The 143,351-nt window shown below is 46.0% G+C and overlaps 4 protein-coding genes and 4 long non-coding RNA genes across 8 annotated transcripts in view; 4 read left to right on the top strand and 4 right to left on the bottom strand.

The window, feature by feature from the left end:
• The window catches only part of LOC311601216 (uncharacterized protein), a gene marked incomplete at its 5' end in the record, with an annotated part of 3,124 nt that extends 2,267 nt beyond the window's left edge, over window positions 1-857 (bottom strand). The window contains 3 exons of the mRNA XM_084788610.1: window positions 154-272; window positions 569-627; window positions 734-857. Of these exons, the coding sequence (XP_084644736.1) occupies window positions 154-272; window positions 569-627; window positions 734-857 (302 nt within the window). The remainder of the gene's footprint in view (window positions 1-153; window positions 273-568; window positions 628-733) is intronic.
• A 4,222-nt stretch (window positions 858-5,079) lies between these two features.
• LOC311601553 lies at window positions 5,080-6,475 on the top strand. The gene is made up of 4 exons (XR_014780598.1): window positions 5,080-5,208; window positions 5,354-5,505; window positions 5,844-5,899; window positions 6,407-6,475. It is a non-coding gene; the product is annotated as an uncharacterized lncRNA (long non-coding RNA).
• A 31,524-nt stretch (window positions 6,476-37,999) lies between these two features.
• Window positions 38,000-40,516, bottom strand: LOC311601916 (uncharacterized protein). The gene is made up of 4 exons (XM_084789681.1): window positions 40,420-40,516; window positions 39,459-39,525; window positions 39,058-39,301; window positions 38,000-38,141 (listed from the first exon to the last, which is right to left on the bottom strand). Exons 1-4 carry the CDS (start codon window positions 40,488-40,490, stop codon window positions 38,125-38,127), a joined length of 399 nt encoding a protein of 132 aa, XP_084645807.1. The 5' UTR covers window positions 40,491-40,516; the 3' UTR covers window positions 38,000-38,124.
• Window positions 40,517-45,189: 4,673 nt separating this feature from the next.
• Window positions 45,190-47,457, top strand: LOC311601215 (uncharacterized protein; the record flags this gene model as incomplete). Its single annotated transcript, XM_084788609.1, has 5 exons — window positions 45,190-45,212; window positions 45,358-45,509; window positions 45,849-45,904; window positions 46,413-46,540; window positions 47,379-47,457. Coding segments are annotated over exons 1-5 (417 nt in total). The 5' UTR covers window positions 45,190-45,210.
• Window positions 47,458-75,824: 28,367 nt separating this feature from the next.
• LOC311601449 lies at window positions 75,825-77,245 on the bottom strand. The gene is made up of 3 exons (XR_014780577.1): window positions 77,178-77,245; window positions 76,763-76,881; window positions 75,825-75,868 (listed from the first exon to the last, which is right to left on the bottom strand). It is a non-coding gene; the product is annotated as an uncharacterized lncRNA (long non-coding RNA).
• A 3,433-nt stretch (window positions 77,246-80,678) lies between these two features.
• Window positions 80,679-82,650, top strand: LOC311602583. The gene is made up of 4 exons (XR_014780785.1): window positions 80,679-80,772; window positions 80,883-81,063; window positions 82,195-82,359; window positions 82,505-82,650. It is a non-coding gene; the product is annotated as an uncharacterized lncRNA (long non-coding RNA).
• Window positions 82,651-91,660: 9,010 nt separating this feature from the next.
• LOC311601715 (doublesex- and mab-3-related transcription factor C1-like) lies at window positions 91,661-102,087 on the top strand. The gene is made up of 7 exons (XM_084789411.1): window positions 91,661-91,709; window positions 98,486-98,643; window positions 98,911-98,966; window positions 99,266-99,402; window positions 100,249-100,303; window positions 100,476-100,605; window positions 101,562-102,087. Exons 1-7 carry the CDS (start codon window positions 91,687-91,689, stop codon window positions 101,672-101,674), a joined length of 672 nt encoding a protein of 223 aa, XP_084645537.1. The 5' UTR covers window positions 91,661-91,686; the 3' UTR covers window positions 101,675-102,087.
• Window positions 102,088-114,893: 12,806 nt separating this feature from the next.
• On the bottom strand, window positions 114,894-116,616 carry LOC311601714. Its single transcript, XR_014780637.1, has 4 exons — window positions 116,606-116,616; window positions 116,247-116,305; window positions 115,832-115,950; window positions 114,894-114,937 (listed from the first exon to the last, which is right to left on the bottom strand). It is a non-coding gene; the product is annotated as an uncharacterized lncRNA (long non-coding RNA).
• Window positions 116,617-143,351: the final 26,735 nt, after the last annotated feature.

The following is a 143,351-nucleotide window of genomic DNA, read 5'->3' as shown; positions in this document are numbered from 1 at the left end:
CTTCCCTTCCTTCCTTCTTTCTCCTCTTGCTCTGTGTCCTCCGCCACCCACATGGTCTTCCTTCTTTCTCTCCTAACCTTATCGTACTAATAACGTGATTTCTCACACAGGACAGTAAGCCAGAGCTGGCCCTGTGGGCTTTGTTGTACTCACAGACAGGGAATAAACATGGGATGCCAAGGATCACATGAGAAAGGAATGGGCATTCGATGACTGAAGATCATAGGTGAAAAGGCTGGGGGGCAGTGGAGCAGTGGCACTTGGATGCTTTCCTGCAACAGCACACATCCTTGTTCAAGATCAGGTCGGACACTCCAGAGAGAAGGGATAGGAATGCTTCAAAAACCGGAGATATGCATAAAGAATTACAGAGCTTTCCAAAACTTGATGACCGAACAATACCACGCTTTAGGTTTTCCTTTTAGGTCAGAACATACTAAGACCCAAAGGGAAGTGACTTTCCCAACACAGGAATTTGTCTAGAGACAAAGACGTTAGGACCCAGTTGAAACGGTACGGATGGTGACTGCTGGCGTGGACTCTCTCTGGACCTGCACATTTTCCTTACCTCTGGGGGAACTGTGTGAGGCAGGACTTCAGGCTGGAAATGAAGATCCTGTTGCTCATCTGGAAGAGACCATGCAGAGATGGTGTGAGCATCCCTTCCCACCGTAGTCTCCTGAAAGCACCCACTCCATTTGAGGACTCCTGCCCCTGCCAATCTTTACCGTACCCCCTCCACAAAGTCTCCGTTTCATGTGTACGTGGGACACGTGACACAGAATGGGCATCTTATACCTGGACAGATTCAGGTCCTGAGAAGTATTGCCTAAGGCCACATTTCTAATCGATGGCATGACTGGTGATAGAAACACTTAGGATTACTGCACCCAAAGTGACACCAAACCCCTAGCCAGACACACTGACCCACAACATCTGATGTGGTGGAACTCTCTTCAGCGTTCAGAGGAGATTTGGGGTCTTCAGCCATAGTCTCTCTCTCTGGCCTCAAGGACGGTGCCTCTGTCTCTGTGTAGCCTACACTTCTTCCACGAATTCACAGCAGTCAAGGCCCCAGCAGATTCCCTAGAGTAGGGAATGTAAGGGCTCGTGTTAGGCACACCTACAGGAGGCCTGACCTCTCTCCTATAGGTAGGGCACTCATGAGAGGAAGGCACAACTCTGCCATTTGTTGGGCTCAAAGTGTTTGAAATGCACTTGACCTCTGATTGGTTCTGAGTCCATGGATGTTATGCTGTCAAGTAAACTACAGTTTCTCAGGGAGCAAGTTAGACTGACATTCTTTATTGCTCTGGTCAGTCTCCTATATCAGTTGAAGTCAGAAGTCCAGTACGAAACAGAACACATCCCTCTTCAACTTTTTTGACCAGAATGAAACACTACGCCCTGTGCCAGCCAGGAGATAGTTCCTCCGCAGGTTGTTTTTCTCAGTACAAAATACTATCAGTGTGGGCTGTAGACTTTGCTCAGAGCTTAAGAGCACTGGGTGCTCTCCCAGTCGATGCGTTTTCTGCTGCAACAAAAAAATATTTTTTAGACCAGAATGAAACACTATTCCCTGTGCAAGCAGGAGATAGTTCCTCTGCAGGTTGTTTTTCTCAGTACAAAATACTATCACTGTGGGCTGTAGACTTTGCTCAGAGCTTAAGAGCACTGGGTGCTCTCCCAGTCGATGCATTTTCAATCCCAGCACCCACATGGCAGCTCACAAGCCTCTGTAACTCCAGCTCCAGGGTTTCTGACACCCCCCCCCCCCCCGCACACACACAGAGACAAGTAGGCAAAACCCCATTGAACAAGAAATAAAAATGAAGTCAAAACAATACACTCTCTGCTGTCATGAAAACCCATGCCTTCTGCTATATACAGCCTTTGGCCAACCTCCAAATGCTCCTCCTCAGCGCACCAATGGCACCTGAGCTCAGCTTCTTCCACGCTTTGATTGGCCCTTCTTGTGCATGTCACGCTCTAGCAGTTCAAGAGCAGAGATTCTCCTCTGGAAACTCAGTCATCCCTCCCTGCCCCACCTGAGACATAAGTAGCAGAAGCTTCCCCCTGGGGTGCTGAAGCTGGGAACCCTGGCGAAAGGGCTCAGTCAGGGGGCAGGCTACATCATGGCAGCTTCTGCCTCTCTGGCCTCACCCCTTTAGACTTGCCAGAGGAGGCAGAATGCTGAAAGATTGGGAGAGCCCAGATGAAGGGGGCAGGGATAAGAGGACTTGGAACCTAGGTTCTTTTTCTTGAAGCCAGCCTCTAGTCACCCCAGAGTCCAGCCAATCAGGATGAAGCAGTGGGCTTCTGAGGGAAGATGCAGCTCCTTCCCCTGCCAGCTGAGGCTCCTGCCAGTGAGCTGCCAGAGCTGCTTTCTCCATCTCTCTCTCTCTCTCTCTCTCTCTCTCTCTCTCTCTCTCTCTCTCTCTCTCTCCCTTCCTCTCTCTCTCTCTCTCTCTCTCTCTCTCTCTCTCTCTCTCTCTCTCTCTCTCTCTCTCTCTCTCTCTCTCTCTCCTTGCAGCACCCTCTTCTGGACCAATGAGCTTCCAAATTTACTCCCCTCACACATCCTTCCCAGCCACCTTGTGGCTGCTCTGTGACCCTTGCTGACCTCTAGGTGACCCAGCATCCAGTGTCTTCTGGGAGAAGAAGACTGAGACTTGCGCCCCCTGGTGGTGGCTCCCTGGATTGCCGCCGTTTTTGTGGTGCAAGTGTTTTGAACCCCCTTGCTTGCTGAGAGCTCTGTTCAGCATTCTAAATTACAGTACCTTTGCACTAGAGAAGGCAGGCGTCCTGGTGTCAAGTGTCACTAATGCCAGGGATCACTTGAAAAGCAGAGGGGGGTGGATCTCTAAGTTTGACTGCAGCATGGTAAACAGAAGTGAGTTCAGAAAAGTTAGCATGCAGATTCTCACATATAGGTGGAAGGATAAAAGACAAGGGGCCGGGAAGTCACATGTTTGTCTGAGGGAATGTTTCCTAGCTGACACTACGGAGTAAAAAAAATTTTTTTTACTTACACAATAAAGACAGAGGAGGCAGGGAGTATGCGGCTAGCAGAAATATGGAGGGATTTATTCCTAGAACAGAAAACAAAAGGTTAGATGTAGCCTCTAACAAGTTGAAGCCCTTGCCAGACATCGGCAAGTATTCTCTGGGGTTTTAAGATGGCCTCAGAATGAGAAAAGACGATGTGAGGACAGATGGTGGCCCATGCCGAAATCTCACGCTGGAGTTTGAAGAGACAAATTAGAGCAGCTCGGCGACCCGATCTACTGAAGCTGTATGCACCCACACCCCACGTTGTTTCGCACTCAAACGGAGGCAGTTTGCGGGCCCGTGACCAGAGGGTGCAAAGCTCAATTCGTCCCTCCTGTGGTAAAGGTGGCCCTCCTGAAGTGAGCAGCAGTAACCAGCACCACCACAGCGTGAGTGCAGCAGCGGGTCTCTGAGCGGCCACTAGGGGCCGCCATTCTGCCGGCCGGACGAACACTGGAAGCTCATTGGCCTTTGTGGCAAGGCAGGAAGTAGAGCCTCGGGCCAAGCCGGAAGCCCTGAGAAGGCTTGAGGAACAGCCGCGAGCCTAGGCTTCTCTCAGGCGCCTCAACTCGCTGATCCTGAAGGCCTGGTACCTGGGCGTAACCACGGGTGGCACTGATGTGGGACAGGTCCTTCCTATTCTTCTGTGCCTTTCCTCTTCCCTCTACCTGCTCAGGTGCCCGTTTCCTTCGTTTTCAGGCCTCTTTAGGCGACGCCTGCCAGAGATGGGAAGCAACCAGGAGGAGCACCCCTCGACCCCCCGCAGCCTTTCGGCCCCTCCAGGCCCTTCCCAGCCCCCTCGGGCCCCGCCCCAAACCCTTCTGAGAATGCACATCCCCAGGTTGGTCGCCGGTCTGGGACCTGCCAGGCAGCAGTTGAGGTAGGCATCGGGTGTGAGGGAAGAGAAGAAGCCGCACTCGGCACGGTCGCAGCAGACAAAGTGTGGAGCCCACTGTGGGACATTAGCGGACAACCGGGAGGGAATGGGTGGGTTTGAGGAGAGGAGAGGGCGGGTGAGCGGCCTGGCTTGGAGCCAACGGGCAGGTGAGTCGGCCGGACACGGTCTTTGGGCGATGCCAGGGCCCGGTACTCGGTACTCGGCATGGGCTTCAACAAACATCTGCCACGTGTAGGATGCTGGGAAGGAATGAAAGGGCAAAGAATGGAACAGGGAAAGTTGCGGATGCAATTCGCGGAAATACTGTTTGCTCTAAACAGTTTCCTGTGTGGTGGGTTTTTAGGTATGACTCGTGTGTCCACTGTCTTCAGAAGAGCAAGAGGATTTCCTGGGAGGGGTGCAGGGGTGTGAGTGGGGACAAAAGTGTAATCCGTTGAAAAGTGGAGCGAGGGGATACTTAAGATTAAGGCATGAAGAAAACTTGATTGGAGGGTGAAGGGGTAATTGAACACTGGCCATCCATGTCACTCCTGAATAGTTGGTGTGTGTTTTTCCCATGTGGGGAGCGAATGAATGCGGGACGCCCAGATGTCAGCTGCCAAGGTGTGCAGGCTTTGGCGTGATTGTGGCTCGAGGCGCGGGGCTAGCTGGAGTAGGCCTGGAAACGGGATGTGTGTCCCGAGTCTGAGCCGACTGATGGCAGAATGGAGCCAAGGGCAAGAGGTGGCTGTGGGGAGGCGGTGGGTGAGAGAGACCACATGGGAAGGATGGAGACTGTGTGAATAAGATAGGGCGATGAAGGCTGAAGGAAACTGTGAGAGGACAAACTCGTGGTGAGCATGCTGGAGAAGAAGAGTCTACTTGCCAGAGGAAGCTTTTTCTGTGTTTCTTTCTTTGTTTGTTTGCTTGTTTCCTTGCTTGGTTTTCTTTGGGTTTGGGTTTCGGTTTCAGTTTCAGTTAGGGTGGTTATAATTTTTGGGGGTGGGATTTTATGTTCTTCCTTCCTTCCTTTCTCCCTTCCTTTCTTGCTTGTCAGAAAGACCAGTTACTTTGGGGCCATTGGGATACAGTGGTGTTTCTGCTCTCCATTCCAGAATCATGGAGGCAAAAGGCAAGCCGAGTTTCTACTGCTTGCCCTCCTCCTCAGAAGCGAGCACGGGGAACACAACTGGAGCAGCACCAGGAATCAAACCAGGCCTCAGACGACCTGGAAATCTCTCTGTCAGAGGCCACAGTTGGGGCAGCCGGACCCAAGCCATGTGAGAAGCCCAGTCCTCCCGCTCTCGGGTCTGCTGGTACCCCAGTTGTGCTGTGTCCTCGTGGGTGGGGCCTGTTGGCATGGGAGGGGGGCCAGGCCCCACCCTTGCACATGACCAGCAGGAGTCCCTCAAACCCCTACTGTAGGGATCACAGTGTAGCTCTGCCTGCACCGAGTTCAGAGAAGAGGGTGCGTGGTGCACCTCTAAAGAGACGCCAGACTGGACTACCAAGAGCGAGTGTCCCCTGCAAATCTGCCAGACAGGGCAACATGTCCTCTACCTGTGCAAAAACTCACAGTGAGTATTCTTGGCTAGGGAGGGCGCCTTAGTGTAGGTGGAGGGAAGCACAGCACTAGTAACTCTGTGACCAGCCTTGTCACAGAATTGTACTCTGTGTGACCTTGGGAGAGTACACCGTGGACCTCAATGGGGCCCGGTACAGAGTGACATCGTATATCAATGGTAGGTGGCAGCTGAGTGCGGGAAGCAGAGGCCTTGCAGTTGGGGGGTGGCGGGGGGCGGAATGGGTTGTGGGTTTGGAGAGTTCTGTGGCGGTGACTACTCAGAATGTTGGTGAATGGCTTCAGATGAGGCAAGTGGGCAGCCAACAGGGAGCAATTCTTTGTCTTTTATAGCTTGGGAGAACACTGGGGGCCAGCCTGAAGACCTGCACCCTGCAAGAACCCAGAGGGTAAGGAGAGTCTGTTACTTGAGTCGGAGTGGGGGGCCCCCACCAGTTACTGTCGAGACGACAATCCTCTTTTTCTCTTTTTTTCCACTATATTTTAAAATATTCTACATATACATTTATATTACTACACATATACAGAATCAACTACTTATGCCAAGAAGAACCGTGACACAGTCAGGAATTATGTAAATGTTAGATTCCTTGAGTTTTGACTGTTTGTATTTGGCAGCGTTCAAGACCCCTTTCAGCTGAGTCTTAAAGTCAGGGCTCCCACCTCTAACAGTTCATCACGTGGCCGTGTGCTGACGTGGGAAACATCCCTTCTCCTTGGGCCTCAGTCTTCTCAGTGGTGAGAGAGCAGGCTACGACGGAGGGGGGCTTCTGCGGGTGTCTTGGGAGCACTGACATTCTGGGCTCCTGCCATCAGGGTGTGATTTGCCCATGCGTCATCCTCCCTTCCCGGCTGGCCTGGAACCCAATCCCCACCTGTGATCTCTGTCTCTACAGGAGAGCTCCCAGCTATTCTACTGGCCCCCACCACGTTCACCTCTGCCCTACAGGGCAGCAGCCTCAGAGCAGAAAATGGTGGTTTCTCCTTCCATGGGGCTACATGGGGCTTTGGCCTTTCCCAACACGTGAGTAGACAGGGACTTGGAGCTGGCTGTGTCATTTGTCCGTGTGCGTCCAACCCTGTGCTCGGTGCCATAGGAGCAGCAGGAGGATGGTCTGGGAAGAAGGAGGAGGAGGAGGAGAGGGCAGGGAGAAGGCTGACACTCAGACCGAGGGGCAAACACAGGGTTCTCTCCTGCTTTGGTGGTCCATGCCTCCGAGACTTGGTACCGGTGACTTTATGTTTCCAAGCATCCACTTCCTAGAGGACATTTTGGGAAAACATATTGTACACCTGTCGCACGGTAAAGAGCACCAGAGCAAGGCCTTCCAGCACACAGTAGGCCTTCCGCACACGCACACTGTTTCTCTGCATCCCAACAGATGTGTGAGACAGAAGGTCCCAATGAAACCTAGTGTCAGAGCAGAGAGGGCCACAGAGGCCCAGGGGAAAGTCCAGAGGACAACAGAGAAACCCTCCTGGGAGTGCTTCAGGCTTCCTTTCATGATGTGTGCTGGCTGGTAAAGAGCTGGCAGGACCCAGTCCATGAGACCCGAATCTCTCCAGGGACTTTGCAGTTTCAAATGCAGACACCTGTGGTTCCCTGATGTCCTCTTCAAAACAAACAAACAAACAACAACAAAAAAACAGACACTATAGAGATGACTGTCAGGGTGTGAGCGGATGTTATGTCAAGGAAAGCCGAGTGAGAAGGACAGAGTGTGTGTCCAAGCCGTGGGGTCTGAGCTCTCCACTGCCCAGTGGATTCCCACGTTCTGGTATTGCAAAAACCCCGCCAGTCTCTCTCTTCAGGTTCTACCTACACACCTCGGTGCTTGATCCCCTCACCTCTTGTTTCCAGATACTCAAGGGTGAAGCTCCTGCCAAGTCCCAGCACAGAGCGTCATCCACTGGAGCTGCAGGTCCCTGGAGAAGTGAGGCTTCTGGAAACTGGGGAGGCGGGAGCTAAGTGGCTGTGTAGACAAGTCAGCCTAGGCCTTGGTAGTGGGCAGTGGAGTCAGCTGGGCACTGGGTGGGGGGCACATGTGCTTCTGAGAAGAGGTATCAGATAGAGGGCTCCTATTCTCCTCACACCTGTTCCTTTGCAGGGCCCCAGTGCCTCAGTTTCTGCTGCCTCAGAGCGTCAGGAGATACTGGAGGCTGCCGAGGCCTTGTTGACTCTGAAGAACTCTTCTTGGACCCGGCGCTCGACCCACAGCTAACCAGGTAGCTGGCCTGTTGCAAAGGAGCATGGGATGGAGATGCTTGGGAGAGTGGAAGCACTGTGCTAAGTTGGTCTTCGCTGGGCACACGGGCTTAGTTGGTGGTTGGATTGACTTTGGGGCTGGGTACCCCAGACATCTGAATCTGACTTCAGGGAGGGCATGTGGGGATCATGCAGCAGATACGTGGCTTGTCGAGTTTTGTGCTCAGCAGTAACTAACAGGTTGGGGTCCTGGTGTCAGGAGAGAAGAAGACACTGATGTCCCTAGGTGTTGCGGGGATTTCCTCCAGGGCAGGAAGAAGTAAATCTGGCTTCTGGATTCCCTGCCCAGGCCAGTGTCTGCAGTCTACTGCACACTCTGGTGGTGGGTTTATTGCATGCCTCTGATTTCAGGGGGATTTCCGTTCAGATGTGCAGGCTGGATTCCTTCTCAAGGTGTGTTTTGCCATCAAATCATAAAATGGCCCACCCAGAGGGCTCGGGCTCTGTGATCTGAGAAGGGAGTTCAACCTCTCTCATATGTCTGGAAAGCAAGGCCAGGAACTACTGGGCCAGGAGGCAGATGGGGCCTAGGGAATGTAGCAGGAAGCCATGCTGGACAGAACTGCTGGAAGGGAAGGTGCAGAATAAAACTGGAGAGGTGGCTGATCACAGGGATCTGGCAAGGGTGGGAGGTGAAACCTAAGCTAGGGCTTCTTAATCTTTCCTGACCAACCTACTTGCAAACACCACTGTGCTTGCACTAAAGCACATGAACACACACACACACACACACACACACACACACACACACACACACACACACACACATCCTGGCACTAGGCCAGGAGCAGTGGGTAGTGGGAAGCCTAGGAAATGTTCTGATATCAGGAAGGTTATATTTAGAGACCATGAACTTCAGCACCATAGACTGGTGTCCTGGATGGAGAAATCAGGGAAGGTGAGTCTGGAGATGGGGAATTCAGACAAAAACAAGTCTGTCCACTGGTGTCAGTGACAAGTCATCAATTGTAGGAGAGAGTGGAGAAGCGAGGAGAGTCTGGGAAGGGATTTGTGTTCATTAGGTGGTTTTGATCCCATCCTTTCTGCTTTCAGGTCTTGCGTGAGTTAGAACAGTGAAGCCTCCCAGCCCATGCTTGAGATACCTTGGGATCCAGCAGCTGGCTCCCCTCACCTCCTGCACCTTCCTCTTAAGCTTAAGTGCCCAGAGGAGGGGGTGCAGGCTTGTTCAAACAGCAAGTCATTGATAGCCTGTGCGGTTCAGGCCTGAAACAGTTCAATGTGCTTTAGAGGCCTTAGGGCGTTTACTAAGCTTTCAGGCTCTTCATACTGTGGGGTCAGTTCCTTGGCTCATATGCTATGTTCCTTTACCCTCTCCCTTGTCCCCTTGAAAGCTCTTGCTTTTTTGGTGTATCTTCTGTGAACAGCATTGCTTAATTTAATAGGGCCAGTCTGTCAGAGGGCTTCTGAGTGGGTTGGAAGGCCAGTGTTTGCATTTGTTTTTAGTTGTGTTTGTACCCAGGCATTACTGTACTTAATACTTGAATGTGGACACAAGAGAAGTTTCCATTCGTGACTATCCTTGTGCATGTGAACAAACAATCATTCATTGGTGGGAGGCACTGCTCAGGTCTTCACTGTAAGTGATTGCACCTTGCCCAATGGTCTCTCCTCTGGGACTCTGACCGTGCCACACGTTCCAAGCCTTAGCCACTTGGAATGACTCCTTCACACCTTCAAACAATCTCCCCCAATAGAGACTGTTATACCTTACCAAGCTGGGCTGTCAGCATGGAATTCAGCCTAGGCACCCTCTGGACCACAGCTTCAGTGTGCAGGCCCTGAGGAGCATAATCCCTGAAGATGTCCCGTCTGCATCACAGTTGCTTTTCCAGTCCCATCTGACCAGCATCAATTATCTTGGTAAAGCAAAAGCTTCACTTTAGTGGTGCTTTTATTATGTTAAGTGCAGTTCATTCTCCAGCCCCATAGGTGTGTGATGGTCAATATGTGATTTAAGCTACTGAATTGATTCTTTTACAATTAGGTGCCCTTCTGGTTGGTCCCAATATGCTAAGAATTACAATTTTCCCTTGATGGAATCATTTTTCCTTGATGATTATTGTCGTGTCTTTCCTCGTAATGGATTTTTCCATGATTATGTTGTGCCTTTCCTCATATCTTTGAATACCTTTTGGTTCGAAGTCTTTTGTTGTCCGATACTAAAATGTCTACACAATCTTGCATCTTGGATCTATTTGCTTGGAATTCCTTTTTTTCATCCTTTAACCTGAGGTGGTATCAATCCTTGGTATTGAGGTATGTTTCTTGGATGCAGCAGAAAGTTGGATCCTTATTTTGCATGCATTCTGATACTCCGTGTCTGTTTTTTGGGTAATTTAGACCACTGATGTTCCAATTTATCAGTGAAAAGTTTTTGTTAATTTCTGTTATGTGGTGGTTTTGGGGGTGGTGGTGGGGGTGGTGTCAGCTCATGCTGATGAGATTGTGGAGCAAACGGAGTACTCAGCTGTGGCTAGAGGGAGTGCCAACGTGTGCAGTACCTATGGAAACCAGGGTGGGCATATTAGTGGTCGTGGTTTCTTCTATATGTATTTATGGGTTGTATACGTACTCTATGTGATCTATGAACTTCATAATAAAGAGGCTGTGTTAGCCGTTTGTAAGTTATTTGTACAACCAATACTGTCTACTATTTGGTTCCTCTATGATACAAAATTGTAAATGTCAGTCTATATCCAACACACATGTTCAATGTTTATTTGTTTTGGACTTCCCTGTATACTTGAAGCATGCAAAGTGGAAGATCTTCAGTGCCGTCTCCACTTAAGCTGGGGTGGGGGCGATCGATGTGCTGTATAGCTTGATGGTCCTTGTTTCACATTCTTGTGTTTCTCACCCTAATAGCACACAACTTTCATTTCAAGCTGTCTTTGAGAAAGCTCGGTGAGAGGGGAACACATCGACACAGCTATGAGAACCCAGGGATCAAATGCCACAAGCTCTGAGCCATAAGGAGAGCCAACACTTGTACTGGGCCATGCCTGGTTCCCAGGCTAGGAGAGTAGCAGTGTTATTGGTGAGTGTGCAGAGAATCTCGGGTGAGTGCAGAGTAGCATAGGCTAGTCTCTGCCCCTATGGGGCTGTGACTCTGCAGCTCCGAGCAGAGTGGGAGGCAAGAGACAGGTCCATCAAAGCCTAGAGCAGTGGTCCTCTACCTTCCTAATGCCATGACGCTTTACTACAATTCTTCATGCTGTGGTGACTCCCAACCGTAACATTGTTTCGCTGCCACCCCATAGTTGCAATTTGCTACTGCTGTGATTTGTAATGTAAGTAGCTGATACACAGGATATCTGACATGCAACCAGGTGGGGCTCTCCTCCCACAGGTTGGGAATCGTTGGTCTAGAGAGACCGTGATAGGTGACTTTAGCAGGAGGTAAGGTCAGCATCAGAGGCACATCATTTGTTAGACACAGTGTCGGAGTAGTGCTGAGTGGTAGCAGCGAGCATCTTGCGGGCGGTGGGCAGATAGTTCTTCTATGGCCATGGTTGGAGTCAGCCTGTGGAGTGTTGGGCAGAACCGGTTCATCTGTGCCTGAAGAGTGTTGTGCAGAAAGGACGGGTCTGTGTCTGAGAAGTGGAGCTGATGTGAAGGCTCCTCGTGGGTCAGTCCTCCTCTGCTTCAAGGTTCTTCGTGCAGCTACTCAGTGCAACCATTTTCAGCAAATATTTCAGTAGACATTCACTGCTTAATCACAACTCGCACGCATGCACGCAGGCAGGCACGCACGCTCGCTAGCACGAGCCATAACCCGTGGGTACACTGTTTAGCCACTGGGACTTGAAATGTCCAATCCTCTTAAGGTCGCTGTAGCTGAGTCTTGGATGTGAGGTTCGACTGGGATTGGAGAAGTTATTGCATAGAGCTCTGATTCCCAACCGAATTCGGCTTAGTGAATTTTTTTTTTTTGTCAGCCTGACACAGCTATGGTCATCTGAGAAGAGGAAACCCCAATTGAGGAACTCTTTCCACCTGACTGGCATGCGTATTTTCTTGATTAACAATTCATGATGTAGGGTTCAGCCCACTGGGGCACTGCCATCTCTAGGCAAGTAGCCTTGTGTTATGTAAGAAATTAGGCCAAGCAAGCCATGGAGCGAGGCAGTAAGCAGCAGTTCCCCAAGGGCTCTGTGTCAGTCCCAGCCTTGAGTTCCTGCCTGTCTGCAATAAATCTCAGGGCCCTAAGCTGAGGGGAGAAACTGTACCTTTTCTCTTCGCTTACTTGAGGTAACTGGTGTTATTCAGAGTAATAGAAACCAAGTAGGGCAAAGCCGAAGTCAGTAGACAGAGGACTGGTGAGGAGAGATGGTGCTCAGGCCACAGATGTGCCACAGAGAAGGGATTCATCTAAGTCATACTAGGATTAGCGACTTGGTGATGGTTAATCTGTACTGTGGCTCTGACTGCATTTTAGTCAACCAGGAGGTGTATGTCTGGATATGTCTGTCTATGAGGAGGGTTCCAGAACCATTTTCTTGAGGGAAGATGGCTCCCTATGAGTGTGGATGGTATCATTGCCAGGACTGGGTTCCATCATTGAATAAAAAGGAAAAAAGAAATGCCACTGTCCCCTGCTCCATGTGTTCAATTTTCTCCAGTGGTGGAGTCTCCGTTGCCTGCTCCAGGCCGATTGAACTCTGGCACACACTCCCCTCCAGGAAGGTTGTACCTTTTATACTGGGAACCTAAATGTATACTCTGTGAGCTATTTTTGAAAACAATGAAAAACATAACCAACACAGGCCCGACTGTTCTCTGCCTGTGGGTCCCTCCTTGGCTGTCCTAGGGGAATAGAAAAAAGGGGCTTGGGACTTGAAATGCTGCTGTCTGCCTGTCCACCACAGCCTCCTCTGAAAGGACCCTCCCCCGCTAAACAAAAAAGGACAATGGTTTCTCACAGATGGTGCTGCCAATCTTTTCCCTTTTTCCTCTTCATTCTGTCATTTTGACTTGTACAGGAGACTGGGTTACTATAAACAAGAGGAGTAGTTGTGTTTTTCTATGTCCTGTTTGTGTGTTCTTGTAGGTAAAATGCATTTCATCGTCCAATAAAACTGCCTGGAGACTACCCCCTTCCTCTCTGGTAAAGAATCAGCTGTGCCCAGTCCTCCCTTGCAGCCTTACCACGAGGAAACTATGTTGCAGTACCTTCCAAGGACACCCTAAGAAGACAGAAACCACTTATCACAGGGAGAACAACCTTGTGTAGTTGGAGACAAGGTTGTCTCTTGGGGGTCCTCTTTTTTGAGGAGCCGTGGATGCCTGGGTACTGTGAAGACTAAAGCCCTTTTAGGAGGATCCTTACATTCTTTGTGTAGGTGGCCCTCTCCCACCTCTTCATCACCGTGGCTCAAGATGTTCAGCTGTGAAGCCTGCTTAGACTACAAGGGGAGGGAACTTGCAAGTCTCTCCTCCTCACTGTATGGCAGAATGGGGGTCAGAGCTGGCAGCTGTGAGAAGAAACACTCTTGAGTGGAGACTGCATTGCAACAAATGCCCCCGACATAGCAAGCATCATTGCCTCAAGGAGGGCTGATGATTCCCTGTAGAGTACTCAGAAAGATGCTTGCTCTCCTCTCCAAGACACCCTGTCCCTTTCAGCAAAACACTCTCCAGGCTCTCCTTAAGTTGATGTCAGTATGGAATGTGAAGGAAATATCAGGAAGCCAAAACACTGTAAAGTTTGCCAGCGTTTATTTCAATCTCATCGAACAAGATTCTTGGGAGAACAGGGACCTGGGTAGCAGAAGGCCTTGCTCACTGTCCATGGCCCCATGTCCAGGGCTCCTGGGATCTCAGCCTCAGCGAGTCTGGCGTCCTCTCCTAAGGAGGAAACAGAGAGACAAGTGGACCCTAAAAGCCCTGCGGGAACTGAGAGGAGGGCTTGGGTGCTGCCTGGGGGAGAGCAAGGGAGACAGCCAGGCTTGCTGTGAGAGATGAGAGAGGGAGGGGCTGGCTCAGAGCCCTCACCTGAAGAAGCTGGACACACGTGCCAGCGTTCTCTGGAAGCGGCCCTTCCAGGACCTTCTTGGAGGAGCAGAGTTGCTGGTTTCTCTTGGCCCATAGCATGCTTTCTCCATGGTGAGAGCAAAGACACCACCTTCATGGGAGTACCATGCGTTTCCCCCAGTCTCAGAAAGAGGGTTAAGGCAGCAGTTCCATTATGGCTGTTGCCAGCTACCTGATTTGTGTACTACGATGTGAACCTGCACTGCAGGTAGAGGTGCACATGCTGGGGTAGAGGGAGACCTGCCATGAGCGAACCCAGCTGCCCCTGGAGGGTGTTCCAGACCCATGGAAATGACACTTACCAACCCAGAAGGAGGAAAGAAGGGGATGAAGACCATGCTTCCAAGAACGTGTGTGGTGTCACCAGTAGCACCCTACTCCAGGACTCCTTTGCCCAAATCAGCTGCGCTGCCACCTATGCTGGGTGCAGAGTGTGGGGCCCAACCTCTCCATAGCCCTAAACCCCGCCCCTTATGCCTCTAACCTATTGCCTGTGCCTATGGCTCCTCCGAGCTTCAGGCCAGCACACTGTGCTCAACCAGTGGATACATTTCTGGAGTGTGGCCTGCTTCCCAGCTCCCGCCCCTCGGAACTCTCCTTCTTTCTTGGCTTGGCTTTTCATCTTCACTCTGTGCAGGGCAGCAGCCTGATCGCAAGTTCTGCTGTCTGAAGTAAAAATGCAGAGGTCTTCGGTCTCTCGGTGAGTGCCCGTTCGGCAGGGTTTCCACACACAAAACTGCTCAGGAGTCCTGCCTGCGGTCACCCCATTTGGTTAGGACTACCGTGTTTCTTGTGGCTCTCAGGAGGCTCAGCTTCCACATGATTCCTCGAGTACATGCTGGGCATGGCGCCCTGAGGCCTGGAGGACAGGTCACCAGCTTTCCTCTGAGGGGTTTGCGCTCCGCAGGTCATGCACATACCTGCTCCTGTGTGTCTGCTTCCGGTGGTTGATGCAAAGTATTTTGGGGCCTCGGAGCTTCTTCAGTGTGCAGGACAGTCACAAGGGAACAGACATAGGGTTTCAGGTTTAGCAGTTTACACTTAGATCTGTGATTCATTTTCAGTTACCTCTTTTGGGAGATATTGGAGCCAATTGACAGTTGTTTGTTTGAAAGTTTTTCCTTGAAGGCATCTTCTTTTTTGCTGTGCCATTCCCTAATACAATTATCATAGAGTCTTTGCAGTGCTGCCTCTGGCTTTTTAAAAATTCATTGTTTTTTTCATTTCTAATTAATTTATTCATATTACACCTAAATTGTTAGTCCTTCCCTTGTATTCTCCTATCCTTCCCTCCCTCCCACTTTCCCACTTCTCCCCTCCCCTATGTCTGTGATTGAGGAAGACATCCTCCCCCTATATATGCTCTTAGAATAACGAGCCTCTTCTTGGTAACTTGCTATCCTTCTCTGAGTGCCGCCAGGCCTCCCCATCCAGGGGACATGGTCAGAAAAGGGACACCAGAGTTCATGTGAGAGTCAGATCTCACTCTCCACTCAGTGGTGGAGAATATCCTGTTCATCAGTTAGTTCTGGGTAGGGGTTCGAAGTTTACTGCCTATTTCTCCTTGGCTGCTGCCTTAGTTTGAGGAGGACACCAGGACCCAGATCTGACTGTCATAAAGTTCTTCTTGTAGGTTTCCAGGACTCTGTGGATCCTTCAATTTCCCTGTTCTTCCATGCTACTCTCACCTAAAGTCTCAATAGGATGTCCTCTCCTCTGACCCACTTTCCTGGTAAGTAAAGTTTTTCATGGGACGTATCCCTTGGACTAGTGTCTTAATATAAGTGAGTATATACTGTTTGTCTCTTTTTGCTTCTGGGTGAACTCACTCATTATGATGATTTCTAGTTCAGTCCATTTGTCCACAAATTTCAGACTTCCTTGTTTTTAACAGCTGAGTAGTATTCCATAGCGTAAATGTACCACAGTTTCTTAGTCTATTCTTCTATTGAGGGACACTTAGGCTGTTTCCATGTTCTGGCTATTTTGAATAAAGCAGGTATGAACATGGTTGTGCATATTTCCCTGTTGTGTGGGAGGGCATTTCCTGTGTATATTCCAAGGAGTGGGATAGCTGGGTCTTGAGGAAGCCCTATTCCCATTTTTCTGAGAAAGCGCCAGATAGCTTTCCAAAGTGGTTGTACTAGTTTGCATTCCCACCAGCAATGAAGGAGTGTTCCTCTCTCTCCACATCCTCGCCAACATGTGGTGTCACTTGAGTTTTTGATCTTAGCCATTCTGATGGGTGTAAGATGGAATCTCAGTGTCGTTTTGATTTGCATTTCTCTGATGACTAGCGAGGACGAGCATTTCTTTAAGTGTTTCTCAACCATTTGATATTCCTCTGTTGAGAATTCTCTGTTTAGTTCTGAGCCCCATTTCACAATTAGGCTGTTTGGTTTTGTGGTGTTTAATTTCTTGAGTTCTTTATATATTTTGCATATTAGACCTGTGTCAGATGTAGGGTTGGTGAAGATCTTTTCCCAGTCTGTAGGCTGTGGCTTTGTTCTCTTGACAGTGTTTCCTGCCTTACAGAAGCTTCTCAGCCTCATGAGGTCCCATTTATTAATCGTTGACCTTAAGGCCTGGGCAGTTGCTGTTCTGTTCAGGAAGTTGTCTACTGTGCCTATGTGTTCCAGGCTCTTCCCCACTTTTCCCTCTAACTGAATTAAGGTCTCTGGTTTTAAGTTGAGGTCTTTAATCCACTTCGACTTGAGTTTTGCTCATGATGACAAATTGCATCTTTCTACATGTAAACATCCAGTTAGACCAGCACCATTTGTTGAAGATGCTATCGTTTTTCCATTGAATAGATTTGGCTTCTTTGTCAAAAATCAAGTGAGCAAATGTGTGTGGATTCATCTCTGGGTCTTTAATTCGATTCCATTGATCCCCCAGTCTATTGCTTTGCCAGGACCATGCTGTTTTAATTACTGTTGCTCTGTAGTACAGCTTGAGATCAGGTATGGAGATTCCTCCGTAGGATCGTTTATTGTGTAAGTTGTTTTTGCTATTCTGGGCTTTTTATTTCTCCATATGAATTTGAGAATTGATCTTTCAATATCTTCAAAGTATTTTGTGGGTATTTTGATAGGGATTGCGTTGAATCTGTATATTGCTTTTGGTAAGATGGCGATTTTTATTATGCTAATTCTCCTGATCCATGAACAAGGTAAATTCCTCCATCTTCTGATGTCATCTTCAATCTCTTTCTTCAGAGGTATAAAGTTTTTCTTTTCAAATAAGTCCTTCACTTGCTTGGTTAGAGTTACTCCTAGATATTTTATATAGCTTGTGGCTATCGTGGAGGGAATAGTTTTCCTAATTTCTTCTTCTGCCTGTTTGTCATTTGTATATAGGAAAGCTACTGACTTTTTTTAGTTAATTTTGTATCTTGCCAATTTGCTGAAGGTGTTTATCAGCTGTAGGAGTTCTCTGGTGGAATTTTGGGGGTCCTTTATATACACTATCATATCATCTGTAAATAGGGGTAATTTGACTTCTTCCTTTCCCATTTGGATCCCCCTGATCTCCTTTTAATATCTTATTGCTCTGGCTAGAACTTCAAGAACTATATTGAAGAGATATGGGGACAGAGGGCAGCCTTGTCTGGTCCCCGATTTTAGAGGGATTTCCTTGAGTATCTCTCCATTTACTTTAATGTTGGATATTGGTTTGCTGAATATAGCCTTTATCGTGTTTAGATAAGTGCCTTGTATTCCTGATTTCTCCAGAACTTTAAACATGAATGGGTGCTGGATTTTGTCAAATGCTTTTTCTGTGTCTAAGTAGATGATCATATGGGTTTTTCTTTCAGTTTGTTTCTATGGTGGATTTCATTGATGGATTTCCGTAGGTTAAACCATCCCTGCATGCCTGGAATGAAGCCTACCTGGTCATGGTGAATGATGTCTTTGATGTGCAGTTGTATTCGTTTTGTGAGTATTTTATTGAGTATTTTTGCTTCAATGTTCATAAGAGAAATTAGTCTGAGATTCTCTTTTTTAGTTGGGACTTTGTGGGGTTTAGGTATCACCGTGACTATGGCCTCATAGAAGGAATTTGATAATGTTCCGTCCATTTCTATCTTTTGGAATAGCTTGAATAGAATTGGTATTAGCTCCTCTGGTAGAATCCTGTGCTGAAGCCATCTGGTCCTGGGCTTTTTTTTTTTGGCTGGGAGACTATCAATGGTTGCTTCTATTTCTATAGGTGAAATAGGGCTATTTAATTTGTTTATCGGATGTTGATTCAATTTTAGCAAATGGAATTGGTGGAGAAAATTGTCGATTTCCCTGAGATTTTCAAATTTTGTGGCATAATTGCCTTTAAAGTAGGTTCTAACTTTCGGGGGTTGGTGTCCCTGAAGATTGTGAAGTATTTCTTATATCAATTATTATGTAACATCTTAAAGGGAGATGGTCCGGCAATTATTTTTGTTCAGTGGAATGCTGTGAACTAAGCAAATCCTAATAGTTCTAAGTACAAAAAACAAGTGTTTGTGGAGTGTTGAGGAATAATTGGGATATCTGTATCATATGCCCTACCCACACACCTCCAAGTCTCAAGGACCTTTGTGAAAGAAGAGGCAGGAAGATTGTGAGACCTAAAAGTCAGGAAAGACCAGGATAAGACAGTGTCTTCTGCTTAGGACAGGACCTTTGTACTTTTGAACTCATAGCACTGTAGAGCTGAGGCGGTCCATGGGCTCACAATCAAGCCCAGTGTGCCCTACGGCCTATGCTGATCATTTCCTACAGTTTCCTGAGTGATGCTATTACAGGAACGCACCCTCAGGCCAGTTTCATGTGTGGTACTTAAATGTCTAAATAGGAGCTGGAGTGACAGCTCAGTGGTTATGAGCACTGGTCGCCCTTACAGGAGTTCTGGGTTCATTCCCCAGAACCCACATAGCAGAACACAACTGACTGCAACTTCAGCTCCAGTGAAAATGATGCCCTCCTTTGACTTCTGCAGGCACCAGGCACATAGTATACATGCATACATGCAGATAGACTATGCGCACACATAAAGAATAAGTAATTATAGGAAAATTTTAATGGTGAATGGACCTTGTATTACTAGAGAAAGCTAGAGTAAACTGTACTTTCTAGTGAATATTCTTCACACATTGACATGGCATAGATGGGCCTAAAAATTGTGAACCTTGAGAAAAGTTGGGATTACAAGCATGAGTTACTACAACAGGTTTACTGTGGTCCGATTTTCTTTTCACATTATTTTGATTTTACATAACTGTGTGTGTGTGTGTGTGTGTGTGTGTGTGTGTGTGTGTGAGAGAGAGAGAGAGAGAGAGAGAGAGAGAGAGAGAGAGAGAGAGAGAGAGAGAGAGAGAGAGGCGGGGTGAGGGAGGGAGAGAGAGCAGGAGATCAAAATGCATGCAGGTCTGGTGCCTGCAGAGAGGGAGTCAGAGCCCCTGGCATTGGAGTCCCATATGATGAGGCGCTGCCACTTGGGTTCTGGGAACTTAACTGGGCCCTCTTCAAGAGCAGGAAGTGCTCTTAAACTTTGAACAATCTAGCCAGTTCCTGATGTGAACGTCTTCTGTGCTGTTTATGGAAGGCAACATGAACAGCTCTTTCTGTGCCACTGACCATGGTGCAAAGAGTATAGGCAGGAGGATACTGGACATTTCTTTTTCTCAGCCTTGCTACTTATGTTTGAGGTCATGATGGCTGAGGCTGGGTATGGTAAGTGGAGCCTCTTACATTTTGTTAAGGTGAGCAAACTATCTGTAGAGATGCCCAGGAATGAATCTCTGCTGTGGGATCTGTTCTGTGCCCCCGATACTAATCTGCAAGTCACTTTTAGTATGGGTTTTCTAACCTACACTTCAACAGCGTGGCGAGGAGCACAAAATGAAGCAAACTGGTCCATTTATGGTAGGTAAGAAAGGACTGGGTACAAGGACAAATATACCTGCCAAGGGCAGCCTTTAATAGCTGGAATTGAATCTGCATTCTCTAGAAGAACAGTTCGTGTGCCTAACTGCTCAGGCATCTCTCCAGCCCCTCTAGTGTCTTTTGAGAGTTCCTCTTGGTATTCTTGTAGGAAAGCCCTGGCCATGATAATTTCCCTCACTTTTCCTTTATTAAACAATAACTTTAACTCAACATAATTTTAAACACCTGAGTGAATGTGATATAGGCTCCTAAAATGATCCCCCTAAACGATCTTTCGAACATTTACTAGGTATGACACCTTGGGGTGCTGGAGATATGAGGCACATCATACTCTGCTCTTTCATGAGCTACGGTGTTGTTGAGATGTTCTTCTGAGCAGAGCTGTGAGCTCCTGTGCTTTCAGTGGTGTTCACATGTAGGCACTTGCATAAGGGCAGAGCTAGGTCTCACAATAGTTAACCTCAAAAGAATTGAGAGGAAGGTACAGAATTTGCTGTAGAGATGAGGGAAATGCTAGCCCTTGGACAGAAGAAAACCAATGCCTGGGGACAGAACCCACCCACCCCAGCTCCTGGCCTCTTATTGATGCTGGCACGTTTCTCTTAACCACAAGTATGAGTTCACTGGAGTCTTTATGTGTCTTTCCTGAATCACTAGATAGCCTGTATATAACAGCATCCTCCTCCTCAGTGTGAATTGGAGTTGGAGCTGGATTTCAGAAGTTCTGAGGAGAGAAGGTCAAGGCACCCAAGTGGCTGGGCAAGGGCGCTGGGTAGTCATAGCCTCTCAGTGTACAGCCTCAGATATGATGAGCCAGGAGTCTTACGGAGACAAGGGGGTTTTCTTGTTGTATATGTTGTTGTCAATTGTCATGAAATACCTGACAAAAACTACCTAAGGAAATAACAGTTTATTTTGGCTCCGAGTTCGAAGGGATACACTCTGTGATGCCTGACAGTGGGAAAAACCTGGTCTGTGGCACTGACCTGTGGGTGGAGAAAAGAGACGACCTCCCAGCTGACTTTCTCCTATGTCCCATTTTTAAAAAGAGTGTGTCACCCCAGGCCATCCATCCTCAGTGAAACCTCTCTGGAGACATACATGGCTGTGCCTATCGGTATCTTAGGCACTTCTTAATATAATCAAGTGGGTGATTAAAATGAACTATCCTATCATGCTAAGAGCAGCTGCCACAGTTTGCACTTTCGCATGTGCTAATGCTGCAAACACACTGACTGGGCAATTGATAGACACATCATGAGGTCATGGGAGGACACAATTATTGATTCCTAATATTTAACAAGTTTCTACTAATATTTCTATTAGACAACTCCTATATGGCCTCTCTTCCCTGAAACCTGAAATAAAAGTCATATACAGAAGAAAGAATATGCCAAAGTGAATATAATTTCCTTCAGGCAGATGTGTGTGGCTTTGGCAGGATTTTAACAAAACCAACCTCCTCAACAGACTAAAAGAATTCCTACTAGTAATGTTCATGCTTCAGAGAGCATATTCTATCATAATTTTGTGGAAAAGAAGATGATAGCTTCAAATTTGCTTTCACATCACAGAAACTCTGTGTGCTTTATTTTTCTAATGTGTCTCCACCATTTCTCTTGGAGTACCGTACAGTTAAGGCCCACCACTACTACTTATGATCAAAAACCCAGTGTGTTTTACTACTTATTTGTAGGCCATGTCATGCCCAATGGTGTTAAAGGTGTATTTAGGGGTGTTTTTCAGTATGCCATCTTTGGCCTTTTTGGTACCGGTGGCTAAAATTAGATGAGGTTCATGCAAGACAAGCACTGTAACGCAGAGCAAGATCCGCACACCTTTACACTTCATGGTACCATACACTATAGTTAAATTGGACAAGCAAGCCAGGAACTCACGATGGATCCCATGTAGGTCTGGAGTTTGCCACCTCCTGCTTCATTCTCCTGAGTACACGAGCTTATAGACCTTTACCATTAGGCCGTCTTAGGTGTAATCTTGTTCATTGTTTTCAAACAGTTTCTTATTTGTTATAAGCCATTACCTTCCTTCACCCAGTATTTTAGTGTACTGAAAAAATTTTACTCGTGTGGGTATGAGGACAGAACTTTCAGAGGCTAAATTGTAATGAAATCCAAGGAAACAGTGTGCAAGTGTAGGTCAGGCTAGGTTGTACTCAGTTCACTTTACATACAGGCTCTGGAATTACTTTTTAACAGACTGACATGATTGGAGAACATGCAATCACTCCTAACCGACTCCCTGTAATTAAATTGATGCTTCATTATAGTATTATGAAAGAGTAAACAAAGAACAAGTGTTACATTCCACAGCTAGCATGGTCCTTTGCATCATAATATAAAAATTACTTTAAAAAAACAAAGAAGGAGTAGTATATAAAAATTAATGTAATTGGGCAGGTGGGAGTATTTGGACTGTCTGGCAACCTACATGATACTTGTATTTAACACATTTTCTTGGTGAGGACACGTCATTGTGTTGCCTTGGGAATACAACACAGTCCTTAGAAGATGTATGCCAAAGTAATTGAATGGAAGGGGTTGAAACCCTTAAATGGCTAGGTGGAACTTCAACTCATACCAGAAGCAGAGGAGATGAAGCAATGTGAGTATATTGTTGCAGGACATTTGACCACGCATACCAGATGCCATACACGTCTACTAGGCCTTCTAGCGCAAGGTAGTGATTAAATTAACCACCTTTTAATAGGAAATGTATTAGAAGCTCTAGAATTTCATGAGAAGCATCATGTTAACAACAAAAGCTTGAAGAAAGATTTTTCTGTATTACTTGGCATCCAGCCAAAACAATTATAAGGCAATGCCCTAGTTGTTCTTTTTTTATAGCAAAACGTCATTACAGTCAGAAGGTAACCTAAAGTCTGCCCAAACTCCTCCACCGTCCAAGGGCAATACAAGTAATAAACATTGAATGCCTACTCTGATCTACCCAATGGACAGGACATTCTCACCAGTTATGTGGAGAGCAAGGACTGACTCTGACATGAACTCTGGTGCCCCATATTTGACCACCTCCCCTTGGAGGGGAGGCCTGGTGGTAGTCAGAGAAAGGATAAGCAGGCTCCCAGGATGAGACTTGATAGCCTATGAAAATATAGTGGGGAGGAGGGCCCCCTTGGTCATAGGCGTAGAGGAGGCAAATAGGGTGAGAGTGGGAGGGAGGGAGGAACAGGAGGACACAAGGGATGGAGCAACAATTGAGATGTAATCTGAATCAACTAATAAAGAAATTTAAAAAAAAGAAATGAAAATGGCAGATGGATGTGTTTCCTTTTGCAGAGTTTGTAAAATTAAAGTATGTGTACCATACCATAGATAACATACTTAGGACTTCAATGTGCAACTGCTCTGAGTTCTGAAAGGCTGATTCTGCAATTACACATTTATTACAGGTTATGGCTATTATGGGCATACCTGTACAAATGAAGGCTCACAATCCTCCTGCATATGTCTCTTGTAAAATGAGACAGTTTTATGCATCTTACAATATGAAGGATATTACAGGTATACCACAGAATTTTACAGGACACACAGTTATAGAAAGATCTAAGTGCACTTTAGAGGATATGCTTAATAAACAGACCCTCATGGATAGATTACTTATTGCTTTATTAGCTTTAAATTTGTTGAGTGCTATTGAGGAAGGAACAACACCCATGGAGAGACACTGGGTAGTGGGAAAAACCACTGAATTAAATCAACATACACACACACACACACACACGCACACACACACACACACACACACAGAGAGAGAGAGAGAGAGAGAGAGAGAGAGAGAGAGAGAGAGAGAGAGAGAGAGAGAGAGAGAGTGCTCTTTTTTCCAAGACAGATTTTTTTTGTGTAACAGAGATCTGGCTGTCCTGGACTTACTTTATAGACCAGGTTGACCTTGAACTCATGGAGATCCACCTGCCTCTGCCACCTGAGTGCTGGGTTTAATGGTATGTGCCACCATGTCCTGGTGCCCATCACCCTGTATATTTTAAAGATATATTGACCTCAGAATGGAAACCCATTATATTCTATGGTGAGGAAATGTTTTTTTCATACTAGAAGAAAAGCTGTGAATATCATCAAGATTGATAAAGCTTGGATTCATACAGGAGAGTCCTCTTGAATAAAGAGAGATGAGAATTCACAGATAGCACAGTCATCCAATCCAAACTAACTTGTAATTAGACTAACAAATGCCTCTCATTTGATCAGGAATGGAAAAATAAAAATAAGAAGATTATCAAATGATAATTTACCAAAGGCACACTGTTCTTACTGGCATGAAATAAAAACTGAGCTTTCTTTTCTTTTTTCATTTTTCATTTTTCTTTTGGTTTTTTTTTTCGATACAGGTTTTCTTTCTGTCATCTTGGCTGTCCTGGACACACTTAGTAGACTAGGCTGGCCTTGAACTCACAGTGATCCACCTGCCTCTACACTCCCCCTCCCCGATTGCTGGGATTAAAGGCATGTGCCAGCACGCCCGGCTAAAAGTGGATTTTCTTAAACCACATGCTTTAATTCTGTGTTAGACTGTAAATTACCACATGGCATACACCATCTTGGACATCAGCTTTTTAGTTTTCTTCTTAAATAAAAGGAATATTTTTGTTGTTTGATATTAAAACACCCACTTAAGAGGTTTTAAATGTTTTAAGTAGATTGTAGGGGTTACAAAAGTTGTTTAAACTTGTTTTCTAGATCTCTAAGTGTTGGAATTATTTGGAGCTAAGATAAAAGATTTGAGCCATGTGGCGATAGCCCATGGCTTTAATCCCAACAGAGATAGGCAGATCTCTATAAATTAGTTGTTTTGCAGCCTAAGTGTCCCTCAATAGAAGAATGGATAAAGAAACTGTGGTACACATACACTATGGAATACTATTCAGCTATTAAAAACAAGGAATTCCCGAAATTTGTGGATAAATGGATTGAGCTAGAAATGATCATAATGAGTGAGTTAACCCAGAAGCAGAAAGACTCAAATGGTATATACTCACTTATATCTGCATATTAGCCCAAGGGGCATGTCCCACGAAAGCCTTCACTTACCAGGAAACTGAGACAGAGGGGAGGACATTCTGGTGGGACTCTAGATGAGAGAAGCATGGGAGAATGGCAAAGTAGAAGGATCTAGAGGGTCCTAGAAGCCTACAAGTAGAACATTATGATAGGCAGATTTGGGCACAGGGGTCCCGCTCAAACTAAGGCACCAGCCAAGGACAATATAGGCGGTAAACCTTAAACCCCTACCCAGATCTAGACAATGGACAGAACACTCTCCACAGTAGAGTGGAGAGTGGGATATTACTTTCTCACATACTCTGGTGCCTCACCTTTGACCATGTCCCCTGGAGGGGGAGACCTGGTGGCACTCAGAGGAAGGACAGCAGGTTACCAAGAAGAGACTTGATACCCTATGAACATATACAGGGGGAGGAAATCCCCCTCAGGAACTGTCATAGGGGAGGGGAATAAGGAGAAAATGGGAGGGAGGGAAGAATGGGAGGATACAAGGGAAGGGATAACCATTGAGATGTAACGAGAATAAATTAATAAAGAAGAAAAAATGAAAAAAATTAGTTGTTTTGATATTCTAGAGTTACAATGAACATGGGGGTGGTTGTTCACACTTTTTTTTATTACCTGAGGATTCACACTTTTAATTCCAGCTTCTGGGAGCCACATATCTTTAATCCCAACAGTTGGGAGGCAGAGGCAGGTATATAAGAGTTACAGTAACAAAAACTTAAAATCCATTTGCAAAAATCAGGACAAACTTGAAAGTTAAAGTCCTTCAATGATCTATGACTTAACTTTAGATGTTTATTTAAACATTGACTTTATATATATAAAGAGAAGGGAAAAACAGGCATTTTTATCTGTACTTGCTAAGGTATATGTAGTTTCAAAATATCAAATTTTTAATAAATTTAATTAAAAGATAATACTTTTTCTGTTGCCAAAATCTGTTTTGCCCTAGGAAAGATAAAATGTGCTTAAAAAAAGGGGCACCCCCAGAGCTAGGGTTGTAGCAGGGTTTTACTTTTATCTTTCAGAAGAATAAAAGCATTCTACTAAAGAATCCAGAGACCACCAAAATAAAATGAAGCATCTGAAGAAAAACAATGGACATCAAGAGACAATGTCACAAGATAAGTGTAAACTGGCCAAGTAGTATTGCTGCCCCTTGCAGACATATACGTAGCAAGTGGTTTTTATGTGGTCCCAGTTCAGTTAAAAATTAAAGCTGACGTTAGAGTTGGAAACTTGGGCCTCTCTTCTAAACCCACGTATGCTTATTAAAGGAAAATTCAAAATATGTCTCATCAGAAGAGCCACCTGGCATGGGATGGAAGAAAACAAAAGCCAAAGGACTCTTCTATTGACACTGATCTCATGTTTTGGTTTTCGTTTAACTCTCTAAAACTTTTCTTGAGGTTTAAATAGTGTCTCAAAATCGATAATATTATTATGCAAATATAAACTTTCTGTCATGATACTAGTAGTCATAGAGTATTAACTAATTCCAGAAATAAGTTTCATCTAGCTTCCTGTATGTGTTTCCAGGTTTGAATCTGAAGCAAGAATCTAGGACGACAGTTGTTTGTGTACGTTGGATGCACGTAAGAGATTGTGGTCCTCAAACCCTTAGGAGATCTCCTGAATATGGCACTTAAAAAGTTTAAATTTCATAGCATTCCTAACAGTATTCTTTTAAGTCTCCAAGATGATGGTGGGGCCCTGCAACAATGAATCCACCTGTCCTGTGGCAATGCCACTACTGGGCAAAACTGCCCCATGCCACTTCTAGTGCCAGGCTCTGCTAAAACCATGGGCACCTTTGGGTGGACTGCTGTGTTCTGCCTGGTCAAGATTGCCACTAAGCTGACAAACACCCGCCACAGATCAGCTTTGGACTGCAAACTGCTTAGGGCATTCAAACTGCCGAGCTCGCAGAACACTGACATGAACATTTTACAGAATTTGGTCTAAAAAATACTTAATATTAAGACTTCCCAATACAACCAAGCTGGACATCGGAGAAAGCATGGCAGAAACTGTTTCACTTTTGTAAATACTTTTTACTGTGTTCGAGTTAAAAAAATATTTTCCTTTTATTAAGAAACAAGTGGGGGATATAGAAACAGTATTGGAGTAACAGAGGGAAAAGGGTTGATAATTGATTCTACTCAAACTGTAGAGCCAATACTAGGCAAAACTCTTACATTGCTCTAGATCTTTGTATATTGATACATTAAGGTTATATTTGGTTACATTGTCATAACTCTTTGAATATTGATACAAACTAAGGTGATAGTTTGGTATTGTACTTATATAATTGTTAAAAATGCAAGGTGAAGACAGGCAGTGGTGGTGCACACTTTTAATCCCAGCTCTCAGGAGGCAGTGGCAGGTGAATCTCTGAGTTTGAGGCCAGCCTGGTCTACAGAGTGAGTTCTAGGACATCAAGTGCTTCATGGAGAATCCCTCTCTTGAAAAAAAAAACTCAATGTGAAGTTTTAGCCCTTTTGAAAGCTACTATTGCAACCTGTTTAGGATAATTAAGAAATTCAAATTTATAGTCAATTAAATATGTGGTTTTGTTATATACCAGGTTGGTCAATTATAGAAATGTGCCTAGAAATTAACAATTCAGATGTATTAGAGAGAGACAGGTGGTCTTCGAAAACCTGAGAGATCTCCGGAAAGTGGCATATAAACATGTTTTATTCATTTAAAGTCTTTGCCCAATGAGACATGTCCGTTCTGGCAGTACCCCTGCCTACGTCAAAGAAGATGATGACCACTGAACAACCTCCATATGGAGTCTGCTTCAACTGTGGCAAAGCAGTCACTGGGCAAGGAAACTGCCCTTGCCTCAACTGGTGATAGCATGATGTGGACAAGCAGGACACAAAGAAAGTCAACTGCTGAATTCTGCCAGGAAAAGGGAGACAAGTCCTTCATAATTCCTGCTTCACAGAAAAATCTATCAAATATTCTGGACCAGCAATCAGAAGGCATGGATGCTCCTATGCTGCAGAGGAATGTTGAGTGACTGTGCAGGTAGCCAGCATGCTCTGTCTTTTCTATAGTTTTGGAAGCAGCTTGCTCTGCACTCCCTGTTTATTCAGTTTTTGTTTATCTTTCTCAGGTCTCTGTTGAGGTTGAAGATGAGATATAGTCTCACAGTCAAGCTTAGTTGTAAGGATTGAAGGGGATGTTTTAAGGTCTAAAAGATGTTCCTATGTTGAGAAATGCAAGTTAAGATAGAGATATAGTTACAGAAGTTTAGACTTGACCAAGAGAGGAGAGATAGAGTACCTTTTCCAAGGTTACTAAATAATAATGGACTGGACATTGTAAATGTCCAGCTAGTACACGGTTTATTGATGTTAGAGAAAATTCTCTCATTGAGACAAAAGGAGGAAATGTTGCAGCATATTTGACTACGTCGTGAACCCTGAGACTGTGTACGGGAAAAACCTGTTTCTAGGTGTGGTATGACTGAGCCCTAGCATACACCATAATTTAAGAGCTTCCTGTGAATAGGATTAAATAGAGTCCAGCATAGGTCAAGAGGAAGAGCAAGCCACTAGTAGACAGGGAGTGACTATGAAAAAACACACAGAGAGTGAGAGGTAGTCCAGAGCACATAAAGAGAGACGCAGGAGGTAGAAAGCAGAGACATTCAGTTTGAAAGAGCTGTAAGACTGCATCAAGAAGAAAGGGATTTTTCTTTCTGGGACAGTGGGTGAGGAGGGAGGTCCTCCGGGTGCTTTCTCTGCCTCTTTGAGCTAGTAAGCTTTCACCACAGCATCTGCCTTTTGAGTCTTCATTGGTAAAACCCAAAGGTTGGGCTCGCTGCATTTAAAATCAACACTATATGGTTGGGCAAAAGAGTGCTCGTTGTATTTGTCTTCACCCTTAGGTTATAAGACCCAGAAATATGATGTCAATGGATGTGTCCTCTTACTGTAGAGTTGCCTACGGCCGTAGTTAATGAAGATTGCTTGAAAGTCATCTGGGCGCTAAAGAGAGCAGAGGACATACATGAAAGCAGGATGACATTAAGTTCTTAATGGGGGCTGTGGAAGAAGGGCAATTGCTGTCCTTTCTGCCAGTTCATGAAGGTTGTCCCCTCCCTGAAATGCCATTGCCATCCACAGAAAGAACAGAGAGTTTTTTCCAGGATCAAATACTGCTTCCCACACCTCGTCTTCTACTCTGAGCCTACAAGTACTGGAGCTCAACCCTGTGGCTGAAAGAACACCAGAAAGAGCTCACCATGGGGCTCCTGCCTAAAACCCCAGCACTCAGAAGGCAAAGGCGTGAAGGCAACTGGGGCTAAAGACAGTCTGGACCACACAGTGGGTTGAAGCCCATCTGGGGCTACATAGTGAGCCATATTTCAATAGTGTTTTGATGTGCCAGAGAGATGGTTAGGCACATCAGAACACAGTCTGCTGGTCTCGAGGATCTGGCTTCTTTTCCCAGGACCCACAAGGCAGCTCTTAGTCATCTACAGCAAATTGAGTCCCAGAGGGTCCAGCAAGCTCTTCTGGCTTCTGGGGCACCTGCACGCAAGTGGTGCCCAGGAAGGTAGGCATGCAAACCACCCAATAATATCAAACAGCACAGGAAATAACACCATGGATTTTAATAGAACACCATGGATTACGACTGGATTTCAACAAAAACAGAGAGCGGATAAACTCATGGAAACTGAACAACTCTCTATTCAAAGACCACTCTAGGGAAGAAATTAAGAATGAAATGTCAGACTTTCTAAAATCCAATGAAAATATAGACACAACATATGCAAACTTAGAGCATACATGATAGTCGTGCTAATAGGAAGTTCGTAACACTAAGTTCCTTCGTGAAGACATTGGATAGATCTCAGCCTACTGAATAAAAAATATGCCTGAAAGCCTTAGAGCAAAGAGAAACAGACACACTGAAGACGAGTCTTCCACAGGAAATAATCATTCTTGGGGATGAAATCAACAGTTAGAGACAAAGACAACAATATAAAATATCAAGGAAACCAAGAGCTGATTCTTCGAGAAAATCAACAAGATAGACAAACTCTTATCTAAACAAACTTAAAGGCAGAGAGCCAGTATCCAAATTAATAACATCAGTAATGAAAAGGGGGCCATAAAAATAGACGCTGAGGAAATCCAAAGAATTATTAGGTCTTACTTCAAAAGCCTGTACTACTCCACATAATAGGAAAATCAAAATGAAATGGGTGATTTTCTTGATAGGTACAACTTACCGACTTTAAATCATGGTGAGTTAAACAATTTTAAGGTCCTATAACCACTGAGGAAATAGAAAGAGCTATGAAAAGTCTCCCAACCAAGAGAAAAGGCTCTGGGCATGTTAGTCTTAGCACAGAAACATTGATACCTGAACCACACAAAGATTCAATCCAGAAAGGGAATGTCAGACCCATTTCCCTTGTTAACATAGATGCGAAAATACTCAACAAAGCGCTGGGCATGGTCGTGCACACTTAGTCTCGAAAAAACTCAGAATAAATACTCAATAAGATACTCACAGACCAGTTGAAGAACACATTTTAAAAAAACAGCCACCATGTTCAAGTTGGCTTCATCCCCGGATTACAGCGATGGTTCAGTATACAAATATCCACCAATAGAATCCACCATATTGATAAATTGAAATACAAAAAGCACATGAGCATATCATTAGATGCATAAAAATCCTTTGAGAGAATCCCAAAGCCATTCATGTTGAAAGACTTGGAGTGATCACTGATACAAGGTAGATACTTAAACGTGAGAAAGGCAATATACAGCAAGCCAATAGACACCATCAAATTAAGTGGCGAGAAACGTAAAGCAATTCCACTAAAATCAGAGAGAAGACAAGTCTCGCCACTCTCTCCATAGCACTAAAATATAGTACTTGAAGTTCAAGCTAGAGCAATAAGACAACCAAGTGAGATCAATGGGACACAAATTGGAAAAGAAAGAGTCAAGATATTGCCATTCACAGATTATACAATAGTATACATAAATGACACCCAAAATTCTACCAGAGAAATCCTACAGCTGTTAAAGCACTTTCAGCCTAGAGACTGGATGCAAACCAACTAAAAAATAATCAGTAGCCCTTCATTAAATAAACTATAAAGGGTCGAGAAGGAAATTATGGAAACAACACAATTCACAATAGACAAAAATAATGTCAAATATCTTGGTGTAAATCTAACCAACAAAGGGAAAGGCTTGTATGACAAGAACTTCAAGTCTTTGAAGGAAGAATTTGAAGAAGATAAAATAACATGGACAGATCTCCCATGCTGTTTGACCAGGAGAATAAACATACTAAAACTGGCCATCTTACCAAAAGTAATGTGCAAACTCAAAACAATTCTCATGGAATTCCAACACAATTCTTTACAGACCTTAAAAGAGCAATCCTTTACCTTACATGGGAAACAACAGGATAGCTAAAACAATTGTGTACAATAAATCCTTGTTTCACAATTCCTTGTTTCAAGATGTACTACAGAGCAATAATAATACAAAACAGTAAGGTTTTGTCCTAAAAACTAAACAAATTGTTCAATGGAATCTCATCCAAGCCCCAGAAATAAGCCCACACACCTACCAACATTTGATTTTTGAAAATAAGACAAAACAACACAACGGAAAATTGAATGCATCTCCAACCAATGCTATTGCTCTAACTAGATGTCTGCCTTGACAAGAACAAAAATGGATCAATGTTCATCATCCTGTACAAAACTCAAATCCAAGGGGATCAAAGACCTCAACAAAACTGGATACACTAAATCTAATAGAAGAGCAAGTGGGGAATGGCCTTGAACGCATTGGTACAGGAAACAACATTCTGAACAGAACTGCTCAGGCAGTAAGATCAACGAGTAATAAATGGGACCTCTTGAGACTGAAAAGCTTCCTTGAGGCAGAGGACACTGTCAATAGGATGAAACAGCAGCCTCCAGACTGCGAAAGGTTCTTCACCATTCCTACATTGGAGAGAGGACTAATATCAAAAAATATACAAAGATCTCAACAAATTAAACACCGACAAATGAAATAACCTTACTTTAAAAAAAATAGGGTTCAGGGAAAAACAGATAATTCTCAACAGAGGAACATTGAATGGACGAGAAACACATTAAGAAATGGTCAACACCCTCTGGTTATCATGGAAATGAAAATCAAAATGACTCTGAGAGTCCGTCTTACTCCTATCAGAATAGCTAAGATAAAAACTCAGGTGACGGCACATGTTGGCGAAGATGTGGATCAAGTGGAACACTCCTCCATTGCTGGTGGGACAACAAACTGTCACAACCACTTTGGAAACAATCTGGAGCACTCTCAGAAAATTTGGAATAATACTACCTCCACACCCAGCTATACGATTCCTGAGCATACACACGAAAGATGCTCCACCTTACCACAGGTGCACTTGCTCTACTATGGATCTATGCCTATGCTTTACATGCAGATTTATTTGTAATAGTCAGAATAGGAAACAACCTAACTGTCTCTCAGCTGAAGGATGGATAAAGAAAGTATGGTACATTCGTACAATGAAATACTACTCACCTGTTAAAAAAACATCATGCTATTTACATGCAAATAGATGGAACGACAAAAGATCACCTGAGAGACATTGGCTATAAAAAACAGGATAACGTGGCTACAATCTACAGACCCAAAGAATTCTAAGTAATACGGAGGGCTCAAGGGAAGATGCTTGAATCTTACTCAGTTGGGGAAATAAAGTAGGCGCTGGACGAGAACGGAGGGAGGGAACTGAGTAGAAGAGGGCATGGGAATGGAACCAGCGGGGGAGACTAGGAGTAGGGAGAGCCGGGGCGGGCACAGAGGGCTCCTCGAGAGAACAAAAATCAGAGGTAGGGGGCATCCTTTGGTTGTGCCAGAGACTTGGGATAGGGGGGCTCCAGGAAGTCTATTGAGGCCGTCCTTCTGAGATTCCTTCCTGCTGGGGATATGGAGCCAGATTGGCCTCCTCCTATAGCCTGGTAGGATTTCCAGGGGAGGGATAAGGACATCAAAGACCCACAGAACCATTGACGAGAGATTTGTCCCGCCTACAGCTGTGGGAATGATTGAGGGGATGGACAACCAATGCCTGGCCCTACTTGAGAACCACACCATGGCAGAGAACCAATCCCTGAGACTATGAGTGTTATTCCTCTGTGATTACACAGAGGAGCCTAGCATAGCTGTTCTCTGAGGGACTTCAGCCATCTCCACGTGGAAGCAGACGCAGAGACCCAAACTTTAGAGTCCTATGGAAGAGCTGGGGGAAGGACTGAGGGAGCCAGAGTGGTCAAGAACAGCACAAGAAGATCTACAGAGTCAACTAAACTGTTCCCATAGGGGCTCAGAGTGACTGAACCAGCAACCAAAGAGCATGCAGGGACTAATCGTGGCCCTCTGCACACATGTAGCAGATGAACAGTTTGATCTTCATTTTGGTCCTGCAACAACTGGAGCGTGGTGGGGATGGGCTTGCCACTGACTCTGATACCTCCCTTTGGATCCCATTCTGCTACTGGGCTGTTTTGTCTGGGTTCAGTGGGAGAGGGATCACCTAGCCCTTCAGCGACTTAGTGTGCCAGGACAGATAGGTGCCCACGGGGGGACCTTCCCTTTATCTGAGAAAGGGAGGGAGAATCGGGGTGGTTTTGGTTGGGGCCGGGCCACTGGGAAGAGAGGAGGAGGAGGGTGCTGCACACAGGATGTAAAGTGAATGAAGGAAGGAAGGAAGGAAGGAAGGATAAATAGAAAAGAGAGGCTGAAGTGGTAAGGTTACAAGTATAGGTCATGCACAGTCCTGTGGGTGAGAATAAGAAGGAAAGGCATCGACTACACTATAATTTGTTCAAAAATGCCATAGTGACATCTCATACCTTTTTTGCTAAGTTAAGAAATATGTCTAAATTCTTATGAGAAGCATGTGTGTGTGTTTGTGTGTGTGTGTGTGTGTGTGTGTGTGTGTGTGTGTGTGAGAGAGAGAGAGAGAGAGAGAGAGAGAGAGAGAGAGAGAGAGAGACAGACAGACAGACAGACAGACAGACAGACACTCAGAGACAGAGAGAGAGAGAGAGAGAGGGCAGAAGGCTAAGGAAGTCTTTTGACTTACATGCATGAGGATGCGAGGCCATTCCCACACTCCATGCTAAAGGCCTGGTACAAATGGTTTTGTCTGCTTATAACTCCAGAGTGGCAGAAATTGAGAGTGGTGACTCTCTGTCATTCATAGACCTGCTGGCCTAGTATGCTCGGACAGTTGGTGGCCAGTGAGGAAACCATGTCTTATAGACAAATGTGGATACAGTCTGAGAAAGAAACAGATATGGACATTTTGCACACCTTCATGAGTGCTCAGACACACACATACAAACACACACACATACACACACTAGCAGAAACACACACACACACACACACACACACACACATATGCACACACAGCAAGAAGCTGTACCTAAACTCCCAGGTATATGTTCATGACCACACCCCAAAATAAACCTTACAAAACCACTCTTCCTTGTTGGCTTCAAATCCTTCAGGATTACATTAATTTTTACCAGAAATGTAGACAAACAACACGCTGAGTAGGCCAAAGAGTACTCGTGCTATAGAACTGGTTTGTGCCACATTCTTGGTATCCAGTTCAAAGCAAGCCTTCCCCATACCTTGACCAAGGTTTTCTCCTATCTAGGTGACCTCCAGGCTCTTGCCACAGTGCTCCCACATTCTCTAAGGTGCTGTGGAATCAGCTCTGTAGCTGGCAGCCTAACAGTAGGTAGTGAATACAAGGTGCCAAAAGACATATCCAGGCCTTCAGAATCTTAGTGGAGCTGATGGGTGACAGATACCAAGTTTCAGACAAGCTAATGTATCCATGTTGTTGCAAAACACACACACAAACACACACACACACACACACACACACACACACACCGAGATCCACTCAGTCCTGTTCCTCTAGAAAACCCAGCATCACACACTGCGATGTTGAACTTTCCTTTACGAATTAACATTTGTCACTTGTGGGTTTTTTTTCTTTTTTCTTTTTTTGCTTGTTTATTATTTTGTTAATGAAGACTACTCATGAATTTGGTCTGTTTTCCATTTAGGTGTTTTTCTTGTTAGGGTCTGGCCACTGTTACACATACATATCTAATATCATCTCTCATAGAACACATGGTTGGAAATATTCTCTTCTAGTGTGAACGTTGTCAGAAATCTGGATGATTATCCCTGTACTCAAAGATACAGAGCAATCAAGTTGAAAGGAAAACTATGGCAGCCTCTAACCATCGCTGGCCTCCAGAACCACCTCTGCATTTTGAAATACCGTTGCAGCCACAATGTCCCCTGCCAGTTTCTACCTTTGTCTGTTTTCTGATAGCAAAAAGAATACTTGAAGTTGGGTCTTCCTTTGTAAATACAGACATTTAATTGGGCTTATGTACAGGACCCTGGGTAGACAGAGCTCAGGTGGCAACCTCTAGTAGAATGCGGGTGCTGCTTTCCCCACAGTTAAGCTTGCAAGCAACAATGGGCACAGGCAAAGGACACAAAGCCTCCCTTCACATCAGCCCACTCTTGATCAATTTCCCTACTTCTTTCTCCTGACCCAGAGCGATTATACAAGGGCCTCGCAGCTTTGGAGATGAAAAGAAAAGCAGGAGAAGATGCCATTGTTGTAAACCACACATGTCAAAAACACACCCAAGCAATTGGAGACACAGAAAGGTGGATCTCTGTGAGTTTGATGCCAGGCTGGGCTATAAAGAGAGTCCAGGACAGACAGGGCTACACACACACAAACACACACACACACACACACACACAAATCTGTCTTGAAAAACAAACACACAAACAAACAAAAAGAGTCAAGCACTAAGGAGGAGATAAGTATCATGGGAAAGCACTCAGCACGGTAACCCTCAGGTGACCTTGACTTCTGCACAGTAAGCATGACTGACTCTTCATTTCTCCAGAACAGAAGTAGAAGACTGATGGTAGAACATTAGATTTGTTCAAGAACCTTGTGACTGGTGGTCACTGTCTCTTCTCCCAGGGTCTCTAGTGCAGCCTGGACACGACCATGGCAGGCCATCTTAGAGGAGCATCTCAATGGGACTGCCAGCACGCAGAAGGACTGGGGGCACACCACACAGCACCCATGTCCATCTCTGGCTTGCTGGTTCACTCTCCTTCCACACAGTCAGCCAGTGTGGCAGGGATTTGGCACTGGTACCACTGCCAGGTTACACTGCGGGCTTCTCTGGACCACAACTTTGCAACACAGTTCCAACCAACATGATCTGACTGCATGGCTACCACAAGGCCATGGTGTGGTGAAGCTGTGTGACCACAAGTGAAGCCGGGGTTCTTTGGATTCTAGAAGACCTGAGAATCACGTGGTTTGCTATGGTTTGATGATGCTGGCCATCAGATGCTGCACTGTGATGGGCTATCCATCCTGTGTTCTGTCACAGTCTTCCTCTTTATTTGGAATCAGTTTTCTCTATTTTACCTGAGCACCTTAGGTGCAGAAAAGTATGGGGCCACATCCGGATATGATTTTCTTCTAATTAGGTGGCTCCTAATTTAAAATTTTCCCACCTACCCTCTGAATAGTTTCCTGGTCAGCCCTGGCTCCCATGGATGTCAGGGTTTTAGATTTCTCCTGTTATGTGGAGGTTGACCCAGTATGGAAATGTACTTAGGAGGTCAGAACCTGTCTCAATTCTTACCCAGATGAGAGATTTTTTTATCTTATGCAAGATGTTTCCAGCAAAAGAGAATTCTGCAAATTCGGGATATTTGTGTTCATGACTGCAGAGTTGAATCAGCACTGCATTGCCATATCGCGACTTAACCATTTTCTGTTCCCTTGTTTTATTCTTTTGGGGTAGATGGGGCAGTAGTGGGTTTTGGTTTTGGTAGTCAATTCAAGGATCATGAAACAGATTTTGGCTGACAGTTGGAAGCAATGTGGTTACATGCCATGTCCTCAAAACCAAATTAGACAAAATGATCTTAGTGTCAGATAAGTATTTATAAGGACACTTGTTGTACAGCGGTATTTCCGTGGATTAAACTTTTGGTTGTGACTACACTTGTTCAGTTCCTATTACAATCGATGTAGAAACCTATACTGTAGGGGACAGGCTACATGGCCATCTTGCCAGAGCCTAGGTTCCTATTTCTCCAGCAGTCTGCCATTCACCCGAAACCAGCTGACCTTGTCATATGTCGGCAATTAGACACCTGTTGTGGTTTATTGTGGGGGCTGGTCATTCTAGACCCCCGAGCTACTCCTTTTCCCGAAAGGCGACTGATAAGATCAGATTAAAGGCCAGCTGCCTGCGAGCAGCAGTTCCGGGAGCCTTTTCCTGACTAACCAGATGCTTCAAGACTTACCTGGAATCTCTCTCCTGCAATTATAGCAGCTGTAAAGGTAGACCCCTGCTGGAGCATTCCAGAGTTAGGTATCCACAGCAACCCTTGCTTATGCAAATACCCATGCCTCTGTGCCTATATAAAGTCTGTGAAATTTTTCAATAAACGGAGTTTGATCAGAATGGAGACTTGCCCCCTTCTTCGTGTCTAGTGTTCTGTCTCTATACAGGAAAATTATCCTCCCGAGAGGACACAGTTGCATTGGGTGTGAGCACATGGTTGCGAAACCATGGCGCTAGATTACTTCAATGTCATGGTCAATAGGGTTATGCTTTTCACAGTATAGAGGCAATCTTTGAGTGTGGTAGTGTGGACCAGTGAAATGTAAAAGGTTAGTCTCCCTGTAAGTAATATCATAGTGGTACATGAAGCCCAACTACTAAAATGTGATTCTTGATACCGTAGTCCCAGAAGGTTCGGCCCTAGGGGCAAAGGGGGAATGTAGTTGTAATAGGCTGAGAATGTTGTGAACAGACAGTTCCTCATATGTTGCACAGTGCAGCTCTAATGACACAATGAAAGAGCCAAGCCTTCCAAAGGACAAACAGGATGGCAGGGTCAAAATGTCCAGTCACATTTAAGCCATTTTGCTACCTCACACTGAGGGGTTGAATGTCCAAAAAACAACTAAAGGGTTAAAGAAAACAGAATCATTGTGAACAGGAAAATATATATCAAACAGTGGGGTTGCCACTTTGGCTTCCTTAAGGCAAGTGTTGGGTGCAAGGCAGATGTCCCCTTGCCAGTCACCAAAGCAGAGTGTGTTTGCTGAGGTGACACAGAGAGGTGGGACAGCTGCAGCCTTCACTCTCCATCAGGAACTGCAGACAGAAAGGCAAAGGCAAAGTCAGATCACAAATATGTGACAGCCTGGCTCTCTAGTCATAACATTGTGTGCCAGAAGTGTAAGAGGCTCACTGCGATGAACCAACAGACCTGTTCCTAGGTGAATGCCTTCTCTCTAGCACTGGCTCCACCATCATTCCCTGCCCTAGTTCCCATTTGGTCAACCCCAGGTACTCAGAGAGGAACCTGGCATTCCTTTACCCCTGGCCTGGGGGGAATGCTTACACTGCCCACCCAGATAGATCCCTGTGAGATTAAAGCACCCCAACCTCATTTAGCATCTTCCTTCAAGGATACCCACAAAGAGTGGATTCCCACTCACCCTGGGCTCTTAATTGACTGTTTTTACCCAGCAGCCTTGTTTTCAAGCTTCCCTGGCTCTGAAATTCTCCTCTGAACCCACAGACCCCTTCCTGGATGGAACTCTGAGGTTTGCTGACAAAATTCAGTCTGGGAAGGTATCCATGTTCCATGTGCACAAGGAAAATATCCTGAGTTGGGATGACAATCTCCCCACATCACAGACACCTATGCCCCGTGCATATGCTGCTAGGCCTTGTCAGGCTGCTGTGGACTGAGACACAGCTGCTGACTGGGAGACATCTCTCCTAGTTCTTTTCCTTCCACTGCCCTCCTGCAAGACTTTCCCACCTTTAGCACCTCACAGTGTTCTTGACTTCTGGGCACTGGCCCTCTGCTATTGAGCAAAACACTAGATAGGTGAAGACCTAAGCAGACACTGGGGTCCACTTTCTCACTCCCATTGAGTAGTAGGAGTCCCTGGCTGACACGTGCAGGAAACCACCAGCTCTAGCTACCTCTCTCTCAGCATAAGCCCTCCAGTTTTCCCAGTCTATCCACTCCATGCCCCTCATCCAAGCAGCCACCAACCTGCTGTCCTGCAAGTCTCTTGCCACGCTGGAGGGGAGTTGTGCAGAATCAGGAGAGCCTCGGCAGCATCCATGACCCTCTGCCTGTCTACCTCAGCAGAAAAGCTGCCCTGGTTCGAGATGTCTGGGGCCCTAGAGTGGACTGCAGGGTTCGCAGGGTTCTGGTTGGAGATGTCATTGATCTGGGGTGTGCTGTCTCTTCCCACGTTGGTACTTTGAGAGTCCTGGGAACTGATGGTGGGGACCTGCAGAAAGGGGTTGTGAGAGAAGGAATTATGACAAACCATACCTCCATCCTTGATGACAGTGGACCCTTCAGCCATCATTCCGTCCCACCAGACACCCAGCTCTAGCGCTTCCCAAAGCCCACCCTCTCCCAGGACATCACCCCCAGTCATTTACCATGAGCTGGGCTGGCCGAACTGACCGGGCAATGCAGCCGCAGGGATGCATGACCACAGAAGACAACCTGACAACGTGAGGAGAGGAAACATGGACACTAAAGGCGCTGCTGACAACCCCTGCAAGCTCACAGGGAGAGCTGGGTGCTCTGCAAGGTCAGCCTGGGGGAGGGGAATATCTGAGGATAGCAGGACCAATGACACCACTGTGGTAGGACTGGAATTGTTCTGATTTCTGTATCACTGCTTCTCAGAGTCACCTTCCACATCACTTCTCTAGGAACCACCTTTTCTGAACTCTTTCCTCCCCGGGTACAGAAAGGTGACCAAGAACTGTTCTAATCTGGAAAGCAGCAGGGAAGATGGGACCGTGGTCCTCTCAGAGACCGGCTCTGGCCTCCACTTGGCCCATGCTCTTCCTGACGGGACACGTTCTCTGTTGGCCTGCAACACTCCCCGGGGCCTCTCTGGCAGGTCCAGTTATGCCTCCAGATTTCTGCAGAGCCTCCTCCCATGCCCACTCACTCTGTGTGCAGGAATAGTCTCAGCGCACTGGGAGCCAGCTGTGTGCTGTGCGCATTGTGCCTGTCCTCCTTAATGCTGCTGTGCAGACTAGTCTCCAGAACCGCCTGCACTGAGGGAAAAGCTCACAGTGATACTTTTCCAAGTATGCCATACAGAATATAGGAAAGCCCAGAGGTCTGTGTCTTTGCAAGTCTGGCTGCAACGTTGCTCTGCTATTCCCCTGTCATTTTTTTCCTTCCTTCTTTCTTCTCTACTTCCTTCCTTGTTTCCTTCCTCCCTACCTCCTTCCCTTCCTTCCTTCTTTCTCCTCTTGCTCTGTGTCCTCCGCCACCCACATGGTCTTCCTTCTTTCTCTCCTAACCTTATCGTACTAATAACGTGATTTCTCACACAGGACAGTAAGCCAGAGCTGGCCCTGTGGGCTTTGTTGTACTCACAGACAGGGAATAAACATGGGATGCCAAGGATCACATGAGAAAGGAATGGGCATTCGATGACTGAAGATCATAGGTGAAAAGGCTGGGGGGCAGTGGAGCAGTGGCCCTTGGATGCTTTCCTGCAAGAGCACACATCCTTGTTCAATATCAGGTCGAACACTCCAGAGAGAAGGGATAGGAATGCTTCCAAAACCGGAGATATGCATAAAGAATTACAGAGCTTTCCAAAACTTGATGACCGAACAATACCACACTTTAGGTTTTCCTTTTAGGTCAGGACATACTAAGACCCAAAGGGAAGTGACTTTCCCAACACAGGAATTTGTCTAGAGACAAAGGCTTTAGGACCCAGTTGAAACGGTACGGATGGTGACTGCTGGCGTGGACTCTCTCTGGACCTGCACATTTTCCTTACCTCTGGGGGAACTGTGTGAGGCAGGACTTCAGGCTGGAAATGAAGATCCTGTTGCTCATCTGGAAGAGACCATGCAGAGATGGTGTGAGCATCCCTTCCCACCGTAGTCTCCTGAAAGCACCCACTCCATTTGAGGACTCCTGCCCCTGCCAATCTTTACCGTACCCCCTCCACAAAGTCTCCGTTTTATGTGTACGTGGGACGCGTGACACAGAATGGGCATCTTATACCTGGACAGATTCAGGTCCTGAGAAGTATTGCCTAAGGCCACATTTCTAATCGATGGCATGACTGGTGACAGAAACACTTAGGATTACTGCACCCAAAGTGACACCAAACCCCTAGCCAGACACACTGACCCACAACATCTGATGTGGTGGAACACTCTTCAGCATTCACAGGAGATTTGGGGTCTTCAGCCATAGTCTCTCTCTGGCCTCAAGGACGGTGCCTCTGTCTCTGTGTAGCCTACACTTCTTCCACGAATTCACAGCAGTCAAGGCCCGAGCAGATTCCCTAGAGTAGGGAATGTAAGGGCTCGTGTTAGGCACACCTACAGGAGGCCTGACCTCTCTCCTATAGGTATGGCACTCATGAGAGGAAGGCACAACTCTGCCATTTCTTGGGATCAAAGAGTTTGAAATGCACTTGACCTCTGATTGGTTCTGAGTCCATGGATGTTATGCTGTCAAAGCAAACTACAGTTTCTCAGGGAGCAAGTTAGACTGACATTCTTTATTGCTCTGGTCAGTCTCCTATATCAGTTGAAGTCAGAAGTCCAGTACGAAACAGAACACATCCCTCTTCAACTTTTTTGACCAGAATGAAACACTACGCCCTGTGCCAGCCAGGAGATAGTTCCTCCGCAGGTTGTTTTTCTCAGTACAAAATCCTATCACTGTGGGCTGTAGACTTTGCTCAGAGCTTAAGAGCACTGGGTGCTCTCCCAGTCGATGCATTTTCAATCCCAGCACCCACATGGCAGCTCACAAGCCTCTGTAACTCCAGCTCCAGGGTTTCTGACACCCCCCCCCCACACACACACAGAGACAGGTAGGCAAAACCCCATTGAACAAGAAATAAAAATAAAGTCAAAACAATACACTCTCTGCTGTCATGAAAACCCATGCCTTCTGCTATATACAGCCTTTGGCCAACCTCCAAATGCTCCTCCTCAGCGCACCAATGGCACCTGAGCTCAGCTTCTTCCACGCTTTGATTGGCCCTTCTTGTGCATGTCACGCTCTAGCAGTTCAAGAGCAGAGATTCTCCTCTGGAAACTCAGTCATCCCTCCCTGCCCCACCTGAGACATAAGTAGCAGAAGCTTCCCCCTGGGGTGCTGAAGCTGGGAACCCTGGCGAAAGGGCTCAGTCAGGGGGCAGGCTACCTCATGGCAGCGTCGGCCTCTCTGGCCTCACCCCTTTAGACTTGCCAGAGGAGGCCGAATGCTGAAAGATTGGGAGAGCCCAGATGAAGGGGGCAGGGATAAGAGGACTTGGAACCTAGTTTCTTTTTCTTGAAGCCAGCCTCTAGTCACCCCAGAGTCCTGCCAATCAGGATGAAGCAGTGGGCTTCTGAGGGAAGATGCAGCTCCTTCCCCTGCCAGCTGAGGCTCCTGCCAGTGAGCTGCCAGAGCTGCTTTCTCCATCTCTCTCTCTCTCTCTCTCTCTCTCTCTCTCTCTCTCTCTCTCTCCTTGCAGCACCCTCTTCTGGACCAATGAGCTTCCAAATTTACTCCCCTCACACATCCTTCCCAGCCACCTTGTGGCTGCTCTGTGACCCTTGCTGACCTCTAGGTGACCCAGCATCCAGTGTCTTCCCCGAGAAGAATAGTGAGATTTGCGCCCCCTGGTGGTGGCTCCCTGGATTGCCGCCGTTTTTGTGGCACAAAAGTTTTGAACCCCCTTGCTTGCTGAGAGCTCTGTTCAGCATTCTAAATTACAGTACCTGGGGACTAGAGAAGGCAGGCGTCCTGGTGTCAAGTGTTACTAATGCCAGGGCTCACTTGAAAAGCAGAGGGGGGTGGATCTCTAAGTTTGACTGCAGCATGGTAAACAGAAGTGAATTCAGAAGAGTTAGCATGCAGATTGTCACATATAGGTGGAAGGACAAAAGACAAGGGGCCGGGAACTCATATTTTGTCTGAGGGAATGTTTCCTAGCTGACACTACGGAGTAAAAAAAAAAACATTTTTTACTTACACAATAAAGACAGAGGAGGCAGGGAGTATGCGGCTAGCAGAAATATGGAGGGGTTTATTCCTGGAACAGAAAACAAAAAGGTTAGATGTAGACTCCAACAAGTTGAAGCCCTTGCCAGACATCGGCAAGTATTCTCTGGGGTTTTAAGATGGCCTCAGAGTGAGAAAAGACGATGTGAGGACAGATGGTGGCCCATGCCGAAATCTCACGCTGGAGTTCGAAGAGACAAATTAGAGCAGCTCGGCGACCCGATCTACTGAAGCTGTATGCACCCACACCCCACGTTGTTTCGCACTCAAACGGAGGCAGTTTGCGGGCCCGTGACCAGAGGGTGCAAAGCTCAATTCGTCCCTCCTGTGGTAAAGGTGGCCCTCCTGAAGTGAGCAGCAGTAACCAGCACCACCACAGCGTGAGTGCAGCAGCGGGTCTCCGAGCGGCCACTAGGGGCCGCCATTCTGCCGGCCGGACGAACACTGGAAGCTCATTGGCCTTTGTGGCAAGGCAGGAAGTAGAGCCTCGGGCCAAGCCGGAAGCCCTGAGAAGGCTTGAGGAACAGCCGCGAGCCTAGGCTTCTCTCAGGCGCCTCAACTCGCTGATCCTGAAGGCCTGGTACCTGGGCGTAACCACGGGTGGCACTGATGTGGGACAGGTCCTTCCTATTCTTCTGTGCCTTTCCTCTTCCCTCTACCTGCTCAGGTGCCCGTTTCCTTCGTTTTCAGGCCTCTTTAGGCGACGCCTGCCAGAGATGGGAAGCAACCAGGAGGAGCACCCCTCGACCCCCCGCAGCCTTTCGGCCCCTCCAGGCCCTTCCCAGCCGCCTCGGGCCCCGCCCCAAACCCTTCTGAGAATGCACATCCCCAGGTTGCTCGCCGGTCTGGGACCTGCCAGGCAGCAGTTGAGGTAGGCATCGGGTGTGAGGGAAGAGAAGAAGCCGCACTCGGCACGGTCGCAGCAGACAAAGTGTGGAGCCCACTGTGGGACATTAGCGGACAACCGGGAGGGAATGGGTGGATTTGAGGAGAGGAGAGGGCGGGTGAGCGGCCTGGCTTGGAGCCAACGGGCAGGCGAGTCGGCCGGACACGGTCTTTGGGCGATGCCAGGGCCCGGTACTCGGTACTCGGCATGGGCTTCAACAAACATCTGCCACGTGTAGGATGCTGGGAAGGAATGAAAGGGCAAAGAATGGAACAGGGAGAGATGTGGATGCAATTCGCGGAAATACTGTTTGTTCGAAACAGTTTCCTGTGTGGTGGGTTTTTAGGTATGACTCGTGTGTCCACTGTCTTCAGAAGAGCAAGAGGATTTCCTGGGAGGGGTGCAGGGGTGTGAGTGGGGACAAAAGTGTAATCCGTTGAAAAGTGGAGCGAGGGGATACTTAAGATTAAGGCATGAAGAAAACTTGATTGGAGGGTGAAGGGGTAATTGAACACTGGTCATCCATGTCACTCCTGAATAGTTGGTGTGTGTTTTTCCCATGTGGGGAGCGAATGAATGCGGGACGCCCAGAAGTCAGCTGCCAAGGTGTCCAGGCTTTGGCGTGATTGTGGCTCGAGGCTCAGGGCTGCTGGAGTAGGCCTGGAAACGGGATGTGTGTCCCGAGTCTGAGCCGACTGATGGCAGAATGGAGCCAAGGGCAAGAGGTGGCTGTGGGGAGGCGGGGGGTGAGAGAGACCACATGGGAAGGATGGAGACTGTGTGAATAAGATAGGGCGATGAAGGCTGAAGGAAACTGTGAGAGGACAAACTCGTGGTGAGCATGCTGGAGAAGAAGAGTCTACTTGCCAGAGGAAGCTTTTTCTGTGTTTCTTTCTTTGTTTGTTTGCTTGTTTCCTTGCTTGGTTTTCTTTGGGTTTGGGTTTCGGTTTCAGTTTCAGTTAGGGTGGTTATTATTTTTGGGGGTGGGATTTTATGTTCTTCCTTCCTTCCTTTCTCCCTTCCTTTCTTGCTTGTCAGAAAGACCAGTTACTTTGGGGCCATTGGGATACAGTGGTGTTTCTGCTCTCCATTCCAGAATCATGGAGGCAAAAGGCAAGCCGAGTTTCTACTGCTTGCCCTCCTCCTCAGAAGCGAGCATGGGGAACACAACTGGAGCAGCACCAGGAATCAAACCAGGCCTCAGACGACCTGGAAATCTCTCTTTCAGAGGCCACAGTTGGGGCAGCCGGACCCAAGCCATGTGAGAAGCCCAGTCCTCCCGCTCTCGGGTCTGCTGGTACCCCAGTTGTGCTGTGTCCTCGTGGGTGGGGCCTGTTGGCATGGGAGGGGGGCCAGGCCCCACCCTTGCACATGACCAGCAGGAGTCCCTCAAACCCCTACTGTAGGGATCACAGTGTAGCTCTGCCTGCACCGAGTTCAGAGAAGAGGGTGCGTGGTGCACCTCTAAAGAGACGCCAGACTGGACTACCAAGAGCGAGTGTCCCCTGCAAATCTGCCAGACAGGGCAACATGTCCTCTACCTGTGCAAAAACTCACAGTGAGTATTCTTGGCTAGGGAGGGCGCCTTAGTGTAGGTGGAGGGAAGCACAGCACTAGTAACTCTGTGACCAGCCTTGTCACAGAATTGTACTCTGTGTGACCTTGGAAGAGTACACCGTGGACCTCAATGGGGCCCGGTACAGAGTGACATCGTATATCAATGGTAGGTGGCAGCTGAGTGCGGGAAGCAGAGGCCTTGCAGTTGAGGGGTGGCTGGGGGGCGGAATGGGTTGTGGCTTTGAAGAGTTCTGTGGCGGTGACTACTCAGAATGTTGGTGAATGGCTTCAGATGAGGCAGGTGGGCAGCCAACAGGGAGCAATTCTTTGTCTTTTACAGCTTGGGAGAACACTGGGGGCCAGCCTGAAGACCTGCACCCTGCAAGAACCCAGAGGGTAAGGAGAGTCTGTTACTTGAGTCGGAGTGGGGGGCCCCCACCAGTTACTGTCGAGACGACTGTCCTCTTTTTCTCTTTTTTTTCCACTATATTTTTAAATTTTCTACATATACATTTATATTACTACACATATACAGAATCAACTACTTATACCAAGAAGAACCGTGACACAGTCAGGAATTATGTAAATGTTAGATTCCTTGAGTTTTGACTGTTTGTATTTGGCAGCGTTCAAGACCCCTTTCAGCTGAGTCTTAAAGTCAGGGCTCCCACCACTAACAGTTCATCACGTGGCCGTGTGCTGACGTGGGAAACATCCCTTCTCCTTGGGCCTCAGTCTTCTAAGTGGTGAGAGAGCAGGCTACGACGGAGGGGGGCTTCTTCGTGTGTCTTGGGAGCACTGACATTCTGGGCTCCTGCCATCAGGGTGTGATTTGCCCATGCGTCATCCTCCCTTCCCGGCTGGCCTGGAACCCAGTCCCCACCTGTGATCTCTGTCTCTACAGGAGAGCTCCCAGCTATTCTACTGGCCCCCACCACGTTCACCTCTGCCCTACAGGGCAGCAGCCTCAGAGCAGAAAATGATGGTTTCTCCTTCCATGGGGCTACATGGGGCTTTGGCCTTTCCCAACACGTGAGTAGAGAGGGACTTGGAGCTGTCTGTGTCATTTGTCCGTGTGCGTCCAACCCTGTGCTCGGTGCCATAGGAGCAGCAGGAGGATGGTCTGGGAAGAAGGAGGAGGAGGAGGAGAGGGCAGGGAGAAGGCTGACACTCAGACCGAGGGGCAAACACAGGGTTCTCTCCTGCTTTGGTGGTCCCTGCCTCCGAGACTTGGTACAGGTGACTTTATGTTTCCAAGCATCCACTTCCTAGAGGACATTTTGGCAAAACATATTGTATACCTGTCGCACGGTAAAGAGCACCAGAGCAAGGCCTTCCAGCACACAGTAGGTCTTCCGCACACGCACACTGTTTCTCTGCATCCCAACAGATGGGTGAGACAGAAGGTCCCAATGAAACCTAGTGTCACGGCAGAGAGGGCCACAGAGGCCCAGGGGAAAGTCCAGAGGACAACAGAGAAACCCTCCTGGGAGTGCTTCAGGCTTCCTTTCATGATGTGTGGTGGCTGGTAAAGAGCTGGCAGGACCCAGTCCATGAGACCCGAATCTCTCCAGGGACTTTGCAGTTTCAAATGCAGACACCTGTGGTTCCCTGATGTCCTCTTCAAAACAAACAAACAAACAACAACAACAAAAACAGACACTATAGAGATGACTGTCAGGGTGTGAGCGGATGTTATGTCAAGGAAAGCCGAGTGAGAAGGACAGAGTGTGTGTCCAAGCCGTGGGGTCTGAGCTCTCCACTGCCCAGTGGATTCCCACGTTCTGGTATTGCAAAAACCCCGCCAGTCTCTCTCTACAGGTTCTACCTACACACCTCGGTGCTTGATCCCCTCACCTCTTGTTTCCAGATACTCAAGGGTGAAGCTCCTGCCATGTCCCAGCACAGAGCGTCTCATCCACTGGAGCTGCAGGTCCCTGCAGAAGTGAGGCTTCTGGAAACTGGGGAGGCGGGAGCTAAGTGGCTGTGTAGACAAGTCGGCCTAGGCCTTGGGAGTGGGCAGTGGAGTCAGCTGGGCACTGGGTGGGGGGCACATGTGCTTCTGAGAAGAGGTATCAGATAGAGGGCTCCTATTCTCCTCACACCTGTTCCTTTGCAGGGCCCCAGTGCCTCAGTTTCTGCTGCCTCAGAGCGTCAGGAGATACTGGAGGCTGCCGAGGCCTTGTTGACTCTGAAGAACTCTTCTTGGACCCGGCGCTCGACCCACAGCTAACCAGGTAGCTGGCCTGTTGCAAAGGAGCATGGGATGGAGATGCTTGGGAGAGTGGAAGCACTGTGCTAAGTTGGTCGTCGCTGGGCACACGGGCTTAGTTGGTGGTTGGATTGACTTTGGGGCTGGGTACCCCAGACATCTGAATCTGACTTCAGGGAGGGCACATGGGGATCATGCAGCAGATACGTGGCTTGTCGAGTTTTGTGCTCAGCAGTAACTAACAGGCTGGGGTCCTGGTGTCAGGAGAGAAGACACTGATGCCCCTAGGTGTTGCGGGGATTTGCCCCAGGGCAGGAAGAAGTAAATCTGGCTTCTGGATTCCCTGCCCAGGCCAATGTCTGCAGTCTACTGCACACTCTGGTGGTGGGTTTATTGCATGCCTCTGATTTCAGGGGGATTTCCGTTCAGATGTGCAGGCTGGATTCCTTCTCAAGGTGTGTTTTGCCATCAAATCATAAAATGGCCCACCCAGAGGGCTAGGGCTCTGTGATCTGAGAAGGGAATTCAACCTCTCTCATATGTCTGGAAGGCAAGGCCAGGCACTATTGGGGCAGGAGGCAGATGGGGCCTAGGGAATATAGCAGGAAGCCACGCTGGACAGAACTGCTGGAAGGGAAGGTGCAGAATAAAACTGGAGAGGTGGCTGATCACAGGGATCTGGCAAGGGTAGGAGGTGAAACCTAAGCTAGGGCTTCTTAATGTTTTCTGACCAACCTAATTGTAAACACCACTGTGCTTGCACTAAAGCACATGAACACACACACACACACACACACACACACACACACACACACACACAGACACACACACATCCTGGCACTAGGCCAGAAGCAGTGGGTAGTGGGAAGCCTAGGAAATGTTCTGATATCAGGAAGGTTATATTTAGAGACCATGAACTTCAGCACCATAGACTGGTGTCCTGGATGGAGAAATCAGGGAAGGTGAGTCTGGAGATGGGGAATTCAGACAAAAACAAGTCTGTCCACTGGTGTCAGTGACAAGTCATCAATTGTAGGAGACAGTGGAGAAGCGAGGAGAGTCTGGGAAGGGATTTGTGTTCATTAGGTGGTTTTGATCCCATCATTTCTGCTTTCAGGTCTTGCGTGAGTTAGAACAGTGAAGCCTCCCAGCCCATGCTTGAGATACCTTGGGATCCAGCAGCTGGCTCCCCCCACCTCCTGCACCTTCCTCTTGAGCTTAAGTGCCCAGAGGAGGGGGTGCAGGCTTGTTCAAACAGCAAGTCATTGATAGCCTGTGCGGTTCAGGCCTGAAACAGTTCAATGTGCTTTAGAGGCCTTAGGGCGTTTACTAAGCTTTCAGGCTCTTCATACTGTGGGGTCAGTTCCTTGGCTCATATGCTATGTTCCTTTACCCCCTCCCTTGTCCCGTCGAAAGCTCTTGCTTTTTCGTGTATCTTCTGAGAACAGCATTGCTTAATTTAATAGGGCCAGTCTGTCGGTGGGTTTCTGAGTGGGTTGGTAGGCCAGTGTTTGCATTTGTTTTTAGTTGTGTTTGTACCCAGGCATTACTGTACTTAATACTTGAATGTGGACACAAGAGAAGTTTCCATTCGTGACTAGCCTTGTGCATGTGAACAAACAATCATTCATTGGTGGGAGGTACTGCTCAGGTCTTCACTGTAAGTGATTGCACCTTGCCCAATGGTCTCTCCTCTGGGACTCTGACCGTGCCACACGTTCCAAGCCTTAGCCACTTGGAATGACTCCTTCACGCCTTCAAACACTCTCTCCCAATAGAGACTGTTATACCTTACCAAGCTGGGCTGTCAGCATGGAATTCAGCCTAGGCACCCTCTGGACCACAGCTTCGGTGTGCAGGCCCTGAGGAGCATAATCCCTGAAGATGTCCCGTCTGCATCACAGATGCTTTTCCAGTCCCATCTGACCAGCATCAATTATCTTGGTAAAGCAAAAGCTTCACTTTAGTGGTGCTTTTATTATGTTAAGTGCAGTTCATTCTCCAGCCCCATAGGTGTGTGATGGTCAATATGTGATTTAAGCTACTGAAGTGATTCTTTTACAATTAGGTGCCCTTCTGGTTGGTCCCAATATGCTAAGAATTACAATTTTCCCTTGATGGAATCATTTTTCCTTGATGATTATTGTCGTGTCTTTCCTCGTAATGGATTTTTCCATGATTATGTTGTGCCTTTCCTCATATCTTTGAATACCTTTTGGTTCGAAGTCTTTTGTTGTCAGATACTAAAATGTCTACACAATCTTGCATCTTGGATCTATTTGCTTGGAATTCCTTTTTTTCATCCTTTAACCTGAGGTGGTATCAATCCTTGGTATTGAGGTATGTTTCTTGGATGCAGCAGAAAGTTGGATCCTTATTTTGCATGCATTCTGATACTCCGTGTCTGTTTTTTGGGTAATTTAGACCACTGATGTTGAGATTTATCAGTGAAAAGTTTTTGTTAATTTCTGTTATGTGGTGGTTTGAGGGTGGTGGTGGGGGTGGTGTCAGCTCATGCTGATGAGATTGTGGAGCAAACGGAGTACTCAGCTGTGGCTAGAGGGAGTGCCAACTTGTGCAGTACCTATGGAAACCAGGGTGGGCATATTAGTGGTCGTGGTTTCTTCTATATGTATTTATGGGTTGTATACGTACTCTATGTGATCTATGAACTTCATAATAAAGAGGCTGTGTTAGCCATTTGTAAGTTATTTGTACAACCAATACTGTCTACTATTTGGTTCCTCTATGATACAAAATTGTAAATGTCAGTCTATATCCAACACACATGTTCAATGTTTATTTGCTTAGGACTTCCCTGTATACTTGAAGCATGCAAAGTGGAAGATCTTCAGTGCCGTCTCCACTTAAGCTGGGGTGGGGGCGATCGATGTGCTGTATAGCTTGATGGTCCTTGTTTCACATTCTTGTGTTTCTCACCCTAATAGCACACAACTTTCATTTCAAGCTGTCTTTGAGAAAGCTCGGTGGGAGGGGGACACATCCACACAGCTATGAGAACCCAGGGATCAAATGCCACAAGCTCTGAGCCATAAGGAGAGCCAAGACTTGTACTGGGCCATGGCTGTTCCCAGGCTAGGAGAGTAGCAGTGTTATTGGTGAGTGTGCAGAGAATCTCGGGTGAGTGCAGGGTAGCATAGGCTAGTCTCTGCCCCTATGGAGCGGGGACTCTGCAGCTCCGAGCAGAGTGGGAGGCAAGAGACAGGTCCATCAAAGCCTAGAGCAGTGGTCCTCTACCTTCCTAATGCCATGACGCTTTACTACAATTCTTCATGCTGTGGTGACTCCCAACCGTAACATTGTTTCGCTGCCACCCCATAGTTGCAATTTGCTACTGCTGTGATTTGTAATGTAAGTATCTGATACACAGGATATCTGACATGCAACCCGGTGGGGCTCTCCTCCCACAGGTTGGGAATCGTTGGCCTAGAGAGACCGTGATAGGTGACTGTAGCAGAGGTAAGGTCAGCATCAGCGGCACATCATTTGTTAGACACAGTGTCGGAGTAGCGCTGAGTGGTAGCAGCGAGCATCTTGCGGGCGGTGGGCAGATAGTTCTTCTATGGCCATGGTTGGAGTCAGCCTGTGGAGTGTTGGGCAGAACCGGTTCGTCTGTGCCTGAAGAGTGTTGTGCAGAAAGGACGGGTCTGTGTCTGAGAAGTGGAGCTGATGTGAAGGCTCCTCGTGGGTCAGTCCTCCTCTGCTTCAAGGTTCTTCGTGCAGCTACTCAGTGCAACCATTTTCAGCAAATATTTCAGTAGACATTCACTGCTTAATCACAACTCGCATGCATGCACGCAGGCAGGCACGCACCCTCGCTAGCACGAGCCATAATCCCTGGGTACACTGTTTAGCCACTGGGACTTGAAATGTCCAATCCTCTTAAGGTCGCTGTAGCTGAGTCTTGGATGTGAGGTTTGACTGGGATTGGAGAAGTTATTGCATAGAGCTCTGATTCCCAACCGAATTCGGCTTAGTAAATTTTTTTTTGTCAGCCTGACACAGCTATGGTCATCTGAGAAGAGGAAACCCCAATTGAGGAACTCTTTCCACCTGACTGGCATGCGTATTTTCTTGATTAACAATTCATGATGTAGGGTTCAGCCCACTGGGGCACTGCCATCTCTAGGCAAGTAGCCTTGTGTTATGTAAGAAATTAGGCCAAGCAAGCCATGGAGCGAGGCAGTAAGCAGCAGTTCCCCATGGGCTCTGTGTCAGTCCCAGCCTTGAGTTCCTGCCTGTCTGCAATAAATCTCAGGGCCCTAAGCTGAGGGGAGAAACTGTACCTTTTCTCTTCGCTTGCTTGAGGTAACTGGTGTTATTCAGAGTAATAGAAACCAAGTAGGGCAAAGCCCAAGTCAGTAGACAGAGGACTGGTGAGGAGAGATGGTGCTCAGGCCACAGATGTGCCACAGAGAAGGGATTCATCTAAGTCATACTAGGATTAGCGACTTGGTGATGGTTAATCTGTACTGTGGCTCTGACTGCATTTTAGTCAACCAGGAGGTGTATGTCTGGATATGTCTGTCTATGAGGAGGGTTCCAGAACCATTTTCTTGAGGGAAGATGGCTCCCTATGAGTGTGGATGGTATCATTGCCAGGACTGGGTTCCATCATTGAATAAAAAGGAAAAAAGAAATGCCACTGTCCCCTGCTCCATGTGTTCAATTTTCCCCAGTGGTGGAGTCTCAGTTGCCTGCTCCAAGCCGATTGAACTCTGGCACACACTCCCCTCCAGGAAGGTTGTACCTTTTATACTGGGAACCTAAATGTATACTCTGTGAGCTATTTTTGAAAACAATGAAAAACATAACCAACACAGGCCCGACTGTTCTCTGCCTGCGGGTCCCTCCTTGGTTGTCCTAGGGGAATAGAAAAAAGGGGCTTGGGACTTGAAATGCTGCTGTCTGCCTGTGCACCACAGCCTCCTCTGAAAGGACCCTCCCTGCTAAACAAGAAAGGACAATGGTTTCTCACAGATGGTGCTGCCAATCTTTTCCCTTTTTCCTCTTCATTCTGTCATTTTGACTTGTACAGGAGACTGGGTTACTATAAACAAGAGGAGTAGTTGTGTTTTTCTATGTCCTGTTTGTGTGTTCTTGTAGGTAAAATGCATTTCATCGTCCAATAAAACTGCCTGGAGACTACCCCCTTCCTCTCTGGTAAAGAATCAGCTGTGCCCAGTCCTCCCTTGCAGCCTTACCACGAGGAAACTATGTTGCAGTACCTTCCAAGGACACCCTAAGAAGACAGAAAACCCTAATCACATGGAGAACAACCTTGTGTAGTTGGAGACAAGGTTGTCTCTTGGGGGTCCTCTTTTTTGAGGAGCTGTGGATGCCTGGGTACTGTGAAGACTAAAGCCCTTTTAGGAGGGTCCTTACATTCTTTGTGTAGGTGGCCCTCTCCCACCTCTTCATCACCGTGGCTCAAGATGTTCAGCTGTGAAGCCTGCTTAGACTACAAGGGGAGGGAACTTGCAAGTCTCCCCTCCTCACTGTATGGCAGAATGGGGGTCAGAGCTGGCAGCTGTGAGAAGAAACACTCTTGAGTGGAGACTGCATTGCAACAAATGCCCCCGACATAGCAAGCATCATTGCCTCAAGGAGGGCTCATGATTCCCTGTAGAGTACTCAGAAAGATGCTTGCTCTCCTCTCCATGACACCCTGTCCCTTTCACCAAAACACTCTCCAGGCTCTCCTTAAGTTGATGTCAGTATGGATTGTGAAGGAAATATCAGGAAGCCGAAACACTGTAAAGTTTGCCAGGGTTTATTTCAATCTCATCGAACAAGATTCTTGGGAGAACAGGGACCTGGGTAGCAGAAGGCCTTGCTCACTGTCCATGGCCCCATGTCCAGGGCTCCTGGGATCTCAGACTCAGCGAGCCTGGCGTCCTCTCGTAAGGAGGAAACAGAGAGACAAGTGGACCCTAAAAGCCCTGCGGGAACTGAGAGGAGGGCTTGGGTGCTGCCTGGGGGAGAGCAAGGGAGACAGCCAGGCTTGCTGTGAGAGATGAGAGAGGGAGGGGCTGGCTCAGAGCCCTCACCTGAAGAAGCTGGACACACGTGCCAGCGTTCTCTGGAAGCGGCCCTTCCAGGACCTTCTTGGAGGAGCAGAGTTGCTGGTTTCTCTTGGCCCATAGCATGCTTTCTCCATGGTGTGAGCAAAGACACCACCTTCATGGGAGTACCATGCGTTTCCCCCAGTCTCAGAAAGAGGGTTAAGGCAGCAGTTCCATTATGGCTGTTGCCAGCTACCTGATTTGTCTACTACGATGTGCACCTGCACTGCAGGTAGAGGTGCACATGCTGGGGTAGAGGGAGACCTGCCATGAGCGAACCCAGCCGCCCCTGGAGGGTGTTCCAGACCCATGGAAATGACACTTACCAACCCAGAAGGAGGAAAGAAGGGGATGAAGACCATGCTTCCAAGAACGTGTGTGGTGTCACCAGTAGCACCCTACTCCAGGACTCCTTTGCCCAAATCAGCTGCGCTGCCACCTATGCTGGGTGCAGAGTGTGGGGCCCAACCTCTCCATAGCCCTAAACCCCGCCCCTTATGCCTCTAACCTATTGCCTGTGCCTATGGCTCCTCCTGGCTTCAGGGCAGCACACTGTGCTCAACCAGTGGATACATTTCTGGATTGTGGCCTGCTTCCCAACTCCCACCCCTCGGAACTCTCTTTCTTTCTTGGCTTGGCTTTTCATCTTCACTCTGTGCAGGGCAGCAGCCTGATCGCAAGTTCTGCTGTCTGAAGTAAAAATGCAGAGGTCTTCGGTCTCTCGGTGAGTGCCCGTTCGGCAGGGTTTCCACACACAAAACTGCTCAGGAGTCCTGCCTGCGGTCACCCCATTTGGTTAGGACTACCGTGTTTCTTGTGGCTCTCAGGAGGCTCAGCTTCCACATGATTCCTCGAGTACATGCTGGGCATGGCGCCCTGAGGCCTGGAGGACAGGTCACCAGCTTTCCTCTGAGGGGTTTGCGCTCCGCAGGTCATGCACATACCTGCTCCTGTGTGTCTGCTTCCGGTGGTTGATGCAAAGTATTTTGGGGCCTCGGAGCTTCTTCAGTGTGCAGGACAGTCACAAGGGAACAGACATAGGGTTTCAGGTTTAGCAGTTTACACTTAGATCTGTGATTCATTTTCAGTTACCTCTTTTGGGAGATATTGGAGCCAATTGACAGTTGTTTGTTTGAAAGTTTTTCCTTGAAGGCATCTTCTTTTTTGCTGTGCCATTCCCTAATACAATTATCATAGAGTCTTTGCAGTGCTGCCTCTGGCTTTTTAAAAATTCATTGTTTTTTTCATTTCTAATTAATTTATTCATATTACACCTAAATTGTTAGTCCTTCCCTTGTATTCTCCTATCCTTCCCTCCCTCCCACTTTCCCACTTCTCCCCTCCCCTATGTCTGTGATTGAGGAAGACATCCTCCCCCTATATATGCTCTTAGAATAACGAGCCTCTTCTTGGTAACTTGCTATCCTTCTCTGAGTGCCGCCAGGCCTCCCCATCCAGGGGACATGGTCAGAAAAGGGACACCAGAGTTCATGTGAGAGTCAGATCTCACTCTCCACTCAGTGGTGGAGAATATCCTGTTCATCAGTTAGTTCTGGGTAGGGGTTCGAAGTTTACTGCCTATTTCTCCTTGGCTGCTGCCTTAGTTTGAGGAGGACACCAGGACCCAGATCTGACTGTCATAAAGTTCTTCTTGTAGGTTTCCAGGACTCTGTGGATCCTTCAATTTCCCTGTTCTTCCATGCTACTCTCACCTAAAGTCTCAATAGGATGTCCTCTCCTCTGACCCACTTTCCTGGTAAGTAAAGTTTTTCATGGGACGTATCCCTTGGACTAGTGTCTTAATATAAGTGAGTATATACTGTTTGTCTCTTTTTGCTTCTGGGTGAACTCACTCATTATGATGATTTCTAGTTCAGTCCATTTGTCCACAAATTTCAGACTTCCTTGTTTTTAACAGCTGAGTAGTATTCCATAGCGTAAATGTACCACAGTTTCTTAGTCTATTCTTCTATTGAGGGACACTTAGGCTGTTTCCATGTTCTGGCTATTTTGAATAAAGCAGGTATGAACATGGTTGTGCATATTTCCCTGTTGTGTGGGAGGGCATTTCCTGTGTATATTCCAAGGAGTGGGATAGCTGGGTCTTGAGGAAGCCCTATTCCCATTTTTCTGAGAAAGCGCCAGATAGCTTTCCAAAGTGGTTGTACTAGTTTGCATTCCCACCAGCAATGAAGGAGTGTTCCTCTCTCTCCACATCCTCGCCAACATGTGGTGTCACTTGAGTTTTTGATCTTAGCCATTCTGATGGGTGTAAGATGGAATCTCAGTGTCGTTTTGATTTGCATTTCTCTGATGACTAGCGAGGACGAGCATTTCTTTAAGTGTTTCTCAACCATTTGATATTCCTCTGTTGAGAATTCTCTGTTTAGTTCTGAGCCCCATTTCACAATTAGGCTGTTTGGTTTTGTGGTGTTTAATTTCTTGAGTTCTTTATATATTTTGCATATTAGACCTGTGTCAGATGTAGGGTTGGTGAAGATCTTTTCCCAGTCTGTAGGCTGTGGCTTTGTTCTCTTGACAGTGTTTCCTGCCTTACAGAAGCTTCTCAGCCTCATGAGGTCCCATTTATTAATCGTTGACCTTAAGGCCTGGGCAGTTGCTGTTCTGTTCAGGAAGTTGTCTACTGTGCCTATGTGTTCCAGGCTCTTCCCCACTTTTCCCTCTAACTGAATTAAGGTCTCTGGTTTTAAGTTGAGGTCTTTAATCCACTTCGACTTGAGTTTTGCTCATGATGACAAATTGCATCTTTCTACATGTAAACATCCAGTTAGACCAGCACCATTTGTTGAAGATGCTATCGTTTTTCCATTGAATAGATTTGGCTTCTTTGTCAAAAATCAAGTGAGCAAATGTGTGTGGATTCATCTCTGGGTCTTCAATTCGATTCCATTGATCCCCCAGTCTATTGCTTTGCCAGGACCATGCTGTTTTAATTACTGTTGCTCTGTAGTACAGCTTGAGATTAGGTATGGAGATTCCTCCGTAGGATCGTTTATTGTGTAAGTTGTTTTTGCTATTCTGGGCTTTTTATTTCTCCATATGAATTTGAGAATTGATCTTTCAATATCTTCAAAGTATTTTGTGGGTATTTTGATAGGGATTGCGTTGAATCTGTATATTGCTTTTGGTAAGATGGCGATTTTTATTATGCTAATTCTCCTGATCCATGAACAAGGTAAATTCCTCCATCTTCTGATGTCATCTTCAATCTCTTTCTTCAGAGGTATAAAGTTTTTCTTTTCAAATAAGTCCTTCACTTGCTTAGTTAGAGTTACTCCTAGATATTTTATATAGCTTGTGGCTATCGTGGAGGGAATAGTTTTCCTAATTTCTTCTTCTGCCTGTTTGTCATTTGTATATAGGAAAGCTACTGACTTTTTTTAGTTAATTTTGTATCTTGCCAATTTGCTGAAGGTGTTTATCAGCTGTAGGAGTTCTCTGGTGGAATTTTGGGGGTCCTTTATATACACTATCATATCATCTGTAAGTAGGGGTAATTTGACTTCTTCCTTTCCCATTTGGATCCCCCTGATCTCCTTTTAATATCTTATTGCTCTGGCTAGAACTTCAAGAACTATATTGAAGAGATATGGGGACAGAGGGCAGCCTTGTCTGGTCCCCGATTTTAGAGGGATTTCCTTGAGTATCTCTCCATTTACTTTAATGTTGGATATTGGTTTGCTGAATATAGCCTTTATCATGTTTAGATAAGTGCCTTGTATTCCTGATTTCTCCAGAACTTTAAACATGAATGGGTGCTGGATTTTGTCAAATGCTTTTTCTGTGTCTAAGTAGATGATCATATGGGTTTTTCTTTCAGTTTGTTTCTATGGTGGATTTCATTGATGGATTTCCGTAGGTTAAACCATCCCTGCATGCCTGGAATGAAGCCTACCTGGTCATGGTGAATGATGTCTTTGATGTGCAGTTGTATTCGTTTTGTGAGTATTTTATTGAGTATTTTTGCTTCAATGTTCATAAGAGAAATTAGTCTGAGATTCTCTTTTTTAGTTGGGACTTTGTGGGGTTTAGGTATCACCGTGACTATGGCCTCATAGAAGGAATTTGATAATGTTCCGTCCATTTCTATCTTTTGGAATAGCTTGAATAGAATTGGTATTAGCTCCTCTGGTAGAATCCTGTGCTGAAGCCATCTGGTCCTGGGCTTTTTTTTTTTTGGCTGGGAGACTATCAATGGTTGCTTCTATTTCTATAGGTGAAATAGGGCTATTTAATTTGTTTATCGGATGTTGATTCAATTTTAGCAAATGGAATTGGTGGAGAAAATTGTCGATTTCCCTGAGATTTTCAAATTTTGTGGCATAATTGCCTTTAAAGTAGGTTCTAACTTTCGGGGGTTGGTGTCCCTGAAGATTGTGAAGTATTTCTTATATCAATTATTATGTAACATCTTAAAGGGAGATGGTCCGGCAATTATTTTTGTTCAGTGGAATGCTGTGAACTAAGCAAATCCTAATAGTTCTAAGTACAAAAAACAAGTGTTTGTGGAGTGTTGAGGAATAATTGGGATATCTGTATCATATGCCCTACCCACACACCTCCAAGTCTCAAGGACCTTTGTGAAAGAAGAGGCAGGAAGATTGTGAGACCTAAAAGTCAGGAAAGACCAGGATAAGACAGTGTCTTCTGCTTAGGACAGGACCTCTGTACTTTTGAACTCATAGCACTGTAGAGCTGAGGCGGTCCATGGGCTCACAATCAAGCCCAGTGTGCCCTACGGCCTATGCTGATCATTTCCTACAGTTTCCTGAGTGATGCTATTACAGGAACGCACCCTCAGGCCAGTTTCATGTGTGGTACTTAGATGTCTAAATAGGAGCTTGAGTGACAGCTCAGTGGTTATGAGCACTGGTCGCCCTTACAGGAGTTCTGGGTTCATTCCCCAGAACCCACATAGCAGAACACAACTGACTGCAACTTCAGCTCCAGTGAAAATGATGCCCTCCTTTGACTTCTGCAGGCACCAGGCACATAGTATACATGCATACATGCAGATAGACTATGCGCACACATAAAGAATAAGTAATTATAGGAAAAATTTAATGGTGAATGGACCTTGTATTACTAGAGAAAGCTAGAGTAAACTGTACTTTCTAGTGAATATTCTTCACACATTGACATGGCATAGATGGGCCTAAAAATTGTGAACCTTGAGAAAAGTTGGGATTACAAGCATGAGTTACTACAACAGGTTTACTGTGGTCCGATTTTCTTTTCACATTACTTTGATTTTACATAACTGAGTGTGTGTGTGTGTGTGTGTGTGTGTGTGTGTGTGTGTGTGTGTGTGTGAGAGAGAGAGAGAGAGAGAGAGAGAGAGAGAGAGAGAGAGAGAGAGGTGTGGGGTGAGGGAGGGAGAGAGAGCAGGAGAACAAAATGCATGTAGGTCTGGTGCCTGCAGAGAGGGAGTCAGAGCCCCTGGCATTGGAGTCCCATATGATGAGGCGCTGCCACTTGGGTTCTGGGAACTTAACTGGGCCCTCTTCAAGAGCAGGAAGTGCTCTTAAACTTTGAACAATCTAGCCAGTTCCTGATGTGAACGTCTTCTGTGCTGTTTATGGAAGGCAACATGAACAGCTCTTTCTGTGCCACTGACCATGGTGCAAAGAGTATAGGCAGGAGGATACTGTACATTTCTTTTTCTCAGCCTTGCTACTTATGTTTGAGGTCATGATGGCTGAGGCTGGGTATGGTAAGTGGAGCCTCTTACATTTTGTTAAGGTGAGCAAACTATCTGTAGAGATGCCCAGGAATGAATCTCTGCTGTGGGATCTGTTCTGTGCCCCCGATACTAATCTGCAAGTCACTTTTAGTATGGATTTTCTAACCTACACTTCAACAGCGTGGCGAGGAGCACAAAATGAAGCAAACTGGTCCATTTATGGTAGGTAAGAAAGGACTGGGTACAAGGACAAATATACCTGCCAAGGGCAGCCTTTAATAGCTGGAATTGAATCTGCATCCTCGAGAAGAACAGTTCGTGTGCCTAACTGCTCAGGCATTTCTCCAGCCCCTCTAGTGTCTTTTGAGAGTTCCTCTTGGTATTCTTGTAGGAAAGCCCTGGCCATGATAATTTCCCTCACTTTTCCTTTATTAAACAATAACTTTAACTCAACATAATTTTAAACACCTGAGTGAATGTGATATAGGCTCCTAAAATGATCCCCCTAAACGATCTTTCGAACATTTACTAGGTATGACACCTTGGGGGTGCTGGAGATATGAGGCACATCATACTCTGCTCTTTCATGAGCTACGGTGTTGTTGAGATGTTCTTCTGAGCAGAGCTGTGAGCTCCTGTGCTTTCAATGGTGCTCACATGTAGGCACTTGCACAAGGGCAGAGCTAGGTCTCACAATAGTTAACCTCAAAAGAACTGAGAGGAAGGTACAGAATTTGCTGTAGAGGTGAGGGAAATGCTAGCCCTTGGACAGAAGAAAACCAATGCCTGGAGACAGAACCCACCCACCCCAGCTCCTGGCCTCTTATTGATGCTGGCACGTTTCTCTTAACCACAAGTATGAGTTCACTGGAGTCTTTATGTGTCTTTCCTGAATCACTAGATAGCCTGTATATAACAGCATCCTCCTCCTCAGTGTGAATTGGAGTTGGAGCTGGATTTCAGAAGTTCTGAGGAGAGAAGGTCAAGGCACCCAAGTGGCTGGGCAAGGGCGCTGGGTAGTCATGGCCTCTCGGTGTACAGCCTCAGATATGATGAGCCAGGAGTCTTACGGAGACAAGGGGGTTTTCTTGTTGTATATGTTGTTGTTAATTGTCATGAAATACCTGACAAAAACTACCTAAGGAAATAACAGTTTATTTTGGCTCCAAGTTCGAAGGGATACACTCTGTGATGCCTGACAGTGGGAAAAACCTGGTCTGTGGCACTGACCTGTGGGTGGAGAAAAGAGACGACCTCCCAGCTGACTTTCTCCTATGTCCCATTTTTAAAAAGAGTGTGTCACCCCAGGCCATCCATCCTCAGTGAAACCTCTCTGGAGACATACATGGCTGTGCCTATCGGTATCTTAGGCACTTCTTAATATAATCAAGTGCGTGATTAAAATTAACTATCCTATCATGCTAAGAGCAGCTGCCACAGTTTGCACTTTCGCATGTGCTAATGCTGCAAACGCACTGACTGGGCAATTGATAGACACATCATGAGGTCATGGGAGGACACAATTATTGATTCCTAATATTGAACAAGTTTCTACTAATATTTCTATTAGACAACTCCTATATGGCCTCTCTTCCCTGAAACCTGAAATAAAAGTCATATACAGAAGAAAGAATATGCCAAAGTGAATATAATTTCCTTCAGGCAGATGTGTGTGGCTTTGGCAGGATTTTAACAAAACCAACCTCCTCAACAGACTTAAAGAATTCCTACTAGTAATGTTCATGCTTCAGAGAGCATATTCTATCATAATTTTGTGGAAAAGAAGATGATAGCTTCAAATTTGCTTTCACATCACTGAAACTCTGTGTGCTTTATTTTTCTAATGTGTCTCCACCATTTCTCTTGGAGTACCGTACGGTTAAGGCCCACCACTACTACTTATGATCAAAAACCCAGTGTGTTTTACTACTTATTTGTAGGCCATGCCATGCCCAATGGTGTTAAAGGTGTATTTAGGGGTGTTTTTCAGTATGCCATCTTTGGCCTTTTTGGTACCGGTGGCTAAAATTAGATGAGGTTCATGCAAGACAAGCACTGTAACGCAGAGCAAGATCCGCACACCTTTACACTTCATGGTACCATACACTATAGTTAAATTGGACAAGCAAGCCAGGAACTCACGATGGATCCCATGTAGGTCTGGAGTTTGCCACCTCCTGCTTCATTCTCCTGAGTACACGAGCTTATAGACCTTTACCATTAGGCCGTCTTAGGTGTAATCTTGTTCATTGTTTTCAAACAGTTTCTTATTTGTTATAAGCCATTACCTTCCTTCACCCAGTATTTTAGTGTACTGAAAAAATTTTACTCGTGTGGGTATGAGGACAGAACTTTCAGAGGCTAAATTGTAATGAAATCCAAGGAAACAGTGTGCAAGTGTAGGTCAGGCTAGGTTGTACTCAGTTCACTTTACATACAGGCTCTGGAATTCCTTTTTAACAGACTGACATGATTGGAGAACATGCAATCACTCCTAACCGACTCCCTGTAATTAAATTGATGCTTCATTATAGTATTATGAAAGAGTAAACAAAGAACAAGTGTTACATTCCACAGCTAGCATGGTCCTTTGCATCATAATATAAAAATTACTTTAAAAAAACAAAGAAGGAGTAGTATATAAAAATTAATGTAATTGGGCAGGTGGGAGTATTTGGACTGTCTGGCAACCTACATGATACTTGTATTTAACACATTTTCTTGGTGAGGACACGTCATTGTGTTGCCTTGGGAATACAACACAGTCCTTAGAAGATGTATGCCAAAGTAATTGAATGGAAGGGGTTGAAACCCTTAAATGGCTAGGTGGAACTTCAACTCATACCAGAAGCAGAGGAGATGAAGCAATGTGAGTATATTGTTGCAGGACATTTGACCACGCATACCAGATGCCATACACGTCTACTAGGCCTTCTAGCGCAAGGTAGTGATTAAATTAACCACCTTTTAATAGGAAATATATTAGAAGCTCTAGAATTTCATGAGAAGCATCATGTTAACAACAAAAGCTTGAAGAAAGATTTTTCTGTATTACTTGGCATCCAGCCAAAACAATTATAAGGCAATGCCCTAGTTGTTCTTTTTTTATAGCAAAACGTCATTACAGTCAGAAGGTAACCTAAAGTCTGCCCAAACTCCTCCACCGTCCAAGGGCAATACAAGTAATAAACATTGAATGCCCACTCTGATCTACCCAATGGACAGGACATTCTCACCAGTTATGTGGAGAGCAGGGACTGACTCTGACATGAACTCTGGTGCCCCATATTTGACCACCTCCCCTTGGAGGGGAGGCCTGGTGGTAGTCAGAGAAAGGATAAGCAGGCTCCCAGGATGAGACTTGATAGCCTATGAAAATATAGTGGGGAGGAGGGCCCCCTTGGTCATAGGCGTAGAGGAGGGAAATAGGGTGAGAGTGGGAGGGAGGGAGGAACAGGAGGACACAAGGGATGGAGCAACAATTGAGATGTAATCTGAGTCAACTAATAAAGAAATTTTTAAAAAAAGAAATGAAAATGGCAGATGGATGTGTTTCCTTTTGCAGAGTTTGTAAAATTAAAGTATGTGTACCATACCATAGATAACATACTTAGGACTTCAATGTGCAACTGCTCTGAGTTCTGAAAGGCTGATTCTGCAATTACACATTTATTACAGGTTATGGCTATTATGGGCATACCTGTACAAATGAAGGCTCACAATCCTCCTGCATATGTCTCTAGTAAAATGAGACAGTTTTATGCATCTTACAATATGAAGGATATTACAGGTATACCACAGAATTTTACAGGACACACAGTTATAGAAAGATCTAAGTGCACTTTAGAGGATATGCTTAATAAACAGACCCTCATGGATAGATTACTTATTGCTTTATTAGCTTTAAATTTGTTGAGTGCTATTGAGGAAGGAACAACACCCACGGAGAGACACTGGGTAGTGGGAAAAACCACTGAATTAAATCAACATACACACACACACACACGGGCACACACACAAAGAGAGAGAGAGAGAGAGAGAGAGAGAGAGAGAGAGAGAGAGAGAGAGAGAGAGAGAGAGTGAGAGAGTGCTCTTTTTTCCAAGACAGATTTTTTTTGTGTAACAGAGATCTGGCTGTCCTGGACTTACTTTATAGACCAGGTTGACCTTGAACTCATGGAGATCCACCTGCCTCTGCCACCTGAGTGCTGGGTTTAATGGTATGTGCCACCATGTCCTGGTGCCCATCACCCTGTATATTTTATAGATATATTGACCTCAGAATGGAAACCCATTATATTCTATGGTGAGGAAATGTTTTTTTCATACTAGAAGAAAAGCTGTGAATATCATCAAGATTGATAAAGCTTGGATTCATACAGGAGAGTCCTCTTGAATAAAGAGAGATGATAATTCACAGATAGCTCAGTCATCCAATCCAAACTAACTTGTAATTAGACTAACAAATGCCTCTCATTTGATCAGGAATGGAAAAATAAAAATAAGAAGATTATCAAATGATAATTTACCAAAGGCACACTGTTCTTACTGGCATGAAATAAAAACTGAGCTTTCTTTTCTTTTTTCATTTTTCATTTTTCTTTTGGTTTTTTTTTTTCGATACAGGTTTTCTTTCTGTCATCTTGGCTGTCCTGGACACACTTAGTAGACTAGGCTGGCCTTGAACTCACAGTGATCCACCTGCCTCTACACTCCCCCTCCCCGATTGCTGGGATTAAAGGCATGTGCCAGCACGCCCGGCTAAAAGTGGATTTTCTTAAACCACATGCTTTAATTCTGTGTTAGACTGTAAATTACCACATGGCATACACCATCTTGGACATCAGCTTTTTAGTTTTCTTCTTAAATAAAAGGAATATTTTTGTTGTTTGATATTAAAATACCCACTTAAGAGGTTTTAAATGTTTTAAGTAGATTGAAGGGGTTACAAAAGTTGTTTAAACTTGTTTTCTAGATCTCTAAGTGTTGGAATTATTTGGAGCTAAGATAAAAGATTTGAGCCATGTGGCGATAGCCCATGGCTTTAATCCCAACAGAGATAGGCAGATCTCTATAAATTAGTTGTTTTGCAGCCTAAGTGTCCCTCAATAGAAGAATGGATAAAGAAACTGTGGTACACATACACTATGGAATACTATTCAGCTATTAAAAACAAGGAATTCCCGAAATTAGTGGATAAATGGATTGAGCTAGAAATGATCATAATGAGTGAGTTAACCCAGAAGCAGAAAGACTCAAATGGTATATACTCACTTATATCTGCATATTAGCCCAAGGGGCATGTCCCACGAAAGCCTTCACTTACCAGGAAACTGAGACAGAGGGGAGGACATTCTGGTGGGACTCTAGATGAGAGAATCATGGGAGAATGGCAAAGTAGAAGGATCTAGAGGGTCCTAGAAGCCTACAAGTAGAACATTATGATAGGCAGATTTGGGCACAGGGGTCCCGCTCAAACTAAGGCACCAGCCAAGGACAATACAGGCGGTAAACCTTAAACCCCTACCCAGATCTAGACAATGGACAGAACACTCTCCACAGTAGAGTGGAGAGTGGGATATTACTTTCTCACATACTCTGGTGCCTCACCTTTGACCATGTCCCCTGGAGGGGGAGACCTGGTGGCACTCAGAGGAAGGACAGCAGGTTACCAAGAAGAGACTTGATACCCTATGAGCATATACAGGGGGAGGTAATCCCCCTCAGGAACAGCCATAGGGGAGGGGAATAAGGAGAAAATGGGAGGGAGGGAAGAATGGGAGGATACAAGGGAAGGGATAACCATTGAGATGTAACGAGAATAAATTAATAAAGAAGAAAAATGAAAAAAATTAGTTGTTTTGATATTCTAGAGTTACAATGAACATGGGGGTGGTTGTTCACACTTTTTTTTATTACCTGAGGATTCACACTTTTAATTCCAGCTTCTGGGAGCCACATATCTTTAATCCCAACAGTTGGGAGGCAGAGGCAGGTTTATAAGAGTTACAGTAACAAAAACTTAAAATCCATTTGCAAAAATCAGGACAAACTTGAAAGTTAAAGTCCTTCAATGATCTATGACTTAACTTTAGATGTTTATTTAAACATTGACTTTATATATATAAAGAGAAGGGAAAAACAGGCATTTTTATCTATACTTGCTAAGGTATATGTAGTTTCAAAATATCAAATTTTTAATAAATTTAATTAAAAGATAATACTTTTTCTGTTGCCAAAATCTGTTTTGCCCTAGGAAAGATAAAATGTGCTTAAAAAAAGGGGCACCCCCAGAGCTAGGGTTGTAGCAGGGTTTTACTTTTATCTTTCAGAAGAATAAAAGCATTCTACTAAAGAATCCAGAGACCACCAAAATAAAATGAAGCATCTGAAGAAAAACAATGGACATCAAGAGACAATGTCACAAGATAAGTGTAAACTGGCCAAATAGTATTGCTGCCCCTTGCAGACATATACGTAGCAAGTGGTTTTTATGTGGTCCCAGTTCAGTTAAAAATTAAAGCTGACGTTAGAGTTGGAAACTTGGGCCTCTCTTCTAAACCCACGTATGCTTATTAAAGGAAAATTCAAAATATGTCTCATCAGAAGAGCCACCTGGCATGGGATGGAAGAAAACAAAAGCCAAAGGACTCTTCTATTGACACTGATCTCATGTTTTGGTTTTCGTTTAACTCTCTAAAACTTTTCTTGAGGTTTAAATAGTGTCTCAAAATCGATAATATTATTATGCAAATATAAACTTTCTGTCATGATACTAGTAGTCATAGAGTATTAACTAATTCCAGAAATAAGTTTCATCTAGCTTCCTGTATGTGTTTCCAGGTTTGAATCTGAAGCAAGAATCTAGGACGACAGTTGTTTGTGTACGTTGGATGCACGTAAGAGATTGTGGTCCTCAAACCCTTAGGAGATCTCCTGAATATGGCACTTAAAAAGTTTAAATTTCATAGCATTCCTAACAGTATTCTTTTAAGTCTCCAAGATGATGGTGGGGCCCTGCAACAATGAATCCACCTGTCAGGTGGCAATGCCACTACTGGGCAAAACTGCCCCATGCCACTTCTAGTGCCAGGCTCTGCTAAAACCATGGACACCTTTGGGTGGACTGCTGTGTTCTGCCTGGTCAAGATTGCCACTAAGCTGACAAACACCCGCCACAGATCAGCTTTGGACTGCAAACTGCTTAGGGCATTCAAACTGCCGAGCTCGCAGAACACTGACATGAACATTTTACAGAATTTGGTCTAATAAATACTTAATATTAAGACTTCCCAATACAACCAAGCTGGACATCGGAGAAAGCATGGCAGAAACTGTTTCACTTTTGTAAATACTTTTTACTGTGTTAGAGTTAAAAAAATATTTTCCTTTTATTAAGAAACAAGTGGGGGATATAGAAACAGTATTGGAGTAACAGAGGGAAAAGGGTTGATAATTGATTCTACTCAAACTGTAGAGCCAATACTAGGCAAAACTCTTACATTGCTCTAGATCTTTGTATATTGATACATTAAGGTTATATTTGGTTACATTGTCATAACTCTTTGAATATTGATACAAACTAAGGTGATAGTTTGGTATTGTACTTATATAATTGTTAAAAATGCAAGGTGAAGACAGGCAGTGGTGGTGCACACTTTTAATCCCAGCTCTCAGGAGGCAGTGGCAGGTGAATCTCTGAGTTTGAGGCCAGCCTGGTCTACAGAGTGAGTTCTAGGACATCAAGTGCTTCATGGAGAATCCCTTTCTTGAAAAAAAAAAAAAACTCAATGTGAAGTTTTAGCCCTTTTGAAAGCTACTATTGCAACCTGTTTAGGATAATTAAGAAATTCAAATTTATAGTCAATTAAATATGTGGTTTTGTTATATACCAGGTTGGTCAATTATAGAAATGTGCCTAGAAATTAACAATTCAGATGTATTAGAGAGAGACAGGTGGTCTTCGAAAACCTGAGAGATCTCCGGAAAGTGGCATATAAACATGTTTTATTCATTTAAAGTCTTTGCCCAATGAGACATGTCCGTTCTGGCAGTACCCCTGCCTACGTCAAAGAAGATGATGACCACTGAACAACCTCCATATGGAGTCTGCTTCAACTGTGACAAAGCAGTCACTGGGCAAGGAAACTGCCCTTGCCTCAACTGGTGATAGCATGATGTCCAAGCTGTGGACAAGCAGGACACAAAGAAAGTCAACTGCTGAATTCTGCCAGGAAAAGGGAGACAAGTCCTTCATAATTCCTGCTTCACAGAAAAATCTATCAAATATTCTGGACCAGCAATCAGAAGGCATGGATGCTCCTATGCTGCAGAGGAATGTTGAGTGACTGTGCAGGTAGCCAGCATGCTCTGTCTTTTCTATAGTTTTGGAAGCAGCTTGCTCTGCACTCCCTGTTTATTCAGTTTTTGTTTATCTTTCTCAGGTCTCTGTTGAGGTTGAAGATGAGATATAGTCTCACAGTCAAGCTTAGTTGTTAAGGATTGAAGGGGATGTTTTAAGGTCTAAAAGATGTTCCTATGTTGAGAAATGCAAGTTAAGATAGAGATATAGTTACAGAAGTTTAGACTTGACCAAGAGAGGAGAGATAGAGTACCTTTTCCAAGGTTACTAAATAATAATGGACTGGACATTGTAAATGTCCAGCTAGTACACGGTTTATTGATGTTAGAGAAAAGTCTCTCATTGAGACAAAAGGAGGAAATGTTGCAGCATATTTGACTACGTCGTGAACCCTCAGACTGTGTACGGGAAAAACCTGTTTCTAGGTGTGGTATGACTGAGCCCTAGCATACACCATAATTTAAGAGCTTCCTGTGAATAGGATTAAGTAAAGTCCAGCATAGGTCAAGAGGAAGAGCAAGCCACTAGTAGACAGGGAGTGACTATGAAAAAACACACAGAGAGTGAGAGGTAGTCCAGAGCACATAAAGAGAGACGCAGGAGGTAGAAAGCAGAGACATTCAGTTTGAAAGAGCTGTAAGACTGCATCAAGAAGAAGGAGATTTTTCTTTCTGGGACAGCGGGTGAGGAGGGAGGTCCTCCGGGTGCTTTCTCTGCCTCTCTGAGCTAGTAAGCTTTCACCACAGCATCTGCCTTTTGAGTCTTCATTGGTAAAACCCAAAGGTTGGGCTCGCTGCATTTAAAATCAACACTATATGGTTGGGCAAAAGAGTGCTCGTTGTATTTGTCTTCACCCTTAGGTTATAAGACCCAGAAATATGATGTCAACGGATGTGTCCTCTTACTGTAGAGTTGCGTACGGCCGTAGTTAATGAAGATTGCTTGAAAGTCATCTGGGCGCTAAAGAGAGCAGAGGACATACATGAAAGCAGGATGACATTAAGTTCTTAATGGGGGCTGTGGAAGAAGGGCAATTGCTGTCCTTTCTGCCAGTTCATGAAGGTTGTCCCCTCCCTGAAATGCCATTGCCATCCACAGAAAGAACAGAGAGTTTTTTCCAGGATCAAATACTGCTTCCCACACCTCGTCTTCTACTCTGAGCCTACAAGTACTGGAGCTCAACCCTGTGGCTGAAAGAACACCAGAAAGAGCTCACCATAGGGCTCCTGCCTAAAACCCCAGCACTCAGAAGGCAAAGGCGTGAAGACAACTGGGGACTAAAGACAGTCTGGGCCAAACAGTGGGTTGAGGCCCATCTGGGGCTACATAGTGAGGCCATATTTCAATAGCGTTTTGATGTGCCAGAGAGATGGTTAGGCACATCAGAACACAGTCTGCTGGTCTCGAGGATCTGGCTTCTTTTCCCAGGACCCACAAGGCAGCTCTTAGTCATCTACAGCAAATTGAGTCCCAGAGGGTCCAGCAAGCTCTTCTGGCTTCTGGGGCACCTGCACGCAAGTGGTGCCCAGGAAGGTAGGCATGCAAACCACCCAATAATATCAAACAGCACAGGAAATAACACCATGGATTTTAATAGAACACCATGGATTACAACTGGATTTCAACAAAAACAGAGAGCGGATAAACTCATGGAAACTGAACAACTCTCTATTCAAAGACCACTCTAGGGAAGAAATTAAGAATGAAATGTCAGACTTTCTAAAATCCAATGAAAATATAGACACAACATATGCAAACTTAGAGCATACATGATAGTCGTGCTAATAGGAAGTTCGTAACACTAAGTTCCTTCGTGAAGACATTGGATAGATCTCAGCCTACTGAATAAAAAATATGCCTGAAAGCCTTAGAGCAAAGAGAAACAGACACACTGAAGACGAGTCTTCCACAGGAAATAATCATTCTTGGGGATGAAATCAACAGTTAGAGACAAAGACAACAATATAAAATATCAAGGAAACCAAGAGCTGATTCTTCGAGAAAATCAACAAGATAGACAAACTCTTATCTAAACAAACTTAAAGGCAGAGAGCCAGTATCCAAATTAATAACATCAGTAATGAAAAGGGGGCCATAAAAATAGACGCTGAGGAAATCCAAAGAATTATTAGGTCTTACTTCAAAAGCCTGTACTACTCCACATAATAGGAAAATCAAAATGAAATGGGTGATTTTCTTGATAGGTACAACTTACCGACTTTAAATCATGGTGAGTTAAACAATTTTAAGGTCCTATAACCACTGAGGAAATAGAAAGAGCTATGAAAAGTCTCCCAACCAAGAGAAAAGGCTCTGGGCATGTTAGTCTTAGCACAGAAACATTGATACCTGAACCACACAAAGATTCAATCCAGAAAGGGAATGTCAGACCCATTTCCCTTGTTAACATAGATGCGAAAATACTCAACAAAGCGCTGGGCATGGTCGTGCACACTTAGTCTCGAAAAAACTCAGAATAAATACTCAATAAGATACTCACAGACCAGTTGAAGAACACATTTAAAAAAAACAGCCACCATGTTCAAGTTGGCTTCATCCCCGGATTACAGCGATGGTTCAGTATACAAATATCCACCAATAGAATCCACCATATTGATAAATTGAAATACAAAAAGCACATGAGCATATCATTAGATGCATAAAAATCCTTTGAGAGAATCCCAAAGCCATTCATGTTGAAAGACTTGGAGTGATCACTGATACAAGGGAGATACTTAAACGTGAGAAAGGCAATATACAGCAAGCCAATAGACACCATCAAATTAAGTGGCGAGAAACGTAAAGCAATTCCACTAAAATCAGAGAGAAGACAAGTCTCGCCACTCTCTCCATAGCACTAAAATATAGTACTTGAAGTTCAAGCTAGATCAGTAAGACAACCAAGTGAGATCAAGGGGACACAAATTGGAAAAGAAAGAGTCAAGATATTGCCATTCACAGATTATACAATAGTATACATAAATGACACCCAAAATTCTACCAGAGAAATCCTACAGCTGTTAAAGCACTTTCATCAAAGAGACTGGATGCAAACCAACTAAAAAATAATCAGTAGCCCTTCATTAAATAAACTATAAAGGGTCGAGAAGGAAATTATGGAAACAACACAATTCAGAATAGACAAAAATCTTAGTGGAGCTGATGGGTGACAGATACCAAGTTTCAGACAAGCTAATGTATCCATGTTGTTGCAAAACACACACACACAAACACACACACACACACACACACACACACACACACCGAGATCCACTCAGTCCTGTTCCTCTAGAAAACCCAGCATCACACACTTTGCGATGTTGAACTTTCCTTTACGAATTAACATTTGTCACTTGTGGGTTTTTTTTTCTTTTTTCTTTTTTTGCTTGTTTATTATTTTGTTAATGAAGACTACTCATGAATTTGGTCTGTTTTCCATTTAGGTGTTTTTCTTGTTAGGGTCTGGCCACTGTTACACATACATATCTAATATTATCTCTCATAGAACACATGGTCTGGAAATTTTCTCTTCTAGTGTGAACGTTGTCAGAAATCTGGAAGATTATCCCTGTACTCAAAGATACAGAGCAATCAAGTTGAAAGGAAAACTATGGCAGCCTCTAACCATTGCTGGCCTCCAGAACCACCTCTGCATTTTGAAATACCGTTGCAGCCACAATGTCCCCTGCCAGTTTCTACCTTTGTCTGTTTTCTGATACCAAAATGAATACTTGAAGTTGGGTCTTCCTTTGTAAACACAGACATTTAATTGGGCTTATGTACAGGACCCTGGGTAGACAGAGCTCAGGTGGCAACCTCTAGTAGAATGCGGGTGCTGCTTTCCCCACAGTTAAGCTTGCAAGCAACAATGGGCACAGGCAAAGGACACAAAGCCTCCCTTCACATCAGCCCACTCTTGATCAATTTCCCTACTTCTTTCTCCTGACCCAGAGCGATTATACAAGGGCCTCGCAGCTTTGGAGATGAAAAGAAAAGCAGGAGAAGATGCCATTGTTGTAAACCACACATGTCAAAAACACACCCAAGCAATTGGAGACACAGAAAGGTAGGTGGATCTCTGTGAGTTTGATGCCAGGCTGGGCTATAAAGAGAGTCCAGGACAGACAGGGCTACACACACACACACACACACACACACACACACACACACACAAATCTGTCTTGAAAAACAAACACACAAACAAACAAGGAGAGTCAAGCACTAAGGAGGAGATAAGTATCATGGGAAAGCACTCATCACGGTAACCCTCAGGTGACCTTGACTTCTGCACAGTAAGCATGACTGACTCTTCATTTCTCCAGAACAGAAGTAGAAGACTGATGGTAGAACATTAGATTTGGACAAGAACCTTGTGACTGGTGGTCACTGTCTCTTCTCCCAGGGTCTCTAGTGCAGCCTGGACACGACCATGGCAGGCCATCTTAGAGGAGCATCTCAATGGGACTGCCAGCACGCAGAAGGACTGGGGGCACACCACACAGCACCCGTGTCCATCTCTGGCTTGCTGGTTCACTCTCCTACCACACAGCCAGCCAGTGTGGCAGGGATTTGGCACGGGTACCCCTGCCAGGTTACACTGCGGGCTTCTCTGGACCACAACTTTGCAACACAGTTCCAACCAACATGATCTGACTGCATGGCTACCACAAGGCCATGGTGTGGTGAAGCTGTGTGACCACAAGTGAAGCTGGGGTTGTTTGGATTCTAGAAGACCTGAGAATCACGTGGTTTGCTATGGTTTGATGATGCTGGCCATCAGATGCTGCACTGTGATGGGCTATCCATCGTGTGTACTGTCACAGTCTTCCTCTTTATTTGGATTCAATTTTCTCTATTTTGCCTGAGCACCTTAGGTGCAGAAAAGTATGGGGCCACATCCGGATATGATTTTCTTCTAATTAGGTGGCTCCTAACTTAAAGATTTCCCACCTACCCTCTGAATAGTTTCCTGGTCAGCCCTGGCTCCCATGGATGTCAGGGTTTTAGATTTCTCCTGTTATGTGGAGGTTGACCCAGTATGGAAATGTACTTAGGAGGTCAGAACCTGTCTCAATTCTTACCCAGATGAGAGATTTTTTTATCTTATGCAAGATGTTTCCAGCAAAAGAGAATTCTGCAAATTCGGGATGTTTGTGTTCATGACTGCAGAGTTGAATCAGCACTGCATTGCCATATCGCGACTTAACCATTTTCTGTTCCCTTGTTTTATTCTTTTGGGGTAGATGGGGCAGTAGTGGGTTTTGGTTTTGGTAGTCAATTCAAGGATCATGAAACAGATTTTGGCTGACAGTTGGAAGCAATGTGGTTACATGCCATGTCCTCAAAACCAAATTAGACAAAATGATCTTAGTGTCAGATAAGTATTTATAAGGACACTTGTTGTACAGCGGTATTTCCGTGGGTTAAACTTTTGGTTGTGACTACACTTGTTCAGTTCCTATTACAATCGATGTAGAAACCTATAGTGTAGGGGACAGGCTACATGGCCATCTTGCCAGAGCCTAGGTTCCTATTTCTCCAGCAGTCTGCCATTCACCCGAAACCAGCTGACCTTGTCATAGGTCGGCAATTAGACACCTGTTGTGGTTTATTGTGGGGGCTGGTCATTCTAGACCCCCGAGCTACTCCTTTTCCCGAAAGGTGACTGATAAGATCAGATTAAAGGCCAGCTGCCTGCGAGCAGCAGTTCCGGGAGCCTTTTCCTGACTAACCAGATGCTTCAAGACTTACCTGGAATCTCTCTCCTGCAATTATAGCAGCTGTAAAGGTAGACCCCTGCTGGAGCATTCCATAGTTAGGTATCCATAGCAACCCTTGCTTACGCAAATTCCCATGCCTCTGTGCCTATATAAACTCTGTGAAAATTTTCAATAAACGGGGTTTGATCAGAATGGAGACTTGCCCCCTTCTTCGTGTCTAGTGTTCTGTCTCTATACAGGAAAATTGTCCCCCGAGAGGACACAGTTGCATTGCGTGTGAGCACATGGTTGCAAAACCATGGCGCTAGATTACTTCAATGTCATGGTCAATAGGGTTATGCTTTTCACAGTATAGAGGCAATCTTTGAGTGTGGTAGTGTGGACCAGTGAAATGTAAAAGGTTATTCTCCCTGTAAGTAATATCATAGTGGTACATGAAGCCCAACTACTAAAATGTGATTCTTGATACCGTAGTCCAAGAAGGCTAGGCCCTAGGGGCAAAGGGGGAATGTAGTTGTAATAGGCTGAGAACGTTGTGAACAGAGAGTTCCTCATATGTTGCACAGTGCAGCTCTAAAGACACAATGAAAGAGCCAAGCCCTCCAAAGGACAAACACGATGGCAGGGTCAAAACGTCCAGTCTTATTTAAGCCATTTTTCTACCTCACACTGAGGGATTGAATGTCCACAAAACAACTAAAGGGTTAAGGAAAACAGAACCATTGTGAACAGGAAAATATATATCAAACGGTGGGGTTGCCACTTTGGGTTCCGTAAGGCAAGTGTTGGGTGCAAGGCAGATGTCCCCTTGCCAGTCACCAAAGCAGAGTGTGTATGCTGAGGTGACACAGAGAGGTGGGACAGCTGCAGCCTTCACTCTCCATCAGGAACTGCAGACAGAAAGGCAAAGGCAAAGTCAGATCACAAATATGTGACAGCCTGGCTCTCTAGTCATAACATTGTGTACCAGAAGTGTAAGAGGCTCACTGCGATGAACCAACAGACCTGCTCCTAGGTGAATGCCTTCTCTCTAGCACTGGCTCCACCATCATTCCCTGCCCTAGTTCCCATTTGGTCAACCCCAGGTACTCAGAGAGGAACCTGGCATTCCTTTATCCCCATGCCTGGGGGGAATGCTTACACTGCCCACCCAGATAGATCCCTGTGAGATTAAAGCACCCCAACCTCATTTAGCATCTTCCTTCAAGGATACCCACAAAGAGTGGATTCCCACTCACACAGGGCTCTTAATTGACTGTTTTTACCCAGCAGCCTTGTTTTCAAGCTTCCCTGGCTGTGAAATTCTCCTCTGAACCCACAGACCCCTTCCTGGATAGAACTCTGAGGTTTGCTGACAAAATTCAGTCTGGGAAGGTATCCATGTTCCATGTGCACAAGGAAAATATCCTGAGTTGGGATGACGATCTCCCCCACATCACAGACACCTATGCCCCGTGCATATGCTGCTAGGCCTTGTCAGGCTGCTGTGGACTGAGACACAGCTGCTGACTGGGAGACATCTCTCCTAGTTCTTTTCCTTCCAATGCTCTCCTGTAAGACTTTCCCACCTTTAGCACCTCACAGTTTTCTTGACTTCTGGGCACTGGCCCTCTGCTATTGAGCAAAACACTAGATAGGTGAAGACCTAAGCAGACACGGGGGTCCACTTTCTCAGTCCCATTGAGTAGTAGGAGTCCCTAGCTGACACGTGCAGGAAACCACCAGCTCTAGCTACCTCTCTCTCAGCATAAGCCCTCCAGTTTTCCCAGTCTATCCACTCCATGCCCCTCATCCAAGCAGCCACCAACCTGGTGTCCTGCAAGTCTCTTGCCATGCTGGAGGGGAGTTGTGCAGAATCAGGAGAGGCTCGGCAGCATCCATGACCCTCTGCCTGTCTACCTCAGCAGAAAAGCTGCCCTGGTTCGAGATGTCTGGGGCTCTAGAGTGGACTGCAGGGTTCGCAGGGTTCTGGTTGGAGATGTCATTGATCTGGGGTGTGCTGTCTCTTCCCACGTTGGTACTTTGAGAGTCCTGGGAACTGATGGTGGGGACCTGCAGAAAGGGGTTGTGAGAGAAGGAATTATGACAAACCATACCTCCATCCTTGATGACAGTGGACCCTTCAGCCATCATTCCGTCCCACCAAACACCCAGCTCTAGCGCTTCCCAAAGCCCACCCTCTCCCAGGACATCACCCCCAGTCATTTACCAGGAGCTGTGCTGGCCGTACTGACCGGGCAATGCAGCCGCAGGGATGCATGACCACAGAAGACAACCTGACAACGTGAGGAGAGGAAACATGGACACTAAAGGCACTGCTGACAAACCCTGCAAGCTCACAGGGAGAGCTGGGTGCTCTGCAAGGTCAGCCTGGGGGAGGGGAATATCTGAGGATAGCAGGACCAATGACACCACTGTGGTAGGACTGGAATTGTTCTGATTTCTGTATCACTGCTTCTCAGAGTCACCTTCCACATCACTTCTCTAGGAACCACCTTTTCTGAACTCTTTCCTCCCCGGGTACAGAAAGGTGACCAAGAACTGTTCTAATCTGGAAAGCAGCAGGGAAGATGGGACCGTGGTCCTCTCAGAGACCGGCTCTGGCCTCCACTTGGCCCATGCTCTTCCTGACGGGACACGTTCTCTGTTGGCCTGCAACACTCCCCGGGGCCTCTCTGGCAGGTCCAGTTATGCCTCCAGATTTCTGCAGAGCCTCCTCCCATGCCCACTCACTCTGGGTGCAGGAATAGTCTCAGCGCACTGGGAGCCAGCTGTGTGCTGTGCGCATTGTGCCTGTCCTCCTTAATGCTGCTGTGCAGACTAGTCTCCGCAACCGCCTGCACTGAGGGAAAAGCTCACAGTGATACTTTTCCAAGTATGCCATAAAGAATACAGGAAAGCCCAGAGGTCTGTGTCTTTGCAAGTCTGGCTGCAACGTTGCTCTGCTATTCCCCTGTCATTTTTTTCCTTCCTTCTTTCTTCTCTACTTCCTTCCTTGTTTCCTTCCTCCCTACCTCCTTCCCTTCCTTCCTTCTTTCTCCTCTTGCTCTGTGTCCTCCGCCTCCCACATGGTCTTCCTTCTTTCTCTCCTAACCTTATCGTACTAATAACGTGATTTCTCACACAGGACAGTAAGCCAGAGCTGGCCCTGTGGGCTTTGTTGTACTCACAGACAGGGAATAAACATGGGATGCCAAGGATCACATGAGAAAGGAATGGGCATTCGATGACTGAAGATCATAGGTGAAAAGGCTGGGGGGCAGTGGAGCAGTGGCCCTTGGATGATTTCCTGCAAGAGCACACATCCTTGTTCAATATCAGGTCGGACACTCCAGAGAGAAGGGATAGGAATGTTTCCAAAACCGGAGATATGCATAAAGAATTACAGAGCTTTCCAAAACTTGATGACCGAACAATACCACGCTTTAGGTTTTCCTTTTAGGTCAGAACATACTAAGACCCAAAGGGAAGTGACTTTCCCAACACAGGAATTTGTCTAAAGACAAAGATGTTAGGACCCAGTTGAAACGGTACAGATGGTGACTGCTGGCGTGGACTCTCTCTGGACCTGCACATTTTCCTTACCTCTGGGGGAACTGTGTGAGGCAGGACTTCAGGCTGGTAATGAAGATCCTGTTGCTCATCTGGAAGAGACCATGCAGAGATGGTGTGAGCATCCCTTCCCACCGTAGTCTCCTGAAAGCACCCACTCCATTTGAGGACTCCTGCCCCTGCCAATCTTTACCGTACCCCCTCCACAAAGTCTCCGTTTTATGTGAACGTGGGACGCGTGACACAGAATGGGCATCTTATGCCTGGACAGATTCAGGTCCTGAGAAGTATTGCCTAAGGCCACATTTCTAATCGATGGCATGACTGGTGACAGAAACACTTAGGATTACTGCACCCAAAATGACACCAAACCCCTAGCCAGACACACTGACCAACAACATCTGATGTGGTGGAACACTCTTCAGCATTCACAGGAGATTTGGGGTCTTCAGCCATAGTCTCTCTCTGGCCTCAAGGACGGTGCCTCTGTCTCTGTGTAGCCTACACTTCTTCCACGAATTCACAGCAGTCAAGGCCCCACCAGATTCCCTAGAGTAGGGGATGGAAGGGCTCGTGTTAGGCACACCTACAGGAGGCCTGACCTCTCTCCTATAGGTAGGTCACTCATGAGAGGAAGGCACAACTCTGCCATTTGTTGGGCTCAAAGAGATTGAAATGCACTTGACCTCTGATTGGTTCTGAGTCCATGGATGTTATGCTGTCAAAGTAAACTACAGTTTCTCAGGGAGCAAGTTAGACTGACATTCTTTATTGCTCTGGTCAGTCTCCCATATCAGTTGAAGTCAGAAGTCCAGTAGGAAACAGAGCACATCCCTCTTCAACTTCCTTATTCTGTGGCTCGAGAGCATGGAGAGGCCATGAAAAGGGCTGCTGGAACTCTCAACCGCAGTGGAGTTTCTCTGCCACCACATAATTCTACCGCTATTATCTAATATTATCCTTGCTCTCCATCACTCGCTTGCTCGCTCACTCACTCACTCACTCACTCACTCACTCACTCACTCACTCACAATAACCATTCAATGAGGCCAAGACAAGTGTCCCTCCATCCTCTTCAGCGTTCACTACTCTCAGTTCTGTTGCTCCATGCTGTTCCCTGCCAAAGACCACCACCATTACTCCTTCATGGGTGAACATTCATCTGTCTTTCTAAACCACTGCATCCACTGTTGCCCGCGTGGACGAGAATGAACCCAGTCACTAATCTCAAGGAAGACCGTGCATGCCCTTCTCCCTGGATTGGGGTTTACCTGCAAGCCCACTGTAGTCTAACTAATTCTTGTGATCCCCTGTGAAATAAAACCACTTGTTCCTCCTGAGATCCTGCTGTTTTGCCCACTCCGGCCTGGTGGAGTCATGCCTGAAATATCAGTACATGGGAGGCTGAGGCAGGAGAGTAGCGTGCTGGACAACAACTCAAAACACGGGCAATCCTGTCTCCAATAATAACCACATGGAAGACATTAAAAATAAAATTATGGACTTCTAGGATCTTGGACATCCAACATTCATTTACCTTCCTGCATCCTCCATTTACACATTTTCTGCTGCACCAAAAAAAAATATTTTTTAGACCAGAATGAGACACTATGCCCTGTGCAAGCCAGGAGATAGTTCCTCCACAGGTTGTTTTTCTCAGTACAAAATACTATCACTGTGGGCTCTAGACTTTGCTCAGAGCTTAAGAGCACTGGGTGCTCTCCCAGTCGATGCATTTTCAATCCCAGAACCCACATGGCAGTTCACAAGCCTCTGTAACTCCAGCTCCAGGGTTTCTGACAACCTCCCCCCCCCACACACACAGAGACAGGTAGGCAAAACCCCATTGAACAAGAAATAAAAATAAAGTCAAAACAATACACTCTCTGCTGTCATGAAAACCCATGCCTTCTGCTATATACAGCCTTTGGCCAACCTCCAAATGCTCCTCCTCAGCGCACCAATGGCACTGAGCTCAGCTTCTTCCACGCTTTGATTGGCCCTTCTTGTGCGTGTCACGCTCTAGCAGTTCAAGAGCAGAGATTCTCCTCTGGAAACTCAGTCATCCCTCCCTGCCCCACCTGAGACATAAGTAGCAGAAGCTTCCCCCTGGGGTGCTGAAGCTGGGAACCCTCGCGAAAGGGCTCAGTCAGGGGGCAGGCTACATCATGGCAGCGTCGGCCTCTCTGGCCTCACCCTTTTAGACTTGCCAGAGGAGGCAGAATGCTGAAAGATTGGGAGAGCTCAGATGAAGGGGGCAGGGATAAGAGGACTTGGAACCTAGTTTCTTTTTCTTGAAGCCAGCCTCTAGTCACCCCAGAGTCCAGCCAATCAGGATGAAGCAGTGGGCTTCTGAGGGAAGATGCAGCTCCTTCCCCTGCCAGCTGAGGCTCCTGCCAGTGAGCTGCCAGAGCTGCTTTCTCCGTCTCTCTCTCTCTCTCTCTCTCTCTCTCTCTCTCTCTCTCTCTCTCTCTCTCTCTCTCTCTCTCTCTCTCTCTCTCTCTCTCTCTCTCCTTGCAGCACCCTCTTCTGGACCAATGAGCTTCCAAATTCACTCCCCTCACACATGCTTCCTAGCCACATTGTGGCTGCTCTGTGACCCTTGCTGACCTCTAGGTGACCCAGCATCCAGTGTCTTCTGGGAGAAGGAGACTGAGACTTGCGCCCCCTGGTGGTGGCTCCCTGGATTGCCGCCGTTTTTGTGGTGCAAGTGTTTTGAACCCCCTTGCTTGCTGAGAGCTCTGTTCAGCATTCTAAATTACAGTACCTTTGCACTAGAGAAGGCAGGCGTCCTGGTGTCAAGTGTCACTAATGCCAGGGATCACTTGAAAAGCAGAGGGGGGTGGATCTCTAAGTTTGACTGCAGCATGGTAAACAGAAGTGAGTTCAGAAAAGTTAGCATGCAGATTCTCACATATAGGTGGAAGGACAAAAGACAAGGGGCCGGGAAGTCACATGTTTGTCTGAGGGAATGTTTCCTAGCTGACACTACGGAGTAAAAAAAATTTTTTTTACTTACACAATAAAGACAGAGGAGGCAGGGAGTATGCGGCTAGCAGAAATATGGAGGGATTTATTCCTAGAACAGAAAACAAAAAGGTTAGATGTAGCCTCTAACAAGTTGAAGCCCTTGCCAGACATCGGCAAGTATTCTCTGGGGTTTTAAGATGGCCTCAGAATGAGAAAAGACGATGTGAGGACAGATGGTGGCCCATGCCGAAATCTCACGCTGGAGTTCGAAGAGACAAATTAGAGCAGCTCGGCGACCCGATCTACTGAAGCTGTATGCACCCACACCCCACGTTGTTTCGCACTCAAACGGAGGCAGTTTGCGGGCCCGTGACCAGAGGGTGCAAAGCTCAATTCGTCCCTCCTGTGGTAAAGGTGGCCCTCCTGAAGTGAGCAGCAGTAACCAGCACCACCACAGCGTGAGTGCAGCAGCGGGTCTCCGAGCGGCCACTAGGGGCCGCCATTCTGCCGGCCGGACGAACACTGGAAGCTCATTGGCCTTTGTGGCAAGGCAGGAAGTAGAGCCTCGGGCCAAGCCGGAAGCCCTGAGAAGGCTTGAGGAACAGCCGCGAGCCTAGGCTTCTCTCAGGCGCCTCAACTCGCTGATCCTGAAGGCCTGGTACCTGGGCGTAACCACGGGTGGCACTGATGTGGGACAGGTCCTTCCTATTCTTCTGTGCCTTTCCTCTTCCCTCTACCTGCTCAGGTGCCCGTTTCCTTCGTTTTCAGGCCTCTTTAGGCGACGCCTGCCAGAGATGGGAAGCAACCAGGAGGAGCACCCCTCGACCCCCCGCAGCCTTTCGGCCCCTCCAGGCCCTTCCCAGCCCCCTCGGGCCCCGCCCCCAACCCTTCTGAGAATGCACATCCCCAGGTTGCTCGCCGGTCTGGGACCTGCCAGGCAGCAGTTGAGGTAGGCATCGGGTGTGAGGGAAGAGAAGAAGCCGCACTCGGCACGGTCGCAGCAGACAAAGTGTGGAGCCCACTGTGGGACATTAGCGGACAACCGGGAGGGAATGGGTGGGTTTGAGGAGAGGAGAGGGCGGGTGAGCGGCCTGGCTTGGAGCCAACGGGCAGGCGAGTCGGCCGGACACGGTCTTTGGGCGATGCCAGGGCCCGGTACTCGGTACTCGGCATGGGCTTCAACAAACATCTGCCACGTGTAGGATGCTGGGAAGGAATGAAAGGGCAAAGAATGGAACAGGGAGAGATGTGGATGGAATTCGCGGAAATACTGTTTGTTCGAAACAGTTTCCTGGGTGGTGGGTTTTTAGGTATGACTCGTGTGTCCACTGTCTTCAGAAGAGCAAGAGGATTTCCTGGGAGGGGTGCAGGGGTGTGAGTGGGGACAAAAGTGTAATCCGTTGAAAAGTGGAGCGAGGGGATACTTAAGATTAAGGCATGAAGAAAACTTGATTGGAGGGTGAAGGAGTAATTGAACACTGGTCATCCATGTCACTCCTGAATAGTTGGTGTGTGTTTTTCCCATGTGGGGAGCGAATGAATGCGGGACGCCCAGAAGTCAGCTGCCAAGGTGTGCAGGCTTTGGCGTGATTGTGGCTCGAGGCGCAGGGCTGCTGGAGTAGGCCTGGAAACGGGATGTGTGTCCCGAGTCTGAGCCGACTGATGGCAGAATGGAGCCAAGGGCAAGAGGTGGCTGTGGGGAGGCGGTGGGTGAGAGAGACCACATGGGAAGGATGGAGACTGTGTGAATAAGATAGGGCGATGAAGGCTGAAGGAAACTGTGAGAGGACAAACTCGTGGTGAGCATGCTGGAGAAGAAGAGTCTATTTGCCAGAGTAAGCTTTTTCTGTGTTACTTTCTTTGTTTGTTTGCTTGTTTGCTTCCTTGCTTGCTTGGTTTTCTTTGGGTTTGGGTTTCGGTTTCAGTTTCAGTTAGGGTGGTTATTATTTTTGGGGATGGGATTTTATGTTCTTCCTTCCTTCCTTTCTTCCTTCCTTTCTCCCTTCCTTTCTTGCTTGTCAGAAAGACCAGTTACTTTTGGGCCATTGGGATACAGTGGTGTTTCTGCTCTCCATTCCAGAATCATGGAGGCAAAAGGCAAGCCGAGTTTCTACTGCTTGCCCTCCTCCTCAGAAGCGAGCACGGGGAACACAACTGGAGCAGCACCAGGAATCAAACCAGGCCTCAGACGACCTGGAAATCTCTCTGTCAGAGGCCACAGTTGGGGCAGCCGGACCCAAGCCATGTGAGAAGCCCAGTCCTCCCGCTCTCGGGTCTGCTGGTACCCCAGTTGTGCTGTGTCCTCGTGGGTGGGGCCTGTTGGCATGGGAGGGGGGCCAGGCCCCACCCTTGCACATGACAAGCAGGAGTCCCTCAAACCCCTACTGTAGGGATCACAGTGTAGCTCTGCCTGCACCGAGTTCAGAGAAGAGGGTGCGTGGTGCACCTCTAAAGAGACGCCAGACTGGACTACCAAGAGCGAGTGTCCCCTGCAAATCTGCCAGACAGGGCAACATGTCCTCTACCTGTGCAAAAACTCACAGTGAGTATTCTTGGCTAGGGAGGGCGCCTCAGTGTAGGTGGAGGGAAGCACAGCACGAGTAACTCTGTGACCACCCTTGTCACAGAATTGTACTCTGTGTGACCTTGGAAGAGTACACCGTGGACCTCAATGGGGCCCGGTCCAGAGTGACATCGTATATCAATGGTAGGTAGCAGCTGAGTGTGGGAAGCAGAGGCCTTGCAGTTGGGGGGTGGCTGGGGGGCGGAATGGGTTGTGGCTTTGAGGAATTCTGTGATGGTGACTACTCAGAATGTTGGTGAATGGCTTCAGATGAGGCAGGTGGGCAGCCAACAGGGAGCAATTCTTTGTCTTTTACAGCTTGGGAGGAGAACACTGGGGGCCAGCCTGAAGACCTGCACCCTGCAAGAACCCAGAGGGTAAGGAGAGTCTGTTACTTGAGTCTGAGTGGGGGACCCCACCAGTTACTGTCAAGACCACTTTCCTCTTTTTCTCTTTTTTTCCACTATATTTTTAAATATTCTACATATACATTTATATTACTACACATATACAGAATCAACTACTTATACCAAGAAGAACCATGACACAGTCAGGAATTATGTAAATGTTAGATTCCTTGAGTTTTGGCTGTTTGTATTTGGCAGCGTTCAAGACCCCTTTCAGCTGAGTCTTAAAGTCAGGGCTCCCACCTCTAAGAGTTCATCACGTGGCCGTGTGCTGACGTGGGAAACATCCCTTCTCCTTGGGCCTCAGTCTTCTCAGTGGCGAGAGAGCAGGCTAAGACGGAGGGGGGCTTCTGCGGGTGTCTTGGGAGCACTGACATTCTGGGCTCCTGCCATCAGGGTGTGATTTGCCCATGCGTCATCCTCCCTTCCCGGCTGGCCTGGAACCCAATCCCCACCTGTGATCTCTGTCTCTACAGGAGAGCTCCCAGCTATTCTACTGGCCCCCACCACGTTCACCTCTGCCCTACAGGGCAGCAGCCTCAGAGCAGAAAATGGTGGTTTCTCCTTCCATGGGGCTACATGGGTCTTTGGCCTTTCCCAACACGTGAGTAGAGAGGGACTTGGAGCTGTCTGTGTCATTTGTCCGTGTGCGTCCAACCCTGTGCTCGGTGCCATAGGAGCAGCAGGAGGATGGTCTGGGAAGAAGGAGGAGGAGAAGGAGAGGGCAGGGAGAAGGCTGACACTCAGACCGAGGGGCAAACACAGGGTTCTCTCCTGCTTTGGTGGTCCATGCCTCCGAGACTTGGTACCGGTGACTTTATGTTTCCAAGCATCCACTTCCTAGAGGACATTTTGGCAAAACATATTGTACACCTGTCGCACTGTAAAGAGTACCAGAGCAAGGCCTTCCAGCACACAGTAGGTCTTCCGCACACGCACACTGTTTCTCTGCATCCCAACAGATGGGTGAGACAGAAGGTCCCAATGAAACCTAGTGTCACGGCAGAGAGGGCCACAGAGGCCCAGGGGAAAGTCCAGAGGACAACAGAGAAACCCTCCTGGGAGTGCTTCAGGCTTCCTTTCATGATGTGTGCTGGCTGGTAAAGAGCTGGCAGGACCCTGTCCCTGAGACCCGAATCTCTCCAGGGACTTTGCAGTTTCAAATGCAGACACCTGTGGTTCCCTGATGTCCTCTTCAAAACAAACAAACAAACAAACAAACAACAACAACAACAACAACAGAAACAGACACTATAGAGATGACTGTCTCAGGAAAAATGTGTTGGGGTGTGAGCGGATGTTATGTCAAGGAAAGCCGAGTGAGCAGGACAGAGTGTGTGTCCAAGCCGTGGGGTCTGAGCTCTCCACAGCCCAGTGGATTCCCACGTTCTGGTATTGCAAAAACCCCGCCAGTCTCTCTCTTCAGGTTCTACCTACACACCCCGGTGCTTAATCCCCTCACGTCTTCTTTCCAGATACTCAAGGGTGAAGCTCCTGCCATGTCCCAGCACAGAGCGTCATCCACTGGAGCTACAGGTCCCTGCAGAAGTGAGGCTTCTGGAAACTGGGGAGGCCGGAGCTAAGTGGCTGTGTAGACAAGTCGGCCTAGGCCTTGGGAGTGGGCAGTGGAGTCAGCTGGGCACTGGGTGGGGGGCACATGTGCTTCTGAGAAGAGGTATCGAATAGAGGGCTCCTATTCTCCTCACACCTGTTCCTTTGCAGGGCCCCAGTGCCTCAATTTCTGCTGCCTCAGAGCGTCAGGAGATACTGGAGGCTGCCGAGGCCTTGTTGACTCTGAAGAACTCTTCTTGGACCCGGCGCTCGACCCACAGCTAACCAGGTAGCTGGCCTGTTGCAAAGGAGCATGGGATGGAGATGCTTGGGAGAGTGGAAGCACTGTGCTAAGTTGGTCTTCGCTGGGCACACGGGCTTAGTTGGTGGTTGGATTGACTTTGGGGCTGGGTACCCCAGACATCTGAGTCTGACTTCAGGGAGGGCACATGGGGATCATGCAGCAGATACGTGGCTTGTCGAGTTTTGTGCTCAGCAGTAACTAACAGGCTGGGGTCCTGGTGTCAGGAGAGAGGAAGAGACTGAAGCCCCTAGGTGTTGCGGGGATTTGATCCAGGGCAGGAAGAAGTAAATCTGGCTTCTGGATTCCCTGCCCAGGCCAATGTCTGCAGTCTACTGCACACTCTGGTGGTGGGTTTATTGCATGCCTCTGATTTCAGGGGGATTTCCGTTCAGATGTGCAGGCTGGATTCCTTCTCAAGGTGTGTTTTGCCATCAAATCATAAAATGGCCCACCCAGAGGGCTAGGGCTCTGTGATCTGAGAAGGGAATTCAACCTCTCCCATATGTCTGGAAAGCAAGGCCAGGAACTATTGGGCCAGGAGGCAGATGGGGCCCAGGGAATGTAGGAGGAAGCCATGCTGGACAGAACTGCTGGAAGGGAAGGTGCAGAATAAAACTGGAGAGGTGGCTGATTACAGGGATCTGGCAAGGGTAGGAGGTGAAACCTAAGCTAGGGCTTCTTAATGTTTCCTGACCAACCTACTTGCAAACACCACTGTGCTTGCAGTAAAGCACATGAACACACACACACACACACACACACACACACACACACACACACACACACATCCTGGCACTACGCCAGAAGCAGTGGTTAGTGGGAAGCCTAGGAAATGTTCTGATATCAGGAAGGTTATATTTAGAGACCATGAACTTCAGCACCATAGACTGGTGTCCTGGATGGAGAAATCAGGGAAGGTGAGTCTGGAGATGGGGAATTCAGACAAAAACAAGTTTGTCCACTGGTGTCGGTGAGATATCAGCAATTGTAGGAGACAGTGGAGAAGCGAGGAGAGTCTGGGAAGGGATTTGTGTTCATTAGGTGGTTTTGATCCCATCCTTTCTGCTTTCAGGTCTTGCGTGAGTTAGAACAGTGAAGCCTCCCAGCCCATGCTTGAGATACCTTGGGATCCAGCAGCTGGCTCCCCCTCACCTCCTGCACCTTCCTCTTAAGCTTAAGTGCCCAGAGGAGGGGGTGCAGGCTTGTTCAAACAGCAAGTCATTGATAGCCTGTGCGGTTCAGGCCTGAAACAGTTCAATGTGCTTTAGAGGCCTTAGGGCGTTTACTAAGCTTTCAGGCTCTTCATACTGTGGGGTCAGTTCCTTGGCTCATATGCTATGTTCCTTTACCCTCTCCCTTGTCCCCTTGAAAGCTCTTGCTTTTTGGTGTATCTTCTGTGAACAGCATTGCTTAATTTAATAGGGCCAGTCTGTCGGAGGGCTTCTGAGTGGGTTGGTAGGCCAGTGTTTGCATTTGTTTTTAGTTGTGTTTGTACCCAGGCATTACTGTACTTAATACTTGAATGTGGACACAGGAGAAGTTTCCATTCGTGACCAACCTTGTGCATGTGAACAAACAATCAATCATTGGTGGGAGGTACTGCTCAGGTCTTCACTGTAAGTGATTGCACCTTGCGCAATGGTCTCCCCTCTGGGACTCTGATCATGCCACACGTTCCAAGCCATAGCCACTTGGAATGACTCCTTCACGCCTTCAAACACTCTCTCCCAATAGAGACTGTTATACCTTACCAAGCTGGGCTGTCAGCATGGAATTCAGCCTAGGCACCCTCTGGACCACAGCTTCGGTGTGCAGGCCCTGAGGAGCATAATCCCTGAAGATGTCCCGTCTGCATCACAGATGCTTTTCCAGTCCCATCTGACCAGCATCAATTATCTTGGTAAAGCAAAAGCTTCACTTTAGTGGTGCTTTTATTATGTTAAGTGCAGTTCATTCTCCAGCCCCATAGGTGTGTGATGGTCAATATGTGATTTAAGCTACTGAAGTGATTCTTTTACAATTAGGTGCCCTTCTGGTTGGTCCCAATATGCTAAGAATTACAATTTTCCCTTGATGGAATTATTTTTCCTTGATGATTATGACGTGTCTTTCCTCGTAATGGATTTTTCCATGATTATGTTGTGCCTTTCCTCATATCTTTGAATACCTTTTGGTTCGAAGTCTTTTGTTGTCCGATACTAAAATGTCTACACAATCTTGCATCTTGGATCTATTTGCTTGGAATTCCTTTTTTTCATCCTTTAACCTGAGGTGGTATCAATCCTTGGTATTGAGGTATGTTTCTTGGATGCAGCAGAAAGTTGGATCCTTATTTTGCATGCATTCTGATACTCCGTGTCTGTTTTTTGGGTAATTTAGACCACTGATGTTCCAATTTATCAGTGAAAAGTTTTTGTTAATTTCTGTTATGTGGTGGTTTTGGGGGTGGTGGTGGGGGTGGTGTCAGCTCATGCTGATGAGATTGTGGAGCAAATGGAGTACTCACCTGTGGCTAGTGGGAGTGCCAACTTGTGCAGTACCTATGGAAACCAGGGTGGGCATATTAGTGGTCGTGGTTTCTTCTATATGTATTTATGGGTTGTATACGTACTCTATGTGATCTATGAACTTCATAATAAAGAGGCTGTGTTAGCCGTTTGTAAGTTATTTGTACAACCAATACTGTCTACTATTTGGTTCCTCTATGATACAAAATTGTAAATGTCAGTCTATATCCAACACACATGTTCAATGTTTATTTGTTTAGGACTTCCCTGTATACTTGAAGCATGCAAAGTGGAAGATCTTCAGTGCCTTCTCCACTTAAGCTGGGGTGGGGGCGATCGATGTGCTGTATAGCTTGATGGTCCTTGTTTCACATTCTTGTGTTTCTCACCCTAATAACACACAACTTTCATTTCAAGCTGTCTTTGAGAAAGCTCGGTGAGAGGGGGACACATCCACACAGCTATGAGAACCCAGGGATCAAATGCCACAAGCTCTGAGCCATAAGGAGAGCCAACACTTGTACTGGGCCATCCTGGTTCCCAGGATAGGAGAGTAGCAGTGTTATTGGTGAGTGTGCAGAGAATCTCGGGTGAGTGCAGGGTAGCATAGGCTAGTCTCTGCCCCTATGGAGCGGTGACTCTGCAGCTCCGAACAGAGTGGGAGGCAAGAGACAGGTCCATCAAAGCCTAGAGCAGTGGTCCTCTACCTTCCTAATGCCATGACACTTTACTACAATTCTTCATGTTGTGGTGACTCCCAACCATAACATTGTTTCGCTGCCACCCCATAGTTGCAATTTGCTACTGCTGTGATTTGTAATGTAAATATCTGATACACAGGATATCTGACATGCAACCCGGTGGGGCTCTCCTCCCCCAGGTTGGGAATCGGTGGCCTAGAGAGACTGTGATAGGTGACTGTAGCAGGAGGTAAGGTCAGCATCAGAGGCACATCATTTGTTAGACACAGTGTCGGAGTAGCGCTGAGTGGTAGCAGCGAGCATCTTGCGGGCGGTGGGCAGATAGTTCTTCTATGGCCATGGTTGGGGTCAGCCTGTGGAGTGTTGGGCAGAACAGGTGGGTCTGTGCCTGAAGAGTGTTGTGCAGAAAGGACGGGTCTGTGTCTGAGAAGTGGAGCTGATGTGAAGGCTCCTCGTGGGTCAGTCCTCCTCTGCTTCAAGGTTCTTCGTGCAGCTACTCAGTGGAACCACTTTCAACAAATATTTCAATAGATATTCACTGGTTAATCACACACACGTGCGCATGCATGCACACATGCACGCACGCTCGCTTGCACGAGCCATAACCCCTGGGTACACTATTTAGCCACTGGGACTTGAAATGTCCAATCCTCTTAAGGTCGCTGTAGCTGAGTCTTGGATGTGAGGTTCGACTGGGATTGGAGAAGTTATTGCATAGAGCTCTGATTCCCAACCGAATTCGGCTTAGTAATTTTTTTTTTGTCAGCCTGACACAGCTATGGTCATCTGAGAAGAGGAAACCCCAATTGAGGAACTCTTTCCACCTACTGGCATGCGTATTTTCTTGATTAACAATTGATGATGTAGGGTTCAGCCCACTGGGGCACTGCCATCTCTAGGCAGGCAGCCTTGTGTTATGTAAGAAATTAGGCCAAGCATGCCATGGAGCGAGGCAGTAAGCAGCAATTCCCCATGGGCTCTGCGTCAGTCCCAGCCTTGAGTTCTTGCCTGTCTCCAATCAATCTCAGGACCCTAAGCTGAGGGGAGAAACTGCACCTTTCCTCTTCAGCTTGCTTGAGGTAACTGGTGGTATTCAGAGTAATAGGAACCAAGTAGTGCAAAGCCCAAGTTAGAAGACAGAGGACTGGTGAGGAGAGATGCTGCTCAGGCCAGAGATGTGCCACAGAGAAGGGAGTCATCTAAGTCACACTGGGATTAGCTACTTGGTGATGGTTAATCTGCACTGTGGCTCTGACTGCATTTTAGTCAACCAGGAGGCCTATGTCTGGATATGTCTGTCTATGAGGAGGGTTCCAGAACCATTTTCTTGAGGGGAGATGGCTCCCTGTGAGTGTGGACGGTGTCACTGCATGGACTAGGTTCCAGCGTTGAATAAAGAGGAAAAAGAAATACCACTGTCCCCTGCTCCATGTGTTAATTTTTTCCCAGTGGTTGAGTCTCAGTTGCCTGCTCCAGAGAGAGTGAACTCTGCCACACACTCCCCTCCAGGAAGGTTGTACCTTTTATACTGGGAACCTAAATGTATACTTTGTGAGCTATTTTTGAAAACAATGAAAAACATAACCAACACAGTCTCCAACTCTTCTCTGCCTGTGGGTCCCACCTTGTCTCTCCTAGGGGAATAGAAAAAAGGGGCTTAGGACTTGAAATGCTGCTGTCTGCCTGTCCACCACAGCCTCCTCTGAGAGGATACTCCCCTGCTAAACAAGAAAGGACAATGGATTTTCATAGATGGTGCTGCCAAGCTCTTCTCTTTTTCTTCTTCATTCTGTGATTTTGACTTGTACAGGAGACTGTGTTACTATAAATGAGAGCAGTATTTGTGTTTTCTATGACCTGTTTGTGTGTTCTTGTAGGGAAAATACATTTCATTGTTCAATAAAACTGCCTGGAGACTACCCCCTTCCTCTCTGGTAAAGAATCAGCTGTGCCCAGTCCTCCCTTGCAGCCTTACCACGAGGAAACTATGTTGCAGTACCTTCCAAGGACACCCTAAGAAGACAGAAACCACTTATCACAGGGAGAACAACCTTGTGTAGTTGGAGACAAGGTTGTCTCTTGGGGGTCCTCTTTTTTGAGGAGCCGTGGATGCCTGGGTACTGTGAAGACTAAAGCCCTTTTAGGAGGATCCTTACATTCTTTGTGTAGGTGGCCCTCTCCCACCTCCTCATCACCGTGGCTCAAGATGTTCAGCTGTGAAGCCTGCTTAGACTACAAGGGGAGGGAACTTGCAAGTCTCCCCTCCTCACTGTATGGCAGAATGGGGGTCAGAGCTGCCAGCTGTGAGAAGAAACACTCTTGAGTGGAGACTGCATTGCAACAAATGCCCCCGACATAGCAAGCATCATTGCCTCAAGGAGGGCTCATGATTCCCTGTAGAGTACTCAGGAAGATGCTTGCTCTCCTCTCCAAGACACCTTATCCCTTTCACCAAAACACTCTCCAGGCTCTCCTTAAGTTGATGTCAGTATGGAATGTGAAGGAAATATCAGGAAGCCAAAACACTGTAAAGTTTGCCAGTGTTTATTTCAATCTCATCGAGCGAGATTCTTGGGAGAACAGGGACCTGGGTAGCAGAAGGCCTTGCTCACTGTCCATGGCCCCATGTCCAGGGCTCCCGTGATCTCAGCCTCAGCGAGTCTGGCGTCCTCTCCTAAGGAGGAAACAGAGAGACAAGTGGACCCTAAAAGCCCTGTGGGAACTGAGAGGAGGGCTTGGGTGCTGCCTGGGGGAGAGCAAGGGAGACAGCCAGGCTTGCTGTGAGAGATGAGAGAGGGAGGGGCTGGCTCAGAGCCCTCACCTGAAGAAGCTGGACACACGTGCCAGCGTTCTCTGGAAGCGGCCCTTCCAGGATCTTCTTGGAGGAGCAGAGTTGCTGGTCCCTCTTGGCCCATAGCATGCGTTCTCCATGGTGAGAGTAAAGACACCACTTTCCTGGGAGTACCAAGTGTTTCCCCCAGTCTGAGAAAGAGAGTTAAGGCACCAGTCCCATCATGGCTGCTGTCCACTACCCGATTTGTCTACTGTGATGTGCGCCTGCACTGCAGGTAGAGGTGCACAGGAAGGAGAAGAGGGGAGACCTGCCATGAGCAAAGTCCTGCCCACCCTTGGAGGGTGTTCCAGACCCATGGAAATGACACTTGTAGACCCAGAAGAAGGAAAGAATGAGATGAAGACCAAGTTTCCAAGAGCGTGTGCGGTGTCACCAGAGGCACCCTACTCCAGGATTCCTTTTCCCAAATCACCTGAGCTCCCCCCTTTGCTGGGTGCAGAGTGTGGGACCCACCTCTCTATAGCCCTAAACCCCGCCCCTTATGGCTCCAACCTATTGTCTGTGCCTATGGCTCCTCCCTGCTTGAGGCCAGTACACTGTGCTCAACCAGTGGATACATTTCTGGAGTGTGGCCTGCTTCCCAACTCCCGCCCCTCGGAACTCTCTTTCTTTCTTGGCTTGGCTTTTCTTCTTCACTCTGTGCAGGGAAGCAGCCTGATCGCAAGTTCTGCTGTCTGAAGTAAAAATGCAGAGGTCTTCGGTCTCTCGGTGAGTGCCCGTTCGGCAGGGTTTCCACACACAAAACTGCTCAGGAGTCCTGCCTGCGGTCACCCCATTTGGTTAGGACTACCGTGTTTCTCGTGGCTCTCAGGAGGCTCAGCTTCCATATGATTCCTCGAGTACATGCTGGGCATGGCGCCCTGAGGCCTGGAGGACAGGTCACCAGCTTTCCTCTGAGGGGTTTGCGCTCCGCAGGTCTGCACATACCTGCTCCTGTGTGTCTGCTTCCAGTGGTTGATGCCAAGTACTTTGGGGCCTCGGAGCTTCTTCAGTGTATACGACAGTCGCAGGGGTCCAGACATAGGATTTCCAGTTTAGTAGTTTACACTTAGATCTGTGCTTCGTTTTCAGTTACCTCTTTTGTGAGACATTGGAGCCCATTAAGAGTTGTTTGCTTGAATTTTTTTTCCTTGAGGGCATCAGAGAGCCTTTGTAGTGTTTTCTGTGGCCTTTTTTTGAATTCACTGGTTTGTATGCCTTGTCCTAACGTGACCTCAGGATGTGGTGCTTACCACCATGTTGTATGATAATAATGTATTTCTGGAATCCTCCTCCAAATGTCGTTAGCCGTTTTGGGTCCTATGCATTGTGGTGTGTAGCTCTGAGCAATAACTTTTCCTTTTGTTGGTGATTACAGTGAGTGAAATTCCTGACATTTTCGTGTTTTGATCTAAAAGCTTAGTACTTTTATTTCAATTTTCCACAGCAAGATTTTCATGGTTTTCTTTAACCAAGTCTTTCAGTGGTTGAGCCAATATTCTCAACAGACATTTCATGTATTTTACTGTTATTGAAAACTGTTATTAAAGCACTTTGAGAATAAAGTTAAGCGAATTTTAGTGGGCCTGTGTATCACATTTTTTCCTATTCATAACCTTTTACATATTTCTAACATTCAGGGGATGACATCTCTCTAGAGTATGGAGGATTTCCTATATCAACTATTATGGTCACTTTTAAAAGGAAGATAATCCAGTGATGTTTTATGTTCAGTGGATTGCAATTAACTAGCAAATCCTAATTGGTCTAAGTACAGAATCAAGTGTCTGTGGAGTGTTCAGCCATAATTGGGATATCCGTATCATATGCCCTACTCTCACCCCGCAAAAAACTCAAGGTCCTGTGTGAAAGAAGAGGCAGGAAGATTGTGAGACCTAAAAGTCAGGCAAGACTAGGATAAAACAGTGTCTTCTGCTTATAACAGGACCACTGTACTTTTGAACCCATAGCACATAACCTACACAGTATCAAGCCAGTCAATAATCTAGTATGGTTGAGATAGGAGACATGAGTGTCCACACTTAACCGAGGAGTTATGGACAGCTGATAACTTTTGGGCTTAGGGAGAATCTCTTTTTCTCTGAAGGCCTGGCTCTGGTGGTCAGCCATGCTCCTACAAATGGCCCTACATACAAGAGTGAAAATTCATTTTGGTAGATTATTGAAGAATAACAAAGAGAACAGAAAAATTCGATGAGGTAGGAAGGTGGGGTGGACCTATGAAGAGTCAGGAAGGCGTGGGGTTGTGAATAAGTTAAAAATGCATTGCATCATTTTTGATGGGGGTGGGGCATGAGTCTGGGAAGAGCTAAGGGGTGGAGTGAGGGAGAATATGATCAAAATAAATTGTATGTGTGTATGATATTCTCAAAGAATTAAAAGAAATATCATTAAAGTATATAGGTAAAGGACAGGCTTTTACTTCTCCTTTCAATCTCTATGCCTTTTATTTACTTTGAGGCCTTGCCTTTTTGAGCCAGATATAGCCTAAAGTTTAATATATGCATATGGATAGAATCTATATAGAGAGACATTCTGGCTCATTTCTGAATTTTTATAGGAATATTCTGCCTTTTCAATATCACATGCTTTCTCTCATACACTCAATCTAATTCGTGTATATATGTACATAGATATGCAAACATCAAAGTAGAAGGAACAACATTTAGGGAGAGAAGAGAAACTAAAGGGTAGTGGAAGCAAGAGAATAATAAAGGAAAATAAAATAAATATGAATATTACATTTTCTCATGTGTAGAGTATACATTCAATTGTGTGTGTGTGTGTGTGTGTGTGTGTGTGTGTGTGTGTGTGTAAAGCAAGTAAGTAAAGAGGAACTATTTGAGGGGAAGAAGAAGAGGACTGGGTGGAAGATGAGTAATGGAAGGCAATGGGGATATATATACACAAGTAAAGTGCAGTAAGAAACATGTGTGAAAATGTCATAACTAATCCATCACTTTTAATGCTAAATGAAATTATAAAAGTAATATTAAGACTATAAATATTAATGAAAAGAATTAATTTTTCATTAGTAAGTATTTTTCTAGCAGTCAATTTTTTTGTAGATGTAATTTATTGGATTAAATATATGTCCTTGTGCTCCTACACTGTCAAATTTTTAATTTTATATTCATCATAGGTGAGCTTTTATGTTGTGAAATGCTGCTCTTAATTTATTTATTTATTTATTTATTTATTTATTTATTTATTTATTGTTTTTTTGAGACAGGTTTTCACAGCGATCCACCTGCCCCAGCATCCCGAGTGCTGGGATTTAAGGCATGTGCTACCACGCCTGGCTGTTCTTTTCTTTTATTACACTAATATGGCAACATCCATTGGTGAATTTTTTGGATAAGTTCTCACTGCAGTGCAAGCTGGCCTGGGATGTACTATGTTGCCAAGGCTGGCTTCAATCATGTTAAAATCTAATTTTCAGAACTTTCTAAATACTAGCATTATAGGGTTGTGCCACTAGACCAAGATTTATTATTGACGTTTAAATTGAAATTTTTTTCATTCCTAGGATAAACTTTTTGATGTTGGATATTTTTCATACCTTCCTGGAATCAAATTGCTAAAATTTCATGAGACAGGTTGGCATCTCTGTTCATGAGGACTCCTGGCTAGTAATTCTTCCTGTAGCATCTTTTATTTTTCATAAAAGTAATGCTGAACTCATTAAATAAATGAGGAAGTGTTTTTTCTTTACTTTCTACAAAATCTCTTTTTTGTCTTTATTTTTTACTTTTTTATTAATTAATTCATATTACATCTCAATAGTTATCATATCCCTTGTATCCTCCCTTTCCTCCCCCCCTTCTGCTTTCCCTCTACTCCCCTCCCCTATGCATGTGACTGGGGGGGGACCTCCTCCCCCTGCATATGCTCATAGGGTATCAAGTCTCTTCTTGGTAGCCTGTTATCCTTCCTCTGAGTGCCACCAGGCCTCCCCATCCAGGGGACGTGGTCTAATATGGGGCACCAGAGTTCCTGTGAAAGTCAATCCTCACTCTCCACTCAACTGTGGAGAATGTCCTGTCCATTGGCTAGATCTGGGTAAGAGTGTGAATTACTGCATGTATTGTCCTTGCCTGGTGCCATAGTTTGAGCAGGACCCCTGGGCCCAGATCCGCCCATTATAATGTCCTTCTTGTAGGTTTCTAGGACCCTCTGGATCCTTCTATTTCCCCATTCTTCCATACTTCTCTCACCTAAAGTCCCAATAGGATGTCCTCCCCTCTGTCCCACTTTCCTGATAAGTGAAGACATTCATGGGACATGCTTCTTGGGCTAGTGTTCAGATATAAGTGCATATATACCATTTGATTCTTTCTGCTTCTGCATTAACTCACTCATTATGATCATTTCTAGTTCAATCCATTTGTCCACAAATTTCAGAATTCCTTGTTTTTAATAGTTGAGTAGTATTCCATATTGTAAATGTACCACAGTTTCTTTATCCATTCTTCTACTGAGGGACACTTAGGCTGTTTCCATATTCTGGCTATTATGAGTAAGGCTGCTATGAACATGGTTGAGCAAATGTCCTTGTTGTGTTCTGGAGCATCTTCTGGGTATATTCCAAGGAGTGAAATAGCTGGGTCTTGAGGAAGCCTTATTCTCAATTTTCTGAGATAGTGCCAGATAGATTTCCAAAGTGGCTGTACTAGTTTGCATTCTTACTAGCAGTGAAGGAGTGTTCCTCTCTCCCCACGTCCTTGCCAGCATGTGGTGTCACTTGAATTTTTGATCTTTGCTATTCTGATGGGTGTAAGATGGAATCTCAGAGTTGTTTTGATTTATATTTCCCTGATGACTAAGGAGGTTGAGCATTTCTTTAAGTGTTTCTCAGACATTCGATATTCCACTGTTGAGAATTCTCTGTTTAGTTCTGAGCCCCATTTCTCAACTGGGTTATTTGGTTTGGTGGTGTTTAATTTCTTGAGTTCTTTGTATATTTTGGATAGTAGAACTTTGTCAGATGTAGGGTTGGTGAAGTTCTTTTCCCAGTCTGTAGGCTGTCACTTTGTTCTGTTGACAGTGTCTCCTGCCTTACAGAAGCTTCTCAGCACCATGAGGTCCCATTTATTAATTGTTGACCTTAATTCCTGGGTTGTTGGTGTTCTGTTCAGGAAGTTGTCTCCTGTGTCAAAGTGTTTCAGGCTCTTCCCACTTTTTCTTCTAACTGACTTGTGTCTGGTATTTTGTGTTTTTATTATTATGTGGCAGGAAGATTTTCTTTTTGGTCTATTCTATTTGGTGTACCTTAGGCCTCTTGTATGTTCATATGCATCTCCTTTTTCAGATTTGGAAACTTTTCTTCTATGATTTTATTGAAGATATTTGCTGGGCCATGGAGTCAGGCATCTTCTCTTTCCTCAATGCCTATTATTCTCAGGTTTTGTCTCTTTTGGTGTCCTTGATTTCTTGGATGTTCTGTGTCAGAAACTTTTCTGATTTAGCATTTTCTTTGATGGTTGTTTGGAGTTCTATAATTGTATCTTCAAGTCCTGAAATTCGTACCTCCATTTCGTGGATTCTGTTAGAGAAGGTCATCTCTTTGTTGGTTGCTTTCTTCTCTAAGTCCTCTCGGTCACATTTTTCTTCTGTGTGTTCCCTTTTTATAGATTCCATTTTCATCTTCAGATCTTGAAGCATTTTATTGATTTCCTTCATCTGTCTGTTTGTATTTTCCTGAAATTCTTCCAGTGCTTCTCTATATGTCTCTTTTATGTCTTCAACTTGCTTGGTTGCATCCTCCTGCAGTTGTTTATGCATTTCATTCATTTCTTCCATTATCATCTTCCTTATTAAGGATTTGAAGTTGTTTTCTTGTATTTTGATTGTGTTTGGGTCCTCAGGGGTGTTTTCTTTGGGATAGCTGGGATCTGGAGATGCCAAACTGTTTTGGTTTTTGTTTATGTTCTTACACTGTCCTTTAGTCATTTTGCTGTTTCTGTCGGTGGAATGTGGCTTCTGGTGCCCTTCACTGGTTGTTGAGAGTGGATAATTGGTGAATGATTATAGGTTGCTGCTCTTGCCTATGGGCATCAGGGAGTTTTTCCCTGGAACACGCAGTTGACTTAGTTTCCACTCCTGGAGACTTTGCTCTACACCTTAGGCTTTGGGCTGGTTCAGCAGAGGTAGGTTTCTGACTGGTCCCTTTCATGTTAGTGGTGTGATTCAGGCCAGCTGTTATGGCATCTCAGATCGAGGCTGCTGAGCTCTGGCTGGACAAGTTGCTCCCAGTTGCCTGCACTTCCTGCAGTCCTGTAGTCAAGACCTTACCCGGATCAGACCCACTGAGATATTACTGCCTTTTAGAACAGCGTATAGACACCTCACGGGTATTCAGCCTCTCCCAAGATTGTGGGAGATCCTGCTGGAGCTGTGTGAAGTGCCCAAGCTGTGTTCTAACTGCTCAGATCTGCAGGCTCAGTACCCTGATTCCAGCTCCAATTTGGGCCTGTTCCACCCAACGGGTTGTGCGTGCTCTCACTGAGCTAGGTGGACCCAGCCCCATGGGAGATCCTGCTGGGGCTGCGTGAAGTGTCCAAGCTGGGTTCTTAGTGCTTGGATCTGCAGGATCTGTCCCCTGCACTCTGCCCCAATGTGGGCCTGTTTGGCCCCTTGGGCTGTGCTCTGCTCACTCTGAGCTAGGTGGACCCAGTCACTCAGTACCCGGCATTCAGCTCTAATTTGGGCCCTTTCTGCCCCACAGGCCGAGTGCGCTCTCTCTGAGCTAGTTGGACCAGTTGCCTGTGTTTCCACATGGCCTAGAGTCCTCGGCAAATTTGCGTGGGGCAGGTGGATGGGGCCAAGGGCAGTTTTCCCTGTTTCCCTGTGACTTCCACAGGTCAGAGGTTCCAGCACCAACCCACACACTGAATTCAGGCTTTATCTGCCACCTGTAGCCTACAGGTGAGTTCCGTTCAAGCATCTGGAGAGTGGATTCGGGACCTCTGTGGTCTGTTGCTTGACCCAGGGCCAGGACTGCTGGTGGTCTGCTCTGTGCAGGATCCCACTCACCTAAAGTTCTGTATATTTAGCAATCTGTGGCTCCATTCAAGTCCCTGGTTTCCGTGTAGTAGATCAGATATAGTGCTTGCTGGGCACCGCCATCTTGGACAGGACCTACAAAATCTCTTTTCAGATTGCTATAGCTTTTTGTCCAATTGGTCAGGAATAAAACCAGCTATGCATGAGACCTGTGTGATATTGCATTTCAGTGAGACAAGATATGGCAACTGGTGCAACTTGAAAGATTCAACTTAGTTTGAATAGGGCAGCTGTTACAGCCGTGACATCACAGTCTAAGTAAGGTGACAAAATCACTTCTGCTTTTTCAAGTCTTTGGAATGTCAACATTGTGCCTTTTTTCCTGTGTATAGTGTCTGGGAAAGGAAATGATCAGGTTTCTTCTACATGGACGTAACATTAAGTCTTCAATCTGCCCTCCCCCCCCCCCCCCATTTTAGGAAGACACCTAAGGCCTTTTCTGCTGTGAGTGCCTCCAAGAAGGATCAGGGCACACAGGTAAAGAGACGCCTGTTTGAGAGACTGAGAAGGATTATGGCTGCTGCCCCTAAATCGCACATGCATGTCAAGAAACTGACTGTGGAAGAAGCAGTTCGCAGTAAGTGTCTTTTACTAGATAGGGTGCCTGAACTGGGGGAGGGGAGCATGAGTTGTTCTGCCACCAGTCCATCACCGACTTGCAGTATGACTTTCCCCAAGAATGCTCTGGTGTGTGAAAAAAAAAAAAGGTCAGTGTCAGGTCCCAAGTGTTTACTACGCACCAGGGAGCTAAAAAGATCAGTAACAGCATAACGGGTGTGCGATATTCCTGAGAAAGCATGGCAGGGGATGAAGTATCAACCCAAATGTGACTCTTATTTTACAGCTGGAAAGAATGCTGTGCATCAGCTCCAGGCCCAGGTTGGCACAGCACCCCAGGAGGTAAGGAAAGGCTATTGCCAAAGGGGGATTCCACCCTCAGCCATTGTGCAGACCCTTTCTCCCTCATCCCAAAGATAGTTTCCAACCCTGGAGCGGCTCCTCTTGTATCACTGGAGGATTCACTTCTCCCTGGACATCAGGGTTCACGGATCAAAGTAAAAAGTAAAGTTGTATAGTCTTCAAGGTTTCCACAGCTCTGCAGTCCGTGTTCTTATTTTCATCCAAAAGTACGCTCCTCCTTTAATCTCTTCATGGGCATCTGTGTGTCTGATTCTTAGCTATGCTTTCTGTCCCTTCAGGAGAGCTGCCAAGGGCCTGTCCTGCTGAGTCAGGCCCCAGAAACAACATCTGTGCCATATACCCCGGAGACCATGGGGCAACATCTGACGGTGTCCCTTTCTGGGGAGCCCCATGGGCCCTCTGCCATGCCAAGCATGTGAGTAGAACAAGGAAGACAGAGTGTACCATGTTTCCAGGTTTCCAACTTTGTGCCTAGTACCATGAGAGGTAGAATCAGGAGGATGACAATAGGAAGATGGAGGTGACAGAGTAGAGGAAGGAGAAGGCAGCACCTCAGTCAGAGAGGCAAGAGAGAACACTGTCAGATTTGACCCTTTCTATTCATGAGAGTCTGGGCAAGTGACTATATTTTTCCAAGCCTGTGTTTCCCAACAAGTGTACTGGTAAACATAGGTTATATCCATAGCATTAAAAGGAGGACTAATACAAGGTCTACCATGTAGGAGACCCTCAAAAGTGTTGACAATGTTATTGCTTTTTGAGAGACAGAGAAAGAAGGTCCTCTTGAAATCTGAGAGCACTATAAGGAGGACCACCGGGACCAGGGGAGTCTCTAGAGGCCAACAGAAAAAATTTCCTAGAGGTGATCCTGCATTGTGTTTCCTGACCAGAGGTGATTGGGTAAAATGGAGGCAATATGTAGCCATTAAAAAGAGATGGTTCTTACATACCTTCAGCAACTTTTAGACTACGACATAAATATTGTGATTCATTATCATCTTCACTGTAGGCCCGGGAGGAAAAAGCCAGTACAAATTATTGTCTCAGAGATGCAGGTAAAAAGAGACAGAAAGGAAAAAACAAGAGACAGAAAGGAAAATGAGTTAACCAATATAAAGGTCTTGCCCAAAGCACAAGGATAAGTATCCATGTACTCATTTGGATTCCCAGATCTCAGTGTTGCAAGTCCCTGCTACTCTATACTGGTAGTATATTTCCATGAAAACTTTCAATTCCCTGCCCCCTCCTCTTCTACTTCCAGGTTCCCAAGCCTGATTCTTCAGCCCACCACTGATACTATGCTACTGCAGCCACAGGTCCTGGCAAACACATGGGATTCAGAACAATGGGAGGCAACAAGCTTTTTTGAGCGGAGGTGGGAGTGGGTGGGAGCAGCCGGGAGAAACTGGGAGCTTACAGGGATACTCATCAGAGGGGAGAACAGGTATTATTTCCCTAGTCTTCATTCTCCCACCCTTTCTTCTGCAGGGCCCCAGTGCCTCCAACCAGGCTTCAGTTTCTGCTGCCTTAGAGTGGCAGGAGATGCTGGAGGCTGCTGAAGCTCTGCTGGCTCTGAAAAATTCTTCTCAGACGCGTCACCAGCCTTGTGGCATGCCAGGTATGTAGGGATATTTGGGAGGCAAGAATCTGTGTGGTGAGCTATTAGTAGCTGGGAACCCAGAGTTGGTGGTTTTAACCACTTTAGAACCAAGCACCCGAGTTCCTAAAGCTGACTTCAGAGACAGTGCCTAAGAACTACTGGGTGAAGCTTTATGTTGCTGAATGTTTTTGCTGAATAACAAATGGCCAGTGCCCTGACATCAAAAGTCATGTAGACTGAGGTCCTCGGGGTAGCCACATCTTGCTCCAGGGAAGGCAGTGTATCAAGTAGAAATATTAGAAGGGGATATAGTGGTTCCCAGTGCATGGTTGTGCCCCAGTCCACTGGAGACTGAGGAGCACTGGAAGGACAGGCACAGGGGATAAAGGGTTGGAAATGGAGATCAGGATTCTGTCTTCAGGCATTTCTCATGTAGGTAAGGAGCCTGGGCTGCCTTCTAAATTTTACCAGTGAGTTTCAGTGGCTCACTCAGACTGCAAGGGCTTCATGAGCCCAGGGGAGTATTACATGGCTGAGGAAGCTGAGATGAAAGTTTGGTGGGCACTGATGAGACAAAAAATACCAACAAAGACTGGTTTATGCTTGGGAAGCCACTCTTGGTGGACATGCTGAAACAAGTGGCAACTAATCAAGCTGCAAAGATTACCACTGAGGTCTAGAAGAGTAGGTGATGTCAGCTGGGCCATCAAATCTGTGGGATGAGGAGATTGATAATTTCCTTGACTCAGTGACAATCATATCTAGACACCCCATGTTTGACCAAAAGGGATTGTTGGCTATGACTGAGGCATGGTAGAGTTAAGACCAGAGATAAGACATTCTGATGGGCATGTGCATACTCCTGGTCTCATTGACAAATCAGAGATTTTGTGAGACACAACAAAAGTGAGGAGAGAGCTCAGCAGAGGATCATAGATGTGATTTGTCTCTGGCCTCTGGCTTTCTGTCTTCAGGTCCTGCTGGAGAGAGGGGACTGCAGCTGGCCAGCCCCTCTATGCCACCACGGCCTGCCAGCTCTGGTTCGCTGCCTTCTGGACATCTGGATTGCATGTCCCTCTTGACCTAAGAACCCAGACTGTGAGGCCTCGCTAGACCACTGCCTGTTTGATTCCTATTTCTGAACTTGCAAAATGGCTCCTGTCCAAAGTGCTTAATGTGTTTTTAAAGCATTCAGGTATTTTATAAGCTTTCAGATCCTTTTTATGATGTAGGGCAATTACTTGGCTGTCCTATGTTCTTTACCCCCATCCCTTATTTCTTTGGAAGCTGGGGCTTTTTATGTGTCTTATAAAATGCTTTGTGCAATCTAATGTGATCAATCAATCAGTGGGGTTCTGAGTGGTATCAAATGCCAGTGTTTTCCTTTGTGTGCAATCACACACATACCTGTGCACTACTGTACTTATACGTGCATGTGGAAACATGAAGATTTTCACATTGCATCTAGATCTGTGTGTTACTAAAAATAAATAATTTTGTAAGGCATTAAGAAGTATGTTTTTTAAATTAAGCACCACGTGTTACATATGAAGGGAGACTACTTTGTTAACCAGTTATCTAAAAATTCTACTAAAGCCTAGAGCAAGAAGTTAAAAAGAGCAAACATGAGTCAAAATGTCTTTCAGAACTGCACAGCCCCTTTATTTGCTACCGAAGCCAACATTATGCAATATTCAGTGGGCTCCTTCATCCCTGAATGATGTTCTGTGTCCTCTATTAATTTTCAAACTCAATGCAGAAATAGAGACCCTACCAGACAGAAATCTCAACTGGACTTTGTTGGATGCACTCATTCGCCCCCATTCCCCTCCATGCCTCTTCTCATTTCATTGCACATTATGGAGGATATCTATGCCTGCTGTTCCCTTTTTTCCTAATGCTCTCTTAAACAGAATTCTGATATTTTCCATCTGGTGGCTGAAAGGTCAACATACAAAATCAGTTAGGATATGGAGCAAGACTGGAAAACACCTCACTTTTCTTCTTCTACTCCCTTGACCTGGATAAATGGCCCTAAGTCCATCCTTCCCCAGTGACAGTTGGTTAAGGTCAAGTATTCCTGAGGGAGGATGTGAGAGAGTGCCAAGGTCCTGCTATACATGTTATGCATGCTCACAATATGTTGGTCCCATAGCTGAGTTATTCCTTCTGGATTGGATAGGTACCACTAGGCAATGGTTCCCATCCTGAATGCTCAGAGATATGGTGCATGCAATTCTTGTATGATTACTTTTAACCTTTATCTGCATTTAACTCTTTTTGTGTATTTGTTTTTGGAGGCAGGGTTTCCCCATATAGCCTTGACTGTCCTCGACTCACTCTGTAGACCAGGCTGGCCTCGAACTCACAGTGATCTACCTGCCTCTGCCTCCCAAGGCTGCATTTAACTTTCTATTTGAAATCCAATTGAAATTTATATTCAGATAAAGTGTGAAGAAGACATCCAGTCATACAAACACTATATGTTAAGCATTATCCAAAGTAGGTAGAATTCATATCATAATGGTCAAGAATACATGGTCTCTAAGGCCTGTTAGAAGTGTGGAAGTCAGTGAAGAAAGCATAGCATGGGTGCCATGATAAAAAACAAGAAAGAATTCTAGTCATGGGCGTAGGAAAATTCTCAAGCATGTATCTCTAAGCCCCATCTCTTCTATTCCAAAAGTAGAACAACCAGAAAAATCTGGAACACTTAGCCCCTGTACTGGGATTGGCATGGTTGACTGGCCAATGGAGTCAATGTTCTGGGTTATTTAGCAGCAACACGACAAACTAGTTTCTATCTTGCCAGACTTGGAAGTGTGAAGGAAGTTGATTGGCAGTTGGAAGCCCCTCACAATAGGGGCCAGCAGCATATAAGTGCTGCAGGTCTAAATGCAGGCACTTTGGAAATAAGAAACTAGTAAACATTATGCAGGTGACTGAACCTCTGGCCCACTGGCAATGGTCTTCCTGTACACCAAGGCAGTGTGCAATCTTGGAAAAGTGTTCTCTATAAACTCTCAAATCCTAACAAAACACACACACACACACACACACACACACACACACACACACACACACACACACACACATATATATATATATATAAAAGTGTTCTCTATAAACTCTCAAATCCTAACAAAACACACACACACACACACACACACACACACACACACACACACATATATATATATATATATATATATATATATATATATATTCAAGGATGAAACAATTACAAAAACATAATGTGGAATCTACACCCAGGGTCAGGAGGGACCTCCTGAATGATATTAAAAAATCATCATATCTGTATTTGATAAGTTAAAAGAGAACACAGAGGGTTAAAACAGTGTCCAAAAAAGAAACAAAAAGTGCATAGAGAAGTCAGATCTGGAGGAATCACATCTGATGTTTTAAATTTTTATTTCATTAGGTTATTGTATTTTATGTGTCAGTGTTCTGTCTGCGTGTATGTATATATTCTACACCCATAATTAATGCTTGTGGAGCTTCAGAAGATGGTATGGGATCCCCTGGAGCTGGAGTTCCAGATGTTTGCGAACCACCATGTGAGTGCTGGGAATTTAATGCAAGTCCCCTGCAAGAACAATAAGTGCCTTCTCTCCAGTCCTTACACTTTGTTATTTACACCACATTATAAAGCTCCAATTATCACAGTATTCTGGTATATGTGTACATAAAGACAAACACTCTAGGAGAAAACTATACTGTACAGAAATAAATTCTCATCCATGTGGTCAAATGACTTTTGACAAGGGTGCCAAGGCCTTTGGATGGAGACGTCAATTCCCCAAAAAGACACATTGGAAAGGCACATGGAAAGAATGCACTTGGCAATCACATCATTTAAAAGTTACCTAAAAAGAATTAAGAAGGCACAAAAAGGAAATAAAGAGTTGCTGAATTTAAATTTGTCTGCCTTTTCTAAGAACAAGATGCATGTGAAATATTACTGCTGTTTTATACCAGGCCTTCTCTGATTATAGAAGCCATAGATTTGAAAATAATTTAATCTGTGATCAATTGTGATTGAAATAACCTGCTTTAGAATAGTATGATATTGACATAACAGTACAGCAACTCTCCAAATCTGTGTAACAATTGTATCAAATATGGTATCAGTCAAATATGGTATTCACACATATCCATGTATGGTTACTGATCACTTTGTCAACACATGGAGAAACATTTGAATGATTAATATATTACCTGGTCAAGTCAAGCAGTACAAATCCATATGAGATACATAGCACCAACACATGTGTGTTAATATCTATAATGGTAAGAAATGCACTTTCCAGAAGAACACATACAAACAAAACACTAGAAATGTAAGTCCTGGCACACTTAAATACCTGTTGAAGGAGTGGTTTAATATAAGGAATCAATGTATAACTAAAAGAAAGGATTGAGTTATACTATTTGAATATAACCTTGTGAAGCATATAAATGATTGGTTTTAAATCAGTTCTCCAATTTTGATGCCATGGAATCTAAAAAAGCAGAAAACAGAAAAATATAGAATTGGAACTTTCACTGATCATCAGCTGATCATATAAGAGGTCATATTTCCCACTGAGACTACCCACACATACTCACTGGTAAAAATGACAGGTAGGGAAAACCTCCCAGTTAAAGATCCTGAGAGGTAAGCAGTTGGATATCAGGCTCATACTAGGAATTTGATAAAGTTGAATACCTTTTAGCACTTCATGGACCCTCTTGTGGCCAACAAGCAAAAGGATCCTGAGCCTTCCTGTGCTCTACTATACAGCAAGGAGCAGGAAGGGACACAGCCCATTCCCTGAAACAACACTGGGGATCTCAGAAGATCTTTTTTTTCTTTCTTTTTTTCCAAGATATATATTATTTTATTAATTTGTTCTTGTTACATCTCAATGGTTATCCCATCCCTTGTATTCTCCCATTCTTCCCTCCCTCCCATTTTCCCCTTATTCCCCTCCCCTATGACAGTTCCTGAGGGGGATTTCCTCCCCCTGTATATGCTCATAGGGTATCAAGTCTCTTCTTGGTAACCTGCTGTCCTTCCTCTGAGTGCCACCAGGTCTCCCCCTCCAGGGAAAATGGACAAATATGAGGGGAGGGAAGTAAGTGGAATATGGGAGGGAGGGAAGAATTGGAGGATACAAGGGATGGGATAACCATTGAGATGTAACTAGAACAAATTAATAAAATTTAAAAAAAAGAAAAAAGAAAACAGCCACCATGTTCAAGTTGGCTTCATCCCAGTATTAAAGCGATGGTTCAGTATACAAATATCCACCAATAGAATCCACCATATTAGTAAATTGAAATACAAAAAGCACATGAGCATATCATTAGATGCATAAAAATCCTTTGAGAGAATCCCAAAGCCATTCATGTTGAAAGACTTGGAGTGATCACTGATACAAGGCAGATACTTAAACGTGAGAAAGGCAATATATAGCCAGCCAATAGACACCATCAAATTAGGTGGTGAGAAACGTAAAGCAATTCCACTAAAATCAGAGAGAAGACAAGTCTCGCCACTCTCTCCATATCACTAAAATAAAGTACTTGAAGTTCAAGCTAGAGCAATAAGACAACCAAGTGAGATCAAGGGGACACAAATTGGAAAAGAAAGAGTCAAGATATTGCCATTCACAGATACAGCGGTTAAAAACACTTTCAGCAAAGAGGCTAGATGCAAAACCAACTAAAAAATAATCAGTAGCCCTTCATTAAATAAACTATAAAGGGTCGAGAAGGAAATTATGGAAACAACACAATTCACAATAGACAAAAATAATGTCAAATATCTTGGTGTAAATCTAACCAACAAAGGGAAAGGCTTGTATGACAAGAACTTCAAGTCTTTGAAGGAAGAATTTGAAGAAGATAAAATAACATGGACAGATCTCCCATGCTGTTTGACCAGGAGAATAAACATACTAAAAATGGCCATCTTACCAAAAGTAATGTGCAAACTCAAAACAATTCTCATGGAATTCCAACACAATTCTTTACAGACCTTAAAAGAGCAATCCTTTACCTTACATGGGAAACAACAGGATAGCTAAAACAATTGTGTACAATAAATCCTTGTTTCACAATTCCTTGTTTCAAGATGTACTACAGAGCAATAATAATACAAAACAGTAAGGTTTTGTCCTAAAAACTAAACAAATTGTTCAATGGAATCTCATCCAAGCCCCAGAAATAAGCCCACACACCTACCAACATTTGATTTTTGAAAATAAGACAAAACAACACAACGGAAAATTGAATGCATCTCCAACCAATGCTATTGCTCTAACTAGATGTCTGCCTTGATAGGAACAAAAATGGATCAATGTTCATCATCCTGTACAAAACTCAAATCCAAGGGGATCAAAGACCTCAACAAAACTGGATACACTAAATCTAATAGAAGAGCAAGTGGGGAATGGCCTTGAACGCATTGGTACAGGAAACAACATTCTGAACAGAACTGCTCAGGCAGTAAGATCAACGAGTAATAAATGGGACCTCTTGAGACTGAAAAGCTTCCTTGAGGCAGAGGACACTGTCAATAGGATGAAACAGCAGCCTCCAGACTGCGAAAGGTTCTTCACCATTCCTACATTGGAGAGAGGACTAATATCAAAAAATATACAAAGATCTCAACAAATTAAACACCGACAAATGAAATAACCTTACTTTAAAAAAATAGGGTTCAGGGAAAAACAGATAATTCTCAACAGAGGAACATTGAATGGACGAGAAACACATTAAGAAATGGTCAACACCCTCTGGTTATCATGGAAATGAAAATCAAAATGACTCTGAGAGTCCGTCTTACTCCTATCAGAATAGCTAAGATAAAAACTCAGGTGACGGCACATGTTGGCGAAGATGTGGATCAAGTGGAACACTCCTCCATTGCTGATGGGAGTGCAAACTGCTACAACCACTTTGGAAACAATCTGGAGCACTCTCAGAAAATTTGGAATAATACTACCTCCACACCCAGCTATACGATTCCTGAGCATACACACGAAAGATGCTCCACCTTACCACAGGTGCACTTGCTCTACTATGGATCTATGCCTATGCTTTACATGCAGATTTATTTGTAATAGTCAGAATAGGAAACAACCTAACTGTCTCTCAGCTGAAGGATGGATAAAGAAAGTATGGGACATTCGTACAATGAAATACTACTCACCTGTTAAAAAACATCATGCTATTTACATGCAAATAGATGGAACGACAAAAGATCACCTGAGAGACATTGGCTATAAAAAACAGGATAACGTGGCTACAATCTACAGACCCAAAGAATTCTAAGTAATACGGAGGGCTCAAGGGAAGATGCTTGAATCTTACTCAGTTGGGGAAATAAAGTAGGCGCTGGACGAGAACGGAGGGAGGGAACTGAGTAGAAGAGGGCATGGGAATGGGACCAGGGGGGAGACTAGGAGTAGGGAGAGCCGGGGCGGGCACAGAGGGCTCCTCGAGAGAACAAAAATCAGAGGTAGGGGGCATCCTTTGGTTGTGCCAGAGACTTGGGATAGGGGGGCTCCAGGAAGTCTATTGAGGCCGTCCTCCTGAGATTCCTTCCTGCTGGGGATATGGAGCCAGATTGGCCTCCTCCTATAGCCTGGTAGGATTTCCAGGGGAGGGATAAGGACATCAAAGACCCACAGAACCATTGACGAGAGATTTGTCCCGCCTACAGCTGTGGGAATGATTGAGGGGATGGACAACCAATGCCTGGCCCTACTTGAGAACCACACCATGGCAGAGAACCAATCCCTGAGACTATGAGTGTTATTCCTCTGTGATTACACAGAGGAGCCTAGCATAGCTGTTCTCTGAGGGCCTTCAGCCATCTCCACGTGGAAGCAGACGCAGAGACCCAAACTTTAGAGTCCTATGGAAGAGCTGGGGGAAGGACTGAGGGAGCCAGAGTGGTCAAGAACAGCACAAGAAGATCTACAGAGTCAACTAAACTGTTCCCATAGGGGCTCAGAGTGACTGAACCAGCAACCAAAGAGCATGCAGGGACTAATCATGGCCCTCTGCACACATGTAGCAGATGAACAGTTTGATCTTCATTTTGGTCCTGCAACAACTGGAGCGTGGTGGGGATGGGCTTGCCACTGACTCTGATACCTCCCTTTGGATCCCATTCTGCTACTGGTCTGTTTTGTCTGGGTTCAGTGGGAGAGGGATCACCTAGCCCTTCAGCGACTTAGTGTGCCAGGACAGATAGGTGCCCACGGGGGGACCTTCCCTTTATCTGAGAAAAGGAGGGAGAATCGGGGTGGTTTTGGTTGGGGCCGGGACACTGGGAAGAGAGGAGGAGGAGGGTGCTGCACACAGGATGTAAAGTGAATGAAGGAAGGAAGGAAGGAAGGAAGGAAGGAAGGATAAATAGAAAAGAGAGGCTGAAGTGGTAAGGTTACAAGTATAGGTCATGCACAGTCCTGTGGGTGAGAATAAGAAGGAAAGGCATCGACTACACTATAATTTGTTCAAAAATGCCATAGTGACATCTCATACCTTTTTTGCTAAGTTAAAAAATATGTCTAAATTCTTATGAGAAGCATGTGTGTGTGTTTGTGTGTGTGTGTGTGTGTGTGTGTGTGTGTGTGTGTGTGTGAGAGAGAGAGAGAGACAGACAGACAGACAGACAGACAGACACTCAGAGACAGAGAGAGAGAGAGAGAGAGGGCAGAAGGCTAAGGAAGTCTTTTGACTTACATGCATGAGGATGCGAGGCCATTCCCACACTCCATGCTAAAGGCCTGGTACAAATGGTTTTGTCTGCTTATAACTCCAGAGTGGCAGAAATTGAGAGTGGTGACTCTCTGTCATTCATAGACCTGCTGGCCTAGTATGCTCGGACAGTTGGTGGCCAGTGAGGAAACCATGTCTTATAGACAAATGTGGATACAGTCTGAGAAAGAAACAGATATGGACATTTTGCACGCCTTCATGAGTGCTCAGACACACACATACAAACACACACACATACATACACTAGCAGAAACACACACACACACACACACACACACACACACACACACACACACACATATGCACACACAGCAAGAAGCTGTACCTAAACTCCCAGGTATATGTTCATGACCACACCCTAAAATAAACCTTACAAAACCACTCTTCCTTGTTGGCTTCAAATCCTTCAGGATTACATTAATTTTTACCAGAAATGTAGACAAACAACACGCTGAGTAGGCCAAAGAGTACTCGTGCTATAGAACTGGTTTATGCCACATTCTTGGTATCCAGTTCAAAGCAAGCCTTCCCCATACCTTGACCAAGGTTTTCTCCTATCTAGGTGACCTCCAGGCTCTTGCCACAGTGCTCCCACATTCTCTAAGGTGCTGTGGAATCAGCTCTGTAGCTGGCAGCCTAACAGTAGGTAGTGAATACAAGGTGCCAAAAGACATATCCAGGCCTTCAGAATCTTAGTGGAGCTGATGGGTGACAGATACCAAGCTTCAGACAAGCTAATGTATCCATGTTGTTGCAAAACACACACACAAACACACACACACACACACACACACACACACACACACACACACACACACACACACACACACACCGAGATCCACTCAGTCCTGTTCCTCTAGAAAACCCAGCATCACACACTGCGATGTTGAACTTTCCTTTACGAATTAACATTTGTCACTTGTGGGTTTTTTTTCTTTTTTCTTTTTTTGCTTGTTTATTATTTTGTTAATGAAGACTACTCATGAATTTGGTCTGTTTTCCATTTAGGTGTTTTTCTTGTTAGGGTCTGGCCACTGTTACACATACATATCTAATATTATCTCTCATAGAACACATGGTCTGGAAATTTTCTCTTCTAGTGTGAACGTTGTCAGAAATCTGGATGATTATCCCTGTACTCAAAGATACAGAGCAATCAAGTTGAAAGGAAAACTATGGCAGCCTCTAACCATTGCTGGCCTCCAGAACCACCTCTGCATTTTGAAATACCGTTGCAGCCACAATGTCCCCTGCCAGTTTCTACCTTTGTCTGTTTTCTGATACCAAAAAGAATACTTGAAGTTGGGTCTTCCTTTGTAAATACAGACATTTAATTGGGCTTATGTACAGGACCCTGGGTAGACAGAGCTCAGGTGGCAACCTCTAGTAGAATGCGGGTGCTGCTTTCCCCACAGTTAAGCTTGCAAGCAACAATGGGCACAGGCAAAGGACACAAAGCCTCCCTTCACATCAGCCCACTCTTGATCAATTTCCCTACTTCTTTCTCCTGACCCAGAGCGATTATACAAGGGCCTCGCAGCTTTGGAGATGAAAAGAAAAGCAGGAGAAGATGCCATTGTTGTAAACCACACATGTCAAAAACACACCCAAGCAATTGGAGACACAGAAAGGTGGATCTCTGTGAGTTTGATGCCAGGCTGGGCTATAAAGAGAGTCCAGGACAGACAGGGCTACACACACACACACACACACACACACACACACAAATCTGTCTTGAAAAACAAACACACAAACAAACAAAAAGAGTCAAGCACTAAGGAGGAGATAAGTATCATGGGAAAGCACTCAGCACGGTAACCCTCAGGTGATCTTGACTTCTGCACAGTAAGCATGACTGACTCTTCATTTCTCCAGAACAGAAGTAGAAGACTGATGGTAGAACATTAGATTTGGGCAAGAACCTTGTGACTGGTGGTCACTGTCTCTTCTCCCAGGGTCTCTAGTGCAGCCTGGACACGACCATGGCAGGCCATCTTAGAGGAGCATCTCAATGGGACTGCCAGCACGCAGAAGGACTGGGGGCACACCACACAGCACCCATGTCCATCTCTGGCTTGCTGGTTCACTCTTCTTCCACACAGCCAGGCAGTGTGGCAGAGATTTGGCACTTGTACCCCTGCCAAGTTACACTGCGGGCTTCTCTGGACCACAACTTTGCAACACAGTTCCAACCAACATGATCTGACTGCATGGCTACCACAAGGCCATGGTGTGGTGAAGCTGTGTGACCACAAGTGAAGCCGGGGTTCTTTGGATTCTAGAAGACCTGAGAATCATGTGGTTTGCTATGGTTTGATGATGCTGGCCATCAGATGCCGGACTGTGATGGGCTATCCATCGTGTGTTCTGTCACAGTCTTCCTCTTTATTTGGATTCAGTTATCTCTATTTTGCCTGAGCACCTTAGGTGCAGAAAAGTATGGGGCCACATCCGGATATGATTTTCTTCTAATTAGGTGGCTCCTAATTTAAAATTTTCCCACCTACCCTCTGAATAGTTTCCTGGTCAGCCCTGGCTCCCATGGATGTCAGGGTTTTAGATTTCTCCTGTTATGTGGAGGTTGACCCAGTATGGAAATGTACTTAGGAGGTCAGAACCTGTCTCAATTCTTACCCAGATGAGAGATTTTTTTATCTTATGCAAGATGTTTCCAGCAAAAGAGAATTCTGCAAATTCGGGATGTTTGTGTTCACGAGTGCAGAGTTGAATAGGCACTGCATTGCCATATCGTGACTTAACCATTTTCTGTTCCCTTGTTTTATTCTTTTGGGGTAGATGGGGCAGTAGTGGGTTTTGGTTTTGGTAGTCAATTCAAGGATCATGAAACAGATTTTGGCTGACAGTTGGAAGCAATGTGGTTACATGCCATGGCCTCAAAACCAAATTAGACAAAATGATCTTAGTGTCAGATAAGTATTTATAAGGACACTTGTTGTACAGCGGTATTTCCGTGGGTTAAACTTTTGGTTGTGACTACACTTGTTCAGTTCCTATTACAATCGATGTAGAAACCTATAGTGTAGGGGACAGGCTACATGGCCACCTTGCCAGAGCCTAGGTTCCTATTTCTCCAGCAGTCTGCCATTCACCCGAAACCAGCTGACCTTGTCATAGGTCGGCAATTAGACACCTGTTGTGGTTTATTGTGGGGGCTGGTCATTCTAGACCCCCGAGCTACTCCTTTTCCCGAAAGGCGACTGATAAGATCAGATTAAAGGCCAGCTGCCTGCGAGCAGCAGTTCCGGGAGCCTTTTCCTGACTAACCAGATGCTTCAAGACTTACCTGGAATCTCTCTCCTGCAATTATAGCAGCTGTAAAGGTAGACCCCTGCTGGAGCATTCCAGAGTTAGGTATCCACAGCAACCCTTGCTTACGCAAATACACATGCCTCTGTGCCTATATAAACTCTGTGAAAATTTTCAATAAATGGTGTTTGATCAGAATGGAGACTTGCCCCCTTCTTCGTGTCTAGTGTTCTGTCTCTATACAGGAAAATTGTCCCCCGAGAGGACACAGTTGCATTGGGTGTGAGCACATGGTTGCAAAACCATGGCGCTAGATTACTTCAATGACATGGTCAATAGGGTTATGCTTTTCACAGTATAGAGGCAATCTTTGAGTGTGGTAGTGTGGACCAGTGAAATGTAAAAGGTTAGTCTCCCTGTAAGTAATATCATAGTGGTACATGCAGCCCAACTACTAAAATGTGATTCTTGATACCGTAGTGCCAGAAGGCTAGGCCCTAGGGTCAAAGGGGGAATGTAGCTGTAATAGGCTGAGAACGTTGTGAACAGACAGTTCCTCATATGTTGCACAGTGAAGCTCTAAAGACACAATGAAAGAGCCAAGCCTTCCTAAGGACAAACAGGATGGCAGGGTCAAAACGTCCAGTCATATTTAAGCCATTTTGCTACCTGACACTGAGGGGTTGAATGTCCACAAAACAACTAAAGGGTTAAGGAAAACAGACCCATTGTGAACAGGAAAATATATATCAAACGGTGGGGTTGCCACTTTGGCTTCCTTAAGGCAAGTGTTGGGTGCAAGGCAGATGTCCCCTTGCCAGTCACCAAAGCAGAGTGTGTATGCTGAGGTGACACAGAGAGGTGGGACAGCTGCAGCCTTCACTCTCCATCAGGAACTGCAGACAGAAAGGCAAAGGCAAAGTCAGATCACAAATATGTGACAGCCTGGCTCTCTAGTCATAACATTGTGTGCCAGAAGTGTAAGAGGCTCACTGCGATGAACCAACAGACCTGTTCCTAGGTGAATGCCTTCTCTCTAGCACTGGCTCCACCATCATTCCCTGCCCTAGTTCCCATTTGGTCAACCCCAGGTACTCAGAGAGGAACCTGGCATTCCTTTATCCCCGGCCACAGAGTTACTGGGTGAGCTTACACTGCCCACCCAGATAGATCCCTGTGAGATTAAAGCACCCCAACCTCATTTAGCATCTTTCTTCAAGGATACCCACAAAGAGTGGATTCCCACTCACACTGGGCTGTTAATTGACTGTTTTTACCCAGCAGCCTTGTTTTCAAGCTTCCCTGGCTCTGAAATTCTCCTCTGAACTCACAGAACCCTTCCTGGATAGAACTCTGAGGTTTGCTGACAAAATTCAGTCTGGGAAGGTATCCATGTTCCATGTGCACAAGGAAAATATCCTGAATTGGGATGACAATCTCCCCACATCACAGACACCTATGCCCCGTGCATATGCTGCTAGGCCTTGTCAGGCTGCTGTGGACTGAGACACAGCTGCTGACTGGGAGACATCTCTCCTAGTTCTTTTCCTTCCACTGCCCTCCTGCAAGACTTTCCCACCTTTAGCACCTCACAGTTTTCTTGACTTCTGGGCACTGGCCCTCTGCTATTGAGCAAAACACTAGATAGGTGAAGACCTAAGCAGACACTGGGGTCCACTTTCTCAGTCCCATTGAGTAGTAGGCGTCCCTGGCCGACACGTGCAGGAAACCACCAGCTCTAGCTACCTCTCTCTCAGCATAAGCCCTCCAGTTTTCCCAGTCTATCCACTCCATGCCCCTCATCCAAGCAGCCACCAACCTGCTGTCCTGCAAGTCTCTTGCCACGCTGGAGGGGAGTTGTGCAGAATCAGGAGAGCCTCGGCAGCATCCATGACCCTCTGCCTGTCTACCTCAGCAGAAAAGCTGCCCTGGTTCGAGATGTCTGGGGCCCTAGAGTGGACTGCAGGGTTCGCAGGGTTCTGGTTGGAGATGTCATTGATCTGGGGTGTGCTGTCTCTTCCCACGTTGGTACTTTGAGAGTCCTGGGAACTGATGGTGGGGACCTGCAGAAAGGGGTTGTGAGAGAAGGAATTATGACAAACCATACCTCCATCCTTGATGACAGTGGACCCTTCAGCCATCATTCCGTCCCACCAAACACCCAGCTCTAGCGCTTCCCAAAGCCCACGCTCTCCCAGGACATCACCCCCAGTCATTTACCAGGAGCTGTGCTGGCCGTACTGACCGGGCAATGCAGCCGCAGGGATGCATGACCACAGAAGACAACCTGACAACGTGAGGAGAGGAAACATGGACACTAAAGGCACTGCTGACAACCCCTGCAAGCTCACAGGGAGAGCTGGGTGCTCTGCAAGGTCAGCCTGGGGGAGGGGAATATCTGAGGATAGCAGGACCAATGACACCACTGTGGTAGGACTGGAATTGTTCTGATTTCTGTATCACTGCTTCTCAGAGTCGCCTTCCACATCACTTCTCTAGGAACCACCTTTTCTGAACTCTTTCCTCCCCGGGTACAGAAAGGTGACCAAGAACTGTTCTAATCTGGAAAGCAGCAGGGAAGATGGGACCGTGGTCCTCTCAGAGACCGGCTCTGGCCTCCACTTGGCCCATGCTCTTCCTGACGGGACACGTTCTCTGTTGGCCTGCAACACTCCCCGGGGCCTCTCTGGCAGGTCCAGTTATGCCTCCAGATTTCTGCAGAGCCTCCTCCCATGCCCACTCACTCTGTGTGCAGGAATAGTCTCAGCGCACTGGGAGCCAGCTGTGTGCTGTGCGCATTGTGCCTGTCCTCCTTAATGCTGCTGTGCAGACTAGTCTCCGCAACCGCCTGCACTGAGGGAAAAGCTCACAGTGATACTTTTCCAAGTATGCCATACAGAATATAGGAAAGCCCAGAGGTCTGTGTCTTTGCAAGTCTGGCTGCAACGTTGCTCTGCTATTCCCCTGTCATTTTTTTCCTTCCTTCTTTCTTCTCTACTTCCTTCCTTGTTTCCTTCCTCCCTACTTCCTTCCCTTCCTTCCTTCTTTCTCCTCTTGCTCTGTGTCCTCTGCCACCCACATGGTCTTCCTTCTTTCTCTCCTAACCTTATCGTACTAATAACGTGATTTCTCACACAGGACAGTAAGCCAGAGCTGGCCCTGTGGGCTTTGTTGTACTCACAGACAGGGAATAAACATGGGATGCCAAGGATCACATGAGAAAGGAATGGGCATTCGATGACTGAAGATCATAGGTGAAAAGGCTGGGGGGCAGTGGAGCAGTGGCCCTTGGATGATTTCCTGCAAGAGCACACATCCTTGTTCAATATCAGGTCGGACACTCCAGAGAGAAGGGATAGGAATGTTTCCAAAACCGGAGATATGCATAAAGAATTACAGAGCTTTCCAAAACTTGATGACCGAACAATACCACGCTTTAGGTTTTCCTTTTAGGTCAGGACATACTAAGACCCAAAGGGAAGTGACTTTCCCAACACAGGAATTTGTCTAGAGACAAAGGCTTTAGGACCCAGTTGAAACGGTACGGATGGTGACTGCTGGCGTGGACTCTCTCTGGACCTGCACATTTTCCTTACCTCTGGGGGAACTGTGTGAGGCAGGACTTCAGGCTGGTAATGAAGATCCTGTTGCTCATCTGGAAGAGACCATGCAGAGATGGTGTGAGCATCCCTTCCCACCGTAGTCTCCTGAAAGCACCCACTCCATTTGAGGACTCCTGCCCCTGCCAATCTTTACCGTACCCCCTCCACAAAGTCTCCGTTTTATGTGAACGTGGGACGCGTGACACAGAATGGGCATCTTATACCTGGACAGATTCAGGTCCTGAGAAGAATTGCCTAAGGCCACATTTCTAATCGATGGCATGACTGGTGACAGAAACACTTAGGATTACTGCACCCAAAGTGACACCAAACCCCTAGCCAGACACACTGACCCACAACATCTGATGTGGTGGAACTCTCTTCAGCGTTCAGAGGAGATTTGGGGTCTTCAGCCATAGTCTCTCTCTCTGGCCTCAAGGACGGTGCCTCTGTCTCTGTGTAGCCTACACTTCTTCCACGAATTCACAGCAGTCAAGGCCCCAGCAGATTCCCTAGAGTAGGGAATGGAAGGGCTCGTGTTAGGCACACCTACAGGAGGCCTGACCTCTCTCCTATAGGTAGGGCACTCATGAGAGGAAGGCACAACTCTGCCATTTCTTGGGATCAAAGAGTTTGAAATGCACTTGACCTCTGATTGGTTCTGAGTCCATGGATGTTATGCTGTCAAGTAAACTACAGTTTCTCAGGGAGCAAGTTAGACTGACATTCTTTATTGCTCTGGTCAGTCTCCTATATCAGTTGAAGTCAGAAGTCCAGTACGAAACAGAACACATCCCTCTTCAACTTTTTCGACCAGAATGAAACACTACGCCCTGTGCCAGCCAGGAGATAGTTCCTCCGCAGGTTGTTTTTCTCAGTACAAAATACTATCACTGTGGGCTGTAGACTTTGCTCAGAGCTTAAGAGCACTGGGTGCTCTCCCAGTCGATGCATTTTCTGCTGCAACAAAAAAATATTTTTTAGACCAGAATGAAACACTATTCCCTGTGCAAGCAGGAGATAGTTCCTCTGCAGGTTGTTTTTCTCAGTACAAAATACTATCACTGTGGGCTGTAGACTTTGCTCAGAGCTTAAGAGCACTGGGTGCTCTCCCAGTCGATGCATTTTCAATCCCAGCACCCACATGGCAGCTCACAAGCCTCTGTAACTCCAGCTCCAGGGTTTCTGACACCCCCCCACCCCCCGCACACACACAGAGACAGGTAGGCAAAACCCCATTGAACAAGAAATAAAAATGAAGTCAAAACAATACACTCTCTGCTGTCATGAAAACCCATGCCTTCTGCTATATACAGCCTTTGGCCAACCTCCAAATGCTCCTCCTCAGCGCACCAATGGCACCTGAGCTCAGCTTCTTCCACGCTTTGATTGGCCCTTCTTGTGCATGTCACGCTCTACCAGTTCAAGAGCAGAGATTCTCCTCTGGAAACTCAGTCATCCCTCCCTGCCCCACCTGAGACATAAGTAGCAGAAGCTTCCCCCTGGGGTGCTGAAGCTGGGAACCCTCGCGAAAGGGCTCAGTCAGGGGGCAGGCTACATCATGGCAGCGTCTGCCTCTCTGGCCTCGCCCCTTTAGACTTGCCAGAGGAGGCAGAATGCTGAAAGATTGGGAGAGCCCAGATGAAGGGGGCAGGGATAAGAGGACTTGGAACCTAGTTTCTTTTTCTTGAAGCCAGCCTCTAGTCACCCCAGAGTCCAGCCAATCAGGATGAAGCAGTGGGCTTCTGAGGGAAGATGCAGCTCCTTCCCCTGCCAGCTGAGGCTCCTGCCAGTGAGCTGCCAGAGCTGCTTTCTCCGTCTCTCTCTCTCTCTCTCTCTCTCTCTCTCTCTCTCTCTCTCTCTCTCTCTCTCTCTCTCTCTCTCCCTCCCTCCCTCCCTCCCTCCCTCTCTCTCTCTCTCTCTCTCTCCTTGCAGCACCCTCTTCTGGACCAATGAGCTTCCAAATTTACTCCCCTCACACATCCTTCCCAGCCACCTTGTGGCTGCTCTGTGACCCTTGCTGACCTCTAGGTGACCTAGCATCCAGTGTCTTCCGCGAGAAGAATACTGAGATTTGCGCCCCCTGGTGGTGGCTCCCTGGATTGCCGCCGTTTTTGTGGCGCAAATGTTTTGAACCCCCTTGCTTGCTGAGAGCTCTGTTCAGCATTCTAAATTACAGTACCTGCTGACTAGAGAAGGAAGGCGTCCTGGTGTCAAGGGTCACTAATGCCTGGGCTCACTTGAAAAGCAGAGGGAGGTGGATCTCTAAGTTTGACGGCAGCATGGTAAACAGAAGTGAATTCAGAAGAGTTAGCATGCAGATTCTCACATATAGGTAGAAGGACAAAAGAAGGGGCCGGGAAGTCACATGTTGTCTGAGGGAATGTTTCCTAGCTGACACTACGGAGTAAAAAAATTTTTTTTTACTTACACAATAAAGACAGAGGAGGCAGGGAGTATGCGGCTAGCAGAAATATGGAGGGATTTATTCCTGGAACAGAAAACAAAAAGGTTAGATGTAGACTCCAACAAGTTGAAGCCCTTGCCAGACATCGGCAAGTATTCTCTGGGGTTTTAAGATGGCCTCAGAGTGAGAAAAGACGATGTGAGGACAGATGGTGGCCCATGCCGAAATCTCACGCTGGAGTTCGAAGAGACAAATTAGAGCAGCTCGGCGACCCGATCTACTGAAGCTGTATGCACCCACACCCCCACGTTGTTTCGCACTCAAACGGAGGCAGTTTGCGGGCCCGTGACCAGAGGGTGCAAAGCTCAATTCGTCCCTCCTGTGGTAAAGGTGGCCCTCCTGAAGTGAGCAGCAGTAACCAGCACCACCACAGCGTGAGTGCAGCAGCGGGTCTCCGAGCGGCCACTAGGGGCCGCCATTCTGCCGGACGGACGAACACTGGAAGCTCATTGGCCTTTGTGGCAAGGCAGGAAGTAGAGCCTCGGGCCAAGCCGGAAGCCCTGAGAAGGCTTGAGGAACAGCCGCGAGCCTAGGCTTCTCTCAGGCGCCTCAACTCGCTGATCCTGAAGGCCTGGTACCTGGGCGTAACCACGGGTGGCACTGATGTGGGACAGGTCCTTCCTATTCTTCTGTGCCTTTCCTCTTCCCTCTACCTGCTCAGGTGCCCGTTTCCTTCGTTTTCAGGCCTCTTTAGGCGACGCCTGCCAGATATGGGAAGCAACCAGGAGGAGCACCCTTCGACCCCCCGCAGCCTTTCGGCCCCTCCAGGCCCTTCCCAGCCCCCTCGGGCCCCGCCCCCAACCCTTCTGAGAATGCACATCCCCAGGTTGCTCGCCGGTCTGGGACCTGCCAGGCAGCAGTTGAGGTAGGCATCGGGTGTGAGGGAAGAGAAGAAGCCGCACTCGGCACGGTCGCAGCAGACAAAGTGTGGAGCCCACTGTGGGACATTAGCGGACAACCGGGAGGGAATGGGTGGGTTTGAGGAGAGGAGAGGGCGGGTGAGCGGCCTGGCTTGGAGCCAACGGGCAGGTGAGTCGGCCGGACATGGTCTTTGGGCGATGCTAGGGCCCGGTACTCGGTACTTGGCATGGGCTTCAACAAACATCTGCCACGTGTAGGATGCTGGGAAGGAATGAAAGGGCAAAGAATGGAACAGGGAGAGATGTGGATGGAATTCGCGGAAACACTGTTTGTTCGAAACAGTTTCCTGGGTGGTGGGTTTTTAGGTATGACTCGTGTGTCCACTGTCTTCAGAAGAGCAAGAGGATTTCCTGGGAGGGGTGCAGGGGTGTGAGTGGGGACAAAAGTGTAATCCGTTGAAAAGTGGAGCGAGGGGATACTTAAGATTAAGGCATGAAGAAAACTTGATTGGAGGGTGAAGGGGTAATTGAACACTGGTCATCCATGTCACTCCTGAATAGTTGGTGTGTGTTTTTCCCATGTGGGGAGCGAATGAATGCGGGACGCCCAGAAGTCAGCTGCCAAGGTGTCCAGGCTTTGGCGTGATTGTGGCTCGAGGCTCAGGGCTGCTGGAGTAGGCCTGGAAACGGGATGTGTGTCCCGAGTCTGAGCCGACTGATGGCAGAATGGAGCCAAGGGCAAGAGGTGGCTGTGGGGAGGCGGGGGGTGAGAGAGACCACATGGGAAGGATGGAGACTGTGTGAATAAGATAGGGCGATGAAGGCTGAAGGAAACTGTGAGAGGACAAACTCGTGGTGAGCATGCTGGAGAAGAAGAGTCTACTTGCCAGAGTAAGCTTCTTCTGTGTTTCTTTGTTTGTTTGTTTGTTTGCTTCCTTGCTTGGTTTTCTTTGGGTTTGGGTTTCGGTTTCAGTTTCAGTTAGGGTGGTTATTATTTTTGGGGGTGGGATTTTATGTTCTTCCTTCCTTCCTTTCTTCCTTCCTTTCTCCCTTCCTTTCTTGCTTGTCAGAAAGACCAGTTACTTTGGGGCCATTGGGATACAGTGGTGTTTCTGCTCTCCATTCCAGAATCATGGAGGCAAAAGCCAAGCCGAGTTTCTACTGCTTGCCCTCTTCCTCAGAAGCGAGCACGGGGAACACAACTGGAGCAGCACCAGGAATCAAACCAGGCCTCAGACGACCTGGAAATCTCTCTGTCAGAGGCCACAGTTGGGGCAGCCGGACCCAAGCCATGTGAGAAGCCCAGTCCTCCCGCTGTCAGATCTGCTGGTACCCCAGTTGTGCTGTGTCCTCGTGGGTGGGGCCTGTTGGCATGGGAGGGGGGCCAGGCCCCACCCTTGCACATGACCAGCAGGAGTCCCTCAAACCCCTACTGTAGGGATCACAGTGTGGCTCTGCCTGCACCGAGTTCAGAGAAGAGGGTGCGTGGTGCACCTCTAAAGAGACGCCAGACTGGACTACCAAGAGCGAGTGTCCCCTGCAAATCTGCCAGACAGGGCAACATGTCCTCTACCTGTGCAAAAACTCACAGTGAGTATTCTTGGCTAGGGAGGGCGCCTCAGTGTAGGTGGAGGGAAGCACAGCACTAGTAACTCTGTAACCAGCCTTGTCACAGAATTGTACTCTGTGTGACCTTGGAAGAGTACACCGTGGACCTCAATGGGGCCCGGTACAGAGTGACATCGTATATCAATGGTAGGTAGCAGCTGAGTGCGGGAAGCAGAGGCCTTGCAGTTGGGGGGCGGAATGGGTTGTGGCTTTGAAGAGTTCTCTGGCGGTGACTAATCAGAATGTTGGTGAATGGCTTCAGATGAGGCAGGTGGGCAGCCAGCAGGGAGCAATTATTTGTCTTTTACAGCTTGGGAGGAGAACACTGGGGGCCAGCCTGAAGACCTGAACCCTGCAAGAACCCAGAGCGTAAGGAGAGTCTGTTACTTGAGTCGGAGTGGGGGGCCCCACCAGTTACTGTCAAGACCACTTTCCTCTTTTTCTCTTTTTTTTCCACTATATTTTTAAATTTTCTACATATACATTTATATTACTACACATATACAGAATCAACTACTTATACCAAGAAGAACCATGACACAGTCAGGAATTATGTAAATGTTAGATTCCTTGAGTTTTGACTGTTTGTATTTGGCAGCGTTCAAGACCCCTTTCAGCTGAGTCTTAAAGTCAGGGCTCCCACCTCTAACAGTTCATCACGTGGCCGTGTGCTGACGTGGGAAACATCCCTTCTCCTTGGGCCTCAGTCTTCTCAGTGGTGAGAGAGCAGGCTACGACGGAGGGGGGCTTCTTCGTGTGTCTTGGGAGCACTGACATTCTGGGCTCCTGCCATCAGGGTGTGATTTGCCCATGCGTCATCCTCCCTTCCCGGCTGGCCTGGAACCCAATCCCCACCTGTGATCTCTGTCTCTACAGGAGAGCTCCCAGCTATTCTACTGGCCCCCACCACGTTCACCTCTGCCCTACAGGGCAGCAGCCTCAGAGCAGAAAATGATGGTTTCTCATTCCATTGGGCTACATGTCATTTGTCCATGTGCGTCCAACCCTGTGCTCGGTGCCATAGGAGCAGCAGGAGGATGGTCTGGGAAGAAGGAGGAGGAGGAGGAGAGGGCAGGGAGAAGGCTGACACTCAGACCGAGGGGCAAACACAGGGTTCTCTCCTGCTTTGGTGGTCCCTGCCTCCGAGACTTGGTACAGGTAACTATATGTTTCCAAGCATCCACTTCCTAGAGGACATTTTGGCAAAACATATTGTACACCTGTCGCACGGTAAAGAGCACCAGAGCAAGGCCTTCCAGAACACAGTGGGCCTTCTGCACACGCACACTGTTTCTCTGCATCCCAACAGATGGGTGAGACAGAAGGTCCCAATGAAACCTAGTGTCACAGCAGAGAGGGCCACAGAGGCCCAGGGGAAAGTCCAGAGGACAACAGAGAAACCCTCCTGGGAGTGCTTCAGGCTTCCTTTCATGATGTGTGGTGGCTGGTAAAGAGCTGGCAGGACCCAGTCCATGAGACCCAATTCTCTTCAGGGACTTTGCAGTTTCAAATGCAGACACCTGTGGTTCCCTGATGTCCTCTTCAAAACAAACAAACAAACAAACAAACAACAACAACAGAAACAGACACTATAGAGATGACTGTCACAGAAAAAGTGTGTCAGGGTGTGAGGTGATGTTATGCCAAGGAAAGCCGAGTGAGCAGGACAGAGTGTGTGTCCAAGCCGTGGGGTCTGAGCTCTCCACAGCCCAGTGGATTCCCACGTTCTGGTATTGCAAAAACCCCGCCAGTCTCTCTCTTCAGGTTCTACCTACACACCCCGGTGCTTAATCCCCTCACATCTTCTTTCCAGATACTCAAGGGTGAAGCTCCTGCCATGTCCCAGCACAGAGCGTCATCCACTGGAGCTGCAGGTCCCTGGAGAAGTGAGGCTTCTGGAAACTGGGGAGGCGGGAGCTAAGTGGCTGTGTAGACAAATCGGCCTAGGCCTTGGTAGTGAGCAGTGGAGTCAGCTGGGCACTGGGTCGGGGGCACATGTGCTTCTGAGAAGAGGTATCGAATAGAGGGCTCCTATTCTCCTCACACCTGTTCCTTTGCAGGGCCCCAGAGCCTCAGTTTCTGCTGCCTCAGAGCGTCAGGAGATACTGGAGGCTGCCAAGGCCTTGTTGACTCTGAAGAACTCTTCTTGGACCCGGCGCTCGACCCACAGATAACCAGGTAGCTGGCCTATTGCAAAGGAGCATGGGATGGAGATGCTTGGGAGAGTGGAAGCACTGTGCTAAGTTGGTCTTCGCTGGGCACACGGGCTTAGTTGGTGGTTGGATTGACTTTGGGGCTGGGTACCCCAGACATCTGAGTCTGACTTCAGGGAGGGCACATGGGGATCATGCAGCAGATACGTGGCTTGTCGAGTTTTGTGCTCAGCAGTAACTAACAGGCTGGGGTCCTGGTGTCAGGAGAGAGGAAGAGACTGATGCCCGTAGGTGTTGCGGGGATTTTCTCCAGGGCAGGAAGAAGTAAATCTGGCTTCTGGATTCCCTGCCCAGGCCAATGTCTGCAGTCTACTGCACACTCTGGTGGTGGGTTTACTGCATGCCTCTGATTTCAGGGGGATTTCCGTTCAGATGTGCAGGCTGGATTCCTTCTCAAGGTGTGTTTTGCCATCAAATCATAAAATGGCCTACCCAGAGGGCTAGGGCTCTGTGATCTGAGAAGGGAATTCAACCTCTCTCATATGTCTGGAAAGCAAGGCCAGGAACTATTGCGCCCAGAGGCAGATCGGGCCCAGGGAATGTAGCAGGAAGCCACGTTGGACAGAACTGCTGGAAGGGAAGGTGCAGAATGAAGCTGGAGAGGTGGCTGATTACAGGGGTCTGGCAAGGGTAGGAGGTGAAACCTAGGCTCGGGCTTCTTAATGTTTCCTGACCAACAACTCCTTTTCACCTGAGAAATGTTTACAGGACGCCAGTACACAGGCACATAGAATAGGTAGGTATACAAAGAACACACGGAGAGATAATGCACTCTAAAGGTATTTGCTCTGATAAGAGTCCTTGATACACTTGTAATTTTACCATTTATTAAAGGTAAAACAAATGGGCAATCCCAGGAAATGGGTATGTTTATTTTTATGGAGAGAGTTATATCTTGACTAATGTCTAGAAACTCTGCGACATGAAGCATCTCCCACAGTTTTCAGAGTTGATCGATACTTTTAATACAATCTCCAGCTCCAAGGATGCTGCTCCATGTAAACACATAGTACAAAATGGCAGGTATATGTTTAAGGGCATTTTAGAAACTGCTAGTCCTGTCCTACTCCCAAGCCAGAATTCATCTGCCAATTCTGCACAAGCCTCAGGCCAACATCTCAAACACCAATTGTTAATGTCAAACATTTTACAACACAGTGAGGAACGACAGAAGGAACATATCAAAAAGTGTTGTTTTCCTCAATCAAACCATCACATTTCTGTCAGAGCCCCCAGAAAAGGCTCCACACTACCCTCAAACAGGAAGGGAAAGCCTGACACCCATGGCTGCCTCTGACTGTCACATACCGGCACATACTCGCAAACACCACTGTGCTTGCACTAAAGCACATGAACACACACACACACACACACACACACACACACACACACACACACACACATTGTGGCACTAGGCCAGGAGCAGTGGGTAGTGGGAAGCCTAGGAAATGTTCTGATATCAGGAAGGTTATATTTAGAGACCATGAACTTCAGCACCATAGACTGGTGTCCTGGATGGAGAAATCAGGGAAGGTGAGTCTGGAGATGGGGAATTCAGACAAAAACAAGTCTGTCCACTGGTGTCAGTGACAAGTCATCAATTGTAGGAGACAGTGGAGAAGCGAGGAGAGTCTGGGAAGGGATTTGTGTTCATTAGGTGGTTTTGATCCCATCCTTTCTGCTTTCAGGTCTTGCGTGAGTTAGAACAGTGAAGCCTCCCAGCCCATGCTTGAGATACCTTGGGTTCCAGCAGCTGGCTCCCCATCACCTCCTGCACCTTCCTCTTAAGCTTAAGTGCCCAGAGGAGGGGGTGCAGGCTTGTTCAAACAGCAAGTCATTGATAGCCTGTGCAGTTCAGGCCTGAAACAGTTCAATGTGCTTTAGAGGCCTTAGGGCGTTTACTAAGCTTTCAGGCTCTTCATACTGTGGGGTCAGTTCCTTGGCTCATATGCTATGTTCCTTTACCCTCTCCCTTGTCACCTTGAAAGCTCTTGCTTTTTGGTGTATCTTCTGTGAACAGCATTGCTTAATTTAATAGGGCCAGTCTGTCAGAGGGCTTCTGAGTGGGTTGGTAGGCCAGTGTTTGCATTTGTTTTTAGTTGTGTTTGTACCCAGGCATTACTGTACTTAATACTTGAATGTGGACACAGGAGAAGTTTCCATTCGTGACTAGCCTTGTGCATGTGAACAAACAATCAATCATTGGTGGGAGGTACTGCTCAGGTCTTCACTGTAAGTGATTGCACCTTGCGCAATGGTCTCCCCTCTGGGACTCTGACCGTGCCACACGTTCCAAGCCATAGCCACTTGGAATGACTCCTTCACGCCTTCAAACACTCTCTCCCAATAGAGACTGTTATACCTTACCAAGCTGGGCTGTCAACATGAAATTCAGCCTAGGCACCCTCTGGACCACAGCTTCGGTGCGCCGGCCCTGAGGAGCATAATCCCTGAAGATGTCCCTTCTGCATCACAGATGCTTTTCCAGTCCCATCTGACCAGCATCAATTATCCTGGTAAAGCAAAAGCTTCACTTTAGTGGTGCTTTTATTATGTTAAGTACAGTTCATTCTCCAGCCCCATAGGTGTGTGATGGTCAATATGTGATTTAAGCTACTGAAGTGTTTCTTTTACAATTAGGTGCCCTTCTGGTTGGTCCCAATATGCTAAGAATTACAATTTTCCCTCGGTGGAATTATTTTTCCTTGATGATTATGTCGTGTCTTTCCTCGTATCTTCGGATTAGTTTTGGTTTGAAGTCTTATGTTGTCAGATATTAAAATGTCTACACAATCTTGCATCTTGGGTCTATTTGCTTGGAATTCCTTTTTTCCTCCTTTAACCTGAGGTGCTATCAATGCATGATGTCGAGTTATGTTTCTTGGATGCAGCAGAAGGATGGATCCTGATTTTCCATGCATTCTGTTACTCTGTGTCTGTTTTTGGGTAATTTAGACCACTGATGTTGAGATTTATCAGTGAAAAGTTTTTCTTAATTTCTGTTATGTGGTGGTTTTGGGGGTGGTGGTGGGGGTGGTGTCAGCTCATGCTGATGAGATTGTGGAGCAAAGGGAGTATTCACCTGTGGCTAGTGGGAGTGCCAACTTGTGCAGTACCTATGGAAACCAGGGTGGGCATATTAGTGGTCGTGGTTTCTTCTATATGTATTTATGGGTTGTATACGTACTTTATGTGATCTATGAACTTCATAATAAAGAGGCTGTGTTAGCCGTTTGTAAGTTATTTGTACAACCAATACTGTCTACTATTTGGTTCCTCTATGATACAAAATTGTAAATGTCAGTCTATATCCAACACACATGTTCAATGTTTATTTGTTTAGGACTTCCCTGTATACTTGAAGCATGCAAAGTGGAAGATCTTCAGTGCCGTCTCCACTTAAGCTGGGGTGGGGGCGATCGATGTGCTGTATAGCTTGATGGTCCTTGTTTCACATTCTTGTGTTTCTCACCCTAATAGCACACAACTTTCATTTCAAGCTGTCTTTGAGAAAGCTCGGTGGGAGGGGGACACATCCACACAGCTATGAGAACCCAGGGATCAAATGCCACAAGCTCTGAGCCATAAGGAGAGCCAACACTTGTACTGGGCCATGGCTGGTTCCCAGGCTAGGAGAGTAGCAGTGTTATTGGTGAGTGTGCAGAGAATCACGGGTGAGTGCAGGGTGGCATAGGCTAGTCTCTGCCCCTATGGAGCTGTGACTCTGCAGCTCCGAGCAGAGTGGGAGGCAAGAGACAGGTCCATCAAAGCCTAGAGCAGTGGTCCTCTACCTTCCTAATGCCATGACGCTTTCCTACAATTCTTCATGCTGTGGTGACTCCCAACCATAACATTGTTTCGCTGCCACCCCATAGTTGCAGTTTGCTACTGCTGTGATGTGTAATGTAAGTATGTGATACACAGGATATCTGACATGCAACCCGGTGGGGCTCTCCTCCCACAGGTTGGGAATCGGTGGCCTAGAGAGACCGTGATAGGTGACTTTAGCAGGAGGTAAGGTCAGCATCAGAGGCACATCATTTGTTAGACACAGTGTCGGAGTAGTGCTGAGTGGTAGCAGCGAGCATCTTGCGGGCGGTGGGCAGATAGTTCTTCTATGGCCATGGTTGGCGTCAGCCTGTGGAGTTTTGGGCAGAACAGGTGGGTCTGTGCCTGGAGAGTGTTGTGCAGAAAGGATGGGTCTGTGTCTGAGAAGTGGAGCTGATGTGAAGGCTCCTCATGGGTCAGTCCTCCTCTGCTTCAAGGTTCTTCGTGCAGCTACTCAGTGGAACCATTTTCAGCAAATATTTCAGTAGACATTCACTGCTTAATCACACACACACACGCACACACACACATACAGATACATGCACACACAACACACAGACACACACATACACAGGAGCCATATCCACCTGGCACACTATTTAGCCTCTTTGGCTTGAAAAATCCAATCCTCCTAAGGTTGGTGGAGCTGAGTCTTGGATGTGAGGTTCGACTAGGATTGGAGAAGTTATTGCATAGAGCTCTGATTCACAACCGAGTTTGGCTTAGTAAATTTTTTTTTTGTCAGCCGGACACAGCTATGGTCATCTGAGAAGAGGAAACCCCAATTGAGGAACTCTTACCACCTGACTGGCATGCATATTTTCTTGGTTAACAATTGATGATGTAGGGTTCAGTCCACTGGGGCAGTGCTACCTCTAGGCAGGTAGCCTTGTGTTATGTAAGAAATTAGGCCAAGCAAGCCTTGGAGCGAGCCAGTAAGCAGCAATTCCCCATGGACTCTGCGTCAGTCCCAGCTTTGCGTTCCTGCCTGTCTCCAATCAATCTCAGGACCCTAAGCTGAGAAAAGAAACTGAACCTTTTCTCCTCCGCTTCCTTGAGGTAACTAGTGTTATTCAGAGTAATAGAAACCAAGTAGCACAAGGGCCAAGTCAGAAGACAGAGGACTGGTGAGGAGAGATGCTGCTCAGGCCAGAGATGTGCCACAGAAGGGAGCCATCTAAGTCACACTGGGATTAGCGACTTGGTGATGGTTAATCTCCACTGTGACTCTGATTGCATTTTAGTCAACCAGGAGACATATGTCTGGATACGTCTGTCTATGAGGAGGGTTCCAGAACCATTTTCTTGAGGAGAGGTGGCTGAGTGTGGATGGTGTCATTGCACGGACTAGGTTCCAGGGTTGAATAAAAAGGAAAAAAGAAATGCCACTGTCCCCTGCTCCATGTGTTCAATTTTTCCCAGTGGTGGAGTCTCCGTTGCCTGCTCCAGGCCGATTGAACTCTGGCACACAGTACCCTCCAGGAAGGTTGTACCTTTTATACTGGGAACCTAAATGTATACTTTGTGAGCTATTTTTGGAGGCAATGAAAAACATAACCAACACACTCTTCAACTCTTCTCTGCCCGTGGTTCCCACCTTGGCTGTCCTAGGGGAATAGAAAAAAAAGGGGCTTGGGACTTGAAATGCAGCTGTCTGCCTGTGCACCACAGCCTCCTCTGAGAGGACTCTTCCCCTCTCAGCAAGAAAGGACCATGGTTTCTCATCTGGTGCTGCCAAGCTCTTCTCTTTTTCTTCTTCATTTTGTAAGTTTGACTTGTACAGGAGGGATGAGAGGGACATTTGTGTTTCCTATGACCTGTTTATGTTTTCTTGGAGGGAAAACACATTTCATTGTTCAATAAAACTGCCTGGAGGCAACGCCCCCCCTTTTGTGGTTAAGATTCAGCTGTGCCCAGTCCTCCCTTGCAGCCTTACCACGAGGAAACTATGTTGCAGTACCTTCCAAGGACACCCTAAGAAGACAGAAACCACTTATCACAGGGAGAACAACCTTGTGTAGTTGGAGACAAGGTTGTCTCTTGGGGGTCCTCTTTTTTGAGGAGCCGTGGATGCCTGGGTACTGTGAAGACTAAAGCCCTTTTAGGAGGGTCCTTACATTCTTTGTGTAGGTGGCCCTCTCCCACCTCTTCATCACCGTGGCTCAAGATGTTCAGCTGTGAAGCCTGCTTAGACTACAAGGGGAGGGAACTTGCAAGTCTCCCCTCCTCACTGTATGGCAGAATGGGGGTCAGAGCTGGCAGCTGTGAGAAGAAACACTCTTGAGTGGAGACTGCATTGCAACAAATGCCCCCGACATAGCAAGCATCATTGCCTCAAGGAGGGCTCATGATTCCCTGTAGAGTACTCAGAAAGATGCTTGCTCTCCTCTCCAAGACACCCTGTCCCTTTCAGCAAAACACTCTCCAGGCTCTCCTTAAGTTGATGTCAGTATGGAATGTGAAGGAAATATCAGGAAGCCAAAACACTGTAATGTTTGCCAGCGTTTATTTCAATCTCATCGAACAAGATTCTTGGGAGAACAGGGACCTGGGTAGCAGAAGGCCTTGCTCACTGTCCATGGCCCCATGTCCAGGGCTCCTGGGATCTCAGCCTCAGCGAGTCTGGCGTCCTCTCCTAAGGAGGAAACAGAGAGACAAGTGGACCCTAAAAGCCCTGCGGGAACTGAGAGGAGGGCTTGGGTGCTGCCTGGGGGAGAGCAAGGGAGACAGCCAGGCTTGCTGTGAGAGATGAGAGAGGGAGGGGCTGGCTCAGAGCCCTCACCTGAAGAAGCTGGACACACGTGCCAGCGTTCTCTGGAAGCGGCCCTTCCAGGACCTTCTTGGAGGAGCAGAGTTGCTGGTTTCTCTTGGCCCATAGCATGCTTTCTCCATGGTGTGAGCAAAGACACCACCTTCATGGGAGTACCATGCGTTTCCCCCAGTCTCAGAAAGAGGGTTAAGGCAGCAGTTCCATTATGGCTGTTGCCAGCTACCTGATTTGTGTACTACGATGTGAACCTGCACTGCAGGTAGAGGTGCACAGGCTGGGGTAGAGGGAGACCTGCCATGAGCGAACCCAGCTGCCCCTGGAGGGTGTTCCAGACCCATGGAAATGACACTTACCAACCCAGAAGGAGGAAAGAAGGGGATGAAGACCATGCTTCCAAGAACGTGTGTGGTGTCACCAGTGGCACCCTACTCCAGGACTCCTTTGCCCAAATCAGCTGAGCTGCCACCTATGCTGGGTGCAGAGTGTGGGGCCCAACCTCTCCATAGCCCTAAACCCCGCCCCTTATGCCTCTAACCTATTGCCTGTGCCTATGGTTCCTCCCTGCTTCAGGCCAGCACACTGCGCTCAACCAGTGGATACATTTCTGGAGTGTGGCCTGCTTCCCAACTTCCGCCCCTCGGAACTCTCCTTCTTTCTTGGCTTGGCTTTTCTTCTTCACTCTGTGCAGGGCAGCAGCCTGAACGCAAGCTCTACTGTCGGAAGTAAAAATACAGAGGTCTTCAGTCTCTCGGTGAGTGCCCGTTCGGCAGGGTTTCCACACACAAAACTGCTCAGGAGTCCTGCCTGCGGTCACCCCATTTGGTTAGGACTACCGTGTTTGTCGTGGCCCTCAGGAGGCCCAGCTTCCACATGATTCCTCGAGTACATGCTGGGCATGGCGCCCTGAGGCCTGGAGGACAGGTCACCAGCTTTCCTCTGAGGGGTTTGCGCTCCGCAGGTCATGCACATACCTGCTCCTGTGTGTCGGCTTCCGGTGGTTGATGCAAAGTATTTTGGGGCCTCGGAGCTTCTTCCGTGTGCAGGACAGTCACAAGGGATCAGACATAGTGTTTCAGCTTTATCAGTTTACACTTAGATCTGTGATTCGTTTTCAGTTACCTCTTTTGCAAGAGCTCATTTAGAGTTGTTTGCTTGAAAGGTTTTCCTTGAAGGTATCTATTTTTTTTGTGCCATTCCCTAATACAATTATCATAGAGCCTTTGTGGTGTTGTCTGTGGCCTTTTTTTTTAAAATTTTTTAATTCACTGGTTTGTATGTCCTGTCCTAAGGTGATCCCAAGATGTGGCGCTTACCATCATGTTGTACGATAATATTGTATTTCTGGAGTCCTCTTCCAAATATCGTTAGCCATTTTGTGTTCTATGCATTGCTGTGTAGCTCTGAGGAATAATTTTTACTTTTGTTGATGATTACAGAGAGTGAAAATCCTGACCTTTAAGTGTTGATCAAAAATCATAGTACATTTATTTCAATTTTCCACAGTAAGATATTAATGGGTTTCTTTAACCAAGTTTTTCAGGGTTGTGCCAATATCTCAACATGTATTTTACTGTTGTATTTTCATGTATTTTACTGTTATTGAAAACTGTTATTAAGGCACTTTGAGAATACAGTTAAGTGAATTTTAGTGGGCCTGTGTATATCACTTGTTCCTATTCAACAACCTTGCACACATTTCTAACCTTCAAGGGATGATATCTCTGTAGACTGTGGAGTATTTCTTATATCAAATAATATGTCACTTCTTAAAGGGAGATGATACAGGGATTTTTTTTGTTCAGTGGAATGCTGTAAACTAAGCAAATCCTAATAGTTCTAAGTTCAGGAAACAAGTGTTTGTGGAGTGTTGAGGAATAATTGGGATATCTGTATCATATGCCCTACCCACACACCTCCAAGTCTCAAGGACCTTTGTGAAAGAAGAGACAGGAAGATTGTGAGACCTAAAAGTCAGGAAAGACTAGGATAAGACAGTGTCTTCTGCTTAGGACAGGACTTCTGTACTTTTGAACTCATAGCACTGTAGAGCTGAGGCGGTCCATGGGCTCACAATCAAGACCAGTGTGCCCTACGGCCTATGCTGATCGCTTGCCAGTTTCCTGAGTGATGCTATTACAGGAATGCACTCTCAGGCCCGCTTCATGTGTGGTACTTAAATGTCTAATAAGAGCTGGAGTGACGTCTCAGTGGTTATGAGCACTGGTCGCCCTTACAGGAGTTCTGGGTTCATTCCCCAGACCCACATAGCAGAATACAACTGACTGCAACTCCAGCTCCAGTGAAAATGATGCCCTCCTTTGACTTCTTCAGGCACCAGGCACATGGTATACATGCATACATGCAGATAGACTATGCGCACACATAAAGAATAAGTAATTATAGGAAAAATTTAATGGTGAATGGACCTTGTATTACTAGAGAAAGCTAGAGTAAACTGTGCTTTCTGGTGAATATTCTTCACACAGTGACATGGCATAGATGGGCCTAAAAATTGTGAACCTTGAGAATATCTGGGAACACAGGCATGAGCTATTACAACAGGTTTACTGTGGTCCTATTTTCTTTCCACATTACTTTGATTTTACATAACCCTGTGTCTGTGTGAGAGAGAGAGAGAGAGAGGGAGAGAGAGAGAGAGAGAGAGAGAGAGAGAGAGAGAGAGAGAGAGAGAGAGAGAGAGAGAGAAGAAAATGCATGTAGGTCTGGTGCCTGCAGAGAGGGAGTCAGAGCCCCTGGAATTGGAGTCCCTTATGATGGGGATATGATCGGGAGCTGCCACGTGGGTTCTGGGAACTTAACTGGGCCCTCTCTAAGAGGAGCAAGTGCTCTTGAACTTTGAACAATCTAGCCAATTCCTGATGTGAACGTCTTCTGTGCTGTTTATGGAAGGCAACATGAACAGCTCTTTCTGTGCCACTGACCATGGTGCAAAGAGTATAGGCAGGAGGATACTGGACATTTCTTCATTCTCAGCCTTGCTACTTATGTTTGAGGTCATGATGGCTGAGGCTGGGTATGGTAAGTGGAGCCTCTTACATTTTGTTAAGGTGAGCAAACTATCTGTAGAGATGCCCAGGAATGAATCTCTGCTGTGGGATATGTTCTGTACCCCTGGTACTAATCTGGAAGTAATTTTAAAAAATATTTACTTATTATGTATACATTATGGTGCCTGCATGTGAGCCAGCAAGCCTGAACTTGGCACCAGATATCATTACAGATGGTTTGTGAGCCACCATGTGGTTGTCAGGAAGTGAACTCAGGACCTCTGAAAGAGCAGACAGTGTTCTTAAACTCTGAGCCACCTCTCCAACCTGTGCTTTCAATGGTGCTCACATGTAGGCACTTGCACAAGGGCAGAGCCCCCAATGCCTGGGGACAGAACCCACCCACCCCAGCTCCTGGCCTCCTATTGATGCTGCCACGTTTCTCTTAACCACAAGTATGAGTTCACTGGAGTCTTTGTGTGTCTTTCCTGAATCACTAGATAGCCTGTATATAACAGCATCCTCCTCCTCAGTGTGAATTGGAGTTGGAGCTGGATTTCAGAAGTTCTGAGGAGAGAAGGTCAAGGCACCCAAGTGGCTGGGCAAGGGCGCTGGGTAGTCATGGCCTCTCAGTGGACAGCCTCAGATATGAAGAGCCAGGAGTCTTACGGAGACAAGGGGGTTTTCTTGATGTATATGCTGTTGTTAATTGTCATGAAATACCTGACAAAAACTACCTAAGGAAATAACAGTTTATTTTGGCTCCGAGTTCGAAGGGATACACTCTGTGATGCCTGACAGTGGGAAAAACCTGGTCTGTGGCACTGACCTGTGGGTGGAGAAAAGAGACGACCTCCCAGCTGACTTTCTCCTATGTCCCATTTTTAAAAAGAGTGTGTCACCCCAGGCCATCCATCCTCAGTGAAACCTCTCTGGAGACATACATGGCTGTGCCTATCGGTATCTTAGGCACTTCTTAATGTAATCAAGTGGGTGATTAAAATGAACTATCCTATCATGCTAAGAGCGGCTGCCACAGTTTGCACTTTCGCATGTGCTAATGCTGCAAACGCACTGACTGGGCAATTGATAGACACATCATGAGGTCATGGGATGACACAATTATTGATTCCTAATATTGAACAAGTTTCTACTAATATTTCTATTAGACAACTCCTATATGGCCTCTCTTCCCTGAAACCTGAAGTAAAAGTCATATACAGAAGAAAGAATATGCCAAAGTGTATATAATTTCCTTCAGGCAGATGTGTGTGGCTTTGGCAGGATTTTAACAAAACCAACCTCCTCAACAGACTAAAAGAATTCCTACTAGTAATGTTCATGCTTCAGAGAGCATATTCTATCATAATTTTGTGGAAAAGAAGATGATAGCTTCAAATTTGCTTTCACATCACAGAAACTCTGTGTGCTTTATTTTTCTAATGTGTCTCCACCATTTCTCTTGGAGTACCGTACAGTTAAGGCCCACCACTACTACTTATGATCAAAAACCCAGTGTGTTTTACTACTTATTTGTAGGCCATGTCATGCCCAATGGTGTTAAAGGTGTATTTAGGGGTGTTTTTCAGTATGCCATCTTTGGCCTTTTCAGTACCGTTGGCTAAAATTAGACGTGGTTCATGCAAGGCAAGCACTGTAACGCAGAGCAAGATCCGCACACCTTTACACTTCATGGTACCATATACTATAGTTAAATTGGACAAGCAAGCCAGGAACTCACTATGGATCCCATGTAGGCTTTGAATTTGCCACCTCCTGCTTCATTCTCCTGAGTACACAAGCTTATAGACCTTTACCATTAGGCCGTCTTAGGTGTAATCTTGTTCATTGTTTTCAAACAGTTTCTTACTTGTTATAAGCCATTACCTTCCTTCACCCAGTATTTTAGTGTACTGAAAAAATTTTACTCGTGTGGGTATGAGGACAGAACTTTCAGAGGCTAAATTGTAATGAAATCTAAGGAAACAGTGTGCAAGTGTAGGTCAGGCTAGGTTGTACTCAGTTCACTATACATACAGGCTCTGGAATTCCTTTTTAACAGACTGACATGATTGGAGGACATGTAAACACTCCTAACCGACTCCCTGTAATTAAATTGATGCTTCATTATAGCATTATGAAAGAGTAAACAAAGAACAAGTGTTACATTCCACAGCTAGCATGGTCCTTTGCAACATAATATAAAAATTACTTTAAAAAAGCAAAGAAGGAGTAGTATATAAAAATTAATGTAATGGGGCAGGTGGGAGAATTTGGACTGTCTGGCAACCTACATGATACTTGTATTTAACACATTTTCTTGGTGAGGACACGTCATTGTGTTTCCTTGGGAATACAACACAGTCCTTAGAAGATGTATGCCAAAGTAATTGAACGGAAGGGGTTGAAACCCTTAAATGGCTAGGTGGAACTTCAACTCATACCAGAAGCAGAGGAGATGAAGCAATGTGAGCATATTGTTGCAGGACATGTGACCACGCATACCAGATGCCATACACGTCTACTAGGCCTTCTAGCGCCAGGTAGTGATTAAATTAATCACATTTTAATAGGAAATGTATTAGAAGCTCTAGAATTTCATAAGAAGCATCATGTTAACAACAAAGGTTTGAAGAAAGATTTTTTTCTATTACTTGGCATCCAGCCAAAACAATTATAAGGCAATGCCCTAGTTGTTCTTTTTTATGGCAAAACGTCATTACAGTCAGAAGGTAACCTAGATGGTACCCAAAGTCTGCCCAAACTCCTCCACCATCCAAGGACAATACAAGTAATAAACATTGAACGCCTACTCTGATCTACCCAATGGACAGGACATTCTCACCAGTTATGTGGAGAGCAAGGACTGACTCTGACATGAACTCTGGTGCCCCATATTTGACCACTTCCCCTTGGAGGGGAGGCCTGGTGGTAGTCAGAGAAAGAATAAGCAGGCTACCAAGATGAGACTTGATAGCCTATGATAATATAGTGGGGGAGGAGGGCCCCCTTGGTCATAGGTGTAGGGGAGGGAAATAGGGTGAGAGTGGGAGGGAGGGAGGAACAGGAGGACTCAAGGGATGGAGCAACAATTGAGATGTAATCTGAATCAACTAATAAAGAAATTAAAAAAAAAAAAGAAATGTAAATGGCAAATGGATGTGTTTCCTTTTGCAGAGTTTGTAAAATTAAAGTATGTGCACCATACCATAGATAACATACTTAGGACTTCAATGGGCATCTGCTCTGAGTTCTGAAAGGCTGATTCTGCAATTACACATTTATTACAGGTTATGGCTATTATGGGCATACCTGTACAAATGAAGGCTCACAATCCTCCTGCATATGTCTCTAGTAAAATGAGACAGTTTTATGCATCTTACAATATGAAGGATATTACAGGTATACCACAGAATCCTACAGGACACACAGTTATAGAAAGATCTAAGTGCACTTTAGAAGATATGCTTAATAAACAGACCCTCATGGATAGATTACTTATTGCTTTATTAGCTTTAAATTTGTTGAGTGCTATTGAGGAAGGAATAACACCCACGGAGAGACACTGGGTAGTGGGAAAAACCACTGAATTAAATTAACATTCACACACACAGACACACACACACACACACACACACACACACACACAGAGAGAGAGAGAGAGAGAGAGAGAGAGAGAGAGTGCTCTTTTTTCCAAGACAGATTTTTTTCTGTAACAGAGATCTGACTGTCCTGGACTTACTTTATAGACCATGTTGACCTTGAACTCATGGAGCTGTTACAATGAACATGGGGGTGGTTGTTCACACTTTTTTTTATTACCTGAGGATTCACACTTTTAATTGCAGCTTCTGGGAGCCACATGTCTTTAATCCCAACAGTTAGGAGGCAGAGGCAGGTATATAAGAGTTACAGTAACAAAAACTTAAAATCCATTTGCAAAAATCAGGACAAAATTGAAAGTAAAAGTCCTTCAGTGATCTAAGACTTAACTTTAGATGTTTATTTAAACATTGACTTTATATATATAAAGAGAAGGGGAAATATAGGCATTTTTATCTACACTTGCTAAGGTATATGTGGTTTCAAAATATCAAATTTTTAATGAATTTAATTAAAAGATAATACTTCTTCTGTTGCCAAAATCTGTTTTGCCCTAGGATAGATAAAATGTGCTTAAAAAAAGGGACACCCCCAGAGCTAGGGTTGTAGCAGGGTTTTAGTTTTATCTTTCAGGAGAATAAAAGCATTCTACTAAAGAATCCAGAGACCACCAAAATAAAATGAAGCATCTGAAGAAAAACAATGGACATCAAGAGACAATGTCACAAGAAAGAGTGTAAAGTGGCCAAGTAGTATTGCTGCCCTTTGCAGACATATACGTGGCAAGTGGTTTTTATGTGGTCCCAGTTCAGTTAAAAATTAAAGCTGACGTTAGAGTTGGAAACTTGGGCCTCTCTTCTAAACCCACGCATGCTTATTAAAAGAAAATTCAAAATATGTCTCATCAGAAGAGCCACCTGGCATGGGATGGAAGAAAACAAAAGCCAAAGAACTCTTCTATTGACACTGATCTCATGTTTTGCTTTTCGTTTAACTCTCTAAAACTTTTCTTGAAGTTTAAATAGTGTCTTAAAATCGATAATATTATTATGCAAATATAAACTTTCTGTCATGATACTAGTAGTCATAGAGTATTAACTAATTCCAGAAATAAGTTTCATCTAGCTTCCTGTATGTGTTTCCAGGTTTGAATCTGAAGCAAGAATCTAGGAAGACAGTTGTTTGTGTACGTTGGATGCACGTAAGAGATTGTGGTCCTCAAACCCTTAGGAGATCTCCTGAATATGGCACTTAAAAAGTTTAAATTTCATAGCATTCCTAACAGTATTCTTTTAAGTCTCCAAGATGATGGTGGGGCCCTGCAACAATGAATCCACCTGTCTTGTGGCAATGCCACTACTGGGCAAAACTGCCCCATGCCACTTCTAGTGCCAGGCTCTGCTAAAACCATGGACACCTTTGGGTGGACTGCTGTGTTCTGCCTGGTCAAGATTGCCACTAAGCTGACAAACACCCGCCACAGATCAGCTTTGGACTGCAAACTGCTTAGGGCATTCAAACTGCTGAGCTCGCAGAACACTGACATGAACATTTTATAGAATTTGGTCTAAAAAATACTTAATATTAAGACTTCCAAATACAACCAAGCTGGACATCGGAGAAAGCATGGCAGAAACTGTTTCACTTTTGTAAATACTTTTTACTGTGTTACAGTTAAAAAATATTTTCTTTTTATTAAGGGAAAAGTGGGGGATATAGAAACAGTATTGGAGTAACAGAGGGAAAAGGGTTGATAATTGATTCTACTCAAACTGTAGAGCCAATACTAGGCAAAACCCTTACATTGCTCTAGATCTTTGTATATTGATACATTAAGGTTATATTTGGTTACATTGTCATAACTCTTTGAATATTGATACAAACTAAGGTGATAATTTGGTATTGTACTTATATAATTGTTAAAAATGCAAGGTGAAGACAGGCAGTGGTGGTGCACACTTTTAATCCCAGCTCTCGGGAGGCAGAGGCAGGTGAATCTCTCTGAGTTTGAGGCCAGCCTGGTCTACAGAGTGAGTTCTAGGACATCAAGTGCTTCATGGAGAAACCCTTTCTAGAAAAAAAAACTCAATGTGAAGTTTTAGCCCTTTTGAATGCTGCTATTGCAACCTGTTTAGGATAATTAAGAAATTCAAATTCATAGTCAATTAAATATGTGGTTTTGTTATATACCAGGTCAGTCAATTATAGAAATGTGCCTAGAAATTAGCAATTCATATGTATTAAAGAGAGACAGGTGGTCTTCGAAAACCTGAGAGATCTCTGGAAAGTGGCATATACACATGTTTTTTTCATTTAAAGTCTTTGCCCAATGAGACATGTCTGTTCTGGCAGTACCCCTGCCTACGTCAAAGAAGATGATGACCACTGAACAACCTCCATATGGAGTTTGCTTCAACTGTGGCAAAGCAGTCACTGGGCAAGGAAACTGCCCTTGCCTCAACTGGTGATAGCATGATGTCCAAGCTGTGGACAAGCAGGACACAAAGAAAGTCAACTGCTGAATTCTGCCAGGAAAAGGGAGACAAGTTCTTCATAATTCCTGCTTCGCAGAAAAATCTATCAAATATTCTGGACCAGCAATCAGAAGGCATGGATGCTCCTATGGTGCAGAGGAATGTTGAGTGACTGTGCAGGTAGCCAGCATGCTCTGTCTTTTCTATAGTTTTGGAAGCAGCTTGCTCTGCACTCCCTGTTTATTCAGTTTTTTAAAAAATCTTTCTCAGGTCTCTGTTGAGGTTGAAGATGAGATATAGTCTCACAGTCAAGCTTAGTTGTTAAGGATTGAAGGGGATGTTTTAAGGTCTAAAAGATGTTCCTATGTTGAGAAATGCAAGTTAAGAAAGAGATATAGTTACAGAAGTTTAGACTTAACCAAGAGAGGAGAGATAGAGTACCTTTTCCAAGGTTACTAAATAATAATGGACTGGACATTGTAAATGTCCAGCTAGTACACGGTTTATTGATGTTAGAGAAAAGTCTCTCATTGAGACAAAAGGAGGAAATGTTGCAGCATATTTGACTACGTCGTGAACCCTGAGACTGTGTACGGGAAAAACCTGTTTCTAGATGTGGTATGACTGAGCCCTAGCATACACCATAATTTAAGAGCTTCCTGTGAATAGGATTAAATAAAGTCCAGCATAGGTCAAGAGGAAGAGCAAGCCACTAGTAGACAGGGAGTGACTATGAAAAAACACACAGAGAGTGAGAGGTAGTCCAGAGCACATAAAGAGAGACGCAGGAGGTAGAAAGCAGAGACATTCAGTTTGAAAGGGCTGTAAGACTGCATCAAGAAGAAGGGGATTTTTCTTTCTGGGACAGAGGGTGAGGAGGGAGGTCCTCTGGGTGCTTTCTCTGCCTCTCTGAGCTAATAAGCTTTCACCACAGCATCTGCCTTTTGAGTCTTCATGGGTAAAACCCAAAGGTTGGGCTCGCTGCATTTAAAATCAACACTATATGGTTGGGCAAAAGAGTGCTCGGTGTATTTGTCTTCACCCTTAGGTTATAAGACCCAGAAATATGATGTCAACGGATGTGTCCTCTTACTGTAGAGTTGCGTACGGCCGTAGTTAATGAAGATTGCTTGAAAGTCATCTGGGCGCTAAAGAGAGCAGAGGACATACATGAAAGCAGGATGACATTAAGTTCTTAAGGGGGGCTGTGGAAGATGGGCAATTGCTGTCCTTTCTGCCAGTTCATGAAGGTTGTCCCCTCCCTGAAACGCCATTGCCATCCACAGAAAGAACAGAGAGTTGTTTCCAGGATCAAATACTGCTTTCCACACCTCGTCTTCTACTCTGAGGCTACAAGTACTGGAGCTCAACCCTGTGGCTGAAAGAACACCAGAAAGAGCTCACCATGGGGCTCCTGCCTAAAACCCCAGCACTAGAAGGCAAAGGCGTGAAGGCAACTGGGAGCTAAAGACAGTCTGGGCCACACAGTGGGTTGAAGCCCATCTGGGGCTACATAGTGAGCCATATTTCAATAGCGTTTTGATGTGCCAGAGAGATGGTTAGGCACATCAGAACACAGTCTGCTGGTCTCGAGCATCTGGCTTCTTTTCCCAGGACCCACAAGGCAGCTCTTAGTCATCTACAGCAAATTGAGTCCCAGAAGGTCCAGCAAGCTCTTCTGGCTTCTGGGGCACCTGCACGCAAGTGGTGCCCAGGAAGGTAGGCATGCAAACCACCCAATAATATCAAACAGCACAGGAAATAACACCATGGATTTTAATAGAACACCATGGATTACGAGGGGATTTCAACAAAAACAGAGAGTGGATAAACTCATGGAAACTGAACAACTCTCTATTCAAAGACCACTCTAGGGAGGAAATAAAGAACGAAATGTCAGACTTTCTAAAATCCAATGAATATATAGACACAACATATGCAAACTTAGGGCATACAATGATAGTCGTGCTAATAGGAAGTTCGTAACACTAAGTTCCTTCGTGAAGACATTGGATAGATCTCAGCCTACTGAATTAAAAATATGCCTGAAAGCCTTAGAGCAAAGGGAAACAGACACACTGAAGACGAGTCTTCCACAGGATATAATCATTCTTGGGGATGAAATCAACAGTTAGAGATAAAGACAACAATATAAAATATCAAGGAAACCAAGAGCTGATTCTTCGAGAAAATCAACAAGATAGACAAACTCTTATCTAAACAAACTTAAAGGCAGAGAGCCAGTATCCAAATTAATAACATCAGTAATGAAAAGGGGGCCATAAAAATAGACGCTGAGGAAATCCAAAGATTAATTAGGTCTTACTTCAAAAGCCTGTACTCCACATAATAGGAAAATCAAAATGAAATGGGTGATTTTCTTGATAGGTACAACTTACCGACTTTAAATCATGGTGAGTTAAACAATTTTAAGGTCCTATAACCACTGAGGAAATAGAAAGAGCTATGAAAAGTCTCCCAACCAAGAGAAAAAAGGCCCTGGGCCTGTTGGTCTTAGCACAGAAACATTGATACCTGAACCACACAAAGATTCAATCCAGAAAGGGAATGTCAGACCCATTTCCCTTGTTAACATAGATGGGAAAATACTCAACAAAGCGCTGGGCATGGTCGTGCACACTTAGTCTCGAAAAAACTCAGAATAAATACTCAATAAGATACTCACAGACCAGTTGAAGAACACATTTTAAAAAAACAGCCACCATGTTCAAGTTGGCTTCATCCCCGGATTACAGTGATGGTTCAGTATACAAATATCCACCAATAGAATCCACCATATTGATAAAAAGAAATACAAAAAGCACATGAGCATATCATTAGATGCATAAAAATCCTTTGAGAGAATCCCAAAGCCATTCATGTTGAAAGACTTGGAGTGATCACTGATACAAGGCAGATACTTAAACGTGAGAAAGGCAATATACAGCAAGCCAATAGACACCATCAAATTAAGTGGCGAGAAACGTAAAGCAATTCCACTAAAATCAGAGCGAAGACAAGTCTCGCCACTCTCTCCATAGCACTAAAATATAGTACTTGAAGTTCAAGCTAGAGCAATAAGACAACCAAGTGAGATCAAGGGGACACAAATTGGAAAAGAAAGAGTCAAGATATTGCCATTCACAGATTATACAATAGTATACATAAATGACACCCAAAATTCTACCAGAGAAATTCTACAGCTGTTAAAGCACTTTCAGCAAAGAGACTGGATGCAAACCAACTAAAAAAATAATCAGTAGCCCTTCATTAAATAAACTATAAAGGGTCGAGAAGGAAATTATGGAAACAACACAATTCACAATAGACAAAAATAATGTCAAATATCTTGGTGTAAATCTAACCAACAAAGGGAAAGGCTTGTGTGACAAGAACTTCAAGTCTTTGAAGGAAGAATTTGAAGAAGATAAAATAACATGGACAGATCTCCCATGCTGTTTGACCAGGAGAATAAACATACTAAAAATGGCCATCTTACCAAAAGTAATGTGCAAACTCAAAACAATTCTCATGGAATTCCAACACAATTCTTTACAGACCTTAAAAGAGCAATCCTTTACCTTACATGGGAAACAACAGGATAGCTAAAACAATTGTGTACAATAAATCCTTGTTTCACAATTCCTTGTTTCAAGATGTACTACAGAGCAATAATAATACAAAACAGTAAGGTTTTGTCCTAAAAACTAAACAAATTGTTCAATGGAATCTCATCCAAGCCCCAGAAATAAGCCCACACACCTACCAACATTTGATTTTTGAAAATAAGACAAAACAATACAATGGAAAATTGAATGCATCTCCAACCAATGCTATTGCTCTAACTAGATGTCTGCCTTGACAAGAACAAAAATGGATCAATGTTCATCATCCTGTACAAAACTCAAATCCAAGGGGATCAAAGACCTCAACAAAACTGGATACACTAAATCTAATAGAAGAGCAAGTGGGGAATGGCCTTGAACGCATTGGTACAGGAAACAACATTCTGAACAGAACTGCTCAGGCAGTAAGATCAACGAGTAATAAATAAGACCTCTTGAGACTGAAAAGCTTCCTTGAGGCAGAGGACACTGTCAATAGGATGAAACAGCAGCCTCCAGACTGCGAAAGGTTCTTCACCATTCCTACATTGGAGAGAGGACTAATATCAAAAAATATACAAAGATCTCAACAAATTAAACACCAACAAATGAAATAACCTTACTTTAAAAAAAATAGGGTTCAGGGAAAAACAGATAATTCTC

The sequence above is a fragment of the Acomys minous genome (assembly GCF_964271855.1).
Source record: "Acomys minous genome assembly, chromosome: 7".
NCBI classification, from domain to species: domain Eukaryota; kingdom Metazoa; phylum Chordata; class Mammalia; order Rodentia; family Muridae; genus Acomys; species Acomys minous.
The sequence above is the reverse complement of the archived record's forward strand: the minus strand, read 5'-3'. Positions and strand labels throughout refer to the sequence as shown.

Bases quoted from the DNA above. Each gene is read 5' to 3' on its own strand.
- LOC311601916 (XM_084789681.1), bottom strand. From the start codon at position 40,490: ATGATCTTCAGTCATCGAATGCCCATTCCTTTCTCATGTGATCCTTGG. The intron at 39,526-40,419 runs GTGAGTACAACA...TCACGTTGTCAG, and splicing joins CCCATGTTTATTCCCTGTCT to GTTGTCTTCTGTGGTCATGC. The intron at 39,302-39,458 runs GTAAATGACTGG...CCCTTTCTGCAG, and splicing joins TTCGGCCAGCCCAGCTCATG to GTCCCCACCATCAGTTCCCA.
- LOC311601715 (XM_084789411.1), top strand. From the start codon at position 91,687: ATGCAGAGGTCTTCGGTCTCTCG. The intron at 91,710-98,485 runs GTGAGTGCCCGT...CCCCCATTTTAG, and splicing joins CAGAGGTCTTCGGTCTCTCG to GAAGACACCTAAGGCCTTTT. The intron at 100,606-101,561 runs GTATGTAGGGAT...TTCTGTCTTCAG, and splicing joins CCAGCCTTGTGGCATGCCAG to GTCCTGCTGGAGAGAGGGGA.